A 122,500-nucleotide genomic window follows, 5' to 3' on the forward strand; every position below is an offset into this window, starting at 1 on the left:
AATATTATGAAAAGAAAATTAAATAATACAAAAGGAGTTTCAGAATCTGAAGGAAGAAATGACTCCTTGAAAACTAGAATTGGTCAAGGGGAAGCCAGAGAAGTTAAAAGAGATCAAGAAATAATAAAACAAAATATAAAGAATGAAAAAATAGAACAGAATATGAGATATCTCATAAGAAAAACAACGGATCTAGAAAACAGTTCAAGAAGAAAAAATATAAGAATAATTGTACTACCTGAAAACTACAGTAAAAACATTTTTAAAAAGAATCTTGATACTATTATGTCAAGAAAATAATTGTGTATAATGTGTATACAGGAAATAATTAAAGAATAATATGTATAATGTGTATACAAGAAATATACAGGAAATAAAGAAAATTGCCCTAAAATATTAAGACAAGAAGGAAAGGTAGAAATAGAAAAAATCCACCAATAACCACATGAAAATGTTCCTGTGAGGAAAATTCTACAGGAACCAAATTCTGAAACCCTCAGGTCAAAGAGGAAATATTACGAGCTACAAGAAAAAACAAAAAAAACAAAAAAACAATTCAAATATGGCAGAGACCTATGGCTAGGTCTTACATAATACCTAACAGGAGCTACATTAAAAGATTATAGGCCTTGAAATAGTATATATTAAAGAAAAAAAGAATTGGGGTTGTGATTGAAAATATATTCAGCAAAGTAAAACATAATCCTGAAGGAAAAAAGGTGAATGTTCAATGAATTTCTAGACTTTTAGGATTTTGTTGCAAAAAAAGACTTGAACTTGATAGAAAATTTGACATGTAAGATCCAAGAGAAATATAAAGTACACATCAAAGGCTAATTATGATGAACTCAATAAGGACAAACATTTTATATGTTGGAAATATATGTTTAAGATTGTCACTTAAAACTGGGTAGTTTGAAAGAAAAATCGGAATAGAGCCCAGTGTGAGGTAATTCTAAAAGCAAAACACTGTAGGAAACACAGGAATTAGATGGTGGAGGAGGGCTGGCAGTTCTGGAACTTAACTTGTGGGGAATAAGTAAATGAGGGAACAGTGTGTGTGTGTGTGTGTGTGTGTGTGTGTTTAAAGGAGTATAAAAGTCTTCTAAATTCAGAAGCATAAGGAAGGAATTTTTAGAAGGAACCTAACTCATATCCAATCAGGGATAAAGAGAATAACATATTTGGAAGGGAAAAGTTTTCCCAATTAATAAAGAAATAAGAGGGTTAGGGAATAAGATGAGGGAAGGGGTAGAGAAGGATATGTAGATTAATGGAAATGGGATAAGGGTGGGGGAGAGGAAAAGGGAGGGATCATTAAAGGGGATAGGTTACATTATAGGAGGGTAAGGTATGGGGTAAAAGTGAAGCAAAGGAGTGAGGAGGGATAGGAAACAAGAGATCTACATTAACACAATAATAAAGATTAGGAGAAGAATTTGTCAGGGAAACAAAGCAGGGGATAGCAATTATGATTTCAGACAAAGCTAAAGCTAAAACAGATTTAAACAAAAGAGAAAAATAGGAAAACCACGCCATATGTCGGCCATATTAATCAATACTGCTTTAGACTATTTAAAATAACCAGACAGCAGAAGATTGGAATATTGCTGTGGTGTAGGACATAATGAGTTAGTGGATTTAGAAAAATATGGAGAAACTTAGAGTTACGAAGGATGATGTTATCCACCTTCAGAGAAACAGGACAAACAAGTGTAGTATTGTATGGTTTTACATAGAAATATATGAATATATATGTGCATATATGTATATGATTGTAGATATCTATGTATGTAAGTGAATGTATCTATATAAGTTGCAGGTATATAGGTATGTGGTTATACAAACACATACTTTTGTATATAAAATATACATCCATACATAATTGTAATCTTCTTGGAGGAGGAAAGGGGGAAGGAAGAAAGAGAATAAAGTTAAAAGTCTTCAGCAAAGAACAAAAGAAAATCTACAGGAAAGAAAAAAAAAAAAAGATGGACAGCTTAGAACACAATGTGGCGTATTTATTACATAAAAGTTCTTGCAAAGTAAAGTTACTGCTTTATATTTTGAATCCTTTCTTACATTCTGCTATACACATGGCAGTTTTTTCTATTTTGTATTTAAATTTTAAATAAATAATTTTTTTTAAGATATAAAAGGAAGTCACTGAAGAACATTTTTTTTTTTTTAACAAACCAGAATGAATGGATGAGTCAATCAGAGAGATAAAATAGTATGAGAAAAAGGATGGAGCCTCCCTGCCTCTTCCCCCTCTTCCTCTCCCTGCTTCTTAACCCCCCCCCCCCCTTGCAATGGAAGATATTTCAGGGAAGACTCAGAGATTGGAGCAGAGGGAGATAAGAACAGGAGAATTTGGGAAAAGATGGCAGAGAACCTTGAGTGCCAGGCCAAGTAGATTAGAGTTGATCCTGCTGGCAATGGGGAGACATTGAAGACTTTTTGGTAGAGAGTGCTGTGGGGAAGAGTAATCCAGCACCTTTGAGTAGGACAGATTGGACTGGGGAGGGAGGCAACCTGGCATAGTGGGTGGAGTTGGGGTGAGACTGAACAGGAATCCTGTTTGTGCTACTCTGTGTAATCAGTCTCCCTCTCTGGGCTATGGTTTCCTTTCCTGTAAAATGAGAGGGTTAGACAGACCCTCTCTGATGGCTCGTCCCAACTCTAAATTGGATGATCCTGTCATCCCACCATATTCCCAGCTAAAGAAGTCCTGTCTGAATGGGAAGAGCCACTTTCCTTCATGGGATTTATGGGAGGTCTTTATTCCCTCTGAGAAGCTCCCAGCTGGGCTGGTTTGCAAGCATGGTGGGGCCAGCTGGGAAGTGACATCCCTGAGGTGCAGCCACACTGAGGGAGGCAGATGGAGCTTTTCTCTGTGGCTTGGGAACTGCCCTAAGCTCTTTGAGACTTCTGAAGAAGGGGCGGACTGCAGGGCAAACCCATTTCTCTGGGGAAGAAGGGAGGAGGAGAGGAAGAAAGGATGGGCAGAGGTGGGTGGGGAAGGATTGCACACCAACTCAGTTCTGTATTAGGTTGTTTTAATCCCTTAAAGACCCAGGACCATCTTTTTGTGGGGAAAAACAAGCTTCCACTACCACCTCCCTATCTCTCATCCCTAAGCCTTTTCCTTTTCCATAAGGCACTTGCAAAGGCCACCCATTCTTAAGGTCCAAAAAGTTACTGTCTGGGTGAACTTGAAAACAATCAGGGCACTTTTTTGTGCCTCAGTAGGTTCATTTGGAGAACAGAAGTAATGATAACTTATATACATTGCCAGGCTGGAAGTCAGGAAGTCTCATTTCCCTGAAGTCTCATCAGGAAGGAAATAACTTCAGACACTTTTTAGCTATGTGACTCTATTAGCCTCAGTTTCCTGATCTGTAAAATGAGCTGGAGAAGGAAATGGGAAACTATTCCAGTGTCCTTGACAGGAAAACACCAAATGGGTCATGAAGAATTGAATATGACTGAAATGACTGAACAACAACCAAAACATACCTGCAGGCAGGAGTCTGAATTAGATGAAATCTTTTCCAGTTCCGAGATCCATAATTCAATGAAATTAAAATTTTTCAAAGGTACAATTCCATCCTCGTTTCCTCTTTGCAACTCTCTTGGGGCCCCTTTCTCCATTTTTTAAACAAGGTGATGACCTAAATTAAAGGCTCTTAACCTTTTCTATGGTATGGGCTCCTTTCTGGAAGTCTGGCAAAGCCTAGATACCTCTAGGAAGATACCCCTAGATACTCAGGATTGACCTCTCCTTTATTAAGAACCTTTGACTAGATGATGATGATTAATGAGACCCCTTGCGAATCCAGCTGTTCTATGTCCAAAGGTCCTTTCTAGCTCTGATATTCTATGTTCTTCCTTCCAACACTGACAATGAGGTAGCCCACTTCCCACTTTCCAGTTCCTCCATATGTTCTCTCTTCCTCATTGAGATGTAAGCTCTTTGAGGACAAGAACTGTATTGCTCAACTTGTCTTTGTATCTCCAGTATTTAATGCAATACTTTATAAAATTAATTCTTAATTGTCTCTCTCTCTGTCTCTCTCTCACACACAATATCTATATATCTATATCAATCTATAGATATCTAGCTATTTATATTGACAGAGAGTTCCAGCTCTAGCAATCCATGTTTTGAAATTCCCTTTAGCTCTGGCATTGAGCCCCACCCCCAGCACCCACTTTCCAGTTCCTTTTTGCATTCTTTCTCATTAGAATGTAAGCTCCTTGAGGTTAGGAACGATAGTGCTCAGCTTCTATCTATCTTTCTCTCCATCCTTTATCTATCTCTCTTATCTATCATATATTTAGTCTTTATCTATCTAATGGTTGTTTTTTTTGGCCGAGGCAATTGGGGTTGAGTGACTTGCCCAGTGTCCCACAGCTAGGAAGTATTAAGTGTCTGAGATCAAATTTGAACTCAAGTCCACCAGGGCTGGTGCCCTAAACACTGTGCCAGGTAGCTGCCCTCTATCTAATGTTCTAAGTTCTTTCCCAGCTCTCACATCCTCTGTTCTGACATTCTATGTCTTAAGGTTCCTTCCTACTTTGTAAATTCTATGCCTCTGTGGGGTGCACACATTAAGTGGACAACTTAGTCCTGTTTTCAAGTATAGCAACCACTTCACTCTAACATTCAACAAACATGCTTTAAGCATACACTAAGTGCCAGGCATTCTGCTGAGTACTTCCCTCATAATGCGGCCTGGGACTATTTTGGAGCCTTTCCAAGGGGATTTAGTTAGCTGAAAGTTGCAACAAATTTGTTCTCTTTGCATATATTCTTAGCATTTTTCAGTCTATGTGAGGTTATCATGTCATTAGAGCAATCAACCTTTATTGAGCACCAGTTGTATGCAAAGTCTTACACTGAGTATCATATGAGGAAGATAAATTGGGACCAGTTATCAAAAGTAGAAAATATGATGAAAATTAAATCCAATAGTACATATTTAGTAATATTTAGAATTATAATATTTGACCTCAATAAATATTTCTGATCCCAATTTGCTCACTGACATGAAAGTCCATTTTAAAAATATCAGTTTCTCCTGTGACACAATATGGCTAGAGACTAACTTAGTTTCAGAAGAATCTGAGTAACTCAAATAAGATGCAGGACAATGGGAAGATATGTGGAGGATACCAGCAAACTGATATATATATATATATATATATTATAATAGTAACTGATGAGAAAGACATCATTAAAAACACACATGATGTAAATTGGGAGAAAGGGTAAGGGAGAAGTAGAATGAGATAAATTATTTCACATAAAAGAGGCATGAACAAGCTTTTACAATACAGGAAAAGATAGGAGGGTGGCAGGACATGCTGGAATCTTATTCTCATCAGGATTGACTCAAAGAAGAAATAACTTATACATACTCATTTGAGGATAGAAACCTATTTACTCTACAAGGAAGTAGGAAAAGAGAAGGATAACAAAAAGGGAAGCTGAATAAAAGAGAGGACAGATTGAGGGAGACAATTATCAGAAGCACTTTTGAGGAGGGGCAGGGTGAAAGGGGACAGAAATGATAATAAGCAAAGGGAAAAACTAAGATAGAGGGAAATACACAGTCATCATAACTGTGACTGTAAATGGGATCAACTCACCCATAAAATGGAAGTGGATAACAGTTATTACCAAACAAGAGATAGAAAATATTAAGAAATGTAAAATGGATAATTTTGATTACACTAAATTAAAAAAGGTTTTGCATCTACACATAAATGCAACAACAATGCAACCAAGATTATAAGGAAAGTAGAAAACTGGAGAAAAAAATGTTTACATGAAGTGTCTCTAAATGAAGTCCTCCCTTCTTCATTCCTCTGTGTCTTCTCTATATTCTAATGTTGAAGAGGATGTGGATAAATGGGGAAACTAATGCATTGTTGGTGGAGTTGTGAACCAATCTGGAGAACAAATTGGAACAATGCTCAAAGGGCTATAAAACTATGAATACCCCTTGACTTAGTAATACCACTACTAGGATTGTATCTCAAAGAGATTTTTAAAGGGTGAGAAAGAACCTAGATGTATAAAAATATTCATAGTAGTTCTGGGAGAATTTATGAGATGACAAAGAGATGACACAGAGGAACAGAGATCCTAGACTAATGAGCTCATGGGTTGGTTTAAATATCTAAGCACACATTTCAAGGACATAAGGGGAGATGCAAGGATAAATAAGACACAGACCCTTGTCTCCAACCTCAGAGAATTTATGGTCCAAAGAGGGCAAAATAGGTGAGTCACCCACACAAATAATAATAATTTAGTTTGAGCAATATGAGGTGAAAGCAGAAAAGAGGTAACAGTAAATGCTTTGGGAATACACAAGAAGAGTATGAGTTAAAAAAAATTTTAAAAGAAATAATCCTAAAAAAAGAAGACGACTATGAGATGATAGCATTGCATCTGTGCATTGTAGGACAGGTAGGATTCCAGTGGATGCAGATCCCATGCAAGCCTGGCTACGGAAGACAAAGCCCAAATCTTCTTCAAAGACACAATGGTGGTGATGGTGAGAATGGGGTTGGGGGTTGGATTTAGAGAGTTTTTTTGGGGGGAGACAAGCTTCCACTTAGAGCAGAATGTAGGGCTATTGCCCTGGAATCCAAAAAGTCCAGTTTAAAGCCAACTTCCAAATACTAACCAACCAGCCAGAGTTGGATTTCTGCTGCTATGACATTTGAAACCTCTGAGTCACCTGCACTTCATGATGGCCCAAGCTGTTGATTTCTCCATTCCCACATCTCTCTTCAAATATTACATCACTCTAGTACAGCTCCAGATGGTGGAACTGGGAACTGGGGAAGAACTCTAAGCTCAGAAGAATATCTGTGTGGTGTAGAAAGGTCCACAACTGAGTTCATTAGAAATGCTTCCAGGAGGAATTAGCAAGAGCTGCTGGCTACCCTTGCCAGTGAGGCTGGGTTTGCCAAGAGTGGAACTGACTATCCTGCAGGAAGCTTCAGACCCTCAACCTGGATGGTCTTGTGCCTTGCCTGAGACCAGACCAGCTCTGACATCCCCTGTTCTAAGATCCCTCCCAGGTCTGACATTCCCTGTACTAAGATCCCTCCCAGCCCTGACATTCCCTTTTCTAAGGTCCCTCCCAGCTCTATTCCCTGTTCTTAGGTCCTTCCTAGCTCTGATATCCCCTGTTCTAAGATCCTTCTCAGCTCTGACATTCCCTGTTCTAAGATCCCTCCCAGCTCTGATATCCTGTGTCCTAAGGACAAGTAAGAACACTCAAAAGTAAGAGCTTAATAAATAGTGATTGATTGGTCCTCTGATTTCCTATCTCTATCCCCCTAAATGGGGCGGCTAAGTGGTATTATAGTGAATAGAATACCAACACTCATCTCCCTGAACTCTAAGTTGACCTCCATTACTAGCCATGTGATCCTGAACAGGCCACCCCACCTGTTTGCCTCAGTTTCCTCATCTGTAAAGTGAGCTGGAGAAGGAAATGGCAAACTGTTTGAGTATCTTTAACAACAAAACCCTAAATGGGGTCATGGAGAGTGGCACTTGACTGAAATATCTGAACAATAGCAATCCCTCCCAAGCCCTCTTTTCTCTAAGATTTTCCCCAGGGAATAGGTCTTGTATGTAGCAGTCATGTAGAATCTGGGTATTGAACCAAAGGGAATTTGAACCATGAAGGAAGGACATCTTTTTTGAATGAGGGAAGGCTTTTATGTCATTAAGTTGGGACAAATATAGTTTAGTTACTGTTCACAGCTGTAAAGAACCTCGGACATTGCATCCTCCACCTTCTGTGTGAACAGATATCACCTTTATGGCAATTCTTTTTTTTTTTTGGTGAGGCAAGTGGGGTTAAGTGACTTGCCCAGGGCTGAACAGCTAGGAAGTATTAAGTATTAATAAGTAATCATTTGATTTTTTCTTGAAGAAGTCCCTCAAGGAAGACTTTACTGCTTCTCAAGAAGCCTATTTCACACAAAATAGCTCAAATTGGTTAAGATATTTTCCTTACTTTGAAGTTTAATTTGTCTTTTGGTAGCTTCTACCCATTGTTCCTACTTCTGTTCCCCACCCCCAGCCAAATCTAATACCCAGAGGTATTTATATGTTACCTCATCAATTAGAAAATATGCATATTTTCTATCTGAATAGAGTGAATAGAGCACCAGCCCTGGAATCAGGAGCTCACATCTGACCTCAGACCCTCACTACATGTGTGACCTTGGAAAAGTCACTTAACCCTGATTACCTGGGGGGAGGGGGAAAATTAAAATAAAATAATGAGAAAGTGTGCACTTAAATGGCAGGACAAATTTTTTTTCTGGATTTTTTTTGATATTCCCAATGCTTGGCACATAATCAGCATTTAATTATTGCCTAACTGCCTGAGTGCTTTTCTTGGTGACAGAACTCCATATTTGAAGGCAGCTATACTGTCCTTCATTGTCTTCTCCTTTAGACTGTTAGTTTCTTGACAGCAGAGGCCGCCTTTTGCCTTTGTTTGTTTATCCCCAGTACTTACCACAGTGCCTGACATAAAGTAGACATGTAATGAAGTTTCTTGACTACCTGGCCATCAGTTCCTTCGATTTTCCTCCTATGGCATGAATTTAAAGCCCTAGCTGCCCCCTCCCCCACCGGTCCCCTTCCAGCTGATCGCTGAGACTAGAAAAGCATTTCTCACAATACTTGAAATGGGAGCAGGGGGAGGGAACTGAGATATTTCCTCCTTTATCCTGGACGTCAGACTTCTATTAGTTTCTCTCCTAGTCGCAATTTCTCTAACTTGTTCTTCTTTCTGAGAACATATTTGGGCGGCCAGTCAGCCAAGAACGATTCATTAAATGCCTACTGTGTGCCAGCATTCCTCTTGCAGAAGGAAGAGCGTGGATCATAGTGGATAGAAACAACAGAACTTGAAGTTTGGGAAGGTGGCCACTGTGTCTGGATGGATAGATGGAAGGAAGCTGGCTCCATGTTGCTGGTATTCATGGTCTTGTTCTTCTATTCACCAGCTTCTCCCCACTCCCCTCTGGGCATCCCAGCAGAGTTGCTGTATTCTAGGAAGAAAGGATGCAGGGAAGCGTCCTCAGGACATGGGTGCCATTTGGTGTTGACATGTAAGCACTACATGCTCCAGTTCCCAGGAAAGTTGGAGAAAATTGGCATTCTATCCTTTCTTAGTCCCGGGGCCTGTCGCTTTACAAAGCTCTAAGGAGCCAAAGAGGCCCCTAAGGCCATGTTTCTTCTGCCCTCCTACATTCTTAATGGCTCTGGCCATTCTGGATGGAAAGTAGGATTTGGAAGCTGGATGAACTGGATTGGAATCTTAGATATTTACTAGGGGTATAATCCTGGGCAATTCACTTAACCTCTCACCAGCCTCAGTCTCCTCATCTGGAAAGTGGGGACAATTACAGCAACTACCTCCTAGGCTTTGGTAAGGATCAGATGATATGACAAATGTAAAGTGCTTTGGAAAGTCCAACGTAAGGTCCTCTGACTTCCCAGTGGCCATCCTTTCCCCAAAGATGGTGTCTAGGACTGAACCCTGTGTTCTGGATTTCGGAGCATAAATTAGCTGTGTGATCTCAGGGGAGTTACTTTGCTTCTCTGGGTCTTGGATGTATAAGGAGGATGAGGAGAACAATGACTCGGTCTCATCCAGGAGAACAAAGAATGAGCGGAGAGTCGGGTTCTCAAAGGGGGGAGAACAGTGAAGGTCCCCAGCCTCGATCCAGGGCCCCGCCCCTCCTGGGTGCAGTCTCTCGCAGAGCCCCGTCTCCTTCTCCGAAGGGGGCACACACTCCGGGCCGCCCCACGTCTCCCGGGTCTCCCCGTCGGTTCCAAAGTCTCTCAGAGACCTAGAGAAGGTCCTTGGGGCGCTCCTGCTAAACCGGTTACCTGTCGTTATGTTTCCTTTAAATTTTGTCCTGTACAGACCAACAGCTCCCTACCTGAGCCCTCCCTCTTTCCTTTATTTCTCCGCAGAGAACCACGGTCACCATCCTGGAGAAACCCGACCTGACAGATCACAGCACTGTTCTCCATCCTCGCCTACAAAACTTTCCTCTCGTCGGTTCCTGCAGCGCTCCGATTCACCACAAGGCGGCGGGACATTCATTTTGTATCATTTCCCAGACTGAGAATGAGAGACCGGGAATGCTGAAAGGAACCATTGGGGGAACTAGCCCTTGAACTAGAAGGGACGGGAGAGGCGGCTAATCCGGCGCTCACGTCACACAGAAGAAAGTAAAGCCGGAGGAGAAATCGTGTGTCCGAAGTCCAAGAGGGCCCTGGTCTGGAGTCCCGGGCAGGCACCGTGGGGCAGTGCAAAGGGCACTGGAGGGGAAGGGAAAGCTTGCAGTTGCAACCCTCCTTTTCTCCCTGAGTATCTGGGTGACATTGGGAAGTCCCCCCCCTTCTCGGAGCTTCCAGGTTTCTCAGCGGTCCAATGTGTGTGGGACTAAAGGACTTCTCAGGGGACTTTCTAGATCCACATCTGGGCTTCTATGGTTCATAGCCCTGCGTGTCCCCGTGGTCCAAGGCAATGCTTTGGCCAGTTGTTAATGGTGTGTCCCACGAGAAGGAATCCGGTCCAGCTTTATCTCCTACTATGGCCAGCACAAAATGCAAGGATCCCCAGTCCTTCGGCTTAGGAGTCAGGGAGCAAATATCAGTTAAGTGCCCCCGTATTGTCGGCACTTTGTTAAATGCTGAGCATACAAAAGAGACCCAAGTCTGTCCATGCCCTCAAGGAGCACACAGGCAACACCGTGCTCACTACAGGGAGATGGAGCGTTCTCGAGAATAGGCGACATCTTGTAGCAGAAAAGAACTGGGGAAAATGTGGATGCCCATTAGTAATGATAATCTAACTCTTATGTGTCATAAAATGAGAACTATGGGGATTCAGAGAAACGTCAGCATATCTGTGTGAATGGATACAAAGAGAAAGAAGAATCAGGAAAATAACATATACAATGACTATTCTAATTTAATGGAAACAAAAAGGTTATTAAAACAATGCAATGGAACGAGCACTGCTCTGCAGTCAGACCATCAGACAATGTAGTCAGAAGAAACAGGAAAACAATATATATGATGACTATTCTAATGTAATAAAAACAAAAAAGTTATTAAAACTAAGTTAAAATAATACAATGGAAAGAACACTGCTCTGTAGTCAGACAATCAGACAATGTACTTACAGAAGAACCAGGAAAACGATATATATGATGACCATTCTAATGTAATAAAAACAAAAAAGTTATTAAAACTAAGTTAAAATAATACAATGGAAAGAACACTGCTCTGTAGTCAGACAATCAGACAATGTAATCGGAAGAAACAGGAAAACAATATATATGATGACAATTCTAATGTAATGGAAACAAAACAGCTATTAAAACAAAGTTTAAAAAGTGCACTGGAAAGGGTACTATTCTGTAACCAGACAAATCGTATTTCTGAATTTTAATCCCTCAGACTGTGGAGAAATTGCTTAATGTTCCTAGACCTCAATTTTTTTCACCGTAAAATAAGGAGGTTGGGCTAGAAGTCTTTTGGAATCCTATGTATGACTTATAAGGTGTGAACAAGTTTTTAATAGATGGGAGAAGCACTCTGATGATTAAACAAATTCAGAAAACCTCACAAGAAATATAGTGGAATTGATGGAAAGAATTAGATATACTTCTGAGCTTATATATTATATTACTAAGCCTTCCCATTATTGAAGGTGACTGTGTTCCCAGAGTAGTAATGATTGACAATTTCTACATTAGGAATTGAGAGACACACCAAAGACAAATTAAATGTACTCAGGAAATAAAGAAGGGATCTATAAATGAATCTTCCCTCAAGGTCAATCTAAAAATTAACCTAAGGGGAACTTCAAAAAGGCCCCAAAAGGGGAACAAAGTTTTAGTTGCATTTTACTTATTTGCATTTTCTAAATTAGTCTTTTTTTGTATGTGATGAACTTTCCAAGTTTTGGTAATAACCTGTGTGTTGTATTGATTTTTTTCTTGAAGATTATTTTAATAATAAAAATAAAATATAAATGTTTGAAAATTACATATTTCCATTGTTTTATTCTATGTTCTCTATTTTCAACTTTTAACATTGACTATAAATGTTATGATCTTTCTCCAAGTCTTCAGCCCATTATAAGAGGGCACTGTGTGAACCACTGGGGATACCAAGAAAGGCCAAAACATCTTCTCTGCCCCCCAAAAAACTCCCTTTTAATAAGGGAGAAGATATGTAAATAAGTGCACTCACACATAAGGTATATAGAAAATTCTCTATTCAATTTCTTGCCTTCCCAAGAGAGAAGGGGAAGTAGGCAGAGAAAAAATTTAGAACTCAATATTTTAAAAAATGAAAGTTAAAATGTTCATATATAATTTAAAAAAGGAAAAAATATATAGAATAGAGAAAGCCCTCAGACATCTCTCTAAATTCTCAGTTAATCAACAATCAGTTATTAAACATTTACACTGAATAGTATGCTTTTGGATCTAGGACTAGTCTGCCTGCCATCCCAAGGATAGCAATATTCCCACTTCTTTTTTTATATGTTCAGCATACCCAGGGAAGGCTCAGTGATTGGCAATAGATTCCCTAATGTCCTTCATATCAGAGAGGTCAATAGCTCTTTCATTGACTCTCCAGGGAAATGAGATTTGATTCAAGAGTGTAGAAACTGTGATCTTTTGATTGATCCCCCAACTTTACTCAAGATTCAAAGAAAGAGAGTGCTATGTAAAGCACTGGGGATACCAAGAAAGATGAAAATTCCTTTTCTGCCCCCCCCAAAAAACTCCCATTTAATAAGGAAGACTACATGTAAATAAGTACACACCCATGCAAGGTATAAAAAAAAAAAATCTATCCAATTTCTTGCCTTCCCAAAGGAGAAGGGTAAGTAGGCAGAGAGAAAATTTAGAACTCAATATTTTAAAAAATGAAAGTTTAAAAGTTCCTATATAATTAAGAAAAGGCCAAAAAAAAAAAAAACCATATATAGAATAGAGAAAGTGCTATGGGCCAGAACTCTGAATTTGCAACAAGGATTTTTACAAGGTGCTGACTCAGTGGAATTGGTTGAGCATGATGATTAATAGTTCTCTAAGTTCAGTATGATTGATTTAATCTTACAACAAATAATGGTTTCCTAGTGATATAATGATTGGTTTATATTCAGTGTAGAGCATATAAAGCTTTGAGAAACTCAGCCAGAGTCAGAGTCAGAGAGAGAGACTAGATAAAATCATGAAATTTTAACCCCTAGTGATTGGAAATCTATAGCAAGAACATGTTTAGAACTGGATAAAACTTGTTGTGTCTTTCAGAGTATAGTGAATTATGCAGGATACAAGCCAGGGAGATCAAGGAGGTGTGACCACCTTATGTTCAAAAACAAAAGAAAGCAGGAGATGTTATGGGCCAGAACAGCACTTTAAATAAGGAATCTTACAAGGTGCAAACTTAGTGGAATTGATGAGACAATGGTTATCTCATTGAGCATGGGGACTTCTAGTTCTCTAAGTTCAGTGTAATTGATTTCATCTTACAACAAATAATGGTTTCCTGCTGATATCATGATTGCTTCTTACTCAATGTAGAGTAGTTCTGCCACAACCTCAGCCAGAGTCAGAGCCAGAGAGAATAACTCAGAGAGCTTGGAGACAGCCAGAGAAGACAGAAGGCTGGAGGCTGGAGCATAAAGCCCTAGGACTCAGAGACATTCATTCCATCTTCTTCAGCCTCCTGGTGGCTGGTTTGTCCTCCTGCTCCTCCCACTGCGACCAAGGCTGGTCTGAAAGGCTCTCAAGAAAGCTAGTTGGGCCCCAGGCAAGGAAACTAGACAGTGAAGGAGATAATAAAGGATTTGGACTTTGCTACCTGGCTATTCTTGTGGTGATTACAGAACTAAAAGGAAGGCTGCTCCAAGACCTCCAGAAAACCAAACAAGAACATGACAAGAAAGCCCTCAGACTCAAATCTCAGTTAATCAACAATCAGTCATTCAACACTTACACTTAATAATGTGCTTTGGGATCTGGGATTAATCTACCTGCCATCCCAAGGATGGCAATATTCCTGCTTCTTTTCTTTATGCTCAGCTTACCCAGGGAAGACTTAGTGATTGGCAAGAGAGTCCCCTGATGTCCTTCCCAGAGTGGTCAATAGGTCTATGACTGACTCTAGAGGGAAATGAGATTTGATTCAAGGGTGGAGCCACTTTGATCTTGTGATTCATCCCCCACCTTGATTCAAGATTCAAAGCAAGAGGGTGTCATGGGCCAGAACTCTGAACTTGAAACAAGCATTCTTACAAGGTGTTAACTGGTGGAATTGATAATTGCTCACAAAGGTGATAGAGTTTAGCAGGTTTCACTGAATCTTACCACAAAGTGTTAACTCAGTGGAATGAAGGTGATAATTCTCTAGTTTACAGGTACTTAAGACAGTACTAAGTACTGAATCTTACCACAAGGTGTTAACTCAGTGGAATTAAGGTGATAATTCTGTAGTTTACAGGTACTTAAGACAGTCTACAAGCTTCACACCTTCCATGACGTACTTTGAAGAGAGTATATAAACCGGGACAAATTCAGCCAGAGACATTCAGTCCATCTCTCACCCTGGTGGTGGCTGGAGGCTGCAGCACAAGCCCTCAGATTCAGAGAGACAGATTCATTCCATCTCTCAACTTTGCGGTGGCTGGAGGCTGCAGCACAAACCCTCAGACTCAGAGAGACAGATTCATTGCATCTCCCACCTTTGTGGTGGCTGGAGGCTGGAGCGCCAGTTCTCGGACTGAGACAGACTTCAAGAAAGAGACTGTGGAGCTCATCCTCCTCCTTCCTCCACAGAAAGCAAGACCCATTTCAGAGGCGCTCCAGAATGCGGTCCCGCACACTCGGGAAAACCAGACGGCTGGAGCCTGGAGCACAAGCTCTCGGACTGAGACAGACTTCAAAACAGAGACTGTGGAGCTCATCCTCAGTCCTCCACAGAAAGCAAGACCCATTTCAGAGGCGCTCCAGAATGCGGTCCCATACACTCGGGAAAACCAGACGGCTGGAGCCTGGAGCACAAGCTCTCGGACTGAGACAGACTTCAAAACAGAGACTGTGGAGCTCATCCTCAGTCCTCCACAGAAAGCAAGACCCATTTCAGAGGCGCTCCAGAATGCGGTCCCATACACTCGGGAAAAACAGACGCCTGGAGGCTGGAGCACAACCTCTTGGACTGAGACAGACTTCAGAAAAGAGACTGTGGAGCTCATCCTCCTCCTGCCTCCATGGAACCCAAGAACCAGTCTCGAAGACCTCCCAAAAGCTGGCCCTGGCGCCAGGCAAGGAAACACACTGTGAAGGAGACAATCCAGATTTGGGAACTCCATCACCTGGCTATTCTCTGGGGGATTGCTTTGCTCAAAGGAAGATTAACCAAATGGACACAGATGCACAGATGACAGCAATGATTGTCCAGAAACTGATAGAAACTGGTGAAGGAGCACGACTTCAAGAGTTGCTAAGAGCGAAATTATTCGAATGTGGTTGGAAAGATCAATTGAAAGCTCATTGTCAAGATGTGATTAAAGAAAAAGGGGTAAGACACGTTACTGCTGCCGAGTTGGCAGCAGAGGTCACTCCCAGAGCCAGAGCGCTTGTACCCGACAGTGTGAAGGAGGAACTCTTACAAAGAATAAGCACTTTCCTTGACCGGCATGCCAGCCTTTAAGATGGGCTAAGCATCACCACCATGTACTTTGATTTCTTGGATTCATGGGGAACAGACATTCCATATCTTTGGAGGGCATTGTCTAAATTGGTCCTTTTTTGTAGGATGAATTTTCCAAGTTTGGGGAATAACCTGCGTGTTGATTTTTTTTTCTGGAAGATTATTTGAATAATAAAAATAAAATTTACATGTTTGAAAATTACATATTTCTGCCGTTTTCTTCTATGTTCTGTGTTTTCAACTTTTAACATTGACCATAAATGTTATCATCTTTCGCCAAGATGTCTGGCCCATTATAATGTCACCCATCCACCCAAAAACTCCCATTTAAAAAGGAAAATTATATGTAAATAAGTACTCTCTCTCTCTCTCTCTCTCTCTCTCTCACACACACACACACACACACACACACACACACACACACCAGGTATAGAGAAAACATTGAATCCAATTTCTTGTCTTCCCAAGGGAGAAGGGGAAGTAGGCAGAGAGAAAATTTAGAATTCAAAATTTAAAAGTGAAAGTAAAATGTTCATTCATATATGATAAAGAAAAGGCAATATATATATTTATACACACACACACACACACACACACACACACACACACACACATATACATAGAATAGAGAAAGCCCTCAGACATCTCTCTAAATTCTCAGTTAATCAACAATCGGTTATTAAACATTTTCACATAAAAATATGCCTGCGCATCTGGGACTAGTCTTCATGCCATCGCAGGCATAGTGATATTCCGACTTCTTTGTTATATGCTCAGCATACCCAGGGAAGACTCTGTAATTGGCAGTAGATCCCCTAATGTCTTTCATCCCAGAGAAGTCAATAGCTCTGTGACTGACTCTCCAGGGAAATGAGATTTGATTCAAGGGTGTAGAAATCTTGATCTTTGGATTCATCCCCCAACTTGACTCAAGATTCCAAGCAAGAAAGCATTGGGGATAACAGGAAAGGTGAAAACATCTTTTCTGTTCCCCCAAAACTCCCATTTAATAAGGAAAACTATATGTGAATAAGTCCACACACACACACACACACACACGATATATGGAAAAATCTCTATCCAAGAAGGCAAGAGCCTTCCCAAAGGGAGAAGGGGAAGCAGGCAGATGGAAAATTTAGAACACAATATTGGGAAAATGAACGTTCAAATGTTCCTATATAATGAAGAAAAGACCAAAAACATATTAATAGTTCTCTAATTGGAGTAGGATTGATTTAATCTTACAACAAATAAGGGTTTTCTAGTGATACAATGATTAGTTTAAACTCAGTGTAGAATCTCCTGGTGGCTGGCCCGTCCTCCTGCTCCCCGCACTGAGAACCAAGTCCAATGTGAAAAGCTCTCAGGAAAGCTATGTGGGTCCCAGGCCAGGAAATGAGACTGTGAAGGAAATCAAAAAGGATTTGGACTTTAACACCTGTCTATTCTTGTGATGATTACCAAACTGAAAGGAAAGCTACTCCAAGACCTCCAGAAATCCAAACAAGAACTTGACATTTTCGGTGCCCTACATGGGCCTAAGGACATACATCTGTGACCCAGAAATTAGGGTGTGTACATAAACAGACAAGAAGGAAACTTTGATAAGGGCTAATGTAGTGTTTCAGCTGAATTCTGATGAAATGAAGGAGAGTGGTGCTTCATGGCAGAGCTATTAGGGCATTCCCCAACCCCCGACCTATCCTCCTCCATTAACTTTTTAGGGGTGGAGGGAGAAGGAGGCAGGGAGGGGCAGTGACACAATCAGCACCATCTATGAAGCAGCCTATGCCAAGATTACTAAAGGCACCAGTTAAAGCCAAAAAAGAAGGATAGGATAGATCTGATTTAATAGAAGCATACCCTGTGATTGAAGAATTTTATCCTTCAGATCAAGCCAGGAGAAGATACACTCCTTGTGGCTTTCGCAGTATAGTGAACTATTTAGGATACAAGCCAGGGAGGTCAGGGAGGATGTGACCCATCTTATATTCTAAAACAAAAGAAAGCGGGAGATGTTACAGGCCAGAACTCTGAACTTGAAACAAGGACTCTTACAAGGTGCTAACTCGGTGCATTGGATGAGAAAATGGTTATCTCATTTAGCATAGTGATTACTAGTTGTTTAAGCTCAGTATGATTGATTTAAGCTTACAACAAATAATGGTTTCCTCATGATATAATGATTGGTTTATACTCAGCAGAGGCTTTGAAAGCAGGAACAATTGGGGGGGGGACACATACTGGTCTTGAAAGATCTTGAAATTTTGGCTAAGAATTTCAGTTTTTAGCCACTAGGAAAGGGGAAAGCATTTTCCTTTAAAGGGTGACTGGAAATCCTACCTCAGATACTCAGTAGCTATATGACCCTAGGTCAATCACCTAACCAAATCTATAAAATGCAGATAATCATAACACATCCCTTATAATGTAGGGATAATATATGCAAAGTGCTTTCTAAACTTTTAAGTGCTATATAATTATTGTGAGTGGGTTTGTAGTATGTACAGAGGAAAGAATACTGGTATATAAGAGGTTCAAATCCCACCTTTTATGTTTAAAATCAAAATTATCTCTGGCAACTGTTCTCATTTTTTTTTTTTTTCTTTTTCTCTTGGGGTTAAATGACTTGCCCAGGATAACACAGCTAGAACGTGTTAAGTGTCTGAGACCAGATTTGAACTCAGTTCCTCCTGACTTCAGGGCTGATGCTCTATCCACTATGCCATCTAACTGCCCTTCTGTTCTCATTTTCAATCATAAAATGAAAGGAATGGGCCAGGTTTCCTTGGAGGTCACTTCCAACTCTCTGGTTCTGTGATTAACTTCTATATGTGAAAATAGGAAGATTCCAAACTCCCCCTTCTCTTCTTAATCCTGGATGAAAAGAAGGTAATCTACTCCTTTTTTTTTTTTTTTTTTTTTTTTTTTTACCAGATATCTGATTGGCAAGAGCATCCCTTGCTTCTTTCCAGATATCGGAAAGGCAATAGTAACTCTTGAACCTTTCCCTTTTCTTACCCCCTCCACGCCCACACTTGTTCAGGTACTCATTTTTTCTGCCTAGATTAATATAAAAGACTTTTTTAGATGGTCTTGCTTCCCCAAACCAGCCTTTAATCATATGATCTCTGCTTAAAAACCCAACCTTCAATGAACCTCCATTGCCTACTAAACAATGTAGAAATATTGAATCCTAGTTTTCAGGACCACTGCACTGACAAAGATCATTTATTATGATAAAAATCTAAGGATAACTGGACTGAGAAGAAACAAGCATATTACTAGAGCTGGTGGGGCTGTGAATTATTGCAATCTTTTGGGAAAGCAACATGTTATGTAAGAAGAGCTAAAAACCATCCATACCCTTTGACTCAGTGATTCCACCACTAAGAATATACCCTAAGGATGCTATTTTAAAATGTACAAAAATGTTCATAACAATATTCCTAACAAAATAACAAAAATGTTCCTAACACAAACTGAACTTTTTCACGTGTCTAATCCACATGTCTAAGAATTGGGCAATGGCTGAACAAGTTGTGATATACGGATGTTAACAGAATATTATTGCACCATAAGAAATGTGAAATATGAAGAATCCAAATTCTTCAAACTGGGCAGCTTTCCATCCTCCCTTCTCCTCTTTCCTTCCTCTATCTCTGGGTCTTTGCTCAAGCCAGTTCCCATGACTGGAAGAGACTCCCCTGCCCCATCCATTGTTTCCTAATCTCCTTAGGTTGATACTCTCTCGAGTGCTGGGAATTCCCTGACATCCATCCCTATGGTGATCACCATCTCCCCCGCCAAGTTAAAAATGAGCTCTTCTTCAGTCATCTCCTTTCTCCTCCTACTTTAGCCTGAGTCTTCTCTTTGCATTTATTTTGACCTTCCTGTTGGTGATTGAGCATTGGACCTAGAACCAAGACCAGAGTTCAAATCTTGACTCAAACCTTGTGATCCTGGCCAAATCAATGCCTCGGTTCCTTCAAATGTAAAATGGAGATGATAATAGCACCTACTTCTTAGTGTTTCTGTGAGGGTAAAATGAGAAAATATTTGTAAAGTGCTTAGCATTTTACTCAGCACATAGTAACTGTCAAGCACTTTAAGAAATGCTAGTTTCATTCTCCAATTGATAAATGGCCAAAGGATACGAACAGACAACTTTCAGATGATGAAATTGAAACTATTTTTACTGATATGAAAATGTTCCAAATCACTATTGATCAGAGAATTGAAAATTCAGACAACTCTGAGATACCACCATACACCTGTCAGATTGGCTAAGCTGATAGGAAAAGATAATGAATATTGGAGGGGATGCAGGAAAACTGGGACACTGATCCATTGCTAGTGGAGTTGTGAGCAGATCCAACCATTCTGGAGAGAAATTTGGAATTATGCTCTAAAAGTTATCAAACTGTGCATACCCTTTGATCCAGCAGTGGGCTTATACCCCAAAGAGATTAAAGATATGTGCCAAAATGTTTGTGGCAGCCCTTTTTGTAGTGGCTGGAAATTGGAAATTGAATGAATGCTCATCAATTGGAGAATGGCTGAATAGATTATGATATATGAATGCTATGGAATATTATTGTTCTGTAAGAAATGACCAGCAGGATGAATACAGAGAGGCTTGGAGAGACTTACATGAACTGATGCTGAGTAAAATGAGCAGAACCAGGAGATCATTATACACTTCAACAACGATACTGTATGAGGATGTATTCTGATGGAAGTGGATCTCTTTGACAAAGAGAAGATCCAAATCAGATCCAATTGATCAATGATGGACAGAATCGGCTACACCCAGAGAAGGAACTCTGGGAAATGAATGTGGCCTACTTGCATTTTTGTTTTTCTTCCCAGGTTATTTTTACCTCCTGTGCAACAAGAGAACTATACGGATCTGGAAACAAAAAATGCTGGTTTCCTTCCTTTCTTGAAATTGACAGTTTATCAGAGTGGGTTGAATACTGAACTGATTGGGGTTCAAATACAGCTTAATATACATAATATACTTATATACAGCTAGTAGCTGTATGACTCCTGACTACACATCTAACCTCTCTGAATTGTAGAATCTTATTGCAATATAGGGATGATAACAACAGCTGGTTACTGTGAATCAGATTAGCTAAGTATATGTGAAGTGCTTTGCAAACCCTAAAAAGTATTATTAAAAAGAAATAAGAGTCATTATTGGGCTACCTGCAGAGAACGAGTCTCTGTCTCAGTAAGATCTGGATTCAAATCCCACTTTTGTCACCTGTAGGCAAGTCCCTTCATCATTCAGTTAGTATCTTTCTAAAACTCTGAATGGCAACCCAAGGGCTGAGCTGTACTGATAATTAGTTCCCTAACTGGGAGTTCCTTATCCAATAAAAGCACTCTTTACTCCTCTCCCCAACTCACTCCACCCATATATTTGTCTCCTACAGCATTAATAAGTTACGTGATAGCAAGAGTATGTCTTGGTTGTTCTTTTCTGCAGCGCCTAAAACTGGACTTGCCTATAGTAGATGTCTGCTAAATAAGAGATTGGGGGGGTGGAGGGGATGGCTAGACTTTGGAACATTATAGCAATCATCCTGGTGCCCCTGAGGGGGGGACATCTTTTTAAGCAAATAATGTGACACGGAAGATAGTCCAGAAAATAACCACTCAGAAGTGGTCAAAATAAATCATTCGATACTTAGAACAATCCTAGGTGGTGGGTGTTATTATTACCTCCATATTACAAATAAAGAAACTGAGGCACACAACATTTAAGTGATTTACCCAGCACCATGCAATAATTTAAAAGCTTCTGAGGCTGGATTTGAACTCATATCTCGTTGATTCAGAATCAGAGCTTTATTTACAGTCTCTAAGGAACTGTGAGTTACTAGCCCACAACTAACAGAGAGAATGAATGTCCTTTCCCTTGGAAGTGGGATGGTTTTGGACAGAAGCTGGAGGCCTGACCAACCCCTGTTCACATAACAAACACCTCCACCCCTGCCATGAAGAAGGGAGAAAATGGGCAAAACAGAGAGGAGTGGGAAGGGAGGAATGTCTGGAGGCCTGCTGTCTGCTGGATAAGATCTCTATTCAATTCCACAAATCTCCATTCAAACACCTACTATCTTCCAGGCATTGTGCCTGATTTCTAAAGACCTGCCTTCCAGATCTGGGAACGTTTTTGATCCTAGAGAAAGAGAAAGAACCGTTATTGACCACAGACCACATGGTCATTGGATCTTCAGGAGAAGGAATTGAGAGGACACAGAGGAAGGGAAATTACTTTGCAGGAGCTGTAAGGAGCAAAAGGGCATTTGGAACTCAGGTCATATGATTCCAAAATCATTGTTCTTTTCATTGTCAGTTTAGTTCGATTTATTGGACATTTGTTGTTTGTCCTTCATTTCCAAAGAGGACCAGGGGTTACACAGGTGTGTGAACCAGATTTACACGAGGCAGAGTTGCACAAAGTCTACAACCTCACTCTCTCTTCCAGAGTCATTGAAATCCATTGGCAAGACAAAGGCAGGATGACCGGCAATGGCCTGGGATGCAGCTCATCTGCTGAGATGGTTTACCAGGTGTGACTAATGATCATGCTACAGCTTTTTGGAGCCGCCGAATGGAGTCGGGTGACAGATGGGCACCAATCCCTCCCACCCACTAGAGGAGCTAGCTCTCCCTGAGCACCCCACACACTTCTATTAGACATTTATGAAGACCTTGGAGGAAGATGTCATACAATCACAGTTTGGGAGAGTGAGACAGGATAGATAGAGAACTTTCAACTGTGACAATCAGGTTTTCCAAAGAGGGCAGCATCTGACTAGAGAGAAGAGAAGAATTTTGAGGCATGAATCTGGGGCTTGACCTAGCTGTGTTCAAGTGATGTCCAAAGTCCCAGACTTTGGGTCTCCTTGTGCTATCACAATATTTCAGGTGCATTGAGCCAGGAGGGGCCCTTCAGAAAAACCCCATTTACATACCAAACAGCAGGCTAGTCTGTCCTCTGACAAAGAAATTTCAGGGAAGTTCAGTCCAAAGAACTCTATTATGTGTAAGGTGGTGAGAAGTAGTTTCTTAACTATTCAGTGTCCAGGAAATTTTCTAAGGCCAGCCCTGAATCAATCAACAATCATTTATTTCTCACTTAAAATATACCAGGCACTGACACAAATGTAAAAGTGGAGATAATTGATTCTGTCCATCAATTACCTCACCTCATTTAAATTAAACGATTAGAAGCATTGCTCCACAGGTAAAAACTTATTCAGTCAATCAAAAATTTACCCTAAAAAGTCTTGGGATGTCCCTGGATAAACGGGAGGGAAAGGAAGCCTATCCCAAATGGTCATGTTCTGGATGGGACTTGTATAAAACTTGGCACAAATTCAGAACCCTGGAGATTTGGAATAAGTTGCAAGCCAAGAGAAAACATTCCTGCCAAATGTCCTGATAAGGATGTTGTTTTTTATGCTTCGTTCTCAAACAGGGCCATGAAACAGAGAAGTGATACTGTGACATGCAAGGGAATTGGATTTAAGTGAGAGAGGTCTGGCAAGACCACCTGACTCACTTTCTCCTCCAGATCACTGGGCCTGGTGGCAAAGGATAGCTCAGGACAACTGGAGATGGCCCTGGATGCGGTAGGACACCCTGGCCTTTTAAAAACTTCATTGATTCACATGAAAAGGAAGTTCCCTGTTTTCTAGTAAGGTATCTGTTAGAAGTCTAGTATTATAATGGATGATTATAGAGGAGTTATAATCAATAGAGGAGAGGATAATTCAGAGGAGTTGTGGTCATTTTTTGTAAATTCCTTCCAAAAGGTAAATTGTATCTGAGTTGGAGAAGAATGGCTTAGCTTCAGCCTATGGTTCCTCTCCCCAATTTGGTTGGAAAATTTGGACATTTTCATTGGTGTGCCAGCAGTATCCTAAGGACGGAAGTCCCTTGTGGTAGATAGTGTTTACACTGAGAAATCATAATAAAGAAAAGCAGTTCAAGGCTTTGCAAAGAGCCCAGGAGAAGAGCTACATCATACCCAAGAGGAACATCTTGAGGATTCTAGGGAGAGAACTTTCAGGAGCTCTGTTAGCTATTTCTCTCTCAGCTAGGGCCCACTTTCCCCTAGATTCTGTACAGACTAGTAAGAGCAATGGTTCTCAAAGTATGGTCTGAGAATCTTGGGGAGCTCTGAAACCCTTTTAGAGGATCTACAAATTCAAAAATAGTTTTTATTTCCAATATGGTAAAAGTCTATAAATATAATCCAGATAAACAAAAACGCTTTGGAGAGATCCTCAATCATTTTTAATAGGATAAAGATACTGAAAACAAAAGTTTGAGAACCACTGAGTAAGAGAATGATTTAGAGGGAGAGGTTTTATACAAATTATGTCCCTGTAGTACATACCCATTTCTAAAGGTTAACTCTGGCGATTAACTGATATCAACTAATAATCATAGGAAGAAGTGTGCTGGTAGGGGTTCGTGAGCTAAAGCCTTAGGAACAAAATCTTTCAGGGATAACCCTAGAATCCTGAGGGGAGATGTCGCCATCAAATGTAGCCATCTAGAAACCATTAGTACGGAGGTTTGGGAAGGGCCCCCAGAGCCTTAATACACTAATGTGGAGAAAAGTGAAAAAGGAAGAGAAGGTAGGAGATTAGTGACTTGAGAGACAATGAGACTTAGTAGAGAATAAATCTTTTTGACTTTTGAAAAATCCTTAGATAACTGTCTTGGCTGAGGAAATCTAGTCAAATCCTGGGTTTGAGCTTTCACCGGCTATCCTCCATTTTTGAAATCTCCCCCTACACCCTTATCTCAGCACCCTGATTTCTTTTGAGAATCCACGGAGACTTACATGAACTCATGCTGAATGAAGTGAGTAGGATCAGGAGAACATTATACACAGCCACAAGAAGATTACATGATACTCAATTCTGATAGACATGGCTCTTTTCAACAGTGAGATCATTCTGGCCAGCTCCGATGGTCTTGTGATGGAGAGAGCCATCTGCACCCAGAGAGAGGCCTGTGGAAACTGAGTGGGGACCACAACAGGCATTTTCACTCTTTTTGTTGTTGTGCGCCTGCATTTTTTTTCCTTTCTTTTTTTTTGGTTTTCATCTAATTTTTCTTGTGCAACACAATTGTGGAAATATGTGTAGAAGAATTGCACATGTTTAATATATTGGATTACTTGCTGAATAGGGGAAGGAAAAAATTTGGAAACTAAGGTTTGGCAAAGGTTTATGCTGAAAATTATCTATGTATATGTTTTGAAAATAAACAGCTTTAATCAAAAAAATCAGCTCAATGATCTATGGAAATACGTTAGAAGAATTGCACATGTGTGATCTATATTGTATTACTTGCTTCTAGAGGAGGAGAGGGGAGGAGGAATGGAGAAAAATTTGGTACCCAAGGTTTTGCAAGGTGGGTGTTGAAAACTACCTTTGCATCTATTTTGAAAAATAAAAATCTATTATTAATAAAAAGAATCGGCTTAAAGTGCCCTCTCCTGCCCCCAATCCCACGTGTCCTTGTCTACTTTGTTCACACTCACACCTCCGCACACGCACGCGAACGTCCGTGGAGCTTGGACTGCTAGCTGACTGCCCGTTGCCTTGCCGCCAGCCTGGCCCCTCTGGGACCCAGGGACCGAGTTTGGCCTTTCTTTAACACTCCAGCACCTGCACGTTAAAAGCACTTATAGATGTGTTGACTGACAGCCCCCTCGCAGACGCTGCGCCCAGAGCCGTCCCAGGACTCAGCTGCCGGACATCTGGCTCCCAAATCCCGGTTTGCGTCACTCACTTGGGTCCTAGAGAGTCTCGGATCTTCGAGGGGACCTGCGGGGCCGGGCTGAGGGGTCTCTCGGGCAGCCGGCTCGGCCGCGGGGTGTTCGCGCTTGATCGATTTCATTTAATCAATTGAAAGTCTCTGATTGGCTGAACGAGCTTGGTTGCCCCCGCCCCCCAAGGTCTCGGGTATCTCCATCCCTGGCGCGCTGAGGGGGGGAGGGAGGATTGATTTATTCAGCCAGCGCCACCCTCGCACGTGCCCCCTTGGAGGTAGCGTCCATGACAGCCAGTTTACAGATGAGGAAACTGAGGTTCCAGGAGGACCAAGTCCCGAGTTCATCCCGCAGCTCGAGTCCGAGAAGTCCTTGGGGAGCCGCGTTTTTCCCGACCCAGGAGCAGCGGGCTGGGTCCACGTGGCCTCTAGAAACGGGGCCGGGGGCGGACCCAGGGATCTTCTACGGCCGGGCCGGTTCTCCGAGACTCGGCGGCTGGCTAGACCGGGAGGTTGGGCCCGTCTCTCACTTCCCCGGGCCGAAGGGGGCGTGGCTGCGGCAGTTGGAAGGGGCTGGCCGAAGGACGCTGCTGCTTCCCGGGGCGGCCGCAGGGGGGCGCTCTGGCCGATCGGAGCCGGGCAGAGGCGAGCAGAAGCGAGCCGGGCACAGCCAGAGCCGGGCAGCGGCGAGCAGCGGCGGGCAGGGCAGGAGCAGACCAGGACGGTGTCGGACCGGACCGGACCGGACCGGGCTCGGAGCGCGGGGAGCAGGGCGCACGGCCAGCGCAGCAGCCAGAGCCAAGCCGCAGGTAAGCGGCGGGCTCCCTCCGCAGCTGCCCCCCGAGCCCGCTCCCCGAGGGGCGCCGCGGCTCTGGCGCGGAGCGAGGGGCTGGGGACACGGGGGTCCCCGAGGCGGGGAGCGAGGCAGCAAGCGCGCAGAGTTGGCTCGCCCCGCGTGGGGGCTCGGGGCCAAGTTCCCGGGGAGCGGCCGGGGCTGGTGGGCGATTGCCGGGGAGGTGCGGCCGTCCGGGGCTGGGGACCCCGGAGCTGCCGGTCCTCGGGCGGCCTCTCCCCTTCTTCCCTCCTTCCCGGGCGGAACTAGGGGGCTGAGCCCGCGGGGGGTGGGAGCCGGAGCGGGGAGTCCCGTCTCCTCTAGCCTCATCCCTCCCCGCCATGCCTGTGGGCTCTGCCAGCTGTGACAGCGAGTGTGAGGAGCTCTCCGGGCCCCGGGGGCTCATTTGCTCGAGCTTATGGGCCGTTTCCCCCCAATCTTCCCTCCATCGAAGACCCCCTCTCCCGGAGTCTCAATACGCCCTCCCAATTCCCCCAAACAACCCAAACTTCCAAGACTTCATAGACTTCCTTGGGAAGGGCTTTCCTGTGAAAGTGGGAGTCGCTCCGGTGGGATGGGGAAATAAGGCAACAACCCCAAAGGGCGACTCTGAAGTGTAGGATCTGTGTTCAAATGCTCAGTCACTACCCGTGAGACATCGAATCTCTCTAAGCCTCAATTTCTATATAAGGGAGTCGGACTAAGTCACGTCTCGGGGTCTCCTCTAATCCTGCGTCAGGATTCAGCTTTGACGGAAAGATGGATTTGGAGGCTCTGGACCTAGATTCAAATCGAGGTTTTACTTGGGTAGGATCTTGGGCCTTCATTCTCCCATCTGGAAAATGGGATCTCTTAAAGACTTCTCCCGAGTTTCAGGCGTCACTTATACATGTGCATTAATACGGATGTATCTGTAAGCTAGAGAAGAGAGGGAGAGTGTCTGGGGCATGCTGTACCACTGTTAGGTGTGTTATTCGGGGGGTTCCTTCAGGCCCCCTTTAACTTTCAAATTCTACGATGTCTTTAGTTGAGAGGTCTGAGTTCTAATCACTACCCCACTCGAATGACCTCGGGTCTCCTCCAGGCAGACTCTTTACAATGATTATTCCCATTGGATCCCCTCGGTGCAATTATTATGTCTCCATTTTACAGAGGAGGGCAGAGGCCAAGTGTTTTGCCCCGGGTCACATACTTACAAAAGTAAGTGTTTGAGTCAGAATTTGAATCGGCTCTTCCCGCCCCGAGGCCCGGGGCACTATCCTCTGAGCCGGCTTTCCTTTCTTTTCCTTCTTTGTAAACCCAAGTACTTTCTTCCTTACCTCCTCCCTTTAAAAGGCCTGAGGCATAGTAAGTTTACACCACAAAAAAACAAAAACAAACCAACAAAACCCCACTGATGTTCCACTGGCTTGGCCACGGTGCCTTATCCATAAGTCCCACCCGCTCCCCACTCTGGGGAGCCCAGGAAAGGCAAAGATTCGGACTGGCTCCGGGCAGTATTTACTGCTCAGGCCGCCTCCTTTCCCTTTGCTGTTCTGGTAAGCTTCGCTCGATTCCCCAAAGGTTTCTCCCTGGAAACTCTCCCTGGTGTTTCCTGGCCTCCCAGGCCCCAGGGACTTTTCTAGGGGAGCACAGCCTGGAGGCCCAGGGTAGAAAAGCAGTGACAGCTTCTTATCAGATCGAAATGTGGATATACCAGTCCGGCATGAGACAAATGGAGAAAGCCTGTGAAACTCTCACCATGGGCTTTGGATTCAAAGTGCGGGCCATCGGGGGCCTGTCCCGTGCTGTTTCTGTTTTGGGAAAGTTTCTGGGCATTGCACGGTGATAAATCACAATGAGCTGTCATTTTCCAAGTCTGAAAAATGTTGCTTTTTGTGTGGTCTGGAACCTGCTTGTAAGAGAAGGGTTTAAAGGACACTGGCTAGTTTCTGTTTGGCCTGGAAGCCGGGGAACCAGGTCTGCTGACTTCCTTGTCATCTGGTGGCAAAGCTCATGTTGAGAAACCCTCCTTTGATGTCTTTCTCCACGTGGAGAAAGGGTGATATTTCTGACTCTAGGAAGGAGACATAGCTGTGTTAGTACTGGTTTCTTCCTACCCACCCCCAACCCCTTTGTATTTCTCTGCCCTTTCTACCACCCACTTACAGAAGTGAGGGGGATTGTGGGCCGAGTATAATGGAAAAGTTGGATTCTTTGGAATAACACATTAGGGTCTTTAGAAAGGATTAAGAAGGAGGTAGAATAGAGGGGGAAATGCTAAATATGGGAAGCACAGGACTCGGGTTTGATTCTTGCCTCAGCTACTTATTCAGCTACTTATGTGATCTTGGAGAAACCACTTTTGTTTGGATGGGCTACTTGCTTCCACCGTCAAAGATCAGTTGCCTCGGTTGGACTAGATAGATGAGCTCTAAGTCCCAATTCAAATTGAAAATCCTAGAAACTTTGCAGATCCCCTTTTCCACTGGATGAATTCCAGCTGCTGTCCCCAGAAATTATAATAACAACCAGGATCCAATGAGATACAATTTGTGAAGAGTTTGTTTTAATACAGGGCCTTGGCATATAGAGGGCATTATACAAATGTTCGCTGTTATTAATTACATGGGCATTCTTCCCTGTTGCAGATACCTTGAAGGAAAAATAGACTAAGATGTGAATCCCTGCCCTCCAAGTATGTTCCTTCTTAGGGAGGGAAAAGATTATAATTGCATAATCTGGAACCAAGTAGAAAAGAAGACCGGTAGGCCAGAATGCCACTGACAACTTTTACTGATTTGGAGAAAGAAGAAATCTTTTGATACTGAAAGGGAAGCTGGAGAATTGAAGTAATTTGCTCATCATTGAAGTAGTTTTCTTGTGTACAATCTGAGTCCTGATTAAATCTTGAGTTTCTTAAGAATGTGGAATCCCCCCCAGAAAAAGAAAGAAAGAAAAGGAAAGAAGGAAGGAAGAAAGGAAGAAAGAAAGAAGCAGCTGGGTGACTTGGTGGACAGAGGGCCTGACCCTAGAGTCAGGAGAACCTGAGTTCCAATGTGACCTCAGATACATGGCACTTACTAGCTGTGTGATCCTGAGGAAGTCACTTAACCCCAATTACCATGCAAAACAAATGAAATAAACAAATAAAGAAAGAAAGAAGAATATAGAATTCTCTTCTACTAGGTCCATGAAGGGTTAGTAGGAGTTCTGAGGGAGGCTGGCTAGGGAATAATAATTCACATTGTAAGTCATGATTTTTTTAAATCCTCAAAGTCCTCTGATGAGATCAGTTTCAGCATCTCTGTTTTATAGGTGAGGAAACAGTGGAAGGGACTTGCAGGGTCACAAAGCTAATAAATGGGGGGGGGGGGTTTGACCCCACATTATCTCCTAACTCTAAGTCTTGAACTTCTCCCAAAAGCCCTTCAGAAGCCTGTGCCCACCAGCAACCCCTGCCGGAAAACCACCAACTCAAACGTTAGTTTCTTTTGGAAGGGGTCATTTCCTTTTTTATTATCCTCATTCCTGCCACACCGGCAAGCCCCGGAGAGGGCCCTTCCACCGAGCAGGAAGAGGCCTGAGGTTTTGGGAGGATGTGGTCCCAGAGAGCCCAACCATGACCTTCCTCTGGCAAGGACACCTGTGCTACCTGTCCTGGCCTACGCTTCGGCCCAGAGGGTGCGGCCAGCTGGGAGAGCCCTGTTCCTTTTGGCCGCTAATGAAATCTAGGGACTGTTGGTCAGTTTGCTGGGAGTTATGTTGCAGAAGGATTTGGAGTGGGCAGGAGCGGCAGCCAGCTGCTTGAAGGCAAGAGCTCAAAAACAAATCCCCTTTAAACAATCATTTCCATATACAGGTAACAGAACAGAGAAGGAGGATTATGCCAGAAATGACAGATCTCTCTTAATTTCCTTCTTGGCTTCCAGCAGCTGGGCCAGGCAGGTCCTTGCACATGTTTACTTGAAGGCACATTCCAGAACCAAGCCCCTCATTTTTACAGATATGGAAACCGAGGCCCACAAAAGTAACATGATTTCCTCAAGCAAATATAGACAGTTAAGTCATTCAGAACATAGATCCCCCTGACTCAAATCCCATAATCTTTGCATGGTACCCAGGCTCTCTTTCTGCTGCTTGGACATGGATGGTTTGTAACAGAACTGTGGGAGAAATTCTCTTCAAAACTATTCCCATCTTCCCTTCCCCTTCCACTCTCCCCATTCCCCCAGCTTTGAGGGAGGTAGAGAGGGGAACGGTTTTGCCAGTTTCCTCCCTTCCATGGGAAGTTGCTCCTAATGAGGGTGGGAAGTTCTGATTAATCTGGGAGGATCAAACGTTCTGGATTTGTTTCTGAGCTGATCAGATTGGGAGGTGAAGGATCCCTGTCCACCTATCTCTCCACAAGGCCTGGGAGCTGTTTGTAGAGGGTGGGCTGGGTTTAATCTTAATGACAGCAGCTTGGCCCCAAGCTTCTCCTGGCAGGGCTGAAGGGTTTGAGGAAGGAGGGACTGGAACCAAATCATAAACACAGCAGAGAAGCTTCTTGTCCCCTCAACCTTCCCTCCTGACAGTGTTAAACATAACAGGCTTCAGCAGACCATCTATTTGATGCCTTATAGAGGAAGTAGATGGGTTATTGACTCAGCCTTTGAGCCTCCTGGCGTCTGTTTATTTTTTTCCTTCCTGCTGGGGTCTCCCCACTGACTCACTACCTATGCAATGGAGTGAGCTGGTATTTGGGGAGTAAAAGGCAGGGCAGTGTTGGGGTGGAAGGAAGCTTAAAATAAATGATGTGATTCTGAGTCAGGGGACCTTCATGTTTGAATCTAAGCCCCGCTGCTTACTGCTGGGGTGATAGTGGGCGAGTGACTTAACTTCTCTGGACTCGATCACTTCCTTAGTCAAGTTGAGGATGGGATTGATAGGTGGTTGCCTCCTGCTCCATAGCTATGACTCTAATGAAAGAGGAACACATCTGGAGAAACAAGTAAACGTCTGCCCACACTTTCTACTCCTGGGGACCAGTTCCAGGCAGGGATGTGATGTTGATAGTGATGATGATGATGATGATGATGATGATGATGATGATGATGGTAGTGATGGTGTGGTGATAGTGATAGTGATGATGGCAGTGATAATAATGGAGGTGATCTTGATGATGATTATGGTGGGGAGGGTATTGATAATGATAGTGATGATGTTGATGATGGTGATGGTGATGATGATGGTGGGGGTGATATTAAATTCAACATGTGCCTTTTGACTTTTCCTTTGTCTCCTCCATCTCCCACCCCCATTCCATTCTGTGCTAAACCTATTCTTCCCTCAGGACTTACCTCTTACACAAAGCAGTTTCTGTTTCTTACAGCCCCATGGAGACTTCTTCCTTCTCTGAAGGACTAAACCAGTGGTTCTCAAAGTATGGTCTAGAAAATTCTGGGGAGCTCTGAAACCCTTTTAGAGAGTCTACAAATTCAAAAATAATTTTTATTTCCAATATGGTAAATATCTATAAATATAACCCAGATAAACAAAAACTGCTTTGGAGAGATCCTCAATATTTTTTTTTTTTAATAGGATAAACAAAAAGTTTGAGAACCACTGGACTAAACATAACACTTATCTTGAGCTCACAGTCTGGCGAGGTAGACGGTCTTCTCTAACTGTTTCAGGCTTGTGGGCCCCAGCTGCCTGACCAGACTGCAAGGTTCTACAGAGTAGTTCCTTCCACATCTCCCATGTCTTGGGGAAGGTGAGCCAGGGGCTGTCACAACACGTGGGGCAATTTGAGTCGACAGTTAATTGAGTATTCCTTACTAGGTCTTGGATCATTGTCTTAGAAGTAAAAAGGATTTAAGGTGGGGATTCTTGCTCTCTCTCTGTATCCTGGATGGACATTCTGGTGAGACCTGTGGCTCCTTCTCAGAATCGTGTTTCTTAAAGGCATGAAATAAGATGCTTAGGATGCAAATGAGACAAATTGAAATCATTTTATTTGTTTAATATATAAAATATGGTCATCACTATGTGTTTGTGTGTGAACCAAGTTCATGGATCCCAGATGAAGAACTATGCCCATCACCTTACTTGATAAATGAGGAAACAGACACAGAGAGGTTATTTCCCTAAGGTCATGGAACTGTTAAGTGGCAGGATTGGCCCTTTGGCCCCAAGTCCATCCAGTTTCCACTGAACTAAACTTCCCCTCCATTATCCACCTCCTCTGCTAGGTACCTGCACTGTGTGTGATTATGTGATGAAATGGTTTTTATCCTTAAAAGGCTTACATTTTGCAAAAGGTAAGTCAAGTGAAGCATTATTCAATGCCCACCATGTTCCAGCACTGTGCTATGTCCTGGAGATGAAAAGAAAGGCAAAAATAGCCCTCCCTTTAGGGAGCAGGAAGCATGAGAGACAGGCAGCATGTAACTAACTATGTATAGACAAAATCTAGACTGGATCAATTGGAGACGATATCTGAGAGAAGGCAATAGCATTAAGGGGAAGTTGGAATAGCTTCTTATGGAACAAAATATAGTATATATACATTGTGTACATATGTGTACATATATACATGTATTACATGCCTATATGTGAGTATACATTATGCATACATAGATAGATGATGAATGGTTGGATAGATGGATGAGAGAGAGAGAGAGAGAGAGAAAGAGTGAGAGAGAAAGAGTGTTGGATAGCTAAGTAGATAGAGGAGAAAGAAAACTGACTTCTGGAGGGATGGGGAAAGGGAAAATCTTGCATAGGAACTGACTCTTGAGTTGAGTTTTGAATGAAGCTCAGAATTCTCTGAGGCAAAGGTGATGAAGAAGACATTCAGGCATGAGGGATGGCCCATGCAAAGTAGAGATGGAGGGCAGCCATAATCCTCCTATTGCCTGGGATTGAAGGACAGAGTCTGATAAGTCTCATTATTTTCCTACTTGTTTTTGGCTTCGTGTTAACAAGAATTTTATTGGGGAAGACTTCTGCTCTGCATTCTTGAACAGGACAGTTCTTGTGATTGCTAAGATACGTTCCTGAGAAGAGAACTTTAGTACTTCCTCCAAAAGTGGAAATCAGCAAAAGACATTTTCACTTAGGCCAAAAAATGACCTAGTACTCAGCCCTGCCCAGATGGGAAGCCAAAGGCTCCATGGTCTTTGCCCCATTGATCATGTAGGTCACTAGAACTTTCATTCCCAGCCACCTCTAGCTCCCATCAGGAGTCTAACTTTCCCTAGGTCGTACAAAACTGGGATTCTCCTTCAGGACCTTCTGATCCTTTGCTTTTTCCATTGTACCAAGTTAATGTTTTGAACGATTTCTTGACTCCATTTGGGTTTTGCAGCCTAGTTTTTCAAATGATTAACAGCTGGCTTTTGGGAGACTCTTCTAGTCCCTTTCTGTGCTGCCATCTGAGGACTATTCTGGCTGCAGCCCTAGGGATGGGTTGGCTTGCATTCCCAGGACTGGCCAAATCGCAGGCTCCTAGACCTCCTGTCCTTGCCAAGAACCGTGGTGAAGGGACTTAGATCAAGTCCAAGTGGATTCCCCTTTGCTCACTTGTAAGGACTCCATGGGTTGGCAGCCAACTCAAATCCTCTGTTACCTGGCACTTAGAAGCACGCTGGATTATTTGCAGCAGATTTGCCAGATTTGGGTGTTTCACTTGGTCAATTTTATGTTTCCTTAGCCTCATACACATTATTTTTGTCACAAACCATCTTCCCATCCCATTCCTTTAGAGAACTGAGGAATTGAGACCAAGGATTGTTGGGGAGGGGTTTACTTTGGTATTCTCAGTGCCTAGTTCGGCATTGATTAATAAGCATTTGTTAAGTACCTGCTATGTATGTAGCACTCTCCTAGGTGCTGGGAACACAAAAACACATAATTCAGCAGTAGTAGATCCTTAATAAATACTTGTTGAATGAATTAATAATGAATGGGGGAAATGCATCTGAATGCCGTCTGCCACTTGCTATTGGTATGACCATGAGCTAGTGGATCAATCAGTTTTCAAGCACCTACTGTGCCTAACACTGTGCTAGGCAACAATTGAAAAAGAGATATATACAAGGAACCCCTGCCTTCAAGGAACTTACCTTCCTGTAAATATATTAGTAGATACAAAATATTTTGCAAAGTAAACATTTGGGGAGGAGGAAGCACTAGCAGGGGAGATGGTATCAATTAAGGCCTCAGGATGTGGTGCCTGAGCTGAACTTCAAAGTCCCTTAATCTCTCTGGGACTCAGTTTTCTTATCTGTCAAATGGGAGGGAGGAGTCAGCTCTGAAAATATGTTTTTAGGAACCGTTTCCAGCACTTGATTCTTCTAAAGAGCTAGCTGAGAGTTGGCAGCAGGAGTTGGACTGCAGGGAATGATTCCGCAAAAGAATTTTCCAATATCTGTCCTGGTGTCAGGATGTGTTTTGCATTCTCTCGCGTCTACAATCCTGGGTAATGAGAATAAATGATCAGAGCAATGACCTTGAGATCTAGACAAGATTTTCCCTGAACTAAAGAGACTCTTTAGTTGGGTTTTTTTTAGACCTGGCTTGGAAAGCAAATGGATTTGTTTTCATGGTGGTTGAAAACTCATAGCACCATGTGAGGCATTGAGTGGGGATGAAGGAGACAAAAGAGACCTTTAGCCAGCCTCTCCCATGACTTAATCCATCTCTTTGTAGACAGGGGGTTTATATACAAAGCACTTAGGAGAATGTTGCAAGACACTATATATATAGGGGGAGAGAATATTGTGGGTTTATGACAAAAGAAGGAGGGTTTTGAGATCAGGAGGGTGTTGAGTTCAAATACTGCCTTTGGCACTTGATATGTAACCTCAGGCAAATAACTACACCATCAACCCTGTTGTTGTTCTTATTATCTTCATCATTGCCACCAGCACCACTGTTATTATTATTTTTGTTGTTATTGTCCACCATCACTATCATCATCACCATCATCATCCAAAGATGCAGTTCTTTGGAATTCTCCCATGAGTCTATCTGCAGGCCTCCGAAGCAACAAATATCTTGGCTTTAAACATCTCCCAGGGGCCTGTGAGCTATTTAAAACTTAGCAAACATCAAAGAAAATGAATATTCCATCTAAATAATAGAACAAGAAAAAAAGTCGTACAGGAAAGTGCAGATCTCTGCTCTGTACCATTTTCCTTTCTTCCTAAGCATACGCTCAGTCCCCCATGTAGCTTTTAAAGCTGTCTCGGGGATCTGATACTTGGAAGCGAGTCTTTCCCACAGACTTGTTGGGATCTGCCAGAAAGTTTAACTTCTGTTTGAAGGTCCCAACATTCCTCGGTATCAATTAGCAAAGTATGCGAGGATGGAAACAGGCTCTAGGATTCTGGTCTATCTCTCTGTCTTGCTCTTCAATTATAGCTGACCTTTAAACCTTCTCTTCCCTACTTCCCCTTGGAAGTGATGACACCATTAAAATTACAGTGACTCCTGAATGTTTAATATCATTTACCCATCCTCCTCCTTCTCCTAGTGCCTGCCAGAAGGTACCTGATGGGAAGACAGGTGAGGGCAAATAATTCTTTCCCAAGGATGAAAGGAGATGGGTCAGGGAGCAATGGAATTGAGAGGAGAAGGCAGGAGGTGATGGGTTTCTGTCTCTATCAGACATTCCCCAGTACAATAGGTTCCAGGTAGAGCTTTAAGGACCTGAGAAAAGTATTAGGGCACTGATAGCTAAGTGTCCTCAAGTCTGAAGACAGAAGACCCTGGAGGAGAGAAGACACCAGAAGTGGGGGAGATGGGGAGGATAGAATTGTCTACACGCATTCAAAGAATTGTCACCCAGAACAAAATTCAATTCAATAAACATTTATATCATGGCGCAGGCACCTGCCACAAGAATAGGATTTGACTTCTACTTCTTGGTCCTAGAGTCTGGAAGTAGAAAGTGATGGTAATCATAGGGGCAGATTTTGGCTTGATGTCAGAAAAAGCTTCTTAACAATCAGAGCTGTCCCCTGATGGGTTCAATGAGGATGTGGGTCACCCATTACGTGAGGTTTTCCATCAAATGTAAGATAACCAATGAACCATCTGGTATGTTGAATAGGGAAGTCATCCTCAGATAAAGCCTCTGATGGCTTCTGAGCCATTCAATGGACATTGTGAGGTCCATTCCAACTCTGCACCTCTGTGAGACCTGGAATCTAATCCCAGTGACTAGAGAGCAAATAAAGACATCCGTAGAACACGATTTCTTGCTCATGCTCATGGAGCACATTGGTGATGGGAAATCTCCTTTTCAAGTTTTCCTGCCACTGCTGTTTTTTGCCCACTAACAATTCAGGACCTGGACCATCCAGGTTGAACCAGCCAAGCCAATGATACACATCGGGCTGTTGCCATGGGTGAGTTAATGTTGTGGTGGCTGGACCAAGAAAGAGAGTGTTCTTAAAGACTATATGTCAAAGATAAAAGAAGGAAAAAAGGAAGGAAGGAAGGAAAGGAAGGAAGAAAGGGAGGGAAGAAAAAGAGAGAGGAAGGAAGGGAGGGAGGAAAGGAGGGAAGAAGGAAGGAACTTTGGTGTTCTCTTCACCCCAGAGAAGCATGAGGCAATAATGCTCATGATGTACATGATATAAAAATGATCATAACTCCTATTTCTGTAGCATTTTAAGGGTTCATAACTTCAAAGGATCTCAGAGATCATAGTCTAATCTCTACTTTCTTGACCATTAACTGCTCTGTCAGATAGGCAGTATCATGGTATTTCCATTTTATAGATAAGAAAACTAAAGTAAGGTGACTTAATATAATTTTATCATTTTATGTACCAGAGCCTCCATTTGAAGCTAAGTCCCCTAACCTCAAAACTAGCACTTTATTATGCTAGAGCCCGAGCCAGGAAGATCTGAGTTCAGATCCTGAATCTTATACTTGCCTTGCAAGTTAACTTAACCTCTACCAGACTCAGTTTCTTCATTTACATAGTAAGAAGAGTAAGAGCACCTACTTCACAAGGTCATTGTAAGTATCAATTAAAATAATATAGGTAAAACACTCTGAAAACTGTGAAGTGTTATTACTGATGTTATATTTGTCAGGCTTCTCAGAGAGCGCGTGAATTAAGATCATTAGATTATAACTTGAAAGCTAGAAGGGACCTTAGTTCAACTTCCCCTTTTGTTTTTCAAAATTGGGAAACTCTCCTGGGGTCTCTTGGGAGAGACCCAGGAAGTGACTTGTTAAAGGATTCAAACCTGTGTTATCTGATGCTCCATTTATCACTCTGTGTTACTGGGGTCCTGCGGGACCTTTGAGCTTATTTTGGAAAGGGGCTTACTGGTTTAGGGAATATACCCTTACTGCTAACTCTCTTTAGATTTGGGGGAAGACACTCATTTCTGCTCTTAGTCCCTACGACAAGCTGAGAATATATTTTAGGGACAGTGGCCCCTGGGAAGCAGGTGTAAGAGAGAAGTTAGTATTAGACCAGCAACAGATACCTGGGCGCCAGTCCCAGGTGTGCCATTGAATTATTGTGGGATGGCAGGTAAATCCCTTCCCCCTCTGGGCTTCCGTCTCTTCATCTGCAGGGTTTCAGGGTTGACCTAAATCTTTCTTTCGAGTTTTAATATTCCCATAACTAAATGGATATTAATGCCACTAAGTGCTGGAGCAGTTGGTGCCCAGTGGTACATCTGGGCGCCGACCCAGAAGACAGCTGAGTGTGGGGACGGGGAGATCTGGTTCCCCAGCTGTGACTCCAGCCCCCTGTGAGGATCAGATGGAAAGCTGGGCATGGCAGTAGGACCAGTTTTAGGCTGGCATTCTCCACTCTTTAACTTGGCAGAAAAGGCTGTTGTCACTGGGAACCTAGGGTGGGGACTGTCTTCCTGTGAAACGCTCTGGGGAGACAGAGCCGCCCCAGGGAAGTTTCACCTGCTAGAATTAACTGTCTCCCATCTAGAGCCATACTGATTTCTCCCAGTGGGGTAGAGAATTCAGGTCTGCTCAGGATTTAATAATAGAAGAGGAAGCACAAGCTGGTGGGGACTTTAGAACTGCAGAATGTTAGGGCTGAACATCACCTTTAACATCAATTGAGGCAACTCTCATAGGGTGTCCTCTATGGAGTTGGAAAATCTGGGTTCAAATCCCAGTTTATTAGATGTGTGATCTTAGGTAAGTCATGTAACCATCATATTCTACATTTATAAAAGAAGAGACTTAGACCAGATAATCTTGAAATCTAGTCTAGCTCTAAATCTGTAATAAAGTAAGGTGACTTTATACAGTTTTATTTTATGTACCAGAATCAGCATTTGAAGCTAAGTTCTCTGACTTCAAAACTAGCACTTTCTTTAACATGCTGGAGCCAGAGCCAGGAAGATCTGAGTTCAGATCCTGAATCTTACACTTAACTATTTACTGTATGACCCTCAGCAAGTTAACTTAACCTCTACCAGACTCACGTTTTCCCACTGGTAAAGTGAAGTCCTTCTCTCTAATATCTTATATAACTCTGAAACTTATGAGGCCAGTTTACCTCTCTGAGACTCAGTTTCCTCATCTGTAAAATGAGAAGACTGAACGAGGTTCTTTCTGGTTCTAAGAAAACTGAAGCATAGAAAAAAAGAACTGACTTTATAGACTCATCTATTTTTAAAATTAATTTTCATTGAAAAATTACATAGTGTTTATTTTCTCTTCTCCCTCCTTCACTGGAAAAAAAGGAAAGAGAAAAACAAAACTCTTGGAATACTTGCACATTCAGGCAAAACAGATTCCCACATTGATCTCATCCACAAATGTCTGCCTCATTCTGCATCTTGAATCTCTTGTCTCTGTTGGGAGATGGAGAGCATCTGCCTTTGTCATTGGTCATTATATTGATGTGAGTTTTAAAGTTATTTTTCCTCAAAGTTACTCATCATTCCAAAGTTTTTGTTACATAAATTATCCTCTTGGTTCTGCTCCCTTCATTCTGCATCGGTTCATACAAATCTTCCCAGGCTTCTCTGACTTTTCCCTTCATCATTTCTTAAACCACAATACTATTCTACCACTCTCATATATCATAACATGTTTAGCTTCAGCTTTTGAACACTGCCCTCTTAGTTTCTATTTCTTTGTTCCCATAAAAAGAGCTGCTATAAATATATTTTAAAACACATGGATCATGTGTTTTCTTAAAAAAAAAAAAAAAGTCTCCTTGGGGTATCATTGGGCCAAAGGCTAGGCAGAGTTTAGTGACTTTTTGGAGAATACGTCCAAATTGCTTCCCATAACGGCTGGACCAATTTACACTTCTACCCACAGTGCATCAGTAGGCCTAGTTTCCCACAGTCCTTCCAACACTGGTTTTTATCTTTGTATCGTCAACTTTGCCAATCAGATGAGTATGAGGTGAAATCTCAGAGTTGGGAGTTTATTTTATTTTTAGTGAAAGGCAAAAGATCTGTTCTCTTTGAGGAAAACCCTTATTTTAATTTACATTTCTCTAATAAGTGACTTGAAGCTTTTTTTTTTTTTTAATGTGTCTATTGATAGCTGGGATTTCTTCCTCTAAGGACACCAAAGGCCTATCTAGAATCATACGGGATCTTAGAGGTCATGGACTCTGATCCTTTTCATTTTGCTGAGAAAAAAACTCTGGTTCTGAATGGGGGAAGTGACTGACCAGAGGTTGCAATAGTTAAGAGTAGAAAAGTTATTCAAGCCCAGGTTTCTGACTCCAAATCTAGTGATCTTTCCATTAAACTAGAAGATGATATGGAAGAAAGCATTGGAGTCTAGGGTGAGATTCAGCTCTCCCTCCATTTCACCAGTCACTCAACTAACATTTATTAAGCAATGTGTACCCAACAATGCGCTAAATATGGGAATATAGAGACCCCTCCAAACCAGAATTTCACCAGGTCCTGGTAGGGGAAGTCTCCTTCCCTGTCAGTGTACCTTGGTTCTCACTCAGGTCCAGTCCTTGGTCCTTCGGAATGGGACATTGGAGTCTTTTTTTAATTTAAGTAAAGTAAGGAATTTGCCCTCTAAGATAGAGGCAGAAGGCCTTCAGCTGTGTCCAGAACAGAGCTAAGGAAACTTGATTCCCTTGGGCAAGAGACGGCAGGGGGGAAAGGCCAATTTTAAGCCAAGATGAGCAGCTTTCTGACTTGTTTTAGGGTCCAGGAAGCCATAGGAGGTGCTCTCAAAGGGAGACTAGTAACTTGAGCTTAGGTAAGTGGAGGGGAGGAATCTGTGGGATTTTATTTGTCACCTCCAGGCAGTGCCCTGGGAGTCTTGGGTTGGACCCTGATCCAGCTGGCTGCTTACATCCCTGTTTACCTCTCCAAAGAACACTCTACCCAGATTCTCTACTTAGGTGGCTTCTCAGTGCTTCTCCATTTCTCTGATGGTTCAATTGAGGCAATCCAGAAGACAGCTAGAATTCTAATTTAAATATACTCCTTAGCTTACTGTGCTACAATGAGGAAATCAGTCTCCTTCTCTGTGACCCATTTTTCTCATAAAAAAAGAAGAAAGAGCAAATCCAAGAAAATAAACCTGGTGTGCGGAATCTATCCTTGAAAGGAAAGAGCCACTGGACTAGGTAAGGGTCAAAAAGGCTGATACAGGTTTAACCATTACTATTATTATTATAACTCTCCGTGGTCATTGAGAATGTCACTTAGTCTCTGTCAGTCTTAGTTTCCTCAAGTGTAAAATGAAAATAATAGCATCAACTTCCCAGAGTTATTGCAAGGATCAAATGAAATCATATTTGTTAAGTCCTTTTTTGCACAGTGTGTGATCACAGAGTGGGCATTTAATAAATGCTTATTTCCTTCTTTCCTATGAAGTTAAGAATTTAGACTAGATGATCTCCCCCAACTCTTACATTCCATGTTCTTGGGTGCCTCCAAGGTCTGATATTCTGTGTTCTAAGCTCCACCCTGATTCTGACATTCTAGGTTCCTGATTCTTAGGCCCTTTCTAACTCTGACATTGTATGTTCTAATGTGCTTTCCAGATCTGATACTGTATGTTCTAAGCTCCTCCCTGACTCTGACATTCTAGGTTCCTGGTTCTTAGGCCCCTTCTAATGCTGACATTCTATGTACTAACCATTTCTAGCTCTAACATTTTATGTTCTAAAGTCCCTCCCAGCTCTGACATTCTGGGTTTTCTGTTTTAAACTCTCTCCCAGCTCTGACACTCTGACCCTCGGCTGCCCTGATATTTTGTATCCTGTGAATACATGAATGTTTAGTAGTATGATTACCTCTAGTATTGGTGAAACTTTTTATTTATAAATCAATCCCTTTCTTTCTCAGGTTCATTTATTCAGTCATTTAGCAAACGTCTCTTAAGTGCCAAGAGTGTTCACAAAATCGATGCGAAACGCTGTATTTAAGTAAAGGCTGGGGGACAGAGGGAGAAGCAAAGTTTAGGTTATTTTTCGTGACTTTTTGGAACGTAACTGCCCAGTAGGAAGATAAAGCAGAAACACATCCCTCAGTGCTGTGCAGGTTCCTTGGGATAAGCAGGGGCTCTGATATGGTTTCTTTGGGGGACAGTGGTGGTTATGCACACGTGCTCCCACTGACATTTGACTGACTCGGGACGTCGAGTTTTGATCAGAGGCAAGCGGGTTGAGCTGGTTCCTTACCTTTGTTCTTTCATTTTCTGCTGGATTTCATGCCATGCCCTTGGGTTTCATTGCTCTGTTTTGTTGTTGTTTATTTAGTTCTTTAGTTTTTAAGGATAGGTGTAACTCCAAAAACATATGGGAAAGTTCTGCCTTTTAAAGAGCACATCTCAGAAAGCTCTAGAGACATTGCAGCGGCTGTTGGTGTGGGGAAGTAAAGGGTTTTTAGGATCATCCAGGTCTGTAATGAAACAGGATCCATCACAGCAAAGCACAAAGGAAGGTACAGTTGGAAAAAACAAACAAAAACCAGTAAAAACTGACCAGCCATTGTTCTGAAACATCCTGAGCTTCCAAAAACAGGCAAAGACTTTGAGAGACATGGCAGCTGGAGGGATTATTGCTGGTTCCTCTACAGTGGGGATTCCAAGTGGCTTCTTGGAATCAGAGAAATAGTGAGGAAGCCAATAATATAAACAGCTGCTAACCTTCACTGTGAAGAAAAAAGACTTCCTCATGGGCAAGACAACCCAAAGCTCCAAGTACTGTAGATCGGGAAAAGGTAATTTTACTGATAAAAGGCACTTTTCCATTCAAGGCTATATCAGAACTATTAGTCACAAGAAGTCTAGATGACGCTGTAAGATCTGGGCATTTTCATCTGAATGTAATATGTATCCATCCTCCAAGATATTTTAGAGCTTCTCTCTCTCTTTCCCCCTCTCTCTGTTTCTCCTCCTCCTCTCTCTCTTCTTTTCTCCTTTTCCCTCTCTCCTTCTTTTTCCCTCTTTTTCTCTTTTTCCCTTTATCTTTCCCTCTCCCTTTCTTTCTCTCTCTTTCACTACCCTCCCCATCTCCATCACTATTTCTATCTTTATCTATATCAATAGATAGATGATAGATGGATGGGTAGATAGATGAATAGACTAAGAGGTAGACATATTGGGGATTATAGAAATTCCTAGAAATGGAGTTAGGATACTATAATGGAAACTTATACTATGCCATATGGAGGTAAGAAATATATCTAAGAGATGGAGATAAACATGCTTCAGTGGCCTGGGAACTCATCTTACTTAGACATGACTGGAACACCCAGAGCCTATAATTAAAGCTACACTTGGGAAAATGGACTGTTCATCAAAGGTAGCCTTCATTTCTAATGGGATAAAAAGGGTGTTTTCATAGGGTCATAAATCCAGAGCCAGAAGGGCTCTATTCCATCTATTCCAACCATCTCAGTTTACAACTGAGGAAAATGAGACCCAGCGTGGCAAAGTAAATCAAATGGTGTGGGTTGGTTTTGAACCCAGATTCCCTGAGTCCAGGACTAGGGCATTCTCTACTGTACTATATGAATTAGAGAACATGTGTCACAATCTCATGAACTCAATGCTAAATGTTGTCAAAGAAATGATTGCAAGAAAAACAGGACTTTTGCATTTAAAAGCTTAAAAAAAAAAAAAAGGATATAAAAAGTTAATTATGTCATTAAATTGAACGACATGACCTTAGCCCGGTTAATCTGCATACCATTCATTACACCCTGCCTTCCTCTGACTCTGAGGTTCATTCATTTTTTTTGAACAATCATTTATTAAGTGCTTACTGTACATAGGGACAACATTTTGTGAAAACTTTTATGTGTGTAAGACTTGGTGGGGACTTAAGAGCAAGGTTTAGGTAAAATCTGTTTCCTGATTCTTGGAGATTACTGCTGAGTGGGAAGAGGAAAGCCCCAACCCTGCTAACTTCACTTGGTGATATTGGTTTATAAGAGCATTAAAGTGGCCCCCAGCCCAGAGCTCTGACAGGGATCAGGAGGAAGGTGAGAGACCTGAAGCTTAACAAGTCTAGCACAGTTTTCCATTAGGACCAATTCCATCTCAGATCATCTCCTTCTCCTTAGACTCTTTCCCATCCTAAAAGATCCTCTGTCTGGCTCTTTTGACGAGGGACAGCCTAGATTGAATCTCTACGACAGAAAAGATCCCAACCATCACATTTTCCAGTTTCCAGTTATGTTGTCTTTCCCAGTTAGAATGTAAGCTCTTTGAGGGTAATGACTGCTTCCTTTTCTTACACCCTCAGAACTTAGCACAGCATCTGATACACAATAAGTATTAATAAATGCTCCCTGTCAGTTCATTTCTCTCTATGTTACCCTTAACAGGAAGGCTGACCAGTTGCTATAATTATTGGGCTGACTGAAGCATTAACACTTTGAAATTACAAGAGAATGAGGACTTGGCTTCAAGTCCTGCCTCTGTCATTTGCTATCTGCTTGACTCTAGACAACTCACTTTAATGCTCTTATAAATCAATGTCACTAAGTGCACTTAGCAGGGTTGGGATTTTCCTCTTCCCACTCAGCAGTAATCTCTTATGGGATCAGGAAATAGATTTTACCTAAACCTTGCTCCTAAGTCCCCACCAACCCTTCCACACATAAAGCATCTCACAAAATGTTGTCCCTATATACACTGGGCACTTAATAAATGATTGCTCAATAAATGAATGAACCTCAGAGTCAAATGAAGGGAAGAAGTAATCATATGCAGATTAACTGGGCTAAGATCAAGGGCTAAGATCACCATTTCGCCAAATTAAGTCAATTTAATGACATAAAATTAACTGTAACTTTTTGCTTTATCTCCTTTCCCTCATTAAAATGTGTTAGATTGTTGAGTTTTTAAATAAATTCTGAGCTAGTTATTTAAATCTATTTGCCTCAATTTCCTCATCTGTAAAATGATTTAGAAAAGGAAATGGCAAACCTCACAGGGATCTGTCAAGAAAATCCCATATGAGATCACGGAGTCGTACATGACTGAAATAACTGAACATCACAACAATCCTTTCCAGAACATGCTATATATATTTCAGACTGAGAACTGATGGACTTGCTGTACAAATGGAAGCCAATTTCCCTCTTTTTCTTCTTTCTTTTTATTTTTTTGAACATGGCTAATGCAGAAATTTTTTTCCAATGGCTATATATATAAATAAAATAGTTGGTTTTTTTGTTTTTTGCTTTCTCATTGCATGGATGAAGAAGAGAATTTGGAACTAAAAAAAAAGGAATTTTACAGTTTACAATCTGTGAGATAGGTAATCATCATAATAATAGCTTATATTTATTGTAGTACTTTAAGGTTTGCAAAGTACTTTATAACATTATCTTAGTTGATCCCTCAAAGTAACCTTTTGATATGGATTCTTTTATTATTCCCATTTTTCAGTTGAGATAACTGAGACTAGATTAAATTGCTTGTCCAGGGTCTTATAGCTAGGGAGCTAGCGACTGAAGTGGGAATAATTGGAACTGAGGTCATTATGATTTGAAGTCTCTACCACTGTCTCCATTAAATTATCTTTCATTTATTTTATAGATGGGGAAACTGAGGCTTAGACAAGTTGAATGGATGTCTGGAAATAAGCAGGTTAGCATATGGCAATCTCAAAGTTTGGATCCAAGTCTTCAGATTCCAAAATAAAATACTATTTGCACTATGTTCAATTCACTATAATTAGAAAGTGGGGAAGGAAATAATTGTAGGAATCAGGAGAGGATCTAGACTTTTAGTTTCATTGGTTATAGGAACTCCTGGTAGTGTAAACTTCCCCTAATGAAAGTAGATATCTGCAATTTGTAATCTTTGGGATTTACGTGGGGGCACTGAGAGGTTGTGTCTTTCCCAGGGTAACACAAGGCAGAATTTGAACCTGAGCTGAGTTAGCCTGGTTTAGATTTAAAAGTCAAGGTAGAATTTTGGGTAGCTGAGGGCTTTTCTCCCTTCAGCATTTGTTGTAGGATAACGGGTCTACCTGGTGATGACTGGCTTTTTCTTGGGGGAAGTTTGGGACTGAGCCTCCCAAACATGAAAGCTTCTCATCTTGAATCTCTGGTTAATTAGTCTTTGGGCTATCCACTATCCTCATTCCAGGGGGATAAGGGCGGGGACCCAGTACTTGGTGACATCCCCTCCCAACTGGAAGATCTTTTCCCATCAGAGAGTAACTCAAGCCCTTGGTCTTCCAGATTTTCTGTGCTTCTCAGGATGAGCAGAGTTCCTTTCCACAGTAGATTCCCAGCTTCTGCCTGCCTGGCATACATCCTCCCAGTGCCCTGTCTTGGGAGGGGCATCTGACCCAGGCCAATCAGCAGATGTTTTGACTTTGTTGAACCAGATGTGCCTCTTTTCCAACAGAATAATAAAGCTCCCTGCCGATTTCCCAGCTGGCACTTGGAGGTAGGGAGGGAGCTGAGTGGGAATATTCTGATACTTAAAACTGAAAGGAACCTTTGATTTATTGATGAGGAAATTGAAGCAAGTCATACATAACTAAGCATAGAGCTTGTCAATCAGTCAGCAAGCATTTATTAAGTGCTTACTGTGTGTCTGACACCATGCTAAGCATTGGAGATCCAAAGAAAAGCAAAAAAAAAAAAAAAATTAATCCACATCCTCCAAGAACTTACACATTAAAAATAGAGACAATATGTATATACAAAATATATGCAATATAAATGGAAAGGAATCTCCAAAAGGGAAGGCTTTTTTTGGGGAGGAAAGAGAGGTGGACTAGAAATGCCCTCCAATAGAGGGTGAGATTTGAATTTACCCTTAAAGGAAGCCAGGGAGATGATAGCAAGATGAAAAGGTTACTCCAGACATAGGGGACCACGAAGTCAGGATGCTGTGTTCTAGGACTGGACCAAAACACTTGGACTTGGAGGGGAGTGAAGTCAGGGAAAATTGGAAAAGATAAATATAGAGATCAGGTTGGGAATGACCTTAAATGCTAAACAGAGGTTTTAATATTTGATCCTGAATGGAATTGGTCCCAGCTAGGTCTATTAGTTTCTTCCTTGGCTGCTGATTACAGGGAATGCTGTTGCCTACTTAGCCAGGTGTAGGTAGTTTGTGTTTTAAAAATCTGAGGCTCCAGCAGAAGCTTATTAGTTTCAATCAATAATTGGAGGACTACCTCCTTTAGGAGGAGACAACCCTTCTCTTATAAATATCAGGCAAACTCCTCAAACTAGAAGAGTTCCTTGATGCTGCTTGGTTGCTTTTATAATAAGGCCCCTTCCTCAGAGAAACTAGTCTGGATTTCTTGGTAAATGTTTTTTAACCTGTCAAACCTGCTCTCTCACTGCATGGGGGACAGTGAGGTGCCCTTGAGTTCACTAAGGGGGGATAGTATTGTCAGAAATGTGCTTTATAAAGATCTTTGGCAGCTGACACAAATACAGTTTGGGAAAGAGGAGAGAGAGCATTTAAAAGAGTATCACGATAATCCAGGTAAGAGACGATTAGGTCCTTATTAGAGTTGTAGCTGTGGGAGTGAAGCAGAAGGAGCATACATTTAGCTTTCAATCTTAGGGTAGCTAACATGGAGTATGATGGTGTTCCTAATGGGGATAGGAGGATTAGAAAGTGGGGGAGATGTGGAAAGAGAAGGAGCACTGTTTGGAACTTGTCAAGTTTGAGAAGTCTATGAGAGATCCAATTAGGGATGTCCAAATGGTGATTTTTTTTTGAGTCTGGCCCTCAGGAGAGAGACTAGGGGTGAATACATAAATCTAGAAATTGTCTACCTTGAGGTAATTGAACCCACAAGAGTTGAGGAGATCTCAAAGTGGGAGAAGAGATGAGGACATAGGACAGCTCTTTGGAAGATAACTATGATTAGTGGTCATGGTTTAAATGAAGATATGGCAAAGTAGACTGAGGAGCAGCGGTCAGAATGGTAGAAGGCGATCCAGGAGAGAGCAATGTCATACAAATTGAGAGAAGACTCTGTTCAGACGGAGGGGGCAATCTACTGGATCAAAAGATTTCTAGCACGAGCTACTGCACCACCCTGCCTTACTGGAGATGGCTGCAAGGAGCAGGATGAGGGGTTGTGGTAGAGTAGGGGCTGTCTTGTTTTTTTTTTCCCCTTTCTTCCCCATTTGTGGCAGTCTCTTGGAAAAAATCACTTTCTCTATCTTAGCTGGTTTTGTCTTCTCTTGCTGGGACATGAAGGAGAATGAGATGGTGGGAGGTTAGTGTCTTAAACAAACAAACAAAAAAAACCCTTGGATTGGTGATGAAGATCAGGGTTCAAATTCTGATTTCTCAGCCAGCTGCTTGACCACCAGCAAATTGTTTAGCCTATTTTGGCCTCATTTGTTCAGTGGGAATAATCAAGCCCATTGCCCTCACCCGTGGGGATTTTTGAGACAAACGAGATATTAAATAGAAGGCAAAAACTGGATGTAAATGTGAGTGCTGATGAAGAAGAGGAGGAGGATGAGCAGCTAAAGGATGGTTTTGATAGGAGCCTCAGAAAATTCTGCCTGGACCCTAGAAACCATCCAGTCCATTGCCCTCATTCTACGGGAGTGGGGATGAAGATCGGTCCAGAATGGTCGGCTTTGAGCCTGGGAACTGTGAAGGAATCCGAAGGAGGGGTCTGGGCTAGAGAGAAGACAATGGATGCTGGGGGACATCAATTATTTCCTGAGGGATGGGGGAGGTGGTGGGAGGAAGGGGATCGGAGAAAGTAGTTGTGTTGCCTGTGGACAAGGACAAAAGGACCTTAGTAGGGGCTCCAGGCTTGAGCTCAGAAAGCGACCCCCAGGTTGCCTCCTTTTCCTTCCCAGCCCACAGGAATAATAGGAGCTTGGCTGGGCAGAAGAGGGGGGGCTGCTAAAGACCAGCCCCACTCCCCCATCCCACTCCAAGCAACTTTGTTCTAGGGAGTGGGGGTGGGGAGGGAAAGAGGCCCAAGGGAACAAGAAAACAAGCTCAGCTAAGGAGGAAGGACTGGAAAGGAATGGGGATTTATTCTTATTATTGTTTCTCTGTTCTCAGAAACACCAAAGACCTTAGGAAGGAAACTCGGTATCTGAAGTAGCTTTAAGCCTACCTGGTCCACCTCCCCTACTTTATGTAAAGATGGGGAATCTGAGATCCAGACACAGCCAATGAGTGACCAACCCTGTTTTTTTTTTTTTTTTTTTTTTGGACAGGCCATTCCCTTTCTTAATAGTATATTTTGTTCATCTGTATAATAAGGGCAGACTAAATGATTCACTGGATTTGGATCCAGACATTTTCTGATCAGATCTTAGGCTTCAGATCCCCAGCCTCAGTTTCCCCATTTGTAAAATGAGAGGATTGCTATTGAGAGTCCCTTCCAACTCTAATCATGCTTTTATAATTCCCAAATCTTCACAATCCTCCAGATGGTCTGCTTTGGGAGGATGTTGACAGTCAGACTTATTATTGGGATGAGATGTTGGAGCAGGAGAGGAAGAAAGAAGACTCATTTTCTTTTCTTCAAGAGTATAAATCCCTTCCATGGAGGGGTTTTTCCTTCTTTGTTCTGTATTACCTTAATCTGAGACCGTTCCTACCTACTTGCTTTGTTGTAGCTGCTGACTTTGTCCTCCCGCTCTATCCTCTGACCCTGACTGAGAGTCTGGAATCCAGTTCCCTGAATTTCCTCTCTGCCCACCCCCTTCCCCCAGCCCTTAAGAATAATCTTCAGATTTCTTATCTTTTTTTTTTTCCTGCCTTCTTCCCCCTTCCCCCAAGATTTCCCAAGCCAGAGCATTCTTTTCCTAGGTCCAGGGAGGCCCTGAGGTTTTGGTTGGGGAACTGTTCACCAGACCCCAGACCTCTGAGCAATTTCAGAGGAAATTCTGATGAGAAAAAAGGAAAGAAAGGAAATTTTGGGGAAGTTTCTACCACCTGTTGGACTGAGGTTTTTCCCAAGCGGGAAATCGGCAGCCTCTTGCTCATGTGAGCAGGCTCGTTAAACCTGGGTTGTAGGCCTGGGAACCAAGGAGTTAAGTATTACCCAGTCATTGGGTGCTGTTCAAGGCTGTAATCCCAGGCCTCGAGCTGCTTCAGGCGGTTTATTATGGAAATAAAACCTCTCCTTCACTACCCAGGGATGAAAGTACAATGCCATTAACCCCTTCCCACCTTGCCTGGGAGAGACCTGGACGAGGCATTCTGAAACCGACAACAGATGTTGGGAATTTCTTTCTCCAGAATTTACAGGAGAGCTGGGATTATCATCCACTAGTTGTCCTACTGCGCAGTGAGTACATAGTAGGTCCTGTGGAAATGATCATTTCATATCCTGCTACTTCCTTTCTCTCAGACTCAGTTTCCTCATGGGAGTGTCTCTGATTCATAGAATCAGAGGGAGAAGTAGTTTGGGGGAAGGGTTTGTCTTTTCCTAGGGAGTTTCCCTTAAGAGAAGAAAGTTTCCCTATGTGTAGGGGGAAAGGATTTTTTTTTCCCTTTTCTGCTCAAAATAAGAGTTCTAGGGAATCTTTCCATTCTAAGTTTTAGTAGTCTTGAGGTTTTTCAGAAATGCGCTGTCAGGTAGTCAGAGCCCTGCCTCTAGATCCGTTTTCACTGACTCTGGACTCCGGGAATCGGTCCCAATACTGCCTCCGATGCTTACCTAGGTGACCTTGTTTCCTCATCTGTATCATGAGGGGTTTGGAGTGGACAGACCAAGAGGTCCTCCCGGTTCTAGATCCCCATCTTCCCAGCTCTGATGCTGGAGGGTCTAGGTAATCTATCTTAATTGTGCTTCCTGAACGGGCTCATAACTTCTTTGGGAAGCAGAATACTATTTTAGGATTCTTCTTCTCTCCCTCTAGGTCGGGTCTGTGTTAATGCTTGTGTTTTATAGCTGATCAGGGTGCCTTGAAAGAGTTTGCCTCCAGAAAACTAAGCGTCCTGGGCTGGAGAGGACTGACAATTTAGGAGAAAATCTGACTCTACCCAAGGCTGAGCAGAAGAGCCTCTCTTCTACCCAAGAGGTGGGTGGGAGAGTCTCTTAAGAGCCACAGAGAGCTCCCAGGCACCCAGACTTGCTGAGGATGAATCTTAAAAGGACTCTGAGCATTTGACCCCATTAGCCTCTCTGGCCACTTCCTCGGGGCCAAATTCCCATTATGAACTCTGGTGACCCCCATTCCCATGTCGAGATTCGTTTCATGTTCCTCTTTCCTTCTTCCGGGTCACATTTGACACATAATTCAAAACCAGAAAGTTTTTGTTATGGACGAGCACTGGGGGGAGGAGGGGAGGCAGGCAGGCAGGGTATAAAAGCCCAAATTAGACAATCCCTCCCTTCAAGGAGTTGACATTCTACTGGGGAGGGACAAAATATATATATATAAAATTTATATTACATAATATAAATTATATAAATATTTTACATATAAATATAATTTATATTCTATATATTCTATAAATGTAATTTCTATAATACATAATTTTATATAATATAATTTAAATATAATTTACATAATTATATATACTAAATAATATATACATATATTTTTTAATTATATAAGGCCCAGAGAGGGAATATATAGTAGATGACTTAGAAAGTTGAGAAGGACAAGGACTGAAGAAAAAATCAATTAGATTTGGCAATGAAAGAGCCATGTTAACTGGAGAGAGCAATCTCACTTGAGGTTTAAAAAAAGCTGAGAAATAAGTGGGAGTAGAGGAAACAGCACAAATGAAGAAAGATAGCTATTTCTGTGGGTTTGATTCTGAGGAGGACCAGAGGGTAGCAGAGTCAAGGGAAGGGTTTTTGTTTTTTTCCTGTTGTTGTTTTGTACATACAGCCCCCCACTCCTCTATAGAGGTGAGGGTATCCATAGAATATCACCTATAATGGCAGGCTTTCCTTTTAGATTGATTGGTTTAATCGAATTAAATTGAACTGGTTAGTTTAATTTAATTTAATCAATTGGCTTAATTGAATTCCTTTTCCCTTACTGTTTTCTTTATAAATTCTTTATTATAAGAGATGGCTTTCTAGGAGGAAGGGGGAGTGATATAGGACAAAGTTTAGGGGGAATATAAAATAAAATATCCATAAAATCTATTTTTTAAAAATAGAGGGGATCTGGGAAGATTAAACATCAGGGAAGGAACCAATAGATGAAGAGATCTTAAATATAGAGGTAAGGGAAGAGATTAAAGAAAATAAGTAAAGAGGTTTTCCTTGGTCAGGAAAAAAAGGCCATCTCTTCCTCTGAGACATGGTAAAAAGAGGAGAGAACTGGGGTTGATGCTATAGAATCATGAAAAATAAATGGGTCCTCCTGACTTCAGGGCTGGTGCTCTGAGTTCTAATGTGATTTCAGACACTTAACACTGCCTAGCTGTATGACCCTGTGCAAATCACTTAACCCCAATTGCCATGGGAGAAAAAAAATGTGAAAGATCCTAGCAAGCAGGATTTAGACTGGGTCAACTGGATGTGCTTCTTCTGGTCTAAACAGAATCATGGCTTTGTGAGGGCAGAAAAGGCCTGAGGGTGGGGAGGGGGAGTAGTTAGTGTAATCGCTTCCATAAAAGGATTACTGCTTCAGGATACCTGACAAGTGACTATGTAGCCTCTGCTTAAGGAGAATCCATTAGGTTTTTGAGGTCTCTCTCTCTTTTTTTTTCCTGAGGCCATTAGAGTTAAGTGACTTGCCCAGCATCACACAGCTGGGACGTGTTGAGTATCTGAGGTCAGATTTGAACTCTGGTCCCCCTGACTTCAGGGCTAGTTTTCTATCTACTGTGGCATCTAGCTGCCCTGCCATTACTTAGCCTAAATATGTTTTTTTTTTTTTTGGTTGGTGTTTGCTTTTTTGTTTTTTGGTTTTTTTTGCCCACTTCTTTTGCTCCTACTCCTGGATCAAGAGAGACCAAGTCTAACCCTTCTTCCAGTACTTGAAGACAACTATAGTATTCCACTCTAAGCCTTCTCTTTGTGCCAAATATCCCAGGTTGCTTCAAATGATGTTCCAGTGTCATGGGAATGAGACCCTGTTCTCCCTCCTCTCTACATTTTCTGGTTTTTAACTTATGGGTCCCAGACTTGGTCTGGAGAAGAACTGACAAGTCCAGAAAAGCTGTCAGTTCCTGATTGGTGCCTCTGCCTGTAGATCAAATTGGAGTAGACATGGCTAAGTCATGTTGAGTTTTCAGTTTTTCTAACTGCTGTCTAATTGTCTTCCATTTTGTATTTATGAAGCTGATTTTTTTTGAGCCAAAGGATGAGACTTTTCACTATCTTAATGGATGTCTTATATCTTTTAGCACAAAGATCCTTTTGATCCTAACTTGTGTTAGCTCTTCCTCTCAAACTTGCCATCTGCAAGTTTATTTAGGATATCATTTTTGCCTCTAACACATTTAACAATGCTTCTCTAGATCCTTTATCTAAGTTCCACATGTCCCAGTCTCAATACCCCTCGACATCCTGCATCCCCAGTCTCTCAGTTCCTTTCTAATTTCCATTCTCCACCCAATCTGCCCTTGGTGATTGTTTCCCTTATAGATTTGGACAATTGGCAGTTATTCAGTAAGGATCCATCGACTTTCCTCAGCAAGCCAGGTTCAGATTAACTTTAGGGTTTAGTTTTTTTTATTTGGATTCTGAGGCTCTTTTCTGAAATGCCCCTTCTGCTCCCCTGATTGTATTTACTTTGCTTTGAAAACACTTCCATTGCTTTTGAGCTTCACAGGGAACCCTAGCTTTCCCCTAACAGGTTTTAGTACCCCATAATGCCTTAAAGTAGTTTGAAAAGACCACCTCCACTTAGAATCAAAAGATCTGGATTCAAATGTAGACTCTGCCATTTATTTTTGACTTCTACAAATCCCTTTTCTCTAGGCCTTAGTTTCCCCATATGTAAAATGAGGAAGTTGGATTAGATAAAACCTGAGGGGCTTTTCAACACTAAATTTGTGATTCTATGATTCAAATTCCCTCTGCCAGTGACTAGCTGGGGGTATTAACTCTGGACCTCATTTACTTATATGATTTAAATATTCTAAACTAAATGTATTTAAATAAGATTTTAAATATTTATACTGCTATATTTAAAAGTTATTATCTATCGTAAACCAAATATATTTAAATATTTATACTGCTATATTTAAAAGTTATTATCTATCGTAAACCAAATATATTTAAATATTTATACTACTATATTTAAAAGTTATTACATATCTTAAACTAAATATATTTAAATATTTATACTACTTTTAAATTTAATTTTTGTTATTTAGATGTTACATATTTTAATTGAATATATTTAAACATTTATACTACTATATTTAAATAGCATTAGATTATAAATTAAATATATTTGAATGTTATTGATATTTTATATTAAATATTATTTAAATAATTTCTTATTTTTTAAAATAAATTTTCTTATAAAAATGAGAGACTTAGCAGAGTAGGTGAACAGTGAGCTTCCTCGGAGCTCCAGCTCTGTGACCCAGTAAGATAATCCTTGTCCTACTTCCAAAGGTTATTGTGAGGATCGAATCAATTATGCATGTATATTGCTTTGCAAACCCCAAAGTCTCACGACTAACCCTGTTAGCTGCCTTATCTTTGCTGTCTCAGTACAATAGTCTATCCAGCTCTGGTTCTGCAGAGCAGAGGGAGGCTCTGATGGTACCTTCCCATAGACTCTTGATGGGGGTCAGAAATCACTTCTGGGAAGGACATTAACTACCTAGAAGAATGTTCTTATCTCCAAAGTGATAAATCAGTGACACATGAAACATCTGTCTTAGTCTCCCTAATCTGCCCAGGTCTAGAGGTGAGATCCTTTAGAGTCCTTTTCTGAGGAAGTATGGAATTTATTGTCAGAAAGAACCTCAAGAATTCTCTGAGCCAGTCTCTTCAGCTCATACTTGAGGAAACTGAGGGGGAAAAGGGATACAGTGGGGACAACTAGGTGGTACAGTGGAGAGAGCAGCTAGCTCTTGAGTTGGGAAGATGTGAGTTCAAATTCAATCTCAAATACTAAGATTTAAGTAAATCGTTTAATTCCAATTGGAAGAAGGAGGTTGGAAGCAGAAGGTAGTGTTTTGTCCAAGGTCACATAGATAGTAAAGACCTGAAATTAAATCCAATCCTTCTAACTCCAAATTCAAGCTCTTTCATATTATATTGCTGCCTTTTACATTTAATTTCATTTATAGTGACTCTCCTTTGCCCTATGTTCTCCCCTCCCCCAAGTTGTGGAAGTGGTAAGAGACTTCCCTTGGTCCAAGGTCAGAATAGCTCTGTGGGGCTGGCAGATAAAGTGGAAAGTTATGTCTTGTCATTCATCATCAATCAGGTGAACGCACTGGGTCTCCTTCTCAAGGCACTTATTATCCTCGGAGCCCGGGCTTCCTGCTGGAGATTTTATTGGGTGGAGGTCATGCAGGGTCACATGGGAGTGTGTGGAAGACCCCGAGTGGGTGGAGGTGTGCGTCTCTAGCACATGCTCTTTTTTCTTTTTCTTTTTCTTTTTCTTTTTTTTTTTTTTTTTTTTTTTTTTTTTTTTTTTTTTTTTTTTTTTTTTTTTTTTTTTTTTGTCCCAGAACTTGGCTGGCACCTCTGGCAGAAAGGAAATGAAGAATGATTCAGTGATAAGAAGGACGTTGAATTTGGAGTTGGGGAGGGGTTTAAAATGCTGTTCAGTCATTTTCACTTGTGCCCAATTCTTTGAGCTCATTTGGGGTCTTCTTGTCAAAGCTCCTGGAGCCATTTCCTTCTGCAGCTCATTTTACAGATGAGGAGCCGGGGGTGACGAGGGGTAAGTGACTTGCCCAGGATCAGGCAGCTAGTGTATCAGATCATATTTGAAGTCGGTCTTTCCAGGGCTGGGGGACCCGAGTTCAAATCCTAACTCTGTCATTTTCTCCCCATAGACTTTGGCCAAATCATTTGCTTCTCTGGCTACAGTTGCCTCATTTGTCAAATGAAAGGATCAGACTAGGTGATTTCCTCGGTTCATTCTTACTCTTTCTCTGGCCTCCAGAGGCCAATCCAGAGCAAACATCACACCTAGAGAGCATGAAGCCCAAATTCAATAAAACCCTTTTGTTTTACAAAGGGAGAAACTGAGGTCCAGAGAGCCATAACCTTACGAGCCACAAGTTAGAGTCGGGGCTTGAAGCCAGCTTCCTTCTCCTGCCTCTCCATTATTATCCCCCCAACTTCAGCCCTTTTCTTTAAGGCAACAAGCCCTGGGAGGGGCTGATGGACTTTGACCTGCCCCGGACACAAGGGCCTCTATTTGTGTGGGCCTCCGGACTTCGAATTGACTTCCTGCCCATTCTAAAGGGCTGCCCCTCCTCTGGAACTTCTCCTTTGTTTTCTTTTCCATCCTTCCTTTTTAAGGAGCGGTTTTTTGTTTTGTTGTTCATCCACAATGCAGCTGTCTCCAGATTCAGTTTAATCCAACAAGCATTTATTAAGCACCTGTATTTGCTGGGCTCTGTGGTAACAAAACAAAACAAAACAAAACAAAAAAAAAAAACAAATATACAAAAACCACTCCTGCCCTCTGGGGGCTTTTATTCTAGTTGATTGTTTATTTGTTTGTTTTAAATAAGCCCTGTGATTTCACCTGTTAGGGAGCTCCTAACTTAGTACCCAGGGTTACAGCCAAAGCTTGCCAGAGGGACCACTTGAACCTATCTCTCTCTCTCTCTCTCTCTCTCTCTCTCTCTCTCTCTCTCTCTCTCTCTCTCTCTCTCTCTCTCTCTCTCTCTCCCTCCTCTAACCATTGTGTCCCTCTGCCTCTTTACAAGGGATGCTAGCGAAGGCACTAAGCTTAAGTCAAGAAGTTCAGTTATGCTGTAGGACCCATTTGGGCTTTTCTTGGCACATTGGTTGGCCATTTCCTTGGCCAGCTCATTTTATAATTGAGGAAACTAAGACAATTGGGATTAGTGACGTGCCCAGGGTCACACAACCAGGAAGTATCTGTGGGAATTGGAAATTTCCCTTGGGGTCAGGAAGAGACTGGCTATATTGAAATCTATGTGATTCCATGATATAAATAGTATATGATTTAACTTTGGCAAGTCACTTAATTCTGTTTGCCTCAGTTTTCTTATTTGTAAAATGAGCTGGGAGAACAAAATGGCAAGCCACTAGAAAATTTCAAAAGAGGTCACAGTTAGACATGACTGAAAATGAATAACAGCCACAACAAAATGTGAATCGAGGAGGGGTAAATTAATGTTGTGTATGGAAAGCCACCTTGGCATCTGAGGTAAGAGGACCCCGATTCAAGGGCAGTCTCTGACAGTGGTTGTGGGATACCAATCAGCTTAACCTCGCCTTGGCTAAGGCCCTAAACTGAAGGAGCAAAAGTTGACTTGCCCTGGGGAAAGGTTCCCTACACTGGCAAGTTCATACCTTACCTCAGGGATGTGGAGATATTCCTCCACATTTAGCTTTCTGTAGGAGGTGATGCTGGAGTTGAGCTTTGAAGGAGCCTGGATTTTAAAAGGATGAGTTGAGGAAGGAGTGGATTCCAGGTATGTAAGGTAGCCTGAGCCATACAACAGAGGAGAAGTACAGAAGATGGAGCTAGGAAAATGGCACACCCACTGACCTGGATGGAAAAGAAAGGGATGATGAAAGCTTGAGAGTTTGCAAAGAACTCTCCCCAGACAGCTTAACTCCTCATCTGTAAAATAAAGGGAAATGGGTCTAGCTGTCTCTGTATCTATAATCCTATGAATTTGTGAGGGAAGTAATAAACCTATGACCTCCATTTTGCAGGAGATTTTAATCTGAGAAAAGACTGCACTTCTGGAGTCCCATGGCTTTATAGGTTAAGGACAAGTATTCTTTGGATTTAATCTGCCATATTGCCTTTGCCAAGTGGTGTTGAGTACCACTGTGAGAAGCACAGAACAGAGAGAGGAGATGTGAATAACCTCCATAGCTATTTGGAGAGAAGGAGGAATGAGTAAGGGGACATTATTTCCCCTAGGGCCAGATTTTTGACCAGATGCCTATCTTCTGTGACATTCTGGACAATCTTGAAAATCTGAGCACAAAAGCAGGTTGAAATCCTTACCCTGACACTTACCACCTGCCTACCTTAGGACACTTCCCTCATCTATTAAATATGATGTTGGAGTAGCAACTGGGCAGGCCTTCAGTTGTGTGGAACAGCCCTAGAGATGAACTCGGAATACCTGGTTTCAAGTTCCAGCTTTGACAAGTCAGAAAGTCACGTCATCTCTTCTGAGCATCAGCTTCAATTTCCTTATCAGTAAAATGGGGATAATATTTTTACCTTCTGCCTTATTGGAGGAAAAGTGTGTTGTAGACTTAAAATATTTTAGAAATGAGATTTTTTGAAAAACAAAAACAAACAAATTATCTCTGTTCTAACTTTGGGCTGGCTTGGTGATATCCAGGGACCTTCCCTTGCCTCTGTCATTATCAAATCAAGCCACCCTTCCCATGTGACCCCTGCAACTCCAGCCTCCCAGCCTTCATGATATGGTTTGGTTAAGGGTGGGACAATCTTAAAGAGGTATAACTTAGCCCTCCCATCTTCCTGTATAGGGCAGGAAAAGATGAGATATTAGCCTGAAGAAAGTCTTATGTCCCTCTACTTCCTTCTCATCCCCAACTTTTCTCCTGAGAATAAATAAACTTCCATCTTGGCTGAGAAATCTTCATCACAGTCTGTCTCCTCCCCTTTCTCCCTCCCCAGTAACTGTCTTGATGGGGCTTTTCCCTTAATCACCTTACCCCATAAGTATCAGTTTGGTTTATCAAGACAGTTTGAGGGATATACCACACAGGAAACTGCCATCCACACTGAGATCCTGTGGCCAACTGGGGTCTGCTATGTCTATTAGGCAAGCCAGAGTAGAAAGAAGAGTCAGTCATCCCTGAGTTGGGGGGGGGGGGGATTCAGAGCTTCATTTCAAACTCTTAGTATTTTTTGTGTTGTTTCCTCGCCCTGTCTCTGTCTCTGTCTGTCTCTCCTCTTTCCCTCCCCCCCTCACCCCCCAATAAACCCGAATTTGATGTTTCATTACTGGTTTATGGTGTTGTAATTGCATCCCAAGTTACATTTGCTTTGTATGTATTTTGCCTTCACTGCCCTAGGGAAGCTTCATATCTGTTCCACCTCCAGTAAGCTGCGTGAGGGCAGCCGCCATCTAATTTTTGCATCTCTAGCACCTACCACAGAGCCTGTCAAAGAAGGTACTTATTAGCTTTTTTTCAAAGCATGGCTCAGATATGTTGTGATTCATTTTCTGAATCCTTCCTCTGCAGGCTGTTATCATTCTTGATCTCATAAAGTTATTTTCTAGGTACTTTGTATTACTTTTTATTCACTTTGCATTTACCTACATATGTTATATCTGATAACATCCCCCTTCAAGTAGAATATAAACTTTCTAAGGGCAAGGAATATTTTCCACTTTGTTTTTGTATTTCCAAAACCCAACACAATGACTGGCACATAGTACGCATTATACAAATGCTTATTTCCCTCCTTTGCTCCACTAAGTGTCTAACAAATATTTGCTAAATTGACTTTCTATAATGACAATCCCAGTGGAGATGTGAAAGATCACAGGTTCTAGCCCTTAGAAAAGGCATCTTAGACACTGTGTTGTTGAGTCTGTTTATTTGACACAGGGGTATTTCTGGCCTGGCTCTTTCTTTTTTCTTTTATTTTTCCTATTCTTTGCTTTTAAGAGGTGGGGGGAAGGAGGAACTTATTTATTTATTTTATTGATATATCTTGTTTTTACTCATCATTTAACCAACTGCCTGCTTCTTCCCCCACTCCCTATCTCATGTTCTTCAAAGTGCAAGCTGAAAGATAGTTAAGCCAGATAACAGAAGGATGGCAATCAATAAACATAGTCTCAGATATTGATACTTTTTCCATTTGTTCAAAGAAAGGATGAGCAGGAGCTTTATCTTAAGCTAAAACCAACATTGTCCATTTTTTTATTAGTTGACTTTCTATTGCCCGTGATATTTATTTTTGTCCAGGATGAATCTCTTCAGCATTGGTTGATTGATCAATCCAAGTGATAAGAAAAAGTCCAAAGGAGTCCAAAGTCAAGAAAGAGAAATACAGTGTTGTGACATCGTCTTCGGGGAAATAAGTCTTTTCCTTTGTCTTGTTTCTTCTTCTTTTTTTTTTTTTTCCTTTCTTTCTTTTCTAAAGTATCATGGACTGCCAATGAAACTTATGGACCCTTTCTTCAAATCATACTGTTAAATGCTGAAAATACATGGGATTTTAAAGAAAACAAACTACATTGAAATAGTAGGTGCCTATAATTTTTTTAATAGAATTGCGCTGAGCTTCCAGTTAGGGTAATATAGAACAGAAAAATATTTGACTTAGATGGAGGAGAAGTTTGGCTTCAAATTCTGTCTCTGACACTTTCTATCTTTATTACTTTGAACAAGTTCTTAACTCCCAGGCTTCAATTCTGCCAAAAGTAAAATGGTGTTAATCACAGTCCTGCCTTCAAGTTTAAGCCTTAGCCTTGCTAAGAGCTACCACAGAAAAGATGCTGGGTTTGGGACTCTTACTGGAACCTTCAGCTCTTCTTCTTACAATCTTTGTGACACTGAACAGATTATTTGACCCTCTGAGACTCAGTTTCTTCAATTGTACCATGATGGACTCTAACCCATTGGCCTCCAAGATCATCCAGCTTTGTCTATCACTTTTCCAAAAGTGCTTTATAAACCTCAAAGCCCTGTAGATTGCCTAGGATGGAAAGCTCAGAGGATCCTCTGGGGCCATGATTAAAAACTGAAGCAGAGATAGAGGAAATAATTTCCCCGAGTAAATGACAGTCAGGATTTGAACTCGGATCATTTGACATTAAATATCTCGCTTTTTCCACTGTACATGGTCATAGCTGTGACCATCCTGATAGAAGATTTAATTTTGGGGGCAGCAATTGTTTGAAAAAATAACATTTGAATAACCTTATGCTATAATAAGATTCTCTTCTACCCACCCCTCCCCCACTGGGGAAGTCACTTAGTTCTGCTACCTTAGAATGTCTCCCCCTTGGTCTCCAGAGGGAGCAGCGCTTCTACGTTGCACGTTCCCTAGCCCCAAAATAAAGCTCTCTATGGTCCCAGCTGGCTTGATTTCCTGGCCTGTTGGGGAGGAGCCCTGGTTCCTTCCACAGCCCATTCCCTGCCTTGCCTTATGGACTTCAGTGCCCTTCTTAGTTGCCCGTTCTGTACCCCCCGCCCCAGTTCCACAAAGCTTGGAGAATGCTACTTGGCTAACTGATGGCATGTGGTGGAAATGTCTGAACTTGTTGAGGGAAATGCGTTAGAGAAACATGAATCATCAAACTCTTTTCTGGCCCTGCCAGCGTGGGCAAAGGTCCTTGCTCTGGGCTGCCCCAGGTCCCCCCCTTCCGAGACCCATCCGAGGCTCTAGTTCCATGGAGGTGGTGCTGGAGGGAACACTACTTCTCAGGAGACACGGTTCCTCCATGAACTCTCTGCCTGTGGGAAGGGGACACCCAAGCTAGAAAGGAGGGAATTGCACTTAGCTTGTCTGGCCAGAGCTTTCTAGGGAAGTCTGTGGTTTTTCCCTTGGACAGAACCTATGTCTCCATCCAGATACCACTTACTGACTTGTCATGGAATTTACTGCTAGAAGAAAACTTAGAGATAATCCAGCCCAACTTCCTTTTATAGAATCAAAACTGAGGCCTGGAGAGGTTAAGGGGCTTAGAGTTGGAAGGGGGGGAAAGCTGGGATTTAACTCAGATATATCTTTTTTCCTTACCAGGAGATAGAGACACACACACACACACAAATACATTTAATACATAATATATTACAATATACGTAACATATATGATATATAATGTTCTATTATATGTTATATGATAATGTGTTATATAATATTGTTATACTTGTATTATATCATATTGTATCATATCATATTGTATTGTATCATATTGTATCATGGTATGTTTTATATATAACTCGATGAAATTGTTGAGAGGAAAGACCAAGCTTTGTTCCAGCCCAAGAATGGATCTCGATCCTGAGGCAGAGGGGTTGGCCATGGGGCCCTCACTGAAGTGTTAGGCTGTTTCTAAGGTTCTGGTGATGGGGAGGTGGAAGCAGCTCGAGCCTCCTCCTCTTTCCCCCTCACCCCCCGCCCGTTTTCTCTCTCTTTAGGCCAAAGGCATTGGGTTCTTTCTGTCTCTTAGGCCTCTTCATAATGAGTCATCATGAAACCAACCCTAGTAAAACCCTGGCTTCCTCAGTGCAGCAAAGTCTGTTTTAACAAAGGCCCAAGGGCCACATTTGGGGTGGGTGGAAAGGACAAAGTGGTCTGTAGAAAGACTTTGCAACCTGAGGACATAGATTCAAATTCTGCCTGTCACTGAACCTCAACAGCCTCAGTTTCCTCACCTGTAAAATGAGATGTCCTTAAAGGCAGCAATGTCAAATTCAAACAGAAACAGATCCTTCCAGGCAGCACACCAATATCGTCCATGAGGTTTTTTTGGAGAGATTTGCCATTTCCTTCTCCTGTTTATTTTACAAATGTGGAAACTAAGGTAAGCAGGGTTCAGGCGCACTAGGGGGGTGATCCTTCTGCTCCAAGATAAGCTTCTGATTGAATCCAGTCTCTGTGAGTCGCTGTTAACCCGAAATAAAGAATACTACTAAAGGGGCAAAAACTAGGATCTTTAAAGGAGCAAGGAATTGCCCCGAAGCACCAAAGTATTGGAGTGCCCATGAGGGACAGAGGATTAAATAAATACATTTCAACTCAGAGGGATAGCAGGGAAAACTCGAGAAGCTGCAGTACAAGTTGTTTTGAATAAAAAGGGAAAGTCCGCTGAGTGGGCTGGGGAATGGCAACATTTGGTTAGAAAGGGGACTCCTTTCTTTTTTTCATTTGGTTTTCACAGTTCTTTTAATTGGTTTCGATTGCCCTCAGGCAATTCACAGCTCTAGAATCAGATTAGGTCAGTTCTCTTAGCAGTATTTAACACTCCCTTGTGCCTTTAAGTAGCCTTTCCCTTTCCGGGCTTCAATTCCTAAACTAAAATGAAGCAGCTGTTCAGTCAACTAGCATTGACCAGGCCCTTATGTGGCAGCCACTGAGGCAAAGAAAGACAGTGTTCCTGCCCATCAGGAGCTTACATTCTAATGCAAAGAGATTGCATGTAAATCACCTACACTGTCCTGATACCTGTAGCCTCTGATAGTTTCTGCCGAGGCGCTTTGACCCAGACAGATCCTGAAGAAGTTAGCCTTCTAGCTGGTCTCCCTTCTAATCTCCTAGGTTTCCCCAAGATCTGTCATGATCCTTTTCTGGCCCAAGTAGAGTTCCTCACTAACTTCCCTTGTTCTTCAGAAGCCTGACCCCTTCTTGGTGGCCAGCATCTCTCGATCTTCAGAATTCTTTCTCCTTCCCAGGGAGGCAGAGTTGGGAACAATGAGTGGAAGTTACAAAAAAGGGCAAATTTCCACTGAAGGATACATTTCCTCCTTGTAATTATTTATCCAGTGCTAGTAAATATTTAACAACTGGCTCGAAAGGGGGGTGGGAATTATACTCAGATCACACTTTTAGATTTAATCTGCATTATTGATATTTTTTCCTTCACTTTCTCAAGTCTAGACAATCAACAAAACAATCCAAGCCTTGATTTGTAGCTGATTTCCTGAGGTGTAAAAAGTCTTCTTGCAAATTTAAAGAGAGGCTCCAGCATAGCCCTGGGTGTTATGTAAAAGTTGAATGGGCTGTCTTGGGGGAAGAAATAAATTCTTCCAGCTTTGCCTGGGATCACAGGATTATTTGAAAGACAATCAACTAATCAATAAACATCGATTAAGCACCTACTATTTGCTAGCATTTACAAAAATCAAATTGAAATTATCCCTGCCTTCAAAGAGCTCACTTTAAAATGGAGGAGACAAATATATACATATTTGAGGGGAAATTTCCTAGATATGTATGTATATGTGTATGTGTTTGCATATGTGAAAACAAGTACATATAAACAAACATGTACATATGCAGCAATATATACACATGTATCTATCTACATAAATGTTCATTGCACATGCATATACAAACATATGTAAAACAAATATATGCCCATAAAGAAAATATAAATACAAATAAATTATCGTAGGACAAGGAAAGATACAGTAGAAGCTGATGCTTGAGTGTATCTTGAAGAAAGAGAGCATCTCCTGAGATGAGGGTGGAGCTCACTTCAGGCATAAAGAGATGGCTAAGATGAGAGAACCTAATGGTTTGACCAGAGCATGCTGGGAAGGACATGGTGGAGAATAATAGAGTGGGTTAACAGAGGAGTTTTTATTTTATTTTATTCTATTCCTGGAGGCAATAGGAAGCCACTGGAGTTTATTAAAGAAGGGAGTGACATGACCATTTCTGTGCTTGGATCGCAGTATGGAAGATGGGCAGGACTGGAAAGAGACTTGAAGGAGGCCAGGAGACCGATAAGGTCACTGATTCAAGTGATCCTGGCCAAGTGACTTATACTCTGAGTGTTCCCAGGAAACTTTCTGAGACCTCCAACCTACAGAGCTGGTGCTGGTCTGCACTGGCAGAGGAAAGGTGCCCTCTGGAAGCGCCCCCAGTGATAAAATTCCATCCTAGGGAAAAAGAAACTTCTCTGGCGGCTATGCTGTGGTATAGATTGTAAAATGTATACAGTCATTAACCTAAATCCATCTTCAGGCTCTCTAAGGTTGGTTCCAGAGGGAGTTTCAAGTTGGGAAAAGTGTTTATTGACGGAAGGTTGGGAAAGCTGGATGCCAGTCGTGCCCTTGCCACTTGGTGAGCTTGTGAAAACTTCAACCTTTCTGACCCTGGGTTTCCCCATCCCTGTGATAAAGGATACAGGGCCTGGAGTCAAGAAGACCCAAGTTCCTAACTGTGTGACGCTGGGCAAGTCACACAAGCTCTGTCTTCTTCAGTTCCTTCAGATGTAAAATAGGCTCAAGATGGCCCCGGTCCCACCCCAGCTAGTATTCCCAAGTTCCCCTGTATTTAACTATGATGAATTTATTTGTATTTATATTTTCCTTATGTTTATTCTAAATTCACAAATATAGACCCACATATTAATGTAAGAATATTTCTTCCCCCAAGACAGCCCATTCAACTTTTGCACAACACCCAGGGCTGTGTTGGAGCCTCTCTTTAAATTTGCAAGGAGAGCTTTTGCACTTCAGGGAAACAGCTGTAAATCAAGGCTTGGATTATTATTTTGTTGATTGTCTAGACTTGAGAAAGTGAAGGAAAATATCCATATGTATGTGTATTTTAATCTATGTACATGTGCACATGTAAGGATCAAATGAGATAATATCTGTGAGGTGCTTAGCACATAGTAGGTGCTTGATGAATACTCATTCCCTTTCCTTCTAAAGCTGCCTTCAGTTCTAAATCCTATAAACCTCTATGTTTTACTGGAGCAATATTGTGGAAAGAATGTTGGATTTGGAGGTGGAGCACATGGGTTGCAATCCCAGCTCTACTTTAACCTGTGATCTTGGATAAGAAATTTCTTGCTGTGGACCTCAAGTTCCTCATCTATAAAATGAGGAGGTCGCTCCAATTATCTCTGAGGTCCCTTCCTGACCGTGAGAACACAACCCACCTGCCCCTCCTCCATTCCAGTATATACAATGACCTGGATCTGTTGCCAAGATCACAGGGTCCCTTTTTGTTTGATGGAAAGGAAAGTAACAGGGACCCAAAGGGGAAACCACCCATTTCCTGTAGCAGATAGAAGATTAAGAGAATGAGATTATTGGTAAATGAAACCGGATAATTGGGCCTGGAGGCCTGCTTGGGGAAGAGGGGCTGAGAAGGAGACTTCTGGGAAAGCTCTTCAGAGTTGGAGGATGGGGGGCAGCTCTGAATGGGGCTCTCTCCATTTCCTGAGTCCCCAACCCTGGGGATTCCCAAACTGACCTTAGCACCTCCCCTATCCCCCAACCCCCTTTCCCTGCCTGAGCATAAGTAAGGATTCTGAGCATCTCAGTGAAGAGCAAAGTGGGTAGAGAAAAGGGGTTCCCTGAGGACGCCAGAAGGGCACAATTCCCTCGAGCTTTCTCTTTTCTTCCCATTCCTGTTAAGGAAGGAGACCCGCTTGCGTGTGTCGGCCACCCTGAGGGGTCGTCCCAGGATCTGACAAAGGATCTGGGGGTAAAGGATGGGGTCTGCCTGACTCTGCTCTCTCATCTCTCTCACCAACAAACAGGCAGGTGTTTGGAAAGGGAATTGATTCTGGGGCTCAGGCCATGGGCCAGTGCCCGCATTTCTGTACCCCTCCCCTCCTGCCCTCGCTGCAGCTGTTCAGTGGGGGCCAGGCCTGTTGTTCCATGTCGGGGAGACCAGCTGCTGCCTGCCACTCTTCCCCGCTTTCCGCCTCTCCATACATCCCAGCTCCTGTGGTCTGAGGGACCTCAGAACTTGGGACCCAGTGAGGGAACCTGGAAAAAGCCATGCGGTGGGTTTCCTAAAAGGAGATGTTTGTGCTTCTCTCCTTCCCTCACAGGACAAACGCTCTGGAAACTTGAATGTTCATAGGTTGATAGACTGGAAAGAACCTTCAGATCCGGGAATCCAATTTCCTCAAAGACACAGGGGTCTGGGGAAATTAAGCCACTGAGCCAAGAAGCAGCCCTACTCTCTATAACTCCACTGGAACATTTTTTTTTTCCCTCAATAGTATTTTATTTTTCCAGTGACACATAAAGATGGTTTTCAACATTCATTTTTGTAAGATTCTGAATTCCCAATTATTTCTTCCTCCTTCCCTCTCCCCAAGACAGCAAGCAAGCAGTTGAATAGGTTATCTTAAAACATTTCCATATTAGTCATGTTGGGAAAAAGAAATCAGAAAGGGGGAAAAACCACAAGAAAGAAAAAGCAAAAAAGGTGAAAATAGTCTGCTGTGATCTGCATTCAGGCTCCATAGTTCTCCCACTGGGTGTGGATGACATTTTCCTTCCCAAGTCTATAGGAATTGACTTGGATCACATCAGATCATGCTGTGGGAGGAATTAGTGGTTTGCTAAGGGCCTTTCCTCCTAATAACCTCATGAGATAGGTCACCCTCATTTTACTATCCCCATTTTACAGGTGAAGAAACTAAAGTGATTTGCTTTTGGTCACGGTCACAGTAAGTGGCTGAGCTGAGACTTGAACTCCGGTCTTACTTCCCAGCCCAGCAGGCTCCACATTTAGCTACAAAGCTTCCAGCGCCTGCAGGATGAGTTGGTCAAAGTTTAGAGCTGACTGTAACTGTCCAGCTGGGGATGGGCACTGTTGGCCCCGATGTCCACAGTTCCTGCTGGACCAGAGTTTGCAATCTCCTGTAAAAACTGAGGGGAATCAACATCCTAAAAGCATCTCACTCCTGTGCTTTCCATCCTCTCCCTAGGTCCTGCCAGTGACAAAAGATGGGGTCCGGCTGCATCAAAGTGACCAAGTACTTCCTCTTCCTCTTCAATCTGCTTTTCTTTGTAAGTATGTCCATCTCCCTCCCATGGGGCATCTCCCATCCCTGGAGGTTGAGTTTCCAAAAAATGGGAATTTTTCTCTAGAAATCCCCCAACTTTGGGGCAAAAGAAAATGCTTGGGAAGAATGGAAAGGCTTGTTGACAGTGGTACCTTGTAAGCCAGAGGAGTATTACAGAACAGGAGGCAATATATGTAGCAGGGGAGAAGACCACAGGAATTGATGAGTTCGAATTCCATCTCTGAATCCTGCTGTCTGTGTGACATTAGGCAAGCCCCTTCACCCTCTGATTTCATTTTCCTGATTTGCCTTCTTTTAGGTTGTTTTTACCCTACTCTTTCCCCAGCCCCCCTCCCCTTCTGCCTCAAACTTTTGTATTTCAATTTTAGTTCCTTTCCCCAATGGGGAAAGTTGTGCATCGTGTCTCCGGGACCTCTGAGTCATTGCCACACTGGGCTTGAGGCTTGAGGGGGAGGGCTCCTTTTTCATGGTTAGCCAAAATTCATGTACCCATCATCACAGCTGAGCTCAGACAGCTACAGATGGGGAGGGGAGGGCTTCCCCGCAGGGCCCAGCTGGCATCCTTGTTTGGGACACTGTTCTTAGAGGCAGAGGGATTTCCCCATTCTCGGGTCTCCCACCCCCATGCATTAGTCTCCCTTGTGCCCCTCTGGACCAGAAGGCCTGTCTACTGGAGCAGGAGCTCAGATGTTGGCTCTCTGGCACATCTGGATCTTGTTTTCCTGGGCTTGGGGTTTTTCCTCCCTCTCCAGGCAGACAGTGAATACCCCTGTCCTGAAGCTACCAGAATCCCATGGAGCAATAATCATAGGGCGGCTTCTGACATCCCTGGGATGGACTTTCAAAGCACCATCTCTGCTCTGTGAGGGGGGAACTGCCCACACCTACATACGCACTCTGTTGTTTTATATTTGTATGGTATAGAATAGGTACATAATAAATGCTTATTGATTGATTGCTTGGGGATACAAATAAATAAGTGATCTATACCTTACCCTTGAGGAACTGACATTCTACAGCCTTGACCATTCTACAGATTGACATATAAGTGCAAAATTTTATCAAATCAAAACTTATCAGAGTGAGTGTGTGTTTGTGTGTGTGTGTGTGTGTGTGTGTGTGTGTGTGTAAAGGAATTGTTCCCACCTATGTACCCACTCTCTTGCTGTATGTATATATGGTATACAGTAGGTACAAAATAAATGATTATCGATTGATTGCCTGGAGATGCAAATATATGTGATGCGTACTTTACAGAATTGAACATTCTACAGATTGACATATAAATCAAAACATATCTGTGTGTGTGTGTGTGTGTGTGTGTGTGTGTGTGTGTGTGTGTGTGTGACCATCCATCCGAAGGAGGCTGACCGCTGAGGAGCCCCTTGACCAGTCCTCCTTTTCTGACTGCTGAGGGAGTCTGGGGAGGAAGGGCCCCCTGGGGGCAGCCAGGTTTAGCTTCAGGGGACATGGATTTAAATCCCTGTTTTGCTATACATACAGTCTGCTCTATAAATCCCCACCTTGTATAGGTCCCTTCTGCCAGCCTGGATGCTCCCCAAGGCCCCTCCCAGCTTTTAATCTCTGATCCCGTGAACTTTCATTGTTCCGACAAGCCCGAGCCTCTCCCAGTTCCCCAAGATTACTAATTATGCTGATTTCGAGGCCGTCCAAGGCCGGAGGAGGGAGCGGGGAGAGGGAAAGGAGGGAACTCTGGAAATGGGGGAAGTCCTCCCGGCCGGGGCTGGCCCGAGGGCAGGTACGAGCCGGGGAGGGGCAGGGAGGCCGTGTTTGTCTCCCACGCAGTCACACAATGGGGATGTCGGTGCCCTGCCCTGCAGTCCGCCAGCTCCCCCTCCCTCCCCGGGGCTGCGCTCCGGGCGCCGTGCCCTCCCTCCCACCCTGGGCCCGGCCTTCTGGGCCCACAAAGAATTGGCCTAGAACTGCGGGATGGGGAGGGAGGCACCAGAATGGCTCCGGCTCCCCAGCCCAAGTATTTTCCCACATTTTGCATGGAGGGGAGAGGAGGAGAGGGAGAGAGAAGGGAAAATTTCCCCCCCCCCCCCTCCATCCTATCCTCCCCTAGGGAGCTGAGGGGGGCAGAGAAGGGAGCCTGGAACAGCCGGCCTTCCCGGCCAAGACTGGATGGGGGCCTCTCCTGGCCGGGCTCAGGGTGACGGGAAGCAGCTGGGCTCCGGGCAGCGAGCACTGAGCTCCCTGGCTCCCTGCTCAAGCTCAGCCTTAAAGGGCCCGCAGGCGGGGCTCGGGAGCCAGGGAGGGGCTGATGAGTGGAGGTCACCATGGTCACAGATGTGGCTGATGGATAACGAGGGTCGCCAGCCTTGGTGCGGCCCTTTTGAGTTTGCGAAGCCGTCTGCTTTTTCTTAGCTTGTTGTATGTCATAGACCCCTGCCCCTTGGCAGCCCCTTTCTCAGAAGAATGTTTTGAAATGCATAAAATGAAATTTAGAGGGTGGCAAAGGAAAGCGATTCTATTAAAATGCAAACACATCATTTACAAGTCCCACCAGCCCAGGTTCTGCAGGGAGATCTCTAAGAAAGGAGAGGGGGCTTTTTCTTTATAAACTGACATTTTGATAGAGGCGAGGTACCCTTCTGAGTTGTTTTCATTTGTATTTTTTTTTTTTTTTAAACAGCTGAATTTAAAATTTGGGTCCTAACAACAACTCTGTAAGATAAAGGGATTTGACAATCCCCATTTTACAGATGGGGAAATAGAGGCTGCGTGAGATTAAGTGACTGATCCAGAGTCACACAGATAATGAATATCTGAAATAGAAATCAAACTCCGAGGGAGCACAGTGAATAGAGTGCTGCACCTGGAGTCAAGAATACATATTACTGAGTTCCAATCTGGCCTGAGACACTTACTAGCTGGGTGACTCTGGACAAGTCTCTTGGACTCCTGGAGCTACAAGGATGGCTCCAGTTCCTGAACCAAAATATTTTCCCATGTTTTGTATGGAGAGGGAGATAGAAGGGAAAAAACAACCTCCCCTACTCATACTCTCCCAGGGAGCTGAAGGGGGCAGAGAAGGGGGCCTGGAACAGCCGGCCTTCCCGGCCAAGACTGGGATAGGGGCCTAACCTGGCCGGGCTCAGGGGGTGATGGGAAACATTCTGGACAAGTCATTTAACTCTGTCTGCCTTAGTTTCCTCATATGGAAAAAATGAGCTGGAGAAGAAAATGGCAAACTACTCCAGAGCCTGTCACAAATGGTGTCGCAAAAAGTCAGCCATGACTGAAAATGACTGACTAGGATTTGAACTCATCTTTCTGATGGTCCCCAGGTCAAAATTCTATGTACATGTTACCTAACTGCCTCCTCGATAACGTAGAAATAGGAGGTTTGGGCAGCCTATTATATGATGCTAGATTTTGAATTGGGAGGAACCTTTGAAACGTAGGATCTAGGGGTGGAGGAGAACTCGGGGGTCATCTAGTCACCCCCATTTATAGAACACAACATTGGGAGCCAGAAAGGAGCAATAACTTGGCCCACATCGCATAGGGAGTAAGTAGCAGGCCCTCCCCAAGGCTGGCATTCTCGCCCAGGTGCCACCCTACTGGTAAGGTCCTGGTCTTCGATGGAGGGGGTGCTCGGGCATCCTTTGTCACCCCTCCGGCAAAAGTTAGGGGAGCCTGGACTTTGGCCTTAGAGAAGGGGCACAGATTGTAAATAAACCCTTGGAAAGAAAAGGTTCAGCCTTAAAGAAATGGAAATTGGAAGGACTCCAATGTGGCTGCTCACATCCATCAAAATGTCAGAACGGGGGGAAATGATCTTGGTTTCGGAACTCCCTGGCAGTGTGCTAGAAGAGGGAAGGAAATAATCACGTCCTTATTAGAAGAATCCCATTACTGGAACAGGGAGGAACTGCAGCAAGTATAGTTGAGTCAGCAAGCATTTATTGAGGGCTGACCACGGGCCAGACACTGTGCTAAGTCTGAGCAGAAAGAAAGACTAATATCCAGTGAGAGGAGCTGTGACAGTCACAGGATTATGTGATGATTCCCCCAAAGCATTTTCAAAGGGAGGGAGTTTCATATCAATGTCTCCGAGCCTCAGTGTCCTCCCCTGTAAGGGAGGGAATGACTTCTGAGATCCAGTCCAACTCAATGATCCTACTCCTGTCAGTCCTTGTGGAGAAGCGGGGAAGGGAAGGCGCCTTGTGCTGCTCACTCTGGGAGCAGCTCCGTTGGCCAACGGATCAGAGACGGCAGGGACCCGAGTGCACTCAGGGCCTGGATGGACCCTCTGTGAGTGGGCTCTCCATTCAGGAGTTTTACTGCCCATTCTGTCGGTGAGATCCCTGGGAGGGTGGAAGCCCCGATGGAGGCTTGTGGAGGGAAGGGGGGGAGGAAAAGGGGGAGCGGGGCTGAGCTGGGGGGGTCTCCCCCTCACCTCCTCCGTTAGGCAGACCCTCCAACCCAGCTGCCGCCTGCTTCTGTCCAAGATGGCGCCCACACATGCCTGGGGAGGGAGATTAAGGAGAGCGCATCTTCTAGGTCACGTCCAGTGCCTGATCCGATCTCCTGGGCCACGGCCCTATCTCTCGTTCATTATCTGAGCAGAGGGCCGGCCCAGACTGGAGGTGGGCCCTGGGACCGGAGGACTTGCAGCCCCGCAGAGACTAACTTCCTCCTCCATTTTTCTCTCCCCATCCCTCTTCTCCTTCGGTCTTGGAATCCCTTATTCATTCTCATAATAGACTGCAAACTCCTCTCTTTGGTGCTTAGAGCTTGTACAGCCTGGTTCTGGTCATCCATTACCTCCTCCCATGTGCTCCAAGGTGCAGCCCGACCGGCCGACACTGCTTCTCCCGTCCCCTCCTAGCATCATCTGTCTCCCGTCCCTGGAGAGTTTCTTTGAAGCCCTAACACCATCTTCTGCCCGATTCCTCCAGTCATTAATATTTTCTCCAGGGTTATTTTGTATCTTCCTTGTGTGTCTTCTCTCTCCCTCCCTCCTTCCCTCTCTCTCTTTCTCTCTCTTTCTGTCTCTATCTCTCTCTTCTCCATCTCTCCCTCTGCTCTCTCTTTTTGTCTCTTTTTGCCCCCCCTTCTCTTTCTCTCTCTCTCTCTCTCTCTCTCTCTCTCTCTCTCTCTCTCTCTCTCTGCTCTTTTTTTCTGTCTCTCTTTGCCTCTGTCTCTGTCTGTCTCTCTGTGTGTCTGTTTCTCTTTTTTTCTTTTTGCGTCTGTCTCTCTCTGTGTGTCTCTGAATGTCAGTCTCTCTCTGCTTCTGTCTCTGTCTCTCTCTTCTCCATCTCTCCCTCTGCTCTCTCTTTTTGTCTCTTTTTGCCCCCCCCTTCTCTCTCTCTCTCTCTCTCCTCTTTTTTTCTGTCTCTTTGCCTCTGTCTCTGTCTGTCTCTCTGTGTGTCTGTTTCTCTTTTTTTCTTTTTGCGTCTCTGTCTCTCTCTGTGTGTCTCTGAATGTCAGTCTCTCTCTGCTTCTGTCTCTGTCTCTCTCTTCTCCATCTCTCCCTCTGCTCTCTCTTTTTGTCTCTTTTTGCCCCCCCCCTTCTCTCTCTCTCTCTCTCTCCTCTTTTTTTCTGTCTCTTTGCCTCTGTCTCTGTCTGTCTCTCTGTGTGTCTGTTTCTCTTTTTTTCTTTTTGCGTCTCTGTCTCTCTCTGTGTGTCTCTGAATGTCAGTCTCTCTCTGCTTCTGTCTCTGTCTCTCTCTTCTCCATCTCTCCCTCTACTCTCTTTTTTCGTCTCTTTTTGCCTCTCTCTCTCTCTCTCTCTCTCTCTGCTCTTTTTTTCTGTCTCTTTGCCTCTGTCTCTGTCTGTCTCTCTGTGTGTCTGTTTCTCTTTTTTTCTCTTTGCGTCTCTGTCTCTGTCTCTCTCTGTGTGTCTCTGAATGTCAATCTCTCTCTGCTTCTGTCTCTGTCTCTTTCTCTCTCTCAGAGCTGTTCCCCGGGGCCTTGTTCCCACTGCTGATCTTGGGGGAAGGTCTCAGATTAGGAGTGGGTGGGATCCCAGAGAGGATCTGCTTGACATGGAAGAACTTGCCTCCTCCCCAGACCTCCTCATTTGGCTCTGAGCTCCCTGACGTCAGCCCTGGCAGGACTGGGGGGAGCTTCTTGGGCCTGGCGGTGCCCCTCCTGAGCCAGCCCGCTATCACACAGAAAGAGCTGCCTGGGAAAGTCGGGACTGGAGCCATTTGCTTTAGCCCGGCCGAGAAGTCTGGAGAGCGTGGGCTCAGATTTGTTATGATGATTGTATTTTTCTGCCCCCGTCCCCCCCTTTTGGTGTGTCTGTATTTTTGAGGGAAGGGGTGTTTATCCTTCCTTGCCGTCTGGAGGAGCCAGGGTGCCCATTTCCCCTTCATAACCCAGCAAGTTCCTGCTGAGACAATGGAAAGCTCCAGAGGCTCTGTATGATCCGAAGCTCCCGGGCTCCCAGAACCAGCCTCTGGGACTGTCCTCAGATGGAATCTCTTCTCCACAAAGAAGCAGAGTCGCTCATCCCAGTGCGGGCCCTATTCGGCCCTCCCACTTACTTCCTCCCAGTTGTGTTCTGGGGACCCAGCCCTGTGACAGCCCCCCATTTCCTACTGCAGGGACTTCGTCACACACCCTCAATCCCCCTCCTCTTTCCCTGATCTATTTAAAGTCTTTTTGGAGACCCGGGCACGGCCCCACGGTTGGCACCCACAAGCGTCCCCTAACAGGCGGCACAGACGGGTCAAAAAAGCGACAGAATTGAATCCCACCTCTGCCACTGTGACCCCACCAGCAGGAGGGATCTGGAGGTGACCTCTCAGGCCACTCCCTGTGACACCGTGACTCAGACCCGAGCTCCCATCTCCACTCTGTCATCGTTGGCTGGCTAACTAGGAAAAATCACTTCCTTTTGACAAACTTCAGTTCTTTCATCTTGAAAACACAAATAAAACTCATTTTAGTGACTTCTCACAGCATTATTGTGAAGATCAAATAGGTTAATAGGTATGACGGCCCCTCCCGAAATAATAGTAATTATTGACACTTCTATAACTTTGCAAAGCACTGTACATAAATTGCCTCATTTGATCCTCACCACAACCCTGCTGTTAGCCCCATTTTATTGGTGAGGAAACTAAGACTTGGCTGATGTCCCAGTAGATAGAGCACTGGACTTGAGTTCAAATCCAGCCTCAGGCACTTGATGAGCTTATTAAGCACTAATAACTAAATTCTTAATTACCACACTCCCCCCAGCTCTACATCTGTGATCCTGTAACCATTCTTAATTCTGAGCAGGAGGAATAAGATAATCACCCAATCTACCACTTTCCCTTAGCCTTCTCTAGATCAGGAGGCAGTTGTTGGGCAGGACCAGAACAGACCCTTCGGTCCAAATGTGAATCAATTGCACTGTCAAGGAACCAGTGTGGACTAGTGATGGTTAGAGTCTGAAAGAGGGACCTTAGATCTTTAATAGATTATTGATATTGGGCAAATCACAAAAATGACCTTTTTTTGGCCTCAGTTTCCTGATTTGTAAACTGGGGCTGGTAATAGCATCTATTTCACAGGTTTGTTCTGAATGAAGTCTTCTTAAACCCCAAGAGGACTCGAGTTCAAATCTAGATTTTGCCATTCCCTGTGTGGGAAAGTCACTGAAACTGAAAAGGATTCAATTGGATGACTCCACAAATTGCTTCCCAGCCCTAAAAGCCCATGATGTATAAAGGACTGCTTGCCATCTAGGGGAGGGGGTGGAGGGAGGGAGGGGGAAAAAAAATCGGAACAGAAATGAGTGTCAATATAATGTAATTATTAAATAAAAAATTTAAAAAAAAAAAAAGTAGGAAAAAAAAATAAAAAAAAAAAATAAAAGCCCATGATGCTGGTAAATGGCTACATAAATGTGATCCTGGAAGGGACCTCAAAAGGCCAGTAAATTCAGCCCTCCCATTTTAAAAAAGAAGGAAACTGCCTTTCTTATTATCGTAGCCCATGTGATCCAGAAGAATGATCTGAGGGCTAGCTTCAAAGTCCTGGATTCAAATCCCCAATGACACCCGAGAGCCTGTCAGCACCCCAGGCAACTCTGGGACTCTATATGGTGGAGCAAGTGTTTGTGTATCACCGTGACGGTGGGCATTTCCTGACTGGGAATTCTCTCTCCTGGTCACAAGTCTGGAACCCCCTCCCAAAGTATGTATATTATATTTTATATTAATATTACACATGTGTATATATAATATAATATAAATATTATACATAATATATTTCATATATTATGTAAACCAAAATGTAATGATATATAATATATATAATAGCAGTTAATATCAATTAAATAATATAATATCACATAAATAATATTATGTAATATTAAATACACATGTATATATATATATACACACATGCATTGTGTATATATAACTTTGGTGTTTCATCTTTATATTTACATATATAAACAGATAGTATGTGGGCATACCTCAGAAATATTGTGGGTGTGGTTCCAGACCATTGCAATAAAGCAAATAGTGAAATAAAAAATTATGAAATGTTCTGTTTTCCAGTGCAGATAAAGTTATGTTTACATTATATCAAAGTCGATTATGTGTGCTATAATGTTATATCTAAAAAAAGATCCCAACAATGTACATACATTAATTAAAAAAAAATTCTTGTTAAAAAATATAAAGCATCATTTGACCCTTCAGTGAGTCCTAATCTTTCTGCTTGTGGAGGGTCTTGCCTCCCTGCTGATGGTTGATGGCTGCTCGGGATGATGGTTGCTGAAGGTTGGGGTGGTCCTGTCAAGTTCTTAAGATAAGATAAGGAAGTTTGCTGCATCAATTGACTCTTCTCTTCACTTGAACACTTAGAGACCATTGCAGAGTTATTAACTGGCCTGATTTCAATGTTCTTGTAACTCAGGGAATAGGGAGGCCCAAGGAGAATGAGAGAGCCTGAAAATGGCTGGTCAGTGGAGTGATCAGAACACACATTAATCAAGTTCCCCGTCTTATACAGGTGTGGTTCATGACTCAAAATAATTACAACAGCAACATCAAAGATCACTGATCACAGTTCACCATCATTGATATAATGATGAAAAAGTCTGAAATTTGGGAAAATTTACCAGAGACATGATGGGAGCATGTGCTGTTGGAAAAATGGCATCTACATTCCAGGTTATTGTAGAGTTACTACAATTTGTCAAAGGTTATAATATCAGCAAAACACAATAAATAAAACAAATTATACCCGTATAGGCGTATGTGTGTAGATATATTTTTGATGTTTGTTATCATCTATGCAAATACATACATACATATATGTGTTTATCATAGGTTCAGTCCTTAGTCTTTTATATTAATCCAGAAAAAGTACACATTTCTACTGCTCCAGGACTTTGACTCCCGTCACATCTTAACTCACTACCCATTTCTTTCTAGATCTTGGGAGCTGTAATTCTCGGGTTTGGAATATGGATTCTGGCTGACAGAAGCAGCTTTATCTCCGTCCTGCGTAAGTTTCCCATTTATTTGACTTTTCCTGCTGTGGTTGGTTGGGTTAAGGGGGAGACCTAGAGAGTGAGAGAGACATCTGAGACCCCTTTTAATTATGGGCCATTCTCCTTATTCTAAGAAGTCAGTCCTTTCCTCTGACTCGAGTCCAAGGTATTTGATAGATATGAAGTCCATTATTCTGAGAAGTCCTCACTGACTTCTGGAGACATATCAAGCACTGGACATGTGGCTAAGAGATAGGCCTTGGGTGGGTGTTTACTTTTGATAGAGACAGTCCTGCCATATGGATACAGTGCTTAGATTGAACTGAGAGGGGTGGAATTGAAAAAACCCTGAATATGAATTCAAATCCTACTTCTGACTCTTAATATCTTAGACAAATCTCTGTGGACCTCATTTCCTTGTTCATTTTTTTTTTCTAAAATGGGACTATTTAAGTGATTTGTTTCCTTCTCTGTTATTTTTGTAAATATTGATCCATTTCACTTAGATTATCATAGTTATTGGTATACGATTGGACAAAATAGTTCCTAATTATTGTTTCAATTTCCTCTTCATTGGTGGAAAGTTCGTCCTTTTCATTTTTGATACTAATAATCTGATTTTTGTCTTTCCTTTTTCTGATCAAATTAACTAAAAAGTTTACCTATTTTGTTGATTTTTTCATAAAACCAGCTCTTAGTTTTGTTTATTAGTTCAGTAGATTTCTTTTACTTTCAATTTTATCAATCTCCCCTTTTATTTTCAGAATTTCAAATTTGGTATTTACTTGGGGGAGGGAGTATGTGTTCTTTGTCTAGCTTTTTTAGTTGCATTGGGCTTCATCTTCTTAATCTATAAATTGACAAATTGGGCAAGGTGACCTCTTGGTTCCCTTCCAGTTCTAACTATGGGGGGGAGGGGCATGAGGGTTCAAATCCTGCCTCTGAAACTTAGTGCCAAGACATAGAACCTCGCTTTTGTCTCAAGCAAATCCCAAGGATTTATCTACCAAGTCATAGCTGGATGTCAAGAGTTCCCATAGGAACAAAAATCACAGATACTTCTCGCATTTGAGTGCTGATATAGCCTATGCTTGAAATACTGGGATAGGACTGAGAAGACCTGGGTTCCTGGTCTGCTGTAGGTAGGACTTTAGGAAAGTCTTTTTTACATTGTGTGCCTCAGTTTCTCTCCTTTGTAAAAGGGATAACAATGCTTTCTACTCTTTCCATGTTCACAGGAATGCCTTGCAGGTCAGGGAGACGTCAAGCAATGTTCATTGTCTATTAGGTGCCATCAGTGATGAATCTGGGCCATATTCATGGGTGGGGAGGGCATGGTAGTATTTTTTATTTTGATGTAGATTTGATTTTATTCCCAGTGTAGAAACTCATTTGTCATCCATCAATAAAGGTCTCTTTAGAGCCCTGTCCCTGGTACTGACACTGAGACCCCAAAAGTTAAGTGAGGTGCACATGGCCACAGAGAAAAAACTTTAGCCCCTAATTTCCTGCCTCCAAATCTTGCCCTTTCTCTATTATACCAGGATACCTCTCAGCATAAGCCTGACAAGTATCTCTAAGTTCCAAGTTCTTTTTTAAGCAATAGATTTTTACGGCATCTTTTGTTTTCTGATCTAAGAGATTTCCTCGCCTGGATTCCTTCTCCTCTCCCTTCCCAGAGAGCCACCTCTTCAAAGAAAGAATTTCTGAGTTCTTAAGTCACTGAGCCCAGGGTGTTTTTAAAGATGTAATTATTTGATAGAACAGGGTGGCTTTTTCAGGGCAATAAGCCTGAACTGGAAGAGTGAGTCCTGCCTCTGAAGCTAACTTGCATGGTCTTAGGGCAAGTCTCGGCACCAGCTGGGCCTCAGTTTCCCTATTTGCAAAAATGAGAGATTTATATGCAAACCTACCGATTTTCAATCACCCATTGCTCAACTCTACTTGGAATTTTTCAGGCGTGACTAGAACCTGCTATGTCCAACATTAAATTCCCATCCCTTTCCCTTCCTTCATTCTCAACTTCCTATTTCACTTTGATGGGATCACCATCCTTCTGTCACCAAGATTTAAGAAACTGAAATCATTTTTGGCTCTTCCCTCTCCCTCACGGTCTACATCTGATCCATTCTTTGTGCTATTTTTTTCTTTAATATCCATTTTTTTTCTCTATGTAAAAAATACTGCTTCATTCAAACCCTCATTATTCTATATGAACCCTCCTAAATATCCTCCCTGCTCTCGGTCTATGTTTTTTTTCAATTCATCCTGCATACAGCTGCCAAAATTTTATTCGATATAGGCAGCTTGGAACCAGTTACTTCCCTACTCAAAAACCTGCAAGGGATCCCAAATGCTTATAGGCTAAAATCTGGAATCCTGAGTTCTCGCATTGTCCCCAGTCTATATTCCCAATCATTTCACTTGACTCCCCTCAATGCCCTCTATGTTCCAGACAAACCCAACTATTGGCTGTTCATAGATCTTTCCAGCCACTCCTGACTCAATGCCCTTGTAAAGACAGTCCACGACCTCTTCCATATTAAATGCACAACCCTCTGCTTGGAAGCCTCCAATGAGACGGAACCCACCATTTCTCGGGGTGGCTCATTTTTAGAATGCTTTTCCTGACATTGGCTCCAAATATGCCTTTTTGCTTCAAGCGTCGCTCTGGAGCGAAGTAGGACAAATCTGTCCCTGTTCAATATTATTATTATTATTTAAGTATTTGAATATTGCCACTATAAGCTCTGGTCCCCTTCTCCCGGCTGAACATCCTGAGTTTCTTCAGCTGTTTCTCATTTAGCAGGGATGTAGATAAGGGAACAATGGCTAGGAAAGGACCTTGGAAGGTATCTTTCCATTTTGTACATGAGGAAATTAAGACAATTAAGGGTATTAAGTGTTAGAGACAAAATTTGAACTCAGGTCCCCGGCACTAGAACCAGAGTTCTTTCCAAGGAGCCGTGGTCTGGAGGCCCATTTCCCCTGGGAGAGAGAGGGCCTACATAGGCAGGGCTTGAAGTAACCTCACGCATCTGGACGCAAACTCTGTTCTCTCCCAGTTCTCCATCCCAGCCTTTGCTCTCTAGCCCACTCCCCCTCCTGGCTCAGCAGAGAGTTGTGTTTATCGCTCCTCTCCCTCCTCCCCACACAGCTGCCGGACAGATTCAGGCCAGGGATGGTCTGGCAGCTGTTCCATTTGCATAAAGTGGAACTTCCACTGAGCCTGGGCTGGGGAGGAGCCCACACCTGTTGCCGCATCTCCCCCTAAGAGAGGGGGCTAGGAAGCAGGGCCATCCTGTGTCAGCTGCCTCCGTGCTCCCGGGGGAGGAGGCTGGCCCCATTCTGGTCAGGCCTGAGCTTTGCAATGGTTAGCTTTCTCTTCTTCCGGGGGTTGAGGAGGGGTGGGGATTTCCTGCTTCAAGCTAGGATCCCTTTCCCCCAGCTGCGCCCGGTCTCCTCCCACCCTCTGGTAACCTGAGCGCCTTTGCAAGGGACGCTCCTGCTTGGGGCCTGCTATGGTGAAAAGGGGCAGGGTTGGAAGGAGAATACAATCTCCCTGTTCTTGGCCCCTTGCCCACGCTTCCCAGGCACTGGTCCAGCAGGGCAAGGTCCAACAGCCTCCCACGTTCTCCAGTTGGCACTCACATGGCAATGGGCTGTAGACGTGGGGTGCCTTGCTGTGGGGATGGGATCCTTCTCCCTGCTATTTCCAGCCCCCTCCTACCGTTCCAGTCTCCTCCCCGACACCTACTTTTTGATGCAGTGACACTGCCCTCCTGGCTGTTTGGGAACAAGATGCTCCGTCGCTCGGCTCTGGGCATTCTCCTCCAAGCCTGACCGGCCCTGACCACTGACCTCCCTGGCTTTCTTTAAGTCCCTCCTTCCACAGGAAGCCTTCCCTAACCCCTCCTAATCTCACGGTTCTTTTCCTCTTTTATTTCCTATCATCCTGTACATACCTTGTTTTGTGTACATTCGTTTGCTTGCTGTCTCCCTCATTAGATTACAAGCTCTTTTGAGGGCAGGAACTTTCTTTTGCCTCTTTTTGTATCCCCAGTGCTTAGCACAGTGTCTGGCACACAGCAGACACTTACTATTTTTCCATTAGCGCGTTAAGTGCTGACTTCTGATTCAGAAGATCAAAGTTCCAAGTCCAGGCTCATTTGATTACTGGCTATACGACCCTGAGCAACCCTAGACTATCAGATTTGGGAGGTGACTCTGAATAACAATAAGGGCTAACATTTATATTTAATCACATTGCATATATAATATTTACATAAAATGTATTTATTTACATTACATTTGCATACATTTATTTACATATTACATTTGTAAACGCCATATACATGTTTTCCACTTAATTCTTACAACCTGGGACATAGGTGCTATTTTATCCCTATTTTACAGATGAGGAAACTGTGTCAGATAGCCGTTAAGTACCCAGGGTCACACAGCTAGTAAGTGTCTGAACACAAGTTTTCCTAATTCTGGACTCAGTCCTCTATCCCCTGAAACACCTAGCTGCCTCTGCTTAAACTTGTTCCCTAATAAGGATCTTTGTACAATATATCCTCCTAAGTGGCTTTGCTCGGGTAACTATCTTTAAAGCAGTTTGATCTATTTTGGGAAAACTCTCATGTCCATTGGAAGTTATTTTTTTCCCCAAGTGTTGGGGCTTGAGTGTCTCTTATTGCAGAATGGACGTGACTGTCCATCCCTATTGCCATCTGTCTTGCCCCTGCCCCCTACAGGAATCCCTGGGCCTTGCTGCCTTCCCCGTTGCTGCGATCTCCTGTAAGCGATCCTCGTCTCAGTTAAGATCATGAGCTCTGTGAGAGCAGGGATTGTCTCATGTTTCGATTTATATCCTCAGGACTAGACACAGCGCTTGGCTTACAGTAAGGGCTTAAAGGCACTCAGCTTTTCCATTCGGTTTTTACATGACACCAAAATCTTCCTCTCTAAAACGCCCGCTCCGTTGCTCCTGCTTTTTCCCTGTAGGGCTGAGCAGAAAAGTTTATTGCTTCTCTTACAGAGACTTGGAAACTGCTGTTGTCTGTGCTTGTTGTCTTCTGGGCTAAAATGGTCCAGCTCCTTTGATGTTCAAATGGCACTTTTTAAAAAAATGTAATACCGAAAACTGATCTCTAGGGGACACGGATGACAAAGACATTGAGGAAGTTCTACCATCTTCTTAGTTTGGGATCACCCAGTTCCTTCAGCCTGGAAGACATTTTTTTTAGTTATCATTCAGTTGAGTTCAGCCAGCATTTATGAAGCATCAATTCTATACAAGGCACCTGAGGTTACAAATAGGAAAAGGAAAGCCCCGAGTCTCCAAGGAATCCTCTCTCCTGGAAGGATGGGCCCACAGCTTGAGAGCTGGTCAGGTACTGACTATGAGCCAAGCAATGTGCTGAATGCTTGGTGAACAATGTCTCATTGATCTTCACAGTAACCTGGAAGGCAGGTGCGATTATCTCCATTTTGCAGTGGGGGAAACTGAGGCAGACGGAGTTTAAATGACTTGTCCAGAGCCACAAAGAGAGTGTCTGAGGCCAGATTTTAATCTTGACTCCAGACCCAATACTTTGTACTATATTGTACCATCTAGCTGTCTCTGATACAAAGGCAGCGTCAAGTCTGGGGAAAGGTGAGTGGGCTAGTGCTGCTGGAACGTAGAGTGCATGGAGGGGAATGGACCATAGGGAGCCTGGAAGGGAGGAAGTTATGAAGAGCTTAAATGCCAACAAGAGAATCTTACATTTAATCCTGGGTTAATAGGGAGCCACTGGAGTTCTGGACAGGATCATACGCGCATGTTGGGAAATTCCTGGCTCCGACCCTGACTATCTTGTTCAAGTGACTTCAGGCACCAGAGGGAAGGTCTTTCCCATCCATTGGGATGGGAAAGGGGAGGGGAACTGAGGAAAGCAGACCACCAAGAGGTCAGTGCCATAGTCCAGGTGTGACGCAATGTGCTGCTTCTGAAGGGCCCCAGGTCCCAGCCAAGATCTTTCCCCCGGGATTCCTGGGAATTTTTCCTTGGGCCCACAGGAGTCTGAACATGTCTGTAGAGAGCAAGGAGATCATTGGCTTCTTACACTCAGTCTCTCACAGACAGTGAGTCCTGACCCACTCCAGAATTGAGTAACTGGGTTTTTTCTTTTCTGTTTTAAAAAAAAATAGACTTTGTTGGTATTTATTACTCTGGAATTATTTAGATTTCTCCCTTACATCATTCCCCTTCTCCCTTCCAGAGATCCGTCTCTTAAAACAATATAGCATTTTCGAGGAGTAATTGAGTCTGACACCATCTCATTTGCTGAAAGGTGGAGGCGACCAGTTTGTGACTCGTTTGCCTCCCTCCTTCCTGAGCTGCCCTTTTGGAGTGGGAAAGCCCTGTCATCATCATTAGTGATGTCACTAAGGTCTTTCATCTGGTCCTTGGACCTGCTAATTAACCCTTCACCGGGGGCAAAAGATTTAAGTCATTGAAAGACTCTTCTCCTGTGACCTACAAATAGGGAAACCGAGGCACATCTCCTAAGCTTCCTGTCTCCTCACAGTCTCTTCTGCCTCTTTCATCTGATGATTCCTGCATCACAAACAAGTACTTACCTCATGAAGCTTCCCTGGGAGCTAGGTGGGTGGCAGACAGGGAGCTTGTCATCCCCAGCTACCCAGACTAGCCCGGGGCCGAGTTGATGAGTGAATATGGAGCAGCAGCAGCTTTGTAGCAGATTGGAGTTACCTTTCATGGGCCACCGATGGGGATTGGCCCCATTCTGGGAGGGGGAGCTTGGTGATGGAATCATTTGCCCCAAGGTGCCTTAGACTGTGCCCGCGTTCTTGGTACGGTGGGCCAAGAGGAGCCCTCTGCCCCACCTAACACCATCAGTTGCCAAATCCTGTTGATCCCATCTCTAGATCAGTTCCCAAGCTCATCCCCTCTTCTCCGTTCCCACTGGAACCGTCCAAGGACAAGCCCATGCCCAGTTACAGATGCGTTCTCTCACCGTCCTCCCCCCTTCCTTAGGAGCAATTAGATTTCCCAGTAGATATGAGCACTGGATTTGGAGAAGGGAAGACCTGACTTTAAATTGGCCCTCTGACATTTTCTAGGTGTGTGATAACGGACAAGTCGCTTCACTTCTGTCTCTCCCTCAGTTTCCTCATCTGTAAAAATGGGGATTATAATAGCGCCTACATCCTGGGGCTGTAATGAGCATGGAATGAGATCCCATTTGTAAAGCATTTCGCTAACTTAAAGTGCTATGTAGTTGCTGGCAATTATTACGATCATTACATACAGATCTAGCAGGTGGGAGGTCCATGGAATTTTAGCTGAGTCTTCAAGGAAGCCAGGGAAACTCGGGAGGTGGAGGTGGAAGAGAAAGAACATTTTAGACGTAGGGGACTGTCTTTATGTTGGATGGGCAGGAAATGGGCAAAACCCATAGAACTACAGCCAAAGAATGTTTTCCTTTCTCAGGTAATTAATTAAAACAATGATGGGCAGTAAAAGCTTCAGAGGTATCTTTTAAAGAAATAAATAAAACATAAATGCTGTCCAGTGGTGGAACGGACTGCCTCCCAAAATGCTCTGGAAGTCTCCCATCAGAGCCTGGTTCACCACTTATTTGTAACATTATGGATGAAATCCTCGGTCATGACTGGATTGGCGTACAAGAGGTCCTGTCTAGCTCTTAGAGTTTGTATTTTAAACTCCTCAACCCAGTGTCCTTTCCACTATAGAATTGTCTATTTTAATTATTTAACCTATGACTTCATTAGATTAGGAAATTCCCCAGTGAGGAAAGTCCCTCTACCCATACAGAGATAGACAACTATTTTGTAACTCAATGTCTTAGTTGTTTAGGGCACGGAAAAGTCAAAGGCCTTGGCTGGTATCACGTAGTCAGACTAGATCAGAGATGAGTCTTGAACCTGATCCTTCTGCTCTCTATCCACTGGGCCAGTCTGCCTGCCTTTGTTTGTGAAATCTCAAAATTTCATGGTCCTGGCTTCCCCATGAAGTCGGGAGACCTGGATTCAGCTACCATCGTTGCTCATTCTGTTATCACCTGTTAAGCACCTACTATGTACCAGGTACTTCACTCAAGTCTCAATTTCCTCCTCTGTTAACTGGAGATATTAATCCCTGCCTTGCTCCCTGCAGGGTTAACATCTAGGTGGAAGCCATGTTGGCCAGGGAAAATACTCCCTCTGCAAGTAAAAGCAAGTGATTGTTCATACGTTCTCTCCTTTGGTCTCCATTTCCTATTCTGCAGTGACTTGGGTTTAGGGAAAAAACCAGGGAAGGAATGATCATCTCCTGTTCTTTTTTCCCCAGAGAGCTCCAGCAACATGAAGATCGGGGCCTACGTCTTCATTGGGGTTGGGGCCATGACCATGATCGTGGGCTTCATGGGTTGTGTCGGTGCGGTCAATGAGATCCGATGCCTCTTGGGGATGGTGAGTGATCCCCCTGAGGAGGACCCCTCCCCTGTCTTCCACCACATCCTAATCTGGAGGCCCTGGATGCTGATGTTTGCGGGACGAGTCCTTGATCAGCACACGCTTCTTCCTATTGGAGGGAGTCCTTGTGCATTTAGATTGACTTGTACATGAGACTTAGCATAAGGGCCCTCCCGGTATTCACGTCAGCAGCGTGGCTTGACCAGCTGTGTCACTGTGAACCTAGCTTCCTTGGATCTCAGTTTCTTTACCTGTACAGTGGGGAGGACCGATTAGATGGGCCTTCAAGCTCCTCCCAGCCCCGGCCCTTCCTGCGGTATGGCTTTGACCCAGGCTAGCTGAGATAGCTTTTGTGGATGACCTATCCCTCATAGCCATCGCTTTGCCTTTTCAGTACTTTGCTGTCCTCCTCCTGATCCTTGTGGCCCAAGTGACAGCTGGAGTCCTCGTCTACTTCCACGCAGATGAGGTAAGTCCTGTTCTGTTGCCTAGAAAGATCCTGAGGATGAGCACGTACAGGCCGTGACCAAACCTACATTAGCCCCTTTCTTTTCACTACTCAGGAGAAGGATCGTGAGTAGTCTAGGCTAATCTAGGTAAGTTTTTTGGTCTCAGGATCCCTTTAAACTGTAAATTACTGAGAACCTTGCTCCAAGAACTTTTATTTATGTGGGTTATATTTATTCTAGTCACCATATTAAAAATGAAAATGTTTTAGTGTTAGAAAAATGTGTTTTGACTTCATGGATTCCTTAAAAGTATCCTGTGATTCTGTGGAACACACTTTGAGAACTGCTGTTCTAGGGAATGCCTTCAAGATAACCAGGGGAAGACTACCCTCAACCAGTCAAAGAGTCATGGAATGCTGGAGCTGGACAGGACTTTGTCTCTGGTCTAGGAGAAAGAGCAGGATGTGTAGAATGAGAACACCTGAATTTCAAACTGGTTTTTCTAATACTTGTATCACCTTAGGCAATGGGCCTCAGTTTCCCTGCTGAAATAGATGTGACAGATATTCCTTCTAGCCCAAGATCTATTCTTTTAACTAAATCATTGAAGGCTGCTGCTTAAGCCTAGCTTTGACCCTAGCTCCTAGAAACCACCACCATTTTTTATCTGTATTCCTATCCAGAGATCAGAGAATGGTAATTCCAGCACCAGCTTCCCGTCAGCTAGATGAGGTCTAAGATCTCTCCCAACTCTGACATCACATGTTCCAAGCTTTCTCCTAACCCTGGAATTCTAGGCTCTAGATCTAAAGTCTCTTCTCATTCTGACAATGAGTTTTCAGAATTCTTCCCACTCTGACACCCCATGTTCCATAGCCTCTTCTAGCTCTGACATATTATGTTCCAAAGCCCCTTCCAACATTAACATTCTCCAAGGTTTTAAGGTCCCTCTAAGCTCTGACATTCAATATTTCAAGCAACTTCCCATTCAGGATATTCTCTGTTCCAAAATTCCTTCTAATTTTCAGGTTTCAAATTCTGTGTTCTCTGGTTGCTTTTAGCTCTTTCTTCCAATTTTGACATCTTATGTTCTGAGATCCCTTCCACATTCTCTGTTCTCTGGTTGCTTCTAGCTCTGACTTCCATTTTTGACATCCTGTGCCCTGAGATCCCTTCCTGCTCTGATATTCTCTCTTCTAAGGACCCTTTCATTGCGATCATTCTGTGAGCCAATTTCCTTTCCAGCTCTCATATTTTGAGTCTACCAGTGATCCCAATGGAAGATGGGGTAGTAGATGACCTAGAACCTGAATTCCGGCTTTGGCTAGCCTGAACTGCCTCTTCTAGGCCATCCCACTTTATAAAAATCACAGAATGTTAAAGCTGGAGGACACTTCCAATCCACACCTGAAGAAGAAGCTCCTCTCCAACTTAGTCTCAAAGTGATCATCCAATTTCTGGTTGAAGACGGCCAGTGAGGGCGAAGCCCTTGGTACCAAGGTAGCCCGATTCCTGAGGGCTCAAAGCATTGGGTAGGAAGTTTTTCTTGACTTCAAGGCTGCATGTGCCACTGCTGATTCTAGTTCTGCTCTCTGGTCTGAGCAGATGAGTCTTGATTCCTTCATCACTTCAGATTCCATGCATTCCCCTTGGCTGTCCTTACCTGGAAGTCTGCCCCTTCTCATTTTCCCCTCTTAGTTCCATCGAGTTCTTTCAACTCAGCTCAAATCCCCCCACCTTGTACAAGACAACTTTCCTGGTCCCCCTTAATGCTAGATTGCTTCCATTTTGGGGACTAGGTAAAAGTGGCCATTCTCTGCCTCATTTCTTGCCTTAGTCACTGAATGGGTGTTGCCTCAGTCAAACTGAGCAGGGTCTCCCCCTGCATCCAGGGCCATCTCCAGTCCTCCTGATCTATGTTTTGCCATTGAAGCCAGGTAACTCTGGAGGGGAAAGTGAGCCAGGTGAATTTGCACAGCCCTCCCCCACTTGAATCAATTCACTGGCACATCACGGTATCATCTCCTTGATCTCATGGTCCTTTTTGAAAATGAAAAACAAGCCATAGTCTCCCATTTGTCCTGAATCTATCTCGCTGCGTGATTTTTTTCTTCATTAGAATGTGAACTCCTTCAAGGCAGGGACTTTTGGGGGGTACCCTTAGCAGTTGGCACAGTGACCGACTGATGCTCTTTGGCAATGAGTCCCTGCTTGATGTTTCCCGGCCTTTCCCGGTCCAGAGTGGGATGGAGGAAGAGAGAAGCTCACGGGGGTCTTGCTCCCCAACTTCCCAGCAGTTGCCTTTGCTGGTGTAATCCAGTCATCCTGAGAAAGGGGCTGCCTCCCTTGTGGGAGGGGAGGGTGTGAAGGTGCCGGCTGACTGCAGGTCCCTCGGCCCCAGCTTAGACTGGGCCGTAGTCCAGCCTCGAAATCCCCTAGAGTCTCTTTCCAGTCCTCTTTCCTACATCCATTTTTTCCCTCCATGTATTGGAAAATAGGAGGAGTCTCTGGGAATGGGGTCAGGAAATTTGGTGGTCGGAAAGAATCTGAGTTGAAGCGAAGCCCGGTAAAGAACAGGGTAGGGAGATGCTCTCGGGCTGGTTTCTGCTGGTTTCTGCCAGGACTCGGGCCCAGAGCTGCCAGAGGGCAGAGGGAGCCCCAGAGCCTGAGAGAAGGGCAGAGGGAGAAATGGCGGCTCTTTTTTTCTCATCATCCTCCTCTCCCTTGCTGGAACGACCTTTGCTGACTTCCCAGGCAGGAGAGAAGAAAAAGCAACAATGAACATGAAAAAGCAAAAACAAAAACAAAAGCAGCCCTTGTAAAACCGAAGTCTGACTCTCTCCTTGGCCCCCTCCTGCCTCCCTCCTTGATCCTCAGTTTTCCTCTTCTGTAAAATGAGTGAGTTGATGAGCTGGCCTCTGAAGTCCCTTCTAACTCTGTGATCCTATGTGAGTTTCTCTCTGGACCTCAGTTTCCCCATCTGTAAAGTGAGGGGTTTGTGAGTGACAGCTTCCTCGTGCCGGGACTCCATTTCCCTATCTGTAAGATGGGGCAGCGGTCCCCTGAGACCCTCCCCAGCTCGAATGCCCCCACGCCGCTGCCTCGGTGACTCCGGACTTCTTGCCTCGAGGAACTCCGAGTGCCCACCCGAAGTGCCCGCAGAAGACGCGGGTGGAAAGGGGTTTTCTCTGGCCAGAGCAGCCTGTGTGGGAAGCCCTGGCCCAGCAGGAGGCCCAAGGGACTGTGTGTCACCTGTCCCTGCCCCCACCCAGCTCAGGTTTCTGCATCAGTCTCCGGGGCGGAGGCTGGGGGGGGAGAGCGGTCAGAAGCGGAGAAGAGGGAGGGAGAGGGTCCTTTCTGTTCCCCTTTGGGGAGGGAGAAGGAAGCTGAGCCCAGAGAGAGTAGTTCCCATCTCTATGGCAGGCTAGGGCCTGGTGGCTTGGGCTCAGAGAAGCCCTCGAGCTGGTCCCTGTGCAAGATTTGATGCCAGATCTGGGACTGTGCCCTGCACCAGGAGTTGAGATGGGGCCATCAGTGGGCTGTTAGGGATGCCGTGTGTGTGTGTGTGAGTGTGAGAGAGAGAGAGACAGAGACAGAGACAGAGGCAGAGAGAGACAGAGAGATAGAGGGAGAGAGAGAGAGAGAGAGAGAGAGAGAGACAGAGAGACACAGAGAGAGAGACACAGAGAGAGAGAGAGAGAGAGAGAGAGAGACACAGAGAGAGAGAGAGAGAGAGAGAGAGAGAAAGAGAGAGAGAGAGACAGAGAGAGACAGAGAGAGACAGAGACAGAGAGAGAGAGAAAGAGAGACAGAGAGACAGAGAGAGAGGGAGAGAGAGAGAGAGAGAGAGAGAGAGACAGAGAGACACAGAGAGAGAGAGAAAGAGACAGACAGACAGACAGACAGTGAAATGTTCCCTGATCTCAGGGATGAGCTTGGGGAGACAGAACAGATCAATGAACTCGGATCTCAGGGACAGCAGGATTCAAATCAGGCTCAGATATTTGCTAGCTGTATGATCCTTCATGGGAAACTTAACCCCTGTGTACCTCAGTTTCCCCTCTGTGGAATGGGGGTAAGAGCAGCATTTCCCATGGAGGCTTTCTGTGAGGATAAGTGAAGTGTATCTGTGAAACGCTGTGCAGACCTTGCTGCGCTCTGGGAACGCTTGCAGCCCCCCGGGGCTGTGAGAGTGCAGGGGAACGAGGCTCCCCACGAGCTGGGCTGGGACAGTCAGAAGGCATAACAAGGGAGAGCGTGTGAGACTGGTGAGACCTCCTCAGCTCCTGCGCAGAACCGGGGGTCCCTGGGGGGCTACCACATTCTCAGCCCCCGCTTAGTGCAGAATTCCCAGACAGGGAGGCTCCGTCTGCTCCCTAAGTGCCGGACTCTTGGGCAGCCAGAGGCCCAAAGTGGCCAGTGGTGAGTGAGGCCTCCCCCTCCTGGGTGGCTCCGGGCTCAGGGTGGGGAGAGGCGGCCCTGCTTCGTCCCTCTGTGGGGTGTCGGGGCCTCTCGGCTGTGAAATGGGGAAGTTGGGGCTGACTCTGGGCCCGCACCTGGTTATAAATAGAGAATTAACGCAGAACGCCAGAGCTCAAGGCTTGGAGGCCCATGGCAGGAGCAGGACGGACTCTGTGAAGGGAGAGGCCCCCTACTGTGTGCCAGGCGTGGGGGATAAGGAGCAGCCCCAGATACAGGGGATCTGGCTTCCGGGCCTGCCTCTGGCAGCCCTTCATTCCCTTGGTGCCCCAGGCCTCTCTAAGGTCTGAGTTGGAGATCCTCACCCCAGGAGAGCCTTCCCTCAGTGAGAGAGGTCCTGTGCTAAAGCCGGGGGAGAATGACACGACCTTGTCCTCAGGGGTTTGCACATGACTGGGATGAAGAACTGAAACAGAGAGGAGGAAATACGAGCACAACAGGGCAGTGGCAGCCGGGAGGAGCAGGGGAGACCCCATCGTGGTTGGAAGGTTCTGGGCCTTGAAGGGGAGGCGGGGAGGCAGGTGGAGCCCAGGGAGCTGTCCACCCTCACGGAGGCCGGCCTCTGATCCGCTCTCTCTGTGACTGTCTCCCCTTGGGTTTAAACAAATAGAAACAGGCCGAGCCTGAGCTAGGGCCCCCATTCCACTGGGCTCCCCTTTATCTGTTTAAAGAAAAGCAGAAATCTTCCTTTTGGCCTCCTGGCCCCAGAATCAGAAACCTGTGAGGGCTTCTCCTCTCGCCCCCTTGTGTTCCTCAAGAAGGAAAGGGGCTTTCCTTGGCTCCCCCAGACCCGGAGTTTGGGGCCGGGCGGATTCGCAGCTCGCTCAGGGGGCCAGTGTCCTTGAGGTTAGGCAAGGGACTCGAGGGGTGCTCAGGAAGCGCCCAGGGGAGCCGCCTTCCTGTATTCTGGAGATGCTGCCCTCCCTCCCTCCCTGCAGCTTGCCTCACAACACTCATTTACATACAGGTCTGTTTCCCTTTACCCGGACATGTTCCTGAAAAGCTGCAAATAATGAGTCAAGACCTGTGTTAAACGTGTTTGAAAGCCTCCTGAGGTGAATTCTTTTAGGGAAGCATTCACCTTCTGAGTTATAGGTTTAAAAAAAAATCAGCCTCTTTGTTCATCAGATTTGCTAAAAAGTTGAAATAGTGCTGAGGGACTCAACTGGATCGTCTGTGTTTTTCTGACTCGGAAAAATTCATAGTTTTTGATCCGGGCCTGGGATTTCCTCAATATGGGGAAGTCCTGGTGTGGAAACTCCCTTCCAACATATTGGAAACTCATCCATTGTCATAGGAAGTTTTCCGAAACACCAAAAAGTTAGATGAGTTGTTGATAATCACCCAGCCTCCCACTGGCTCAGACTCAGCTGTAGTTGGCAGGAAGAGGGGGAGGAGGTGTTTTAGCCACAATTCTTGTACGAAGATGAGTTAGAGGCATTGGGGATGTACAAAAAATGTAGCAAGGAAATGATAATCACATTGGAAAGCCCTGTCCTGTGAAAGAAGGGCGAGATTTGTTCTGCTTGGCCCCGAGGGCAGAACCAGGAGCACTGGGTGGCGGGGAGAAGGAGGAAACACTTGCTAACAGTTGGAGAAGGAATGGGCTCCCTTGGCAGGAAGAACCTTGTCCTTCCCTGGAACTCAAAAAGAGACCTCTCAGGTGCATTATGGGGAGAGAGAGCTCCTGGATCTCAGTGTGGGTCAGACTAAAAGCCTTCCTTTAAACTGGGGGGTTCCATGATTCTACAGTTCCATTTGGGCGAGCTGTCCTGCAATGGAGGAAGGACTCGGGCCAATGCTATTTCAGTCCTTTCACAGAGATCTGAGAGCTTTGGGGCAGTGCCGTGCGATGGCCAAGGGGGAGGCGATTCCCAGTAGGTTTCCTGGGAGAGGAGGTACTTCATGGCTCGGTGGACGGGATGTCTCTGAGCTGGTAACAGGCTGTCAGTTGTGTTTAGAAAGGACGGGGCACCCCCCCCCCTTTTCTCTCTGTATCCGGAAGCCTCCTGAGATATGGCTGGCATTGGGGGAGGGGGAAATGTTGAAATAAGGCCTGGATGTCAGTTGGCCCCACTCTCATGCTGCTTTGCCCCACCTCCCCAGGTGAAGACGGAGATGAGCAACATAGTGGGAGAACTTATCCGGGACTACGACCCTGACAACTCTGGAAAGAAAGCTGTCCAGGATGCTTGGGATTATATCCAATCGGAGGTATGATGTTAGGGGAGAGGGCAGTGGGAGCTTCTGAACTTCCTGGACCATCTGCGCCTTTTTGAGACGGAATCCTGGGTCATGGGTGATTCTGTTTGGAGGCTGGGAGGAGGGAGAATGGCAGGAGACTGCTCTGACTTCCGCAAAGGTGTCCTATCCCTCATCTCCAGTCAGCCTGGGCCGGGGAATAGCATGAAAATGCATGAAAATGCCTTCTTGGACCTTGGTGGGCACTGTGGGGACCCTGGATGCTTTCCTTCACATCACAGTAGAAATGGGCTAATACAGGAACATGTGGATGGTCCCTCTCCCTTTATAAAAAGAGACAAAAATTGGAAAGGACGGAAAGGAAGACGCGGGATCATGTCCACAGAAGAATGAAATATTTGGTGTAGGAAACAGTTTAATAGAAAGCTTACTGGAGTGGAAGTCACTTAACTTCTGTCTGCCTCAGTTTCCTCAGCTTTGAAATGGGAACAATAACAGCAGCTACCTCACAGAGTTGTGCGAATCAAATCAGAGATGTTTGTGAAGCTCATTGCAAGTCTTTAGGTTTTCTGGGGATGCAGAGTCCCGTGATCCCTGATTATTATCTGCGTGGTCTTGAACAAGGCACCTCCTCTATTAAAATAATGGGATCAGCTTCTAGGGACCCTAAGGTTGAGCTTTAAATGTCTGCTATTAGAAGTATTCCGTATTAGTGGGAAAAACTCTCGATAGGAGTTCGATGTTGCAGAGAATATCGCGGTCAGATGATCCGGATCACGCTCTCTGTGTGACCTTGGGCGAGAATCTTGGGCTCAGAGGATCATAGACTAGAGATGGAAGTGACCTCAGAGGCGATCGGTTTAACCTCTTCATCTGTCAGAGGAGCAAACGGAGACCCTCGTTCGTCTGCTAGAAGAGGAAACTGAACTCCTTCCCCCATCTTAGAGAGGAGGAAATCCAAGGGCAGGACACTGAGCAAGCTGCCCAAGAAGGCATGGGTAGTGAACGTCAGCGGTAGACACTGAGCCAGTCTTTGGGCTCCGGTCAGTGATTTTCCCACTGCCCCACGGCTCATCACTCTGGGTCTCGCTTTTCTCCACTAAAATGAGAAGTTTGGGGTAAATGATCTCTCAGTTCCTTCCCAGCTCTAAATCTGCAGGGAGACGGCTGGAGAGTCCTCCCGTGGCTTTGGGGGAGCCGGACCATATTTAACAACCTCGGGGCACCCCCTGCTGGCTCCAGGAGCTAATGCACCTCAGATGGGTGGCAAAATGTAGGGATGCGGAGAATTTGGGTGCTGACTGATTTGAGGGACTTTATAGTCCAAAGTGGGACCGGTGGGTCCTGTGGTCCAGTCCCCTTAATTTTATGGATGATGAAACTGAAGGAAGTGAATTAATCTGATGTTGCCCCAAAAATTTGCAGCAAAATGGGGACCAGTTCATAGAGGCTAGTTATCACTTCCATCTGACCTACACTCCACGGGCACTTGATAATCTGGGTTTCTATCTTTACAAGAAGGACAAATCCTCTCTACCACAGAATCCTTGAGACAGAATTGTTTAGCGTCCTCAAATGGTGGGGAACTCACTACCTCCTGAAGCAGAACATTCTCTTCCTGGACTGGAAGGAAGGGTGTGTAGAAGGGAGGATTTTTAATCTGGGAGCAGGATGATCGGAGCTGGGAGGGAGAGGAGAACAGTGAATGTTAGAACTGAAGGGAGCAAGAGAATATGTCAGAGCTGAGGGGATCTTGGGACAGAGGAGGTCAGAACTAGAATGGGCTGGAGAACTTAGGATGTCAGAAACAGATATTAGAACAGAATGTCACAGCCTTAAAACAATCTCAGAACGAGGAAAGGGCTTAGAATATAGAATATCAGAAAGGAAATTAGAATCGTCACTGAGAGGGACAGGGGAACATGGAATGTTTGAGTTTGGAGGGACAGGAGAACATAGAATGTCTGAACTGAAAGGAACAAGAGAGTACAGTGTCAGAGCTGAGGGGGATCTCGGGACAGAGAAGGTCAGAACTATATAGAATATAGAATATCAAAACTAGAAAGCTGAAAGGCTTACAATATAGACTTATCAGAGCAGAGAGGATCCTAGAATTAGCACTGAGAGGGACAGGGGAACATGGAATGTCTGAGTTTGGAGAACATAGAATGTCAGAGATGAAAGGAACAAGAGAGTACAGTGTCAGAGCTGAGGGGGATCTCGGGACAGAGAAGGTCAGAACTAGAAAGGGCTTGAGAACTTAGAATGTCAGATACAGATGGCATCTTAGAGTGTCATAGCCTTAAAACGATTTCAGAACTGGGGAACAACTTAAAATATAGAATATCAGAGCGAGAATTAGCACTGAAGACAGGGGAACATGGAATGTTCAAGTTTGGAGGGACAGGAGCACACAGAATGTCAGAACTGAGAAAGATCTTAGAACAGAGAAGGTCAGACCTAGGAGGGAGGTTGTGGCCACGACAGGGCAAGTGCCCGCCCACGGTCCCATCCCTTGCCCGTCACAGAGCCCACTTCCGACACAGAGCTGTCTCACCGTGTTCCTTCTGGGTGTGTGTTGGTGACAGGTGAAATGCTGTGGCTGGAGCAGCTACCTGAACTGGACAGCTAACATCATCCTCAGGAACAAGACATTCACCAGCTATCCTTGTTCCTGTGAGGAACTTCCTGACATAAAGCAGGAGAGCTTCAGGAGCGGCTTCTGTGTCCCCAACAATACCGTGACCAACGATCCCAGTGATTGGCCCGTTTACCAGAAGGTGCGTGAAGGGCTGGACTGAGAATGGAGCCTCCCCTCTTCCCTCCTTGGGTCCCCAAAGAATGGGAGGGATTGCACGTCTCGAAGGGCCTGGTCTCCCCTTCCCCTTCCTCTTCCTCATCCTCTGTGACGTAGCTGTCTTTTCACCGTCAGGGTTGCATGGAGAAGGTGCAGAAGTGGCTAGAGGATAACCTTGGTATCATCCTCGGAACCTGCATTGGAGTGGCCGTCATTGAGGTTGGTTCCTCTTGCTCCGTCCGCCCCCAGGGATGCCCCCCTTGAGACAGGGTGGCAGGTGGTAGAAGGACAAGGGGGGGGGGGTTCATGGGATAGCCTTTCTCTAGTGTAGCCCAGGGGAAGGAGAGCCTCTCCTACCCAGTCACCCCCCGATCCCCTTCCTTTCTCTGTGGGAGTTGGACACATGGTCTGTATGATCTCTTTCCCACTTTGAATCTCTGAGCCCAGAAGCTTTGGCCACTGTGGTCCATGAGCTGTCCCAGTTCACCCGATTCTGCTGCTCTTCCTGGTGTCCTTGGCCCTTCTGGCCCTGACCCTTCCTGGGCTTACTGACCAGTTCCCACGTTCCTGCTTGGCTGAGGTTCCGGAGCTCACTCCTCCAGGAGAAGCATGGGGCGGCAACAGAGAAGAGTTTTGAGGTCCGGAGTTCGGATCCCAGCCCTCCAGCTGCCTAGCCGTGTGACCTTGGGCAAACCCTACCCCTCTTTGAGGTGGTGAAATGTAAAATGAGTCGAGGCAGATTAACGCCCTTCCTAGCTCGAAATCCTGCATTCTCCCCCTTAACCACTCAGGACAGACAGTTTAACTTCATCTTGGGAGAAGATCCTGGGAGATCTCTCTGAGGGGGAAGCATAATGTGGCCTCATGGCAAGCGCTCCTAATTGGGAGTGAGAAGACCTGAGATCACCGCCAGCTTTGTCCCTTTGAGAAAGTCTCCCTCAGTTTCCCTATCTGTGGATCTGGGGAGTCCAGGCCTGCCCTGTCTCACTTGCTCGTTATGTAAGATCACTACTTGGCTGCAAATAAGATTAGAAAGTGTTTTGTAAATGATAGTGCTTAATGAGTGGATGGATGGTATTACTGATGGGAAGAAGTGGGGACCAAGGGGAGTATGGGAAATGGGATGCAACCAGAAATTTGAACCCAACTCTGATCCCCACACCAAAGCCGCATGGTTAATTGGTTGAAATAAACACATTTAAAAAAAAAACAAAAAACAAAAAAAAACTAAAATCCCACTTCTCCTCCCCACTCCCCTCCAATCACTTTGAATTAGAACAAAATATGGGACAGCTTTCTAATATTCCATTGGATGTCCCTGAGTTACCCTCCCCTGGCTCACGGTCAGGGGCTCTTGCACCCCAGGAGAAGAAACTCTGACAAGTCCTAATCTGCCAGGAAAGCCTCGGAGATTGGGCTGGTGATGGCCTGGGTGTGCTGCGGGAGGGCCGGCCCAGCTACGTTCTGAGAGTCTCAGCCCCAGGCTGCCCACAGAGTGAAGATTTTGGACTGAGACTGAAGGACAGAACCCATTTTGGGGGATCTTGTTTTTGTATCCCAAGTGCTTAGCACAGTGTCTGGCACATAGTAGGCACTTATTCACTGACTGACTGACTGATAAAATTGTTGAAACCTAAAAACTCTTAAGTCTATTCAAAGGATCATGGGTCATAGTCTGAAGCTGGAGGAGACTTTAGAGGTCACTGAATTCAAGCTCATTTTACAGATGAGAAAACTGAGGGGACCAGTGCTTAAGGTCAGACAGGTGGATAGAAAATGTCACAAGTATGATTGCCAGACGCCCTTAAACAGAACACACACACTCTGCCCCCCAAAAGAAAAATGAAGCCTTAAGGGGGTTAGAATCATTGTGGGTTCAGAGCACAGTCTTAAGGATGAGTTGAACCAGAATCACAACTTCCTGATCCAATAATCTGGACTGATCTGATTGGAGACGCGGAGACCTCTTCCCACGATCTGACTCTGTGCTTGTGTTTCTCCAGCTCCTGGGGATGATGCTGTCCATCTGCCTGTGTCGGCACGTCCACTCGGAAGACTACAGCAAAGTCCCCAAGTACTAAGGTGGTCCTGACTGCCTCCTGTCCCACCCTCCTGCAGTGCAGGGCTCCGGACAATCCGGCTTTCTTGGGGGCCCTGACAGCTCCCGGCAAATCAAATTCCACCCCCTCCCTCGTTTGTGGCCTTCCCCTTCTCCCTGTTGTCACTTTCCCCAAATCTGGAAGCTGCCAGACCCCAGACCCCGCCTGTGGGCTTCGTCTGAAGAACCCCCTCCCCGGTCCTGCTCCCTTTGACCTTTATTCTTCCTTCTTGGTCTGTTTTCAGACCTCTCAGATGACCGGCCACTTGGAAGGATTTTCACTTTCTTCTCTAGATGGACAGGAGTCTTCCTGTTTCTTTTCTCTCTCTCCCTTTGGCTCTGTCCTTTCCCATGTCCCCCTCCTCCCTTTACTGCCTTTCAGGGTTTTCTTATTAATGTAAAGAAAAGCATTTCTTCGCACTCCTAACCAGCCACAGTTTGGCATGGGGCACTCAGCAGAATGGGCAGCCCCTTCTTTCTAAGACTAGACCGACGTCTCATTGCCTTCCTCCTTCTCCCTGAGGAAACCCATGAGATAGAGCTTGTGGCTAGGGGCTGCCGAATGGCCATCTCCTCTTGTCTCAGGGGTGACTCTTGGAAGGACGGGTTGGCTTTTCTCCAATATCCCCCCTCTGTTAAGTTCCTATCCTGTCATTTAAGGCCCCTGCTCAGTGCCCAGCGGTCCAGGTGAGCACCTGGTACCACCTGAGTGCCCCCTTGTGCTAAGTCAGCTGGAGGATGGGCCATTGGCCAAGACCTGGCACAAACCCGACGGGGGTCACAGCTGTCTAGTCAGGACTTGGCATTAGCAGCCAAAATAAAAAAAAGGTTACCCACTTAGTGCTGCTGAATAATAAGTCTCAGCAACAGCACCCCAACTGTAAGAAAGGAGGGAGAAATCTGTCTTCCTTAGATGGGCTCCAAATACTGCTATTTGGGGGGTATCTGGGAAGACAGCCATGGCTGGCTATGAGTGTGTCCACATGTATGGGGAGAGGGATGATGGAGGGAAGGAATAGTACGGCAACAAAATTAGCCTAAGGTTTCTAGACGTAGTAGCTTCCTGGGGAAGCAGGAAATAAATTGGCTTCCTTCTCTAAGAAGCTAGTCCCTTTTTCAGGTGGCAACTTCCCAGGGAGGAAGTCCAGTGCCTTGGAGGGGAGGTAGATGTGGGGAAGTTCTGCATGTACAGACTGAGAGGTTCAGAACCAGGCAAAAGGTAGAGAGCTCAGAAATAAAGTGGATTTGTAACAAATCTGATCCCAGTGCTGATGTCTTGGCGTGCTCAGGAGCCTGGAGGGTATGGGAGGATCCTCCACGCTCACTGAGATCTGGTGGAATGAAGAAATAGCTGACTTCCTTGGGTTAAGGGACTTGGAGCTACAAGATCTCCTGGAGATCCTGTCATTCAGTCATAACATATCAACTCCTACCTGGGAAATGGGGAGCTTGATGGAGGACCCTCCAAAGGGGCTACTAACTCAGACCCAAGGGGAGTCAGGGCTTGCATGATCAGGGATGAGCTTTGGCACCCAAAAACCTTGCCCATGTGCTGCTGCTGAAAGGGCAGATGGGAGCAAATTGGGAGAGCTCCCTTGGCACAAAGGACTAAATCAAGTCTAAAGTCCTAGATCTTAACCCCTCCTCCAGAGACTCTCTATTTTTGTCACTGGTTAACCCCTCCTCAACTCTCAACAGGCTGTTTTCGCCTAAGTACCGAAGGATTGTGGGGTAATTTCTTTAGGTCTCTGATTTCCCTAGGTCTCTTTTCTAGCTCAAACATTCTAAGATAGTGTGGAGATGAAGGTGACTTCTTGTACCAGTACAAGTGCAAGTGTGGAAGCAGAGGCTTAGCTGGCCCTACAGAGGTGGCAAGCATCGGAGATGGGATTTGGTCTCATCTTCCCACTGTGCACCATCAGCCATCTTTGATCAGAGGGACACGACCACTTTGGGAGATTTGGGTGCAAGGAGTTGGCTGATCATGGTTGACTGCAGCCTGAATCCAGAAGGCGGTACTGTTCCCTTGGTCAATCCTGCCCAGCCTGCCCTGGCAGGAGCACTGTGGCCCAGGAAGGACCCCTCTCTAATAATCTAGGTTGTTGTCCTTCGTTCTCGAAGACGACCAAAATGAAATCGCTATATTAGAGTCGAGTCGCGGTGTGTCCGATGTGGCCGATCAGACCAGTACGGTCTCAGAATGCTCCGCCATGGGTCGGACACAAAGAGTCCCTTTTAACATTTGGGGTGACTTCTCTACTCATTTCCTTTGGGCTAATTCAGTTCTGCTCTGCTCGTAGAGCACGGCCCCTTCTCGGATGGGGGCTACCATACTGGGCGGTCCTGTGCCAGTGTCTCCCTTGTCATGCAATCGTTCTAAAGTTCGTGAGAGAGACCTTGAGAGTGTCCTTGTATAGCTTTTCTGACCACTTGCCCATAAAATAATTTGGGTGCTAAGTACCTAGATTGTTGTTTGTCCTTTGAACTCAGAAAGAACCGTGACCTCAGGGATGCAAGTGAATTAGATTTAAGTCACCAGCCTCACCCTCCAGAGCCTTCTGCGTCCAGTGGCAAGATCAGGACTGGAGATGGCTCTGGATGCAGTGGGAGAGCCCAGCCTTTTTAAGCCAAGGTCTTTAACGGGCCTCAGTTTACTGAGGGAACACTCATTTAGTGGCTAAGGCTAGATTAGAAATGAGGCAGAGAATGGCCTCTCTTGCCTATACATATGTGTGAGTATCAGTCTAGAAGGAGAAGACCCTCAGGGTTTCTGGCCAAAGTCACTACTTCCACTTCCAGTGCACGGCCGCCTGGGCTGTGGCCGAGGGGAATTGCTGTTCTGCTCTAGGTTGGACCACATGTTGCCTGAGGCATCTTTAATTCTATGGACATCCAGCTGACGTCCAAGGGAACCTTGATAATTGGCGGAATCTTTTCAATTTTTCCGGAGAGGGGAGGACCCTTGGTTAGGTCTCTACTCTTCTGAATAGCCCTTAGATTCCCTGACTAATTTACGAGACAGAACTGTCAGGTTGTGACTGAGATCCAGAAGCAGTTGCCTGATGGTCCGTACACAACACAGAAGCACCCCTCTAACTCTGACAAGATCCCCAAATCCCGGGAAGACTAATTCTAGTTCAGCCCCAACATGGCGGCTCAGGCACCTCACCACTGGTTTTCCACGTCAGATCCAGCCCACTTGCCAACCCCCACGAGTATCTGCTGGATGCATGAGGGCCTCTTGCTTTTGTGCTCCCAGTGTTCTGACCCATTGTCCCAATGTCAGCTCCCTCTGCTTGGAGAACCTTCTCTGCTTGGTCCTCCGGCCCATTCTTCCTGAGTGATGGAAGGGGTCTTGCACATTGACCACAGAAGCGCTCATTTGGGACTGGAAAGGACCTCTGAGGCCGTCAAGCCCAGCCTTCTCACTCTACAGATGAGGCTGGGTCCAAGATCAAAGGGGTCCTCCGATTCGGTGTTCTTTGTGAGATTTCCGCAAAATAAAATAAATAAATACAAGAACATAATGGTACTAAGCGGGATTTGAATCCAAGTCCATGACCCCAAATTCAGCATCAAACATCCCCAGCACCAAACTTCTTCCAAGCACCTAGCAAGCAGGAACTTTGAGCTGTTGCAGACTTTGTTCCCAGGGATGACAATCGTGGCACCTGCATCACTGAAAAACTGCCTTTCCTTTTTCCTGCTCGTTCTATATAAATTCTAGTTATTATTATTAATGATTTATTATGTTTATTGCTAATTTTATTATCTTTTGGCTTGAGTTTCTTCCGCTGTAAAATAAAACGTTTGGATTTAATGACCATCAAGGTCCCTTCTAGCTCCCGCTCAATGGCCCCTAACAGCAAAGGAGAGGGGAGAAGGGATGCTCCCTCCAGAACAACCACAGCAGATGGATTCTGGGATCCGAGTCAGCCTTGGTTTCCTCATCTATAAAATGGACACAGTAATCTCTGTGCAGTTTATCTTACAAGTGTTGTTCTGAGAAGAGCACATTGAAAAATTTAAAACACCACAGAAATGGGTTCTCTTTGTGTTATTCTTTAGGACAGGCCAATGTGTTCTCAAAGAAGGAGTGAGAAAATCCACCTCCTTTCTCTTGCAGAGTTCGGGGAATGGGCGGGCAAACATTTCAAGCCCACTTGGTTCTTAATACTGACCTGCTTGCGCCTTTTCATTATCTCTGGAGAATGGCTCGCTGGGTAGGGAAGAATGATTTATACAAACTGTCCTAAAAATCTTAGTGCATTTTGAAGCTATTGGAACATGGTCTACTCGGAAACGAAGGTGCTATAAGAACAAAAGCTGAGAATTTTTTTTTTCTCCTGAAGAAATGTGATCTTATGATTGTGTTAAAATGGCCACAAGTCTCCTCTGCTCAGCTTAGCCATGAAGTGACTGGGGGAGAGTTAGGGTAGACCTAGCGTGGAGACCGAACAAGAAGTTAACAGGGGGGATGATGAGCATTATGAAGGGAGCGGGGGAAGAAACTGAGTTTCATCCAGACAAATGATTTATTTGGCAATGCGTATAGTTGCAAAACAAACTGGAACTAAAGCTCTCAGGAGCCAAAGAGCCAGAAACTTTGTTTCTCACGGTTAATATACAGTTTGGAGGGAATGAAAAACAGGAAACACAGGGCGATAGGGATTGGGACATCTGTTCTCTCATTGGTGGAGGAAGGGAGGAGGTTGGGAGACACTGAGGTTGGAGGGAGAGGGCTCGGTTTTATGACCTGCTTTATGTGGGATGACCTTCGGGAGGGGGAGTAATCATAACTTAAAATCACATGACTTATGGGCAGCTGAAACTTCATAAAATGGTGCATAAAAGCAAAGTGGAGTTACTCCTGCTGATTTTGGATGGAACGTCATAGGGAAGTTGCCAAAGGTCGGGAGAGAAGAGTGAGCATACTAGTTAGATCCACTCCTTTGGTCCAATACAATGGAAAGAGCTTTTAATTTGGGTTTAAGGGAAACTTGGGTTCCAGTCTAGCTACGAATGACCTTGGCCAGGGTGTTTTTCTCTCAGGGCATCATCTGCAAAATGAGATCCATGTTAAATGATCTTGAAGGTCAGGCTCCAAATTCTCGTCCTAAAGGGATGGAAATATCCTAGTTTGATTACAGCCCCTGGATATGCTTGAGCTTGGAGAAGAAGGGAATTAGATAAATTGGGTTCTTAGATACTTCCGTCAGTCGTTTGGGTTTGGACCTAATTATAGGTTCACTTTCTCCAGCCCTCGAGGAAAACCCAACAGAACTAATGTGTGACTTCATTTGGCAAATGGATTTAAATGAGGAGAGGAATCTGTCTTGTGGGCCCGTCCCTCACCACTTGGTTCTGTGACTTTCTAGACTCTGAATGCAGTGAAATGGGGAAGGGTTCCCTCTGCTTCGATGATTGGTCTCATGCCTTGACTAGCCTGGCTGGCCTGAAGGCAAGAAACAAAAACCCTTTCCCGCAGGAAGATTTCCAACAAATGTGTTTTCTTCACAGCCAGAGAGGAGCGTGTGCTGGCTTCCAGAGAGTCTCCCCTGAATTATTCACGGTCTGTGTCTGGCCCAGACTCTCTCCATTCTTACTCTGAGGTGATGGGGGTTTTGAGGGGTGGGGTGAGGGTACAGTAGGAACCTCATTTACCACTTGCTACCCATACCCACCCCGTCATAGCCAAGCCCGCTTCTTTCTATTCCTGAGGTCCAGAGGAGGCAGCAGAATGCCCTGTCCAGCACTGAAGAGACCCAGCTTTGAGTCTTAGCTCTGCTATGTGGACTTACAAAGGGCAACTACCTTGTGCCATAGAGAGCTGGCTAGGGAGTTCAGAACTCATCTCCTTGAGTTCAAGTCCAGCCTCAGACACTTGTTAACTGGGTGATCCTGGGCAAGGCACTTAACCTTATTTGCCTCAGTTTCCTCATTGTAAAATGAGCTGGAGAACGAAATGGCAAATCACTCTAGTATCTTGGCCCAAATGGGTCACAAAGAGTCAGGTACAACTGAAAAATGATTGAACAACTGACTTGATTAAAAAAAAAAAAAAACACCACCATTTCCTCTCTGAGCATTTTAGTTTCCTCATCTAGAAAATGGGGATAAGGATGCTTGCCTTGAGGAAAGAGACTGTCTTTTGTTTCTTTTTGTGTCCCCGTAACTTAGCATGGTGTTTGCTACCGAGGAAGCACTTAATAAATGTGTGGCTATTGACATCCCTCCAAGATTTCCACTAATTTCTCATTATCTCCCCACTCCACACATTGAAAGGCATATATTTTATAAGATATAAGTGAATGATCTAACAGTAATCGCCACAGCCAAGCCCAGAGGGTGGAACATTCTCCCCACTCCCTTTCCTCTAAGGGACCCATTTGCTCCTGAATCACAAACACGCTCACTCTGCTGGGTTTAGTCCTGGGGAAGTTTGGCTTCTAATAAGAATTATGAACCTCTTTTTTCTCAAACTCTGGCTTGTTATGTCCATACCCTGGTGGCCCAGGATGATTTATTTAAAACGGAGACACTGACACATGTCTAAGATTTCCTCAAAAGAAGAGGTACTTAATGCACAAGGAGAATCAGATGTGGGACGGGTGATTATTTCCTACACATGGAAGAAATGATTAAAAAACAGCATAAATCAACTCAAACCAGATTAAAACAAACCTAAACAAATGGCAGCAATAACTTCCATTATACCCCCCAAGAGGTTGACATTTTTCAGGATTTCACCTCTGCTCTGCTGTCCCCTTATATAGATGTCTTCATATAAACTCAGGTAGGGTGTGACTTCATCCCCTTGGTGGTAGATGTGTGCTCCAAAATTGCTGGAGTAAGAAGCAGTTCCCCTTGCTGCCAGTCAGCTCTGACCAAAGAACCCAGAATTGCGGAACATAAGGAACTCAAAGTGGTCTCCAAGCATGGATGTGCATTTGGGGTTGGATACTCATTTAACTAAGATCAGGAAAGGACCAGCACAAAACAGAGTGTCCCAAATTCAGGATTCTGCTGTTTGGATGCTGGTAACAATGGCTATTGTCCGAATAGTTTGGCAGTGAGAGTCTAGGCCGGAGAAACCAAGAATTTGATTACCATCATTTGCCTCTCCTCCCTTCTCATCCTTCACTCCCACGTAATTTCGAGAGAAGTTGGCTCACCTGGACGAGAAGATACGAATCCATGTCATTAAGTAGAAGGAACTGGGGATATTTTACCAAAAGAGAAGAATGAAGGGGAACATCATGGCTGACTTTTTGGATTTGAAGGGATCTCATAGAAAGAGAAATTAGATTTGTTTGACCTGGATCCAAAGATAGGAACCAGGAGCAATGACTGGAAGCATTATAAATTTACATTTATCTTGAGGGGTCGCCAATGTGTGGAGTCGGGAGATAATGAGAAATTAGTGGAAATCTTGGAGGGATGTCAATAGCCACACATTTATTAAGTGCTTCCTCTGTAGCAAACACCGTGCTAAGTTACGGGGACACAAAAAGAAACAAAAGACAATCTCTCTCCTCAAGGAGCTTACATCTAATGAGAGAGACAAGAAGCAGACAAATATGTACAACCAAGCTATGCAAAATGAATTGAAATTAATTAAGAGAGAGAAGACGCTTGAATGAAAAGAAATTGGGAAAGTCTTCCCATAGGGGATGGGAATTTAATCGGGGCACTTAAAAGAAATCAGGGAAGCCAGTAAGTAAAGATAAGGAGGGAGAGCATTTCAAGCATAAGGAACAACCTAAAAAATGACTGGAGTCGAGATGGAGCGCTTGTGGAATGGCAAGGATGCTGCTGTAACGGGATCAAAGAGTTCGTGATATAAGTAAGTAACAGTGTGGAAGACTGGGAAGGTAAGAAGAAGCTAAGTTGTAATTCCGTACATAGGGACTTGTATTTGGTCCTGAAGGTGATAGGGAGCTAATGGAGTTTGTTGAGTAGGAGGTGACATGATCAAAGCTATGATTTAGGGGCAGCTAGGTGGTACAGGGAATAAAGCATCAGCCCTGAAGTCGGGAGGACCCGAGTTCAAATCTGATCTCAGACACTTAACACTTCCTAGCTGTGTGACCCTGGGCAAGTCACGTAACTCCCATTGCCTCAGGGAAAAATTTTTTAAAAAAATCTATGATTTAGAACATTAGAGTGAAAAGAGACTTGAGCTGGTAGATTCCCCCTGCCCCTACCGGTTAATTGCTCCAGGGATGAGGTGATAAAGCCCTGAACTTTGGAAGGGATAAGGTCAGAAGAGAGATGGGGACACATTCAAGAGATGCTGCCAAAGTAAAATTGACAGGACTTGGCAACAACTTAGATATGAAGTGGGGGTGAGAGATAGTGAGGAATCCAGGAAGCCTCCTGGGTTTTGAGCCTTGAGGGACGGGAAGGATGATGCAATAGGGCAGATAGGATTGGTGAGAGGGAAGATAATGAGTTCTGGTTTGGATATAATGAGTTTAAGCTGTCTACTGGACATTCAATTCAAGATGTCTAAGAGGCAGTTGGAGATGGATATTGAAGGTCAATAAAGATTAAAGTTGAATAAGTAAACATGAGAAACATCGGCATAGAAATGATAATCAAATCCATGAAAGCTGATGAGATCATTAAGTGAAGTAGTATAACACTCATTTCTTTTACATTTTGAGTTCCAAATTTTCTTCCACCCTCCTGCCCCTCTCCCGCATTGAAAAGGCAAGCAATATGATATCAATTATACATGTGAAGTCATGCAAAACATATTTCCATGTTAACCATGCTGCAAAAAAACATCAAGAAAGAGAACATGGAAAAAATATACTTTAATCTGAATTGATCGGTTCTCTCCCTGGAAGCGGATAGCATTTTTTCATCATGGGACCTTTGGAATGGCTTTGGATCATTGTATTGATTAGTTAGATCTTTAAATCTTTCACGGTTGATTATCATTTCAGTATTGCTGTTACTGTGTATAGTTTTCTCCTGATCTGCAAAAGAAAAAAAGGAGGTCTAATATAGATTCTTTCTGGGACCCCTATAATTAAATGGCACAATGTGCCAAAATTTAGCAAAGGATATTGGGTAGGAGTGAGAAGGTAGGAGGAAAACCAAGCCCAAAGAAGGCAGTTTTAAGGGTATAGCAATAGTGTTGAAGACTGCAGAGAAGTCAGGGAGAATGAGGATTTAGCAATCATGAGAGCTTTGTTAACACTGGAGAGAGCAGTTATAGTGGAGTGATGGGTAGGAAAGGGTTAAAAAGAGAATGAGGCGAGAAAGTGTGAAGGTACTTGTCTTAAACAGCTTTTTAAAGGAGTTTAGCCACAAAGAGCAGATAAGATCCAGGTTTTTGAGAGCTGGGGAGATATATTTGTAGGCAGTATAGAAGAAATCAGCAGACAAGCTGAAAATAATTGAGAGTGACAAGACCTGAGGGGGTCTTGGAGAAGATGGGATAGATTAGGATCACTTGGGCAGTAAGGCTTGACTTTGTCAGGAGATAATACCACTTCATTCTTTGAGAAGAAGGAGGTAATGGCAGAAAGCATCTGGGTGATAGGAGGAACAGAGGTGAAGAGGGATCTCATGATGAATGGCCTATTTTTTTCTATAAAACATGAGATGAGATTCTTCCCTAAGAGTGTGTGGTAAGATGGAAGTGTGGAAGGCTTGAGGAATAAGATTTGGAAGAATTGCTGGGGATAGTGGGATAGGGAACTGATGAGGGGGAGATGATTGGGTTTCCTAGCAGCACTGAGGGCCCAACTGAAGTAATGTAAGAGAAATTTATAGTGGATTCAATCAGAATGATCGTGTGCTTTCCTCCACCTTCACTCACGTATGGGGATGATCCAAGGCTAAGGCTTGGGAGAGCGCAATCAACAAAATGATAAGGAACCTAGAGATTCAAGAGGAGGAGGGAAGTGTAAAGTTGAATTGGGCCATCCAGAGTCAAGAGAGGGAATACTGGAGAGATAGCCTAGGAGAGAAGATCAAGGTAGTGGAGGTCATGATAGGGATGAAGACCTGAAAAGCCAATAAATTAAGGTCTGATAAGGAGATTTTGGAATTCTTGAACATAAACATGGTGCGTTTGTGGATGATGGCAAGATCATCATGGCTATGAGCATCTTTGTGTGTGGCTGAGAAAGCATGGAGAAATAAGTCGAGGGAAGTGAGTCGTTGAAGAACCGAGTGGCTAGAAAATGTGAGGAAGAGGATATGTCTATTGAAGTCTCCTAGTGTGAAGGCAGGATTTGGGAATAAGAGAAAGATTGTGAGCCATGGACCAAACTTAGTGAGGCAGAAAAGAGAGTGAACAGGAAGTCTATAGTTATCAGGATGGGCGAGATGAACAGTGTGAACCTCAATGGTTCCTATAAGGATTGTATTGGAGGAGATTCCTATTTAGATACAAATTAAACCATATGGTTTCTGAGGTGCCTTCTATCCCAAAGCTTTTATTTTTATATTTAAAACATTCTGTCTAGGTCAGAGTGCAGAGATCCCATCATTACTTTATTTTTTGGATACTACATTCTATTTAACATATACAGCCTTTAACAGGCTTTACTATATGCTTCCAGAGCTGCCCTACTGATTCTGGCTGGCCAGTTACATCTTGAATTTTTCCTGTTGACTACAAGAGATTGATTTTGAGTAAGTGTGGCTGAATCCATGGAATCTTATCTCTTTTCTAGTCACATCTTGAATTTGTCCTATTGGTTACAAGACATCTATTGAGAGCAAATATGGATGAATCCATGAAATCCTATCTTGTTTTTCCCCTGAGGCAATGGGGGTTAAGTGACTTGCCCAGGGTCACACAATCATCTATCTGTCCTGAATCCTATCTCTTTTTTTAGTCACATTTTGAATTTTTCTTATTGGTTACAAGACATCGATTATGAGCAAATATGGATGAATCCATGGAATCCTGTCTTTTCCTAGAAAAGCCCAACATGAAACTCAATTAGAAAGTGTGTGGTGCAATATAAAGAATGAGGACATAGGTTTCAATCCTACCTTGTACCCATATTAGACACATGGGTTTGAGCAACTCACTTTGTGTCTCTGTCCCTTACTTTCTTCTTCTGTAAAATGGCAATAATAATACAAATCTCTTGGCATTGTTCCAAAAATCAAACAAAACTCCAAGGGCTGTGAAGCATTCCTTGCAGAATCATAGGATTTAGAGTTGAAAGAGACCAAAAAAAAGATTTCTTCCAATCTTGGGAACTTTTTTTAGTGATGGAGAAACTAAAGTCAAGGAGCACAAAGTCATTTTTTCCAAGATTTCATATTTAGCAAGTGAATGAATTCAGATGTGAATCTTGATCTTCAGCTTCTAAGTTGTGTTCATTCCCCTATAACAGACTCACAGAATTTCACAGTTGGAAATGACTTCAAATGGCTATCCAGCTCATCCCAATTCCAATGACCCGACATGGCCATTCATGTTTGTTGAAAGCCCTCCAGTGAGGGGGAACCCTTCATCCCCCAAAGCTTCTCACTTTACTTTTGGGTAGCTCTAATCCTCGGGGAATTTTTCATTACATCAAGCTAAAATTTGTCTCTTTTCGATCTCTGCCCATTACTCCTAATTCCACCTTTTAGATTCAAATGGAATAAATTTAATCCCTCTCTGACCTTCCAGGTCAGACGATTATGCTTTCTGCCTTTTTCCCATAATCCCTCAGTATCCTAGTCTCTTTATCTAAAGACCCTTTCCCATCCTGGCCATTCTTCTCTGGAAACTTTCTAGCCTCTCAGCGTTAAGTGTTTGCAGCATCCAGAATGAAACACTCTGTGTCATATAGATTCTGTCTAGGTCAGAGTGCAGAGATCCCATCATTACTTTATTTTTTGGATGTTACGTTTAACGTAACCAGCCTTTAACAGGCTTTATTCCTTTCAATTATGGGCAGCAGAGTAGTAATATGATGTTTCAGACAAGGGCTAACCTATGCTGTGCTCTTCTACAGAAGGTAGGGGGATGTACTAGATAAACTTTGTTTATGATTTATGATTGTCTGATTCTTACATAAATACTTCGACATCTCCAAGGGTACACAACTCGAACTAAGGGGTCGAAAGAGATGACTAATCCTACAGTGGCAGGAAAATCATTGGATTTGAAGTTGGAAGACCTGAGCTTGAAATCTGACTCAAAATCATATACATCTATAATCCATCCATCCATCCATCCATAATATATAGCCGTCAATTGTCTCATCTGCAAAATGAGGATAATAATACTGTCTTTACTGAGGAGTCATGATCTAGAACTGGAAGGAACTTTGGAGACTTACTATCTCATTTTACAGATGGAAAAACTGAGACCCATGAATTATCCAATGCCAAACAAGTAGTAAACAGCAATACCAGGATTTGAATCAAAGTCCCTGGATTCTAGAGAAAGCATTTCTCCCACTATACCATTTTTTATGAAAATGTTTTGAGGAAAGCACTTTGTAAACCTGTAGGTGTTAGAGATATAAACTTCTAGGGGCAGTTAAGTGGCCCTGGACCTGGAGTTGAGAAGACCTGAATTCAAATGTGATCTCAGCTATTTACTAGCTGAATGATGCCGTAACTGCTGCTCACTTTCCTCAGCTATGAAATGATAATAATAGCATCTAACTCGTATGGTCTTTGTGAGGATCAGATGACATAAATGTTGTAAAGGGCTTAGTTAGCACAGAAACTGACACAGAATTAGCACTATATCAATGTTGCTTATAATTATATATATAATATATACTGATAATAATTATTATTTTTGTTGTTAATGAAATAATATATTATTACTTGGCATTCACATTCCAGTCCAGTAGATGTATAGAGAGGGCTAAGATGAGAGGAAAAGCTAGATTTGGGCCTAGACTACACTGAATTTTCTCAGTTAAATCTGAGACTCATACCCCTTCTTGCTGACAACTTTTTCTGGGGTCCAGTTCCATGTGAGCCCCAAGTGTCTTGCTACGGCCTCCCCACTTTGTGACCAACAGCTAGGGTGACACACAATGTTGGCCCCCCCTTTTCTCTGCCCCACCAAGAGAGGGCAAGCATGCCTCTCGATCCCAGATAGCTATGGACTCCCCAGCCAAGTTTGTCCTCCCTTGAAATTCCTTATCCCTGGAGCCAGGAGGGAGAGGTCAAGTGGATGGGCAGAAGGCTGAGCCACAGGTGGAAGGGGTTCATCAATGGTATCAGCCATACTTCCTCCTCTTCTCCAGAATGAGAGACAGGCAGGTGGCTAGTTCCCAGGCCATCACCATTACCCAGAGCCAGGACAGCTCTGGCCACCTGAGGGAGAGAGGAAAACAAATGACAGGATCAAGAGAGCAGAGGAGCGGCTGTCGCTGGCTTCCTTCCCCAGTGTGACCCTGCTCAGAGGCCGTGGCTAGTTCCCTTCCGGCCCAGTGCCCTCCACACACACACACACACACACACACACACACACACAATCACACAATCACACAATCACACAATCCCTGCTTCTGTCTCACTCCCAGACAACAATCTGTGCATCCACAAGATTACAGGATTTAGATCAGATACAGAGAGCGGAGATAAGCCCACAGGAACTTAAAAAGACATCCTATTCTGCTTTGCTGCTAGAGTCTAAAGACTAAGACACTTTTTCATCTTACTTACTTGCAGTAATTGTGTTGTTCCCTCCCCAATTAGAACGTGAGTCTCTAGGATCATTTTTTAATTTTTGAAAATCATTCACTTGAAATTAGACACATTCATCCTACTCCCTGCCAAATGCTTCTTATTCTCTCAAAATGTCCAGTGCCCACAGCTAAAGAGTTCCAATCTAGGTGCTGGCAAAGATGAATGTTTCCTCCAACTTCTTGGTCTTCCCCATCCATCACTAAGGACCTTTGGAACCCATCCTATAGCCCATTTGGTGGGTGTCTCTCTGAACTGCTCTTCCATTTCCTTCTTCTCACCTAGGACCCTGTCATAGAATAGGACCCTGAAGAAGACTTCATTACTTCTCCTATTCCAATCTTAACGGTATTATCTTCTTAATACACTCCTCCCCTAACTCCCAAATCCAAGTCTATTGGAATTGTCTTAAATCATCACATTGTTGAAAAGAACCAAATCCATCAGAATTGATCATCACATAATCTTGTCCCTGTGTACCTTGTTCCCTTGGTTCTACTCACTTCACTTAGCATCGGTTCATTTAAGTCTTCCCAGGCTTTTCTGAAATGAGTCTGCTCATTATATCTTATAGAACAACAATATTCCATTACATTCATATACCATAACTTACTCAGTCATTCCCCAAACTGATGAACATCCGCTCATTTTCCAATTCCTTGAGTTGGTCTTTTTACCCAAGATGCTTTTTAAAAAATCATTTATTTTTATTAAAGCTTTTTATTTTTCAAAGCACATGTAAGGATAATTCTTCAATATTATCTCTCTTGCAAAACCTTGCATTCCAATTTTTCCCCACCTTCCTCCATCCCCTCTGCTAGATGGCAAATAGTCCATGGTAGAAATAGATGTTAAATCCAATATATATATATATATATGCATAGTTATATAATTCTCTTGTCGTACAAGAAAAAGCAAATCAAACTGGAAAAAAATGAGAAAGAAAATAAAATGAGAGCAAACCACAACAAAAAGAGTGAAAATACTCTGTTGTGATTCACACTCGTTTCCCACAGTCCTCTCTGGGTGTAGATGGCTCTCTTCATCACAAGACCATTGGAACTAGTCTGAATCATCTCATTTCTGAAGCACCCAAGATGCTTTGAAGAAGTTCAGAGCCTGGTTCACACTTGTTTCTGCATTCTGTATGTAGCTCCATCCACACCCATCACATTCTCAGCTCAGCTCATCCTGGTCCCACATGACAGCTCTGAGCAAAGCCTGTGTTATGGGCTGAGCTGAGCCACACAATGTTGTTCCTTGGCCCAAGCAGACGCCTTCCTTCGTTCCCACCCAGTGAGACTAATTGACTTTGCGCAGCTCTGATTTGTGTGTATCACCCTTGTGATGTCACTGGTCCTTTTCAAGAATAAATCCGACCAACGGACCAATCAGCCTAACCTGGATTTTCTGATAGATCTTTCCATCCTGAGTGGAAGTACCTGATTAGGAGAGATTATGGCTTTTTTAAAAAATCACTGAATATTAGATCCAGAAAGACCTTAGAACTTAGAATGTCAGAGCTGGAAGGGACTTTAGTCCCTAGAACACAGAATGGCAAAGCCGATCGGGACTTTGGTATAAAGGATATTAGGATGGTTGGGACCTTGAGCATGGAACTAGAATGTTGGAATTGAAAAGTACCTTAGAATAGCGGCATCAATGGGAGTCACTAAACCATAGGAAAGGTTCCCTGTGAGACCCATATTGACTTAAAAATCTTCTTAGCAGTATCTAATGTTCTATTGTATTTTGCTTATTTATTTTTAATGTTTCCTAATTACTTCTTAATCTGTTGTGGCCATACTGGGAATGGTGAGGACTCCTTGTTGGATGCTTCTGCCTCAGGAACAGAATATGGAATGTCTGAGCCAGGAGGGCCATCAGTAGAATGCTGAGCAGGAAGGGGCCTTAGAACATATTAAACAGAATATAAAAGCTGGAAAGGATTTGGGGGTATGATAGGCTGGATAAGACCCTAGAATATAGAATATTAGAGCAGAAAGGGACCATTTAATACGCTCACCTTCATTTTATCTGATGAATCTAGGCTCGGGTGAGAGAAACAATCTTCCTAAGGTTTTCCAGTGGTTGGGCAGAATCAGTCCATTGATCTTCCTAGTGTTCTCCTGAAGTGCCTGAGTGCAAAACGGGATAGGGATACCCCTGGGTACTAGATTAGATTTCTTCATGAGCATCCATACCTAAGATAGTCTGATGAGATAGATGGGTTTGCTTACAGATAGCAAAATGACTAAGTAAACTCCTGGGTCTCACTGGATCATCTTTCTCCTCTGTTAAAGAAGAAAAACTGAACTTGATGGTGTCAAAAGACTAGATCTGAGGCACTAGCCTTGGAGTAAGGAAGAGAGGAGTTCTAGTCAATCAAAAAGTTAGTTCAGGCAGTTAGGTGACACAAAAGACAAAATGATGGACTGGAAATCCCGAGTTCAAATCTAATCTTAAATATTTACAAGCTGTGTGACTCTGGGCAAAGCCAACCTTTTAGTGCCTCAGTTTTCTCATCTGTAAAATAGGGATAATAATGGCACCTAATTCCTAGGGTTATTGAAAGAATAAAATGAGGCATTTTTTCAAAGTGATTTGTAAACCCTAAGTGCCATGTAAAAGCTATACTAATATTATTATTATTGTATAGTTGATCATAATCGAATTATTATAATATTAACATATTAATATAATATACAAATATATAACCACAATATAATAATAATCAATAAAATCATAACATCAATAATTAATAATAGACATATTATACTATCAACAATTATAATTTTAATACTATTACAATATTATTATTATTACAATATAATTACAATAATAATTATAATATTAATAAATAATGCTTTAGATTAATTGGCTGTGTGACCCAAGACAAGTCAGCCTCAGTTTCCCCATCTGTAAAATAAGGGATTGGTATGAGATGGAACATGAAATCCAAGCCATATGTACACTGAGGATCCCATGATTAGCTTTCTGGTATCCCTTCCTAAAGAAAAGCCCAAAGGGTAACTTCTCAGAGGTTCTTGGCTGAACTTTTTAGCCTACAGCTGCACTGTGTCAGATTATATTTTAAGATGCAAAAAACACAAACAAGAATGGACACAAGGCATAATGGGAAAAAAATCTGACCTACTGATTAACAGTGAGGCAAGAAAACTGTGGACAGCGCCCAATTTACTCTCAGTCAGAGGCTTAACTAAGGGAAGGCAATTGGCATTCGACCCAGGGCATCAAATTCAAAGAGTACCGATAACACTTACAGTCCCTCAATAATACAAAACTAATATAATTTAGCAACCAGTTTGCAAGAATAATTGGATAAAACAGAGCACTAGCAGCTGGCAGTCTGGGGAGAGCTCTCATTTCTGCCCCACTGCACTAAACCTTCACCACCCAATGGTACCTCCCCTTCCCTCAAATGAGGATGTGCCCCCGGCTGCTTGCTCGGGGTGTTGTTGGTGCTATCTGCCCGTTCCTAGTTACGGTCCTGCTTCTATGTGGCCTCCTTGGAAGGAGAGAACCCTGAAGCAATGGAAGTTGGGGCGCCAGCCCCTGTGTCCCTGTCCAGGAGGCTCTCCGCATTACTGCTGCTGCTCCCATAAGCACTTGCCTGGCTGAACGCCTTGAGCTGAAGGGCAAAGAAAGCGACTGTTAGATCTAGTGCAAGAGGCAAAAAGGCTGGCAAGAGCATTACCCAGGGGAATACTTCTTCCATGAGTTTGCTGGAAGCTTTTTTCTAGTTTCAAGGACCATGAGCAGACCCTCTGGTTCTTCTCCTATAAAATGGAGATACCAACTCTCTTTTGTTTGAAAAGTCACCCAAATCTGCGCACATGTTCACACACAAATGCACGTGGCAGACGTAGCCTGAGAGATGCTCCAAGGTTCCTGGTCTGTCCCCTTCGCCGCCCCATATCCTGGGGAAGGAAGCGTCAGGGGAAAACATGGGAAGTGGAACAAATAGAATAAGTCACCACTCTGATCCTCCTGCCGCGATGACCCCAACTTCCCGTATCCTCAAATGGGATCTCACCTCTAACTGCCATCCTCCCTGCCCCAGTCCTTCGCCAGCGATGACTCACAGCAAATCAACCCAATCTTTGTCCTATATTAGGCAACATGTGGGGATGGGGGAGAGAGAAGGACAGATCACACATAAAAGAGAAGGCAGGGTCCCTCTTCTCAATGAGCTGTTGCCTTTAGGAAACATGATGCACACACGAAACATTTAGTAACGTTAATAGACTAGTCAGTGAAAGACTGAACCGAGCTCTGCCCTAATCCCGGTGGTCTTGCAAAAGTTCCTCCTCTCCTGGGTTTCATTTTCATGAAAAAGTTTGGACTAAATGGGACCCTAAGGTCTTCAAGCTCCTGGCATATCCTATAGCTTCAGATCCCTCTCAGCTCTGATATCCTATATTTTAAGTTCTAAGGCTTTTTCTGGCTCTGATATTCTGTGTTCTATGAACCAAGATCCCTTCTGGGTTGGATTTTCTATCTGCTATGTTCTAAGGTCTATTATGGCTTTGCCATTCTATGTTCCACGTTCCCTTCTAGGTTGGATGTTCTATGTGCTATGATCTGAAGTTCTTTCTGGGTTGGATGTTCTATGTTCCATGTTCTAAGCCCTCTTCTGGATTTAACATTCTATGTTCTACATGTCTGACTCTGACATTCTAATGATCTAGGGTCCCTTCTGTGTTGGATGTTTCATATTCTATGTTCTAAGGTCCCTTTGGACCTTAGACTTGGACATTCTATGTTTTAAGTTCTAAGGTCCCTTCTGGGTTGAATGTTCTTTGTGCTATGTTCTAAAGTCCTTTCTGGGTTGGATGTTCTATGTTCCATGTTCTCAGACTCCCTCTGACTGACATTCTAATGATCTAAGGTCCCTTGTGGGTTGGAGATTTCATGCTCCATGTTCTAAGGTTCCTTTTGACTTTGACATTCTATGTCAAAGTTCCAAGGTCCCTTCTAGGTAGGATGTTCTAGGTGCTATGATCTAAAGACCTTTCTGGGTTGGATGTTCTATGTTCCATGTTCTAAGCCCTCTTCTGGATTTAACATTCTATGTTCCATGTTCTCAGGCCCCTTCTGACTCTAACATTCTAACGACCTAAGGTCCCTTCTGGGTTGAATGTTCCATGTGCTATGTTGTAAGGTCCTTCCCAGTTTCTGATAGTCTTTGTTTCTATGAAATGTGCCTTTGCTAGGGAAGCTTTATATGCTCCTTTAGGAATCACCATTCCCAGTACTCTTCCCCATCATTTCCTTGTCTTGAAGCTGTTTTCCAGACCAATTGCCCTCAGGCATCTGTGAGAGCTGCAGACCACATGACCACAGGTTGACTCATTGATTGGCACTCGGAGCTAGTCCTCAATCAGAAGGACTTGGAGCCCACTGTTCTGAGCTGGGGTCTCATTGAGCTGATGGAGAGATTTACTATTGGTCTGCAAGGAAAAGGGAGGGGCTTGAGTCATTGGAAACCTCCAGATCTGAGGGCAGCCCTAGTTACTGCACTCAGTCCTTCCTAACCCCCCCATTATCTTTTAGCTCTTGGGGTATGTGGAGGTTCCCCTTGACTCCAAAATGAAATGGGATTGGAGGTAGATCAGGCTTAAAAGTGCGGCTCACAGATCGAGCATTAACTTTATCTTGTTTGGGACAGGGACACCAGGCGCCCTCAGTCTGGTAAAGCTCTTCCTCACAACCATGTTTTTTTAATGTATAAAATGACACAATGAATTACCAAGGAAATGAATTATATTGAAATAAAGATATACACATATATGAATACATACATATATGTGTGTATATATATATATATATACATACAAATATACATATATATGTTCCCATTCAAGATCTCAGACTCTTGAAATCTGTCCGTGAATCCCACATTAAGAATCCCTGATTTAGACAGAGAGATTATTAGACAGAGCCATACCTAGATAGGAGTCTAGGTTAACTCTATGTAATCTTGCACTTAACCACCCAGTTGGTATTCAACACATATTAATTTATGACATAACTATCAGCTTGGCTTAGGCTCCCATTTTACAGATGAGGAAACTGAGTCTCAGCGGGGGGTGACTGCAGAATCACACAGTTTCACAGAAGGAAGGGACTTCAGGAGTATCTAGTCTAGTTTCAGGCTGAACAAGAAATCCCTCACAGGTGGTGAATCTTGCAATGAGGAAGAATCTCCAGTCTCCTGAAGAGTTGATCAATCCACTGTCATTCATTCACCGTTTACTCTGTACCAGCCAGCCAGGTGGCCCTGTAGAGCATCCGACCTGGAATCAGGAAGATCTGATTACAAATCCAGCTTAGGGTCCAGTTGCCCTGGACGAGTCACTTCACCCTGTCTGCCTCAGTTTCCTCATCTGTAAAATGACCTGGAGAAGAAAACCCCAGTATGAGATCATGAAAAGTTGGAAATGACTGAACAGCAATGTGTTCCAAGCAGTGATTCTCTGACCTCAAGGTTGAGAATCCTTAATTTAGAGATTGTGATTCGCTTTTTGCACACTTCTAATTGTTAGCAAGTTCTCCTTAAATCAAGAGGCCACAGTGTCCTTAGAAACCATCTAGCCCAGCCTGCTCATTTTACAGATGAGGAAATTGAGTCCTGGAGCGATTGAGTGATGGGGTTAGAATTTGAACTGGTGAATCAATGCTTGTTTTATTACACTATTTTCTTTGGGGCTCTGAGGGTATCTCCTTGTTAAACGCAGTGTGTGTGTGTGTGTGTGTGTGTGTGTGTGTGTGTGTTGTGTGTGTGTGTAAGGGGGAAGAGGTAGGTGTTTGCATGAGCACATGGGTGGAAGGGGGGAGGCTGAGTGGATGTGAAGCAAAGGGAAAAGCCTCCAGGCCAAGTGAGGTTTGCCTCCAATACTGGAAGGGGAAAGAGCAGAGGAAGCAGTGAGTGTCTGAGGCAGGATGACCGGCTTTGGGGAAAAGCATCGCTTCTATAGCCCCCGGCCCCTCGCTTCCTGAGGTCACATCCCCAGCACCTGCCTCCTCGGCCAGAAAAAAGGATAAGCCAAAAGCTCTGGTTTGGGGGGACCCGGGGAGGCCGTTTCCTCCCTGGCTGCAGGGGGGTGGACGGGCAGGCGGCAGCAGCTGGAGGGAGAGAGGGAGCGTGGGGACCTGGAAATTGGTGGATGGAAATTCATTGCCAAGAGAGGCCCCTCTCTTTGGGAAAGGGGTGTGAAAGGTTTGTGGTCTGGCCTTCTAGCTTTTATAAGGGGGGGGGGTGTCGGGAGCTCAGGAAAGCACAGGTTGGGTTATGTAAGCTTGAGCTGACTGCGGGAAGAGAGACCGGAAGAGAAAAGAATGAGCATTTATATAGTGCCCACTGCATGCATTATACTAAACCCTTTGCAAAAATCTCATTTATTTGATTCTTGTAATCTTCCCACTTTACAGATGAGGAAACTGAGGCAGGTAGAATTTAAGTGATTTGTACAGAATCCCAGAACAATAAAGGTGTGAAGGAGAATCAGAATTTGGCTCTTTTCTGCCAGAACTCTAGCCACTCTGTCTTTGGGACCTACATCCCCACTGGGACCGTAACTAGGATTTTTTTTCACCTGGTCCCGGAGGATTGCTCTTAATCCCTTTAAAAACGCCAACAGGCTAACTGCCTTTCAGCGAGAGTCTGGCCCAGCAGGAAGCGGCCAGAGAAGGTGTGGGGGAGCCAGGCCGGCAAGGGGCTCCTGCACGCGGGCCCACGAGGATCAGGTCAATGAGCTGAGGGCTTGGTAAGACCAGGTGAGGACTCCGGATCTGTCTTCAGATATCGGAAAGTTTATCAGAAAAGAAGGATTCGATGTGTCCTGCCGGCGTGGGGGGGGGAGGGCTGGGGGGGGCAGAATTAGCGAGAAGCTGTGATCAGATTTCAGCTTCATACAAAAGAAAAACTACTTTTTTTTTTTTTTTTTTTTTTTTTTTTTTTTTTTTTCCCACTGTGGGAGAGTTGGGGAGGGAGGAGAGAATACGCAAATCTCTGCTTTCATCCACCTGGGGAACTCCCAGAATGAGAACTTCCTCCACCAATAGAGGGACAGCCTGTTTTTAATTAGTGTTAGTTGTCCGAAGGGACTGAAGTGATCAGTGAATAAACATTTATTAAGCCTCTGCTGTGTGCAAAGGCTGTGCTAAGCACGGAGGATAGGAAGAAAAAAACCCCTGTTCTCCAAGCGTTCACAATTTCATGGGGGAGGCTTGTACACAACGGCGTACAAATAAGCTACAGACCCCGAGCGTCGGAGGCAGTCACCAGAATTAAAGCAGGAGGGGAAAGGCTTCTTGGGCAAGGGGAGATTTAGCCGGGACTTGGTGGGAAGGAGAGAGGGGAAGGGGCGTTTCCTCCTTGCCTGCTACGTGTGGGTGTTCGTACACCCTTGTAAGTGTTTTACAAACGTCATCCTGCAGCCCCCCTGTGGGGAGGAGCCGTTATTCTCGTTTTACAGTTGAGGAAACTGAGGCAGAGAGAAGTTAAAAACTTGCGTGGAGTCTTAGAGCTGGTCTATATCCGGGTCATCTGTCCAGGTCTCCTTCCCCAACCCAACTCCCAGCCCCACTGTCCATTCCGGAATTTGTCCCATTAAATAGGGACCCAAGAGCATAGCTCTAGGTGTGGAGAGTCCCCTCCCGCCAAAGCTTTTCGGACCAAAGATGGACGCCTTCGGCGCCCCGAGACGTCCTCCAAGGGGCTCCTGTCTCCATGCCCTCCCTCCTCTCCCCCTCCCCCCCCCCGCCCCCCCCCCCCTCCCCGGCGTCCCGCATCCCCTTCTGGGGGTCTGTGATTCCGCCGCGGGGAGCCTGGCTGCAGGATGTGGGTTTTGCCACTAGATGGCGCTGTCCGCCGGACTCACGCGAAGGGGAGCGCCCCATTCCCAGCATTGGAGGGTAAATGTGATGTTGGGCCCCGGCCCTCGGCTCACGCCGCGCGGTTGGCTCCGGAAAGGGGATCGGCCGGGTTTCCAAAGGCGTGAAGATGTACAGTGGGCCCTTGGCCACCCTGGCCGGGACGGAGAGCCAGGAGCTGGCTCGTTCTGCCTCCGCGGCTCGGGCAGGGCCGGGGGCTGAGGAAGGAGGCGGCGGCGCGGGCCCCGGGCTGAGGAAGGAGGCGGCGGCGCGGGCCCCGGGCTGGGCGAGGCGTCCGAGCCCCGGCTCGGGCAGGGCCGGGGGCTGAGGAAGGAGGCGGCGCGGGCCCGGGGGTGGGCGAGGCGTCCGAGCCCCGGCTCGGGCAGGGGCTCACGCCTCTGAGTGACCCGAATCCCTGAGCCTCAGTTTCCCCGTGTGCACAGTGACTGTGGCCAAGCCTTTAAAACGCGTAAGGTGCCGGGGCGGCTGGAGGGCCGGGAGGATGGAGCGCCGGCCCCCAGGGATCCCGAGTTCCGATGTGACGTCAGACATTCCCGTGTGACCCAAGGCAGGGGACGCAGTTACCCCCAAAATGTGAAGTGGCCACATAGGCTTTCTGCCCGTTTGGGAATCAATTTCAAAAAGTGAAATCACGTACTACAGTACCACGAGTCGGGGGACCTGGATTCAAATCCTGCCGCCTGTGGGGCTTGTAGAAGGCTAGACCCCGTATCCCAGCGAGATTACTACTCACGACCAGCTTGTCTTCTGCATCTCTGTCATCAGTAAGAGGTAAATAATTCCTAAAGAGGCTTCCGGCCCCACCAAGCAGGGACACTGAGCCCGCTTCGGAAACCTTCCCTGGGTGTCTGTCTGTGGGGATCAGGGCCGGAGGGGGGCGAGGAAGCAGCTTAGGGTGACCTCTGCCCGTCCGCAGACGCTCCCCTGCCCGCTCCCCGGTCCCGAGCTACTGGGCAGAGCTGTCGGAGGCAGGGAGCCAAGGAGGGAACAGAGGCTGACTCAGAGCCCGGGAGGTATTCAAATAGTCCGGGAGCCCAAAGCCTGAGCCTCCGCTCCATTGTACCGGGGATTCTTCCACAAAGGGGCCTCTCCGCCCCTCCACTTAGCTCCTGGGAAGGCGCCACCGGGGGGCCAGAGGCTCCGTCCCTGCTGGGCATCCGCAGCGCACCGCCACTGTCTGGCCCTGACCGGTCACAGATGGGGAGCCCGGCTAAGTGCAGTTGGGGTCCCCTCCTGCCCGGCTCCCGGCCCAGCCCACACGGAGCAGAACCGCCTGTTGCTCCCTCTCCGGGGAAGGGAAGAGATGCTCCTGTCCTCCTGCCAACGGCTGCTTACTGTGATTCCCGGTGAATAACCTCAGGCACTGGTCCAGAGGACAAATGCTCGGAGCGGTGGCGAGTGCCATTGACCTAGATAGGACCGACCAGGGCCAGATGAGCCCGGAATCACTCAGCAAGGGTTCTAAAGCTGAAGCGCTCCGAGCCTTCCCTTCCTAGTCCGTTAAATGAGGGAGTCCCATTAGAGGCATCCCAGAGACCTTTTCAGTTAATTCTGGGCACTGGTAACAAACAGCTAGCCTTGGACATCCAGTGGCAAAGCTGGGAGCGACCTTCAGACGCACAGAGTCAGAGCCAGGAGGGACCTGAAACTGCACAAAGTCAGAGCCAGGAGGGACCTTCAATTATATAAAGTCAGAGCCAGGAGGGACCTTAAAATACACAAAGTCAGAGCTAGAAGGGGCCGTAGAAAATGAGATGTCACCTGGGGAAGCTTAGAATATTGGGGAAAAAGGCTACTTTAGAGATCATCTGGTCCAAGCTCCTTTATTTACAAATGAGGGCACTGAGGCGCGGAGAGGGTTTTCTAAACATGTTACTTAGTGCGTTATCTTGTTTGACCTTCACAGCCATCATGTGGGGTAAGAAATGCAGTGTTATTTGCATAGGAGGGAAACTGAGGCTTCAAACACTTAGCTTCACTCACAAAGCTAATATTCCAGAGGTAAGATTCAACCTCCTATCAGTGGTCAGTTCGGCAGTTTTCAAAAGGTCCCTGATACATACATACATACACACATATGTTTTGTGTGTGTTGTATACATATGTACACTTATATATGCATACATACAGGCTGCACACACATAATACACTCATACTTGTTTAATATATTATATATCACATATATGTGCGCATGTAACACATCACATGTACACACTTGTATATATCTATGTGGATATGTCTGATTACGAGCCTACATATACATTATGTACATGCATATATGCTTATATTAATGCGTGTATGCACACATACATATATACAATAAACACATGTGTATATACACATGTGTATTATATATAACACATATGTTATATATAATACACATGTGTATATATAATGTGGGTATACATATGTGAAATATATACACACATTATATATACATTAT

General features: G+C 44.2%; 2 protein-coding genes across 3 annotated transcripts; both read left to right on the forward strand.

Annotated features, from left to right (window-relative positions):
- Positions 1-15,485: 15,485 nt before the first annotated feature.
- Positions 15,486-15,799, forward strand: LOC127541103 (transcription and mRNA export factor ENY2-like). Its single transcript, XM_051966198.1, has one exon. The coding sequence runs from the start codon at positions 15,509-15,511 to the stop codon at positions 15,797-15,799; it is 291 nt and encodes a 96-aa protein (XP_051822158.1). The 5' UTR covers positions 15,486-15,508.
- Positions 15,800-26,300: 10,501 nt separating this feature from the next.
- Positions 26,301-98,717, forward strand: CD82 (CD82 molecule). 2 transcript variants are annotated; one of them, XM_051966193.1, is made up of 9 exons: positions 26,301-26,418; positions 67,377-67,458; positions 76,889-76,961; positions 85,313-85,434; positions 85,832-85,906; positions 92,472-92,579; positions 95,156-95,347; positions 95,500-95,583; positions 97,368-98,717. In XM_051966193.1, exons 2-9 carry the CDS (start codon positions 67,396-67,398, stop codon positions 97,443-97,445), a joined length of 795 nt encoding a protein of 264 aa, XP_051822153.1. In that variant the 5' UTR covers positions 26,301-26,418; positions 67,377-67,395; the 3' UTR covers positions 97,446-98,717. The 2 variants fall into 2 exon arrangements, with proteins under 2 accessions (XP_051822153.1, XP_051822154.1); XM_051966194.1 differs by lacking the exon at positions 26,301-26,418 and adding an exon at positions 50,053-50,160.
- Positions 98,718-122,500: the final 23,783 nt, after the last annotated feature.

This window comes from Antechinus flavipes, chromosome 6 (genome assembly GCF_016432865.1).
Source record: "Antechinus flavipes isolate AdamAnt ecotype Samford, QLD, Australia chromosome 6, AdamAnt_v2, whole genome shotgun sequence".
NCBI lineage: Eukaryota > Metazoa > Chordata > Mammalia > Dasyuromorphia > Dasyuridae > Antechinus > Antechinus flavipes.

Coding starts and splice junctions, on each gene's coding strand:
- LOC127541103 (XM_051966198.1), top strand. CDS start 15,509: ATGGACACAGATGCACAGATGACAGCAATGATTGTCCAGAAACTGATA.
- CD82 (XM_051966193.1), top strand. CDS start 67,396: ATGGGGTCCGGCTGCATCAAAGTGACCAAGTACTTCCTCTTCCTCTTC. Junction 76,962..85,312: donor CAGCTTTATCTCCGTCCTGC/GTAAGTTTCCCA, acceptor TTTTTTCCCCAG/AGAGCTCCAGCAACATGAAG. Junction 95,348..95,499: donor ATTGGCCCGTTTACCAGAAG/GTGCGTGAAGGG, acceptor TTTCACCGTCAG/GGTTGCATGGAGAAGGTGCA.